The sequence below is a fragment of the Bubalus bubalis genome, chromosome 4, assembly GCF_019923935.1.
Source record: "Bubalus bubalis isolate 160015118507 breed Murrah chromosome 4, NDDB_SH_1, whole genome shotgun sequence".
Classification (NCBI taxonomy): Eukaryota; Metazoa; Chordata; class Mammalia; order Artiodactyla; family Bovidae; genus Bubalus; species Bubalus bubalis.
In genome coordinates this window covers 6,619,717-6,744,911 of record NC_059160.1, presented here as the reverse complement: position 1 = coordinate 6,744,911, position 125,195 = coordinate 6,619,717, and the positions used below count along the sequence as shown (strand labels likewise).

Below are 125,195 nucleotides of genomic sequence, written 5' to 3'. Positions count from 1 at the left end.
GAGGTGGAGGGGTTGAAGCTGTCATGCTGGGTTCAAATTCTGCCTTAGCAGCTTATGAGGCATATGAACTTCTCTGAACCTCAGTTTCCTCCTCTATAAAATGAGGGTTAAGCCCCTTATTTGTAGAGGACTTAGTGCCTGGTGAATGCGTGGTGTTGCTTAGAATTAACGTCACCGTCAGCCCATCCTCCTGCAGCCAGGTCTCTCCTAACAGGACGTTGCACCCTTTGGCCTGGGCACAGGCCCTGGACACGTGCGTATCAGGGGCACCGGTTTGACGTCTGCCCCTGGGAGAAAGGCCACGGAGGTCCCACTGGCTCCTTTTCCCAGATGAGAACGTGGAGGCTGCAGGAGGCTTGCTGCTACGCCGTGGACCCACTGCCCGCCTCTGCTCTTTTCGCTGCTGCTTCTGAGAATTTGCTCTTCCCAGCTCTTCGGAGGCACCAACTTGGGGGGCGGTGCCGAGAGCCAGCGCAGCTGTGCCTGGCTCCCGAGGGCTGCGAGCGGGCGGCTGGAGGCCCCAACGCCCAGCCCTGCCTTGAGCTTCCTGGCTGGGATCACAGCCCTGCAGCGTTCGAGCTGCTGCCCACCAGCCGGCCCCCTGGCATCGGGCCCGGGATGCCAGCCAGCCGGGAGAGGAGGCAGCTTGGCTGGCAGCCAGCTCACGGTGCCTGAGCTGTCAGCCAGGAGGCAGGCTCGGCAGGGCTGAGACCCCCCACCTCTGAATGGGGCCCCCGGCCAGGCTACAGGACAGGGCCAAGCTTCTCATCGCCACAGCTCCAAGGGGGCCCTGCGGGCACCTGCTCCACGCTGGGCTCAGGGACGTAATGTTGCCGGGTGGGGACCCAGGAGGACTCGCTCCCATGTACTCAGCTCAGCTTTTCACTACCGTGGAAGGAGCACGTGGAGCGGAGGGAATTTTCAAGTCAAATAATAATAAAAACAGCAACCACCACAGCTGACATTTAGCAGCACTTACTCCGTGCCAGGTGTTCTATGTGTGCCTGCACTGATTCCTCCCAGAGGGAGATGCTATTATTATCCCCTCTCTACAGACGTGGCAGCTGAGCTCAGAGAGGTGTAGCAACTCACCCGGAACCGCACAGCAAGCTTGGGAGCACTCAGAATCCGAAGGCAGCTTTAGAACCTGTGCCTCAACCTCTCCACCACACTGGCTCAGGCAGAGCTAAGTGTCCACACTGGACAGTCCAGCTGGGTGGCCTTTGGCAAGGAAGCCACCCATCTGCAAAACGGGTATCCTCAGGGAAGACTGCACTGTAGAGCTGACTGGGGGCTGAAGACAGAATCAGGCTTGGCTGAGGACATGTTCCCTAATAAGGCTGGGGGGTTGGTCACATTCATGGAGTGGCTGAACAAGGAGGAGTGAGCCCCGGGATAAGGAGCCTGTCTCATTAGAGTTTCTGCCAGCCTGCCTCCTTCCCCACCCTCCACAGCTTCCTGGGCACCCCCTATGGGCACGACTGAGCTAGAAGTCGATGCTGGGGAGGGGCAGTTCCCGGGGCCAACCATGAAAGCCCAGCAAGCCAAAACTTTGAGGACTGGCCCCAGAAGCTCCTCTTTGTACCTGCCTCTCCCCACCCCAGAAGGTAAACTCAGGAAAAACTGGCCAGAGAATAAAGGGCCACTGGATTGAAACAGATGTGTGCAGACACTCCTCTCGTGTGGTCTCTCTGCCCAGATTCTCTGTCCTCTCAGCAGCTGGGGACTATCAGGCAGGGCCCTCCATTCCTAGATCAGGGTCTCACAGGAAGGGCGCTGAGCAGTCATTGGTGAGCGTGTGCCAGGCTCAGGGCTGCCCACTGAGGGGGCACAGGCTACTACTCAGCCCAGCTGCTCACATCTGTACAAAGTGCTGGGGCTTGTTCTTTTTTTAGCATCTCTCTTCTCGATCAATTCAAAACAAGCCCAATGGAGAGACCATATTGCTATCGTCCCCATTTCCCACTTGCCCAGAGAGGGACACTGCCCTACCCAAGGCCACACAGCTGACTAGGCTGCAAACCTGGAACACCTGTTACTAGATGCCCTAACCCAGGGAGGGCCAAGCCCTGCGGTGGAGAGCCACTGTTTTGCTCCCAGAGCAACTCCTTTGAGAGGTTGAGGGGAGCAGAGGAAGGACTGAGGAGGACCCTCCGGATGGGCAGGGAGCACCATGAGGGAGGACCCTCTGGATGGTCAGGGAGCACTCTGAGGGACGACCCTCTGTATGGGCAAGGAGCACTATGAGGGAGGACCCTCCAGATAGGCAGGGAGCACTCTGAGGGATGACCCTCTGGATGCAAGGGGTCTTCTGGAGACAGGGTAGGTAAGGACCCAGCTGACAGTGGCTGGGGACATCCAGTGGGCACCCCAAGGCAGGAGTCAGCCCCAGTGTCACTGACTAAGGCCTCAAGGGAAACCACACAGTGCCAGGAGCACTCCTGGTGACTCTACAGTTGGAGAGCTGGTGAGAAATGGTGGAAGTCCCCATGGCATCACAGAAGCCCAACCTGTGCCCTCCTGCCAGACACCCGGGCAGCAGAAGGCACCCTGATCCGGGTGGGGGTGGGGGAGGCAGAGGAGGTCTGGGCTCCAGCTCAGCTGTGCGACTGTTTGAGTCTGGGCACCTCTCAGAGTCTGGGCTCCTCCCCCATGCACTGGTGGAGCAGGACGGATGACCCCCTTGCCGCCCTAGGACGCACCAGGCACGCAGTAGGCCTACTGGCCCGCTGGCACAATTACAGTCTTTGCCCTGATTCCTTCAGCTCGACAGTTGCCTGTCACGGACACACCTGCCAGGAGGACAGATTTAACCACAGAAAGTAGAGCAGGGACAGGCCAAAGCCTGGGGGCCAGCGGGTGGGTGTCCCTCGCCACCAGCACACATCGCCCTTCTCAGGCCGGCCTGCGACCGGCCAGCCTAGCACCTGGGCTCGTCCCTGTGTCAGCCAGCCTAGAGGAGGCCTCGACTGGCGTGTTCCCAGCCTCAGTGGCTGTGGACCAGGGCATGGGGTGGCGAAGAACCCAGGGGCAGGGGGTGGAATCGCAGACACCGAGATTTCTACCCCACTCCCTGCCCACTATGGAAGGGGAGGAAAATGGAGGTTCTATGAGGCCACCAGGCAAATTTGGATATGGGCCCTGGGGACTCAGCCTTTAGAAGGCTTGGGAGAGACAGGAAGGGGTGGTGGGCAGAGGGCAAGGGTCCCCAGGGCCACCAGCTGGGGGGTCCCAGGGAACTCTACTAGGCAGGAGGTGATGGAGGGTCCTTCCTAAACTCTCCCCTCCCCTCCCTTCAGCCCCCTCTGGGTGGTCACAGCCTCCCACCTGCACCTCCTTCGCTCTCTGCAGTGCCCACCCCTACCTTCCTTGTCTTACTCCCCCACCACCAAATCCCTCCCTCTCAGTCCATTCTCTCCCCTCCCCCAATCCTGCCAGTGGGCTTCCAAAGTCCCAGACCCCAGTTTCTCCCCAGGACAAAAAAGGTTGCAGCCCCCCGGAACTGGGCAGCTTTGGCCTCGAGACCTCATGAATAAAGGATGCTGGCAGTGGCCAGTCACTCACTCAGGAGCAGGTAGGACTAGGGCAGAAGGCAGAGGGCAGGGGCGGGTGGGGGGGGGTGGTCACTCCTCCACAGTGGCCACAACCCCCACTTGTCAGGGCTGCTTCTCCCTGTCCTCAGCCAGCAAGGTACTAACCCCTCTAACACCTCTCCCCACAGGCAGCCCCCTCCCCAAAACTAACCTCCCATGGGGGTGACCTGACCAGGCATGTAATGTCAGGAATGGAAAGCAATTAGTGGGCACCTGGAGGAGGAGGGGTGGGAAAGAAAGAACCGCAGAGGAGAGGAAGTGGAGGGGAAGAGGGAGGAGGGAGAAGGGAGGAAGGGGAGGAGAGAGAGGGGAGGAGGAAGTAAGGAAGGAGGGAGGAGGGGAGAAGAGAGAGGGGAGGAGGGAGGAGGGGAGAAGAGAGAAAGGGGTAGGCGGAAGGGAGGGGAGGAGGGGGAAGGGAGGGGGAAGGGGGAGGGGAGGGGGAAGGGGGAGGGGAGGAGAGAATGGAGGGGAAGTAGGGGAGGGGAGGGGGAAAGGGAGATAGGAGGGGGAGGGGGGAGGGGGGAATGCAGGGGAAGGAGGGGGAGGGGCGGGGAGGGGGAGGGGGAGGGGCATCTGAAATCCCGCAACATCAAAGCCTTCCCCGCCGCAGAGCTCAGTCACGTGCGAGGCCTCGTTCCTTCGCTGGGCCCGGGGCTGCTGAAGGAATTTTAAAACGAGGCAGGCTGCTTGGAACATTGGGGGGGGAGTGGGGGGGGGCGGGGGGGTGTGCAAGCAGAGAGCTTTGTCTGGAGGTAGGTTTTGAAACCTTTCTCTCCGAGGAGAGTGGCAGGGCGGATGGGGGCCTGTGGTCAGCCGCCGGGCAGGTGGCCAAGAGTCAGGACCACCCAGCGATGCTGGGGGGCCTGGCTGGTGGGAAGCTTGTGGCCGGGCCAGCCCAGTGATCCAGAGACGCCGGAAATCTGGACTTTTTACGTTAATGCTTCCTCTTTTTAATACTGGAGGTGGGGGGTAGGGAGAAAGAGAGAAGACCACATGGGCCAAAGAGAGCCTCTGCTCACCTGGTCCAGGACTCTAGAATGCTGGCCTCCAAACCCCGTTTATCACAGTGAGGACACAAGAGGGCAGATGTCTGCTCAAGGGCAGGCAGCCAGGCCCACCTGAGGTCCCAGAGGGCTCCCCAAGGGGCCGGCATGACTGTGGCCGATGGGCAGGGGATGGGGTCATAACCCCGCCTCATTCAGCTGGGGGCCGGGGCGCCCACCCCTTGTCTCACCCAGGCCTCTCCACCGCTGCGAGGCCTGCTCCCCATGCCCACTTGTCACATTCTGTCCTGACCTATCCGGTGAAGTCCTTCAACTCCCTGAAGGCCCTGGGCTCAGCTGCGTTCTTATGAATTCACTCAGCTGTTTGCTGTGCTGTCCACTCCCCCCACAAATAGGGCCCAACCTGGGACTCTGGTTGGGACAGAAAGGCTGAGCCTCCGAGGAGGAGGCAGCAGCTTACCCAGCAGAGAGGTGAGCAGGGTCGGCCGGCGGGGGTAGGAGGTGCTCCCCAAAGGAAGGCCCAGGGCAGGGGACAGAGAATTCCAGGCAGAAGGTATGCGTTGCGGGTTGGTTTGTGTGTGTGTGTGTGTGTGTGTAAGCAGGTTGGTGTGTGTGTGTTTGTGTAAGTGGGTTGGTGTGTGTGTGTGTCTGTAACTGGCCGCCAGTAGCCAGAGGGGAGGCGGGGTGGGAGGTGGATAGGCAGTCTGGGAAACCAGTCGCAGAGCTCAGGGGTCTCTCCTGGGGACACTGGGAGCCCCTAAGTTGTCTGAGCAACAGGGGGGCAGCTGAGACCTTTGCTCTGGGGCCTCAGGACACCTCTCTGAAGTCCTCTGTCCCTCCCTGCATTCCCTGTACAAGGATTCACTGCGCACTGATGCTGGGCCAAGGCCCCGGGGCAGGCAGATGGGTACTGGCCCTCAGGTGGTGGGGGAGGCTGATGTGAACACCACAGGGTGAGAGGGGCCGGGACTGGGTGGGCCTCTTCCCTTGGGAGTACCCCCTGCTGGGGGAAGGCCGAGGGAACAGCAGGGGCCCGGCCGAAGGGCACGGAGCTTCCTGACTTTATCCCAAGGGCGATGGGGCAAGCGAGGACGGGAACAAGATGACTGATGCTCATAGGGCCGCATGCCCGTGCCTTGGCTCTGGGAAGGCCATCCCCGGGTGGGAGGGAGGACTCCTATTCTATCTGCAGAACCCGGGCGGATGGGCAGCTGTTCCTGCGGAAGACTTCATTTCCAGCCAAGAAGGAACCTCCAGGGCAGGGAGCCCTTTGGCTGGACAGACACACACAGGCCGGTGTGAGCAAGACTCAGACAGCCCCCTTCTCCCGCAACCCTCCCCAGACAGCTAGATGAGCTCCAGCAAGGCCCTCAACCTGAGCCCCTTGGAGAGGAGCTACTGGGGAACTCGACCTCGCAGGGTACTGACCCCTGAACCCTAACCTCGGAGCCAGCATCAGAGGAGCAGCTAAGGGGACAGTGGGGAAGGGGCCAGGCTTGGGAGAGGTGGAGGGTACCCCTCACTGAGCAGGCTTCCCTGAATCCACTTGCAACGCAGGAGACCAGGGTTCGATCCCTCAGGAAGATTTTCTGGAGGAGGGCATGGCAACCCACTCCAGTATTCTTGCCTGGAGAATCCCATGGACAGAGAAGCCTGGCAGGCTACAGTCCATGGGGTCACGAAGATTCGGACACGACTGAGCGACTAACATTTTTTCCTCAATGAGCAGGAGCCTGATGCCATCAATAACAACACTACGAGGTGTTATGAGCCTTGCTCTCCAAACGAGGAAACTGCAGAGTTAGGACTGGACTGAGGCTGGCAGAGATCACAGTCAGGGTCTCCGAAAGGGACACGACAGGGCAGATGGGTCCCAGCAGAGGGGCTGCTCTGGGACAAAGCCTAGGATCTCTGGGGAGAGTGTCCAGAGACGGGGCGGCTTTCTCCTCAATCCTGGACTGTCCACGGGCAGCGGAAGTAGGGGCAGAGAAGGCGGAGGGGAAACCACCCAGGCAGCTTGCCTTCACTCATACTTCCGTTCATCCACTATGTACCCAAGAGACCAATCTCTATCCTCAAAGAGCTCACCCCAATCTGCCAGCCACCAATGACCCCCCACCTTTTACAGATGAAGAAACCAAGGCGAGCAGAAGATAACTTTACCAAGGTCACCAGCCAATGAGAGACAGAGCCCAGTGCCGGCCTTCTGTTCCCTGCTGCTGCTACTGCTAAGTCGCGTCAGTCGTGTCCGACTCTGTGCGATCCCACAGACAGGCAGCCCACCAGGCTGCCCCGTCCCTGGGATTCTCCAGGCAAGAACACTGGAGTGGGTTGCCATTTCCTTCTCCAATGCATGAAAGGGAAACGTGAAAGTGAAGTCACTCAGTCGTGTCCAACTCCTAGCGACCCCATGGACTGCAGCCTACCAGGCTCCTCCATCCATGGGATTTTCCAGGCAAGAGTACTGGAGTGGGGTGCCATTGCCTTCTCCGAAGGATGCTGTAATTCTACACAAAGTTCTAAAATAATACCTCAGATTAGAGGAGCATCTTAGTAACATAAAAAATTAAAAAAAAAAAAGGCTTAAGGGTCGCAATATTGATTTTAAAATTGTTTCCTGAACCAATTATCAATGAGGCATATTTGTTCCCTAGTCCTTTGTTAATGGGATTCTTGGATGTCTCGTGTTGGAGGTGGGGGCAGGAAGAAGGAGAGAAAAAAGGGAGAAAAGAAGCTGGCACTGTTGGTGGCCCTGCCCCAGACAGGCTCTCTGGGGACATGTCCCCAGCATCGTCATCGTGCAGAGCACAGAGCCCCCTCCTGCCTGGCAACTCTGGAGTGACTTCTTCACTGGTTGCCCCCCACCACTGGCCCGGGTTGGGGCCCCATCCAGCTGAACTCCAGCCTCCAGCCCTGCACACAGTAGGAGGTTCTGAAACACTGCAGTGCCTTGTTCATGGAAACCACCATGTGCCAGGTCCCATCACACATTCTCTCTCTGTCCCCCAGACAGCTAGATGAGCTCCAGCAAGTCCCTCAACCTGAGCCCCTTGGAGAGAAGCTACTGGGGAACTTGACCTCGCAGGGCACTGACCCCTGACCCCTAACCCCTAACCCCAGAGCCAACATCAGAGGAGCAGCCCATCCTAGGAGGTGGTGGGTAGGCAGTGTACAATTCATCCCATTGTACAGAGGAGGAAACGGAGACCAGAGAGGTCCAGCCTCGCCCCTCGGTCATGGAGAAATGGTGACTTACTGGGCAGAGACCCAAGCACTCCGCATTTGTACTCACGTCACTTTCACCACAACCCCTTAGGCAGCCATGGCCCCGTTTTCCGGGCGAGGACCTGGATGCGCAGAGAATTTAGGTAACTTGCCTGATACGCGGGAGGGACACTGGTTTCAATCCCAGGCTGCCTGGCCCCGGTCCACACCACAAACTGCCTTCTCTCCACTTCCAGCCTCCTGGCGAGGAAGGAAGTGGGGGGTTTCAAACCCTGGCTAGTCTGTGCCCTTTCCAGATGTTCACAGAGGGGACCCTCAGGGATGGCGGGGTAGAGGGGTGGCCGGTGGATGGGAGTCTGGATGGCACAGCTTGGAACTGGCTCAGGCCAAAGGGAGGAGGAGGAAGAGGAGGGGAAGGGGGGCACGTGGGGGAAAGAAGGGGGGTGGGGGAGAAAAGAGAAGCAAAGGGGGCGAGGGAGGAGAGAAAGAAGACAAAGGAGGGCGGTGGGAAGGAAGGGAGAAGGTGAAGGGGGGCACTCTCAGGAGCCACATTCCAGCCCGCTGGGACCAAGGCCCCAGCCCTCTCTGTGCCAGGGAAAGTCTGCCCTGTCCCCCGGCTGCAACATCAAAGCTGGGTCCCCAGCCAGCCCCGAGGTAGCGTCCTTTGAGGTTTGGCAGAGATGGGGCCATATTTCAGGCTGATACAAAGCAGGCTGCACCCACCCCCTCCTGCCTGAGATCCCCATCTGGGTTGTCTACTTAATACCCCATTACGGGAGAAAATCTACAGTCAGCTCCCGCCGGCCTCAGCTGCCCCACCCTTCCCTCCCTCGGAAAAGATCAAAGCTGCGCTAGATTCCCGCCCAGAAATTCCGTAACCGGGAACACAGACCTGGGGAGAGGCAGGTAGAGCCCAACGCAGGGGGTGACTCAGGAAGTGGGGAGGCTGGGCAGACGCAGGTGGAACCTGGCTTCCAGGTGGGCGCTGGGGTGGCTGGCTCAGGAGCTTGGCAGGGAGAGAGTGCCCTGGACTTGGGAGGGGGTAGCGTCACATCTCACCCTGGATTCCTGCGTCTCCTTGGCCAGCACCACCCCACACTGCTCCACCCAGCCCCTCCATCGCACCATCCCCTTGGCTGACAAAACCTGTTATCTTCATGGCCATGATGCCCTCTGAGATCTTCCCCAGTCCTACTGCAAAGCCCTGGGGACAAGTGACAGCTAGAGGTCAATCCACTGTAACCAGCACAGCATGGCCTGGGCCAGCCTCAGGCCAGGCCTGTGCCAGGTGGGCACTCGGACGAACACTTCGATCTCAGAGCCACGCTGTGAGGCAGCACCTCCTTTCATAGCTGGGAAAACTGAGGCACGGGACTTGGGTGACTGGCCCAAGCTCCTCAGGTGACCAGGAGGGCAAGCTGCAGGTCCGGACTGCCCAGCGTCCACTCCTCCGTATCGAGGCACACGATTTCCCTTGGCCACCACACCCTCACTCCCGGGTGATCTTGGTGGGATGCAAACAGTGTCAGGTTCCCACGACAGGGGAGCTGACAGCCCCGTCCTATACGGTGGGGGCGGGCACCAGACCCTCTTCCAGGCTGAGTCCCTGGAGTCACCAGCTTACCCGATCCTAGGTCTACCAGCAGCCCCATGCCCTAGGCTTTGTCTCCGTGGCAGGTGCCTTTTCCAAACCAAGGAAGTAAGTTCAGAGAGGTTCAGAGACCTATGGAAGATGCACAGCTCCTGGGGCACTCTGGGCCACAATAAACCCTACCCCCGGTCACCCCGTGGGAGGGAGGGCGGGACTGCTGGGGCGCACCATCTGGGTCATGAAACACAACTGCAGTCATGTCAGCCCGTCTGTTCCCGTGCTGTCTCCTGGGCCCGAAGGCTGTGGGTGAGATTTAGTTAATGAGTTGGGCCAGTTCCCTAACTCATGCTAGGTAGTAGCTGACTCCTTCCTCTTGATGAGGACTGCACCCCTCCTCCTGTATCTCCCTCCTCTCGTCTAGTTTCGGGGCACCCCACCCCCTCATCCCACAGCACTCTTCCTGCTCTTCCTATGTCCCTCTCCGAGACACGCTCCACACTGGCCACCCCATCAGCCTCTCAAACTGCATCAAACTAGGCCCCTCTCAGCTCCCAAGGGAGACCCGACTCCTTGCCTTGGAGGGACACCCGATCTGCCCTTCAGTCCCTGCCATCATTTCCACAGTAGCTGTTTAACCGTCCTCTATGGGATGAATGGATGGATGAAGTCCTGTTCCCTTGGCACAGGTTGTTCCAGAACTGGGGGATCTGTCCCCCCACCCCATCCATCCTTCCAGATCCTGGCCTCCCCATTCTCTGCTCTCCATGCCTTTGGTCTGACAGTGACCCTTGGCCAGGTGTCAATGGTGTGTCGTCGCGTCCCCATGGCTGGGGGCGGGGGTGTCTCTGAGGACCGCATGGTGTCCGCCCTTCCTTTACCTGCCCATGTCCCTCCCTGCACCGGGCCGGCCCTCAGAGGAGCTCAAAAGAGCCTCTCGGGAGGGATGTGCAAGGCACAGGCCACCCCACACTCACCCCATCAGCAATCAACCACAGAGACAGCGGTGCCCCTGGGGGACCCCTGGACCCTCACGGTCCGCCAGGAGGCCGGCCCTGGCGGGTCTCCACATCCACCTCCCTGCTTCACTGACGGTGGAAACAGCAAGCACAGGGCGAACCAAGCCATTTTCCAGACTGAGGGGCTCAGCAAGCCGATCTGAACACGGAACAAACCTCTGGCCTCTGTGAGGGGGCATGGCAGACTCCGTGAGCAAGAGCGGCTGCTGTGACCCTCACAGCCATCCCCCACCTCGAGCAGAGCGCGCGGTGGGCCAGGAGACACGGCACACATACGGCCGCCAGTTCCCCGGCTCAGCAGAAAGCCTCCATTTTGCGGGGAGAAATTAATGAAAGGGAGAAGCCTGGGAAATTACGAGTTGCCACCTGCAATTTCTCCTTCCAAGGAAAGTGGCGGGATGGCTGATTGAAGCAGCAGCCGCCCTGCCAGGCTGGGCCAGCAGCTGAGGACCTGCTCTGCCTGCAAGGAGGCAGGTGGGGAGCAATGTGGCGGGGCTGGGGGGACTGCTAGGGGACGTCTGGGGCTTATACATCCCCCCCGCCACCCCGGGAACCTCTGGACCGGGGAAGCCTCCAGTTGATACAAACTTCCTGGCCCCTTTTATCAACAGGCAGTCTGTGGGCCTCCATGTGACCCATGAATTAAGAGGACCCCATCACCACCCGGTGCCTCCCCTGATGGCTCAGCAACTAAAGAATCCGCCTGCAAATCAGGAGACACGGGAGACCCAGGTTCGATCCTTGGGTTGGGAAGATCCCCTGGAGGAGGAAATGGCAACCCACTCCCGCATTCTTGCCTCGAAAATCCCATGGACAAAGGAGCCTGGCGGGCTACAGTCCATGGGTTGCAAAGAGTCGGACACAAGTGAGCAACTAACACTTTTTAACACATCACCACCCCAACCCCCACCTTGCTGGGTTCTTGTAGACCAGTGGGTGGTCTTGGGCTCCACCTGTGCTGTGCTGTGGAGCTGAGCTGGGTGCCTCCACCCACTGAGTCCACAATGCCCTGGGATGCGGCCATTGTAGCCATTTCGCAGATGGGGAAACGGAGGCTCAGGGAGCAACACTCGATGGAGGCCGAGGATGAGAGAGAGTCAGGGCTGGGTGCCAACCCAAGCCATTTGATGACAGCGGTGGGGCGCTGCTGACAGCAGAGGGCCGCTCCTGGGAGGAGCCAAGGGAGGACAGCTGGACAGGGCGCCCACTGCGGCAGCCACGACTTGCACCTGGCCAGGGGCACGGAACTGTGAAACCACAGCTGTCCTCGCTCCCTGCTTGGTCACCACTCTGAGCTTCTCCTTTCGTAATCAAGCCTAGCTCCCTGATCCTGGCCTGCTTTCTGTATTCAGGGCTGGCACGTGCGTGCTCAGTCGCTTCAGTCATGTCCGACTCTTTGCAACCCTATGGACTGTAGCCCACCTGGTTGCTTTGTCCATGAAATTTTTTCAGGCAAGAATACTGGAGTGAGTTGCCACACCTTCCTCCAGGGGATCTTCCCAACCCAGGGATCGAACCTGAGTTTTCTGCATCTCCTGCACTGCAGGCAAATTCTTTACTCACTGAGCCACCTGGGAAGCATTCAGGGCGAGGGCAGTAGACAGCTCAGAAGAGTGACTTCAGAGCCACTACTCTGAGTCTCACTGCCCCACCTAATCTGACAGGAGGCAGACCATTTCTCCCTTCCAGTAGCCCACAGAGCTCCCTTAGATCTCAGCCTTCATCAGGATATCAATTCAGACTAAGGTGTGAATGGCTGATACCAGCTTTGTCTCTCCTCCTCTAGGGTTTATGTATTCAGAAGGACTAAACTCGGCTTCCTGTGAAGAGGGTAGTTCACAGGGGTGAAGGGCCCCCCTGGGATGAGAATCTGGAAGCTCCAGTCCTGGCACCAAGCATCAAACACAACAGAATGTAACCACCCCAGAGGAGTACCAGGCCTCCGGTGCCAGCTCATCCTCTTTGGCTGTGCATCTCAGGGTCAGGCCCATGACCTCTCTGAGCCTCAATCTCCTCTCACAGTCCCCTCCCCAGGCAAGTCCCTCAACCTCCCTGGGCTCCAGCTCTGAGAGCCTAGAGGCAGCCTGCCGTGATATCCTTCCAAAAGCAAACTTTGAAGCACCGCTATCTCCCAGCTGCACGGCCCTGGCCGTATATTATTATAATGGCCTTGGCCAATAGGGGCGCAGGCTATTAGAATGAGTTAAGACCAGATTAATCTGCTTAAAAAAATATGCCTGGTTTTTACGCTGTGTATTCCCTCCTAACAACTCAGGCTCCTTCCAGGCCATTATCTCGTTTTATCGTTAATTCAATTCCATAAACATGTATTAAGTGTCTATTATGTGCAAAGCCCTGGTCTGGTAGCTGGGGTGGGGTGAGGGGGGCTATGGAGCGGACAGCCCCAGCCCCTGAGGTGCCTACAGTCAGGCAGGGGACCCACCTGACCCTCAGATCTCATCACTGTGACACGAAGTGAGTGAGCCATAGCTCAAAGGAGAGCGATGCTCACCAACCGGGAGGGCCTGGGGAACACTTCCTGGAGAAGGGGGCCCCTGAGAACTGGGACTGGAGACAGTAACACGACAGAGGGTCTACTATGTGCCAGCTCTTGTCCTCAGCACTTCACACACAAAAACTCAATCCTACCAACAACCCACGGGGTAGACACTAATGTCACCCCCATTTCACAGATGAAGAAACTGAGGCCCAGGGAGGGAGGTGATTTATCCAGAGGTATCAAAGCTGGTAAGGGCAAAGCTATGAAATCTAACCACAGAGCCTGGGCTTCGACCTCTCTGTAGGATCCTCAATGCCCAGAAGGGTGCCTGGGGCAGAGGACAGACACGCAGTACCTGGGAATGAATGGAGGAGGAACACAGAGCCACAGGCCAGAACTGGGTTTGGTTCTTCCCAGCAAGGCCTTGAAGGATGGTCGGATTTGGGTGAGCAGAGATGAGGCGGGGCCCCGGGAGGACTCCCCTGGGCAGGGCCGCTGGGGAAGAAGCAGGACAGTAGAGCCAAGCAGGCTTAGGTCCAAACCCTGTCTTCAGCTCACTGGCTGGGTGATCACACTGTTCCTTAATCTCTCGGAGCTTCGGTTTCCATCTCAGTGAAAACGGGACAGGAACAGCTGCCTTGCTGGGCAGAGACGAGGATGAAATGGGCTGAGACTGCCCACTGTGAGCCCAGCGTGGACGCTGGTGCCTGCTGCCTGGTGCAGAGGACTGACAGGGCACGCTGGAGAGGCCAGCTGGCCCAGTCCACGGGCTTGGGAGCCCATGCCAGGAGCTTGGACCACAGGCCTCAGAAGGATGGCGCAAGGCTGGGTCTGGGGGAGCAGGCGGCACACATCCATGATGTAAATCAGAAGCCAGATAAAGAGGGACCCAGCAAATGCCGTGCGACACTCATAGGGCTCCTTCTCCTGTTCTCCCCCAGGAAGTATAGATGGCAAACAACCCCTAGGCTCCTACCTGCCCTGTCCGCCTGGACGGAACAGTGGAGACTGGATGAGCTGCAACAAAGGACTGTGGAGCCTGGAAGCTGCCAGAAACCAGAGCCCACAGTGGCCACATGCCAGGACCACAGCAACAGACCACATGCCAGGAGCTCCGATCCATCACCCAGCCCTCTGCAAGCATCCACATCCTGGGCCTCCCTGCCCAGCCGGCCCCCTTCCCCAGACTCCTTCCTTATCATCCCCTTTCTCCCTGCCCCCAGCAGCCCCCAGGCTCCTGAGCCTCCCCTATTCAGGAATTTCCCCCTCTCCTACCCTTCCTGCACATCCCTAACCCACCCCTCCCCAGCTCCCAGTAGCAGCAGTGCCTTATTTGACTGGAAAAAAAGTGTGTTCTTCCTTCCACACTCACCTTAGACATTTTTTCCCTCTGTAAAACTATCTGTGTGACCCCACCCTTGGCCCACAAACACTGGAGGAGGGGGGTCCTCTACATTCCTAGAGCCCTTCACGCTCCCCTTAGTGGAAGCAGAGCAGCAAGTGACAAGGAATGCAGGTTTGGGTTCAAGTTCAACTTTTCATGAATCGGTGGCAAGTTTTGTCACCTCTCTGAGCCTTGTTGGATAAGGCAATGGCACCCCACTTCAGTACTCCTGCCTGGAGAATCCCATGGATGGAGGAGCCTGGTAGGCTATAGTCCATGGAGTCTCAAAGAGTTGGACACGACTGAGCGACTTCACTTTCACTTTGAGCCTTGTTATCCTCGTCTGTAAAATGGGGTAACGCTGGAACCTCACAGTGTGGTCGGTAAAGATGAAACGAGAAAAACATGGAAATTCCTTGGAATAGCGCCTGACTTTTGTCACCATCGTCCCCATCAGGATGCTCTGAGGCTGCGGTCCACAGGGCTGACTCCTCACTGATCTTAGCCTCCATCCCTCCCAGTCCTGTCTCCCCAGTGCCCGGCACAGGATCTGATGCCCAGCCGCTGCTGCATCAAAGGGCTGCTGCAAACAACTCTCCCTGGAGGAGCAGGGAAGGCTTTATAGAAAGAGTAGTACCTATGGAGGTTTTGAAGGATGCATAGGAGTTCACCAAGAAGAGCACAGACAAGGAAGAAACTCCAGACAGGGCGAATTGTTTCAGTTGGATCCCATAAGGCCTCAGATGCCACAATGAGGAGTGTGGCAATGGGAAATTAATTTCCTAACAAGAGCAATGGCAGTCGTCTGACATTCATTCATCAAATATTTGCTGAGGGCCTACTACGTACCAGGCACTAGGGATACATGGGGAAAACAAGACGAATGCGGTCCTGGGGCCACAGAGCTGACATTCCAGTGGGGGAAGACAAGACAGTAACAAAGATTCTCATAAATAATTCATTGATTCCAGCTGTCGGGAGAGTTCAGCTGGAGAGCTGAGTGATGCTGAGAGACCACTGACAGCAACAAGAATCCAGCCTGGCGTGGGTGGGAGCTCCACGGAGGTGGGGTTTCAGCCAGACCTTAACAGCCGGGCGAAAGCAGAGACGGGAGGGGACAGGGTGTGAAGAGAAGGGCTCCAGGCAGAGTGAGTAGCATGGAAAAGGCCATGGGGCGGGAAGGGGCGTGGCCTGCGTGGCTGGAAAGTGACACGGGGGCACCAGGTGGCGATGGGGTCCGCAGGGGCAGGGCCTGGGGGCTGAGGTGACCAGTTTGGAGTTTATCCCTCAGGCCATGAGCAGCCAGGCTGGGAGCCTGAGAATATGGAAGACTGCCAAGTCCTGGTCACCCTGCAAATTCCCGCACAGGGAGCAATGAATCAGCCCCGGCAAAGGTAGATTTGTGGTTTAAGAAGACCACACAGCGAGCCCAGAACCCCCCACGGCCCGGCCCACATGCCCGCCCTCTCCTCCCCAACAGAGTGGCCGTGGGCAGATTGATGAGGTGGGGACCCGATCCGTCTTGAGTTTAGCTCAGCTTCTGGCTGCGTCCTGGGTGACAGAGGCTCATCAATACTGGAGAAAATACAGCCTGGAGGGTGGACAATTAGGAGCTGCCTGGCTGACCCATGGCTGGCCAGAGCAGTGTCCTTGGACCGTTCCCCTTGGGAAGGCAGACACATGAGCAAGGGAAGTGGCGGGGCGGTCCCCAGAACCCACAGCTGGCGCCAAGCTGGAGGCCCCACAGGCCAGTAACTGGACCTGTGCTCAGGGAGGCAGAAGGGGGCTGTCTGAATGCCTCATCTCCTGGCACCAAGATCAGCCCTGAGACCCTCAAACTCTCTCAGTGCAGGGTTGGGGGGAGGCTCTGGGTGCTGTTCTGTAAGAATGGTTGCTCCAGCTTTCACACCCCCTCACTGGAGGGCCACACGTGAGGCCCCTGGACTCCCTGTGCCTGTTCCCTCATCAGAGAAATGGGAACATTTCTGCTTCAGAGGGTAGTTGCAAGGCTCAAACCAGATTCCGGAGTGACTGCCTTTCGAAAGGCTACCAGGATCGGGCCCTCCTGCTGCAGCTGGGAGCCCAGAGGAGCTGCGCTTGGTGGCCCCCCAGGGTCACACGACCACGTCCTGGGCAGGAGGAGGTACAGGAAAGGGCGTGGATGGGGGCAACCCAGACCCAAGTCCAGCTGAGAAACCTTCGGGGGGCTTTCTCAGCTGGACTGGGCTTCTCAAGCTTCATTTGCTCCCTGAAACAGGAACAAAAACACCTTCAGCCCAGGGCTGTGGGGTCAGATAAGAGTAAGAATGTGTAATCCTAGACAGCGTATTAAAAAGCAGAGACATCATTTTGCTGACAAAGGCCCGTATAGTCAAAGCTATGGTCTTTCCAGTAGTGATGTACAGATGTGAGAGTTGGAGCATAAAGAAGGCTGAGCACCAAAGAACTGATGTTTTTGAACCGTGGTGTGGAAGACTCTTGAGAGTCCCTTGGACAGCAAGGAGATCAAACCAGTCAATCCTAAAGGAAATCAACCCTGAATGTTCATTGGAGGGACTGATGCTGAAGGTGAAGCTCCAATACTTTGGCCACCTAATGTGAAGAGCCGACTCATTGGAAAAGACCCTGATGCTGGGAAAGACTGAGGGCAGGAGGAGAAGGGGGTGACAGAGGCTGACATGGTTGGATGGCATCATCAACTCAATGAATATGAATTTGAGCAAACTCTGGGAGCTAGTGAAGGACAGGGAAGCCTGGAGTGCTGCAGTCCGTGGGGGTCACAAGGAGTCGGACGTGATTTAAGAGATGAACAACAACAACAAATATAATCCCAGGCCCCTTACACGTGCACAGAAACCACCACCTGTCCTCCTGACTCTGTTTTCCCTGTTTCTTTTATAACTCCCTCAGCCACAGTCCAGTAGGTTCAAGACAGTATCAGCTTCCTGGGAACATGGGTCATCCAGAAACCGGGACTCAAAAGGGTCTCCTCCTTGAAGAGAGTACTGAGACTCTAAAGGTTTGCATTTTAGAAAAGGAGCTTGAACAGGGCAATGTGCTGCTGTGCGTGTGTGTGCTGTGCATGCTAAGACGCTTCAGTCGTGTCCGACTCTGTGCGACCCTATGAACTGTAGCCCACCAGGGTCAGGGCAATAGTTATGCCAAAGGAATAAATCATTAACGGCAAAATTTCTGCCAGCTGGCACAGACATGGGAGGAAGACACTGAAGGCTGGGAATAGATCTTCCCAGGACTTTGAAATCATCTTGTAGAGATGGGCAGTATTCACGGGCTATGTACTATATGGCTGGCAGTATACCGGGCACAGGGGCCATAGAGAAAATGGAGAATCTCAGATGCCTAGGAGGTGCCCATCGTGAATGAATGAATGAGCAAGTGACTGGGGATTAAAGCATCAGGGACTCTACCACCAGCTGTTTCTAGCTGATCAGTAGGCTGCCTGCCTGGCCCTGGGGATAGCACACGCAGCCATGGCCCTGCCTGGTCTGGCCAAACTCTGCTGGGAATGGGATTCAAATGGACACAGCAGAAGAGCTGGATTCCTTGGTTGGATCTGACCTTATTAATGGGGGTCTGACAGAATTAGGCCAGGTGGGGGCCCCAGGCCATAGGGACATCCTTGAAGGGAGCTGTGAAGGCGGGCACAGGGCGTGTGTGTGTTAGCCACTCAGTTGTGTCTGACTCTTTGCCACCCCATGGACTATAGCCCCCCAGGCTCTTCTGTCCATGGGATTCTCCAGGCAAGAATAGTGGAGTGGGTTGCCATCCCCTTCTCCAGAGGATCTCCCTGACACAGGGATCGAACCTGGGTCTCCGACACTGTAGGTAGATTCTTTACCATCTGAGCCACCAAGGAAGCCTTCAATTCTGGAAGGTCCCTGCCCTGGCAAAACAAGTGTCAAGATCAAATCCCAAGAGGTCAGCCCACCTTCATGGCCACCACCATCCTCATTATCATCCGCTGGGCACCCCATGGGGAGAGACAGCCCTGATTCAACCACGATGGCTGTGACGCCCCGTTCCTCCTGTTCCTGTTCTGATCCTTGGGTTCCTCATCTGAAACACGAGGTGGTCACCCTGGCCATGAAAAGCCAGAAAAGCTGGAGACCCCCGGAAGCTCGTGGAGGGTCTCCTCCCCCTCCCCACATCTGAGCCACAGGTGAAGGCAGGGGGTGCCCAGCTCCTGGCTGCCACCCTCCCATGCCACTTCGCAGCTCAGGCTCCCCTGCCTGGCTCACACCACCACCAGTACACAGGCCTCCCCGCCTCTTCTCTGGCCTAAGCTTGCCCAACTGGCAGTGCGGGTGATAACGCCCACCTGCGGGTGGTGTCCAGCGCATCTGTGGTGCCTGGCACTTGGTAGGCCTGTGATGAGCGGAGGTGGCATCTGGGATGTGGGTGGATGCCCGGGTGCATGGATGGACTTCAGCCCCCACGCTGCAGACCCCCTGTGCCCGATTGTATGCGGTCAACCAGGGGAGCTTACCAAAGGCTTGCTGGAGGTGGCCTGCACCCGCCCAATCCAACAGGGCACCCTCTCCCCAAGTCAGAAAGGAGCCCACAGCTGCACGCACAGAGCCCCGCCCAGCAGGCTCTCTCCTGCTCATCGTCTAGGCCACATTCAGACTGCTCCTGCCTCCTGGAAGGCCCCTCCTCATATCTAACTCCACCGGGCAAAATCCTGCTGCTCTTCATGACTTATGCCCACCACCACCAGCTCCTCCAGGGGTTTCCTTGATCGTCACCCAGAAGCCTTCCTGCTTCCTCCGGGCACCCCCAGGGCTCTGAGAGGACCCTGGCTCTAACCCTGGACAACTCCTGAGGTTCACAGTGGTGTAGACAGGATGCTGTCCTGTGAACACAGCAAGCTTCAGGGCCTTTCCATGTGCTGTTACCTCTTCCCAAAATGCTCAAGATTGAGGCATGGAAGTCTCCTTCGTGATTTTTCTTTTTTTTTTTTTACCTCTAAGCTAAAACATCACCCTCCCAGGCCAGGGCAGGGGCTCTGTCTGTTGTGTTCAAAGCTGAACCCTTTGCAACTAGAACGGAGTCTGCAACAAGGTGGATACAGGGCCGCAGGGACTCTCCATTCCTGCAGGGTCCTGGGCTCCTGCTGGATCTGACCCTGCCAAGGGCCCCGCAGCACCTGGTGGTGGTGGTGGTTTAATTGCTAAGTCGTGTCTGACTCTTTGCAACCCCATGGATTGTAGCCCACCAGGCTCCTCTGTCCATGGGATTTCCCAGGCTAGGATATTGGAGTGGATTGCCGTTTCCTCCTCCGGGTGTGGGAGGTAGAGGCGTGTCTTCCTGATCCAGGAATCGAACCTGCCTCTCCTGCACTGCAGGTGGATTCTTTACCCCTGAGCCACCTTGGAAGCCCCAGGGCCCCACAGGGTCACCCCAATATGGGGTGAGGGGGAGACACCTCCACGAACCCAAGGACCTAAAGACAGACTTGGAGGCGACGTGGTGCGCATGTGAAACTGGCCAGAACAATCTCTCCTGAATGTGTGCTCTGGGCAGACGCCTAATGCGAATCGTTTCTGTCATCAGGACACGGAGGGGCTTGACACGGACCAGCTGCTGCTGCCGGGGACAGGCTGCTGGAGCGCCGAGGGGCTCTCAGTAAAATTGATGACCGCTGTCAGAAAGTGATTTCCCCACGGCGCGACGCAAGCCCTCGGAGGAGCTCAAATCCCAGGCAGCGATGCCTCTCCGGGCGGGTGGGCGGGCAGCCAGGCGCCTGCACCTGGCCCAGCTGTTCCCCAGGCCGGGCTGGCCCGCAACTCCCCGGCGGGAAGAGGAGCCAGCAGGGTCCACACCCAGGAGGCCCGCACCCAGGGAGCCCTGCCTGCCCCCAGCTAAGAGTGGGAGCTCCTGCTCGTACCCCTTATTCATTTCTGTATATCCAGGCACAGCGCAAATACCCAGTGAATGTATGCAAAATTAACGAGCAAATAAATGACAATTCTAGACAGCTCACACCACACCACCCCAGCGTCTAGAGAAGAGATGTGTCAAATGGACAAGGAGGGCAGAGGGTGTGCGAGTCTGGCCACCCAGAGTCTGCCCGGCCATGCACCCACCCAGGGACGGAGGGAGAGACTGCTCAGCAGGAAAACGGCACGAGGAGACCCCCCTATCACGGTCCCACCTAGGCCCCGGGCCCACCCTCCTCAGCCCCCCGACACAGAGCAGAAGTGGGCAGGCAGAGAAGGGAAGGGTGTCCAGGCAGAGGGAACCCACACCAGCAAAAATACGAAGATGAGAGATCACGTAAAGGAAAGGGCTCAGACTTCATCCTTTATCCGAGTACCAGGGGGCCCTGCCGGGCAGGGTCTGGGATGGGAGTGACCAAGTCCCCTCTGCATGCCACAAAGGTCCCTGAGCAGAAACAGGACAGAGGTTGCCAAGTGACACACAGGCTTCTGGGGTCAGAGTGGTGATGAGGGGATGCCCGGCAGAGGCTCCCAAATGTTGACCCTGTGACATCCAGAAGTACATGAGTGTGTGTGGGTCTCACCTCAGCTGAAACCTCTGGACTCATGGGGGCTTTATTTCACCCATCCCAGCCGGGGACACTGCAGCCCCTCTGTAAACACAGACGGACCCAGTGATGAACCTGTCAGTGCCAGGGCAATCAGAGGAGCCTGGCAGAGTAAGGGCGTCAGGGGCTCCCCACCTGCACCCCAGCCCAGCCAAACCACCTCTGCTCCCACCTCGGTGCCTCTGCCATGGCCGTTGCCCCCTGCCTAGAAAGCTGTCTCTTCCTGTCTGGTCAGCTCTTTCCTCAAGACACCCAGATAGATGTTCCCTTCTCCAGGAAGCCTCTCTTGACCCCAGGGCTAGGTGCTGGCCTCTTCTGGCCCTTGGTGCTGACTGCACCCCAGCACTGACCCCCTCGGTGGGGTCACTTTGCATCTGTACACCTCGGGGTCCAGGGCCAAGGCCTTGAAGGGCAAGGCCACATCTGGCCACCAAAGGTGCCCACGGACCTGTCCAACCCTGACAACAAGTACAGGGTTCCGAAACTATAAGCAGAGAGGAAATGAGGTTTGAGGAGAGGGAGAGGTGACAAGCACAGGGACCCCCTTGGCCGGGGATCCTCACTGGCGGCCGGGAGCCCCCGGAGCAACCAAGCAGAATCGCCTCCCTCCAAACACACAAAGCCGCGGCGCCACGGCCAGAACACAACCCGTGAAAACCTGGGTCCTGGCGAGACATCAGCACCCCAGCCCATCTCTGCCGTCCCTTCCTCCCCAAATACCCGGGGCAGTGGCTTTTCCCTCCCACTGCTCCTGGGGCCCCGGAGAACACTCACATCCACTATGCTAACAACACAGGCTCCACGGCCTGGTACTAACTGCCCCCCTTGGTCAGATGAGGAAACTGAGGCCCAAAGACCTGTCCTGGTCCTTTGCCCATGGAAAGAGCAACTCTTGGTACAGGGGCTCCCAAAGGGACTGGGACCAACCATGAATATTTCCACCTCACACCCAGCCCTCTTGGGCCCATCTTTTCTTTCCAAAACCAGGATCTGATCATATCAGGACCCCCCCTCAAGTGACATCGTGGCTCTGGGACCACACCCAAACTTCTGGTCTTCCAACCCCTCTGGGGCTGGCACGTGAACTTTCTGGTGTCATCTCCATCGCTCTACTCGTTACAGCCGAACGTCTTCCTTCCCCCAAGTGCTGGGTGTGCTTCCCTACCTCTGAGCCTCTGTGCCCACCTGCTTCCCTCCCCGGAGTGTTGCCCCCCACCCCGCCTCCACTGCCAAGGGGACTCTGACCCGGCCTTAAGGTATCAAAGACCCCCACACCCTCGACAATCTTCCCAGACCCCCCAGTCCCAGGGAGCCCTGGTGACACTGTCTGCCTGCCCCCTCAGCCCACTGAGCTGAGCGCGCTTCACGCCTGGCCCGACCTGACTCACCCACCTCTGCCTAACCACCCCCGCCCTCACTCTGCACACCTTCGGCATTTGCTGAGTGAACACATTTTCTCATTTAGCCACAGAGAGCACGCCCAGCTAGAGTGCCAGCAGTTCAGCCCAGAGCCCTTGTGTGGAAATCGCCACAATGAAGGTGGCAGTATTTCACCTCGCCCGAAATTTACTGCAACTTCTCAAGTCTCACCAGAATGTGCGTGTGTGTGTGTGAGCGTGTGTGTGTCTGTCTGTGTGTGTTAGGGGGCAGTGCTGGGTGACAGAGCCTTGATATAAACTGAGAGGACAGAAAATTTCCCCTTCCTCCAAATGCGTCCAGCCCATCGAGCTCACCCAGGCCTTTCCCCTCCCCGACTCCTGGTCACCTCATTGGCCCTTCATCCCTCTGCGAGGTGGGTGGGCAGGGAAACGATGCCCCCATTTCATGGAGGTGGAAACTGAGGCTCGGGGAGGCCACAAGACCCACGGGGAATGTGTGAAGCCACGCTGTTGGAATGAAAGGCTCTGCTGTCTCCCTCCTGTCGGGCCCAGGCTGGAAAGGGGTGCTGGACGCACCAGTGGAGCACCCGGTGAGGGGTTTCTGTGGGCCTTTCCCACCACCTGGAGGTGCAGGGGGAACCAAGTGGGCACAGGGTGACCCCTCCCTCCCAGACCTGAAGAGAAAAACGGCGGCAAGCTAGCAGGGCCCAGTTAAGTGTCTGGCTCCAAAGACACCCAGAAGCCAAGAGGAGTCAGATCCCACTAGAGCCCGGGCATAGCAGTGCCCGCCCATCCTCTGGCAGCCCCGTTGGCCACGTTCCCAGAGCCCCATGGGGCAGGCAGGCCCAGGCAGCCCGGGCCCCACACTTGAAGCCCCTTGCAGCCCCAGCACAGGGCATGTGCCAGGGGAGGTTTGGGCCCTGACCTCCCCCACACCCCCCCACCAGCCCCAGCCCGCTTACCTGCCAGAGGCCCGGGCCATGGCCACAGGCCCTGCTGGGGCATCCCAGGCCCCACCCTGCTTACCAGGCCTGATTTGCATATGCTAATTAGATGCACATCCCTTGCTCCCCTTGCCAGCTTGTTTGGGGAACGGCTGGATCCGGCTATACCTGTACCGTGCTGATGTCACGCCGAGCTATTTCCAGCCTGGTTGCCATGGAAACCACAAGGCCTCAGCTCCAGTTAGGAGTTCAATATATAATTTACTTACTCCCCCATCCCCCAGCCCCACCCCAAAGACTGGGGCGTACGCGGAACGATCGGCTAAAATATACAATAACACCCTCCACCTCCCTTGGCCTGTGAGGGGAGAAAAGAAGGGAAGGAGGAGGGGCAGTGTGGCACCATGGAATGGTAAATCCATTCGGGAAGAAGGGGGATGGCAGGGAAGAGAGAAGAGCTTGCCTCATTAAGAGGAAAAACAGGCTGGCATTTGGGGACGATTCTGGAGAGTGGGCTTGGCCTGGCAGATAGAGCCTCTGCCCAGTGGCCCCTGGCACTGCCAGGCCTGGCCTTTGTCAGGGGCCTCGGGTGAGGAATGACTCCCGGCTGAGCCACAGGCCTGCAGGTGACCAGCCTCACTCTGAGAACCCAAGGTTTTGGGGGGCACTGCTGTCTCGGGTGTTGCCAGGGCCTGCTGTTCAGGAGCTGTCCCGAGAAAGGGGCATCAGCCACCTCCAGGCCTGAATGTACAGGATAACCTGGAGCTATTGTGTGGCTAGCTGGGGCCATGAAATCAGCCAGGGGTGGCACTTACCCAACAAGATACAGGCCCCTGCCATTGCCCTGGCCTGAGGTCCAGCCAGCTCTGTTCTGCAGGCATTCACTGATATCAGCTCCATGCCATGCCCTGTGAGGAACACTGGGGGCATGGGAAGGCTGGGACACAGTCCCACAAGCAGGGAGCCCCTAGGCTGGGTGGAGGATGGATCACAGCACCAACAAGGTCCACACTGAGTGACATGAGCACAGGGCTATGGGGACAGCCAGTTGGTGTGTGATCTTTGGGGACTAAGTCAGGAAAGGCTTCCTGGAGCAGGTGCTGCCCTAAGCTGAGACTTAAAGGCTCAGGACTTGTCTAGGGGGGAGGGCATTCCAGGCAGCAAGCACAGCAGATAGGAAGACCATCACGGATGGTCCTCTGGCCCTGACCTTGTGCCCCACAGACAGGAAGACCTGAGAGTTGGGTCTACCTACCAGTGCTCCAAGCTTAAGTCACTCCAGCCCACTCCTGCCTGGGCAGACATGGAAGGCTAATGGGGCCTCACTGTGTGTGTGTAGAGGACAGGGGCCCAATGCCAGGTCTCTTTCTCTCTCCTTTGCACTCTGGGTCTGGCCAAATTAGGGCCCAGAGGAGCTCTGAGCAAGTCACTTCCCTTTCTGACCTTCAATCCCTTCCCTATAAAATGAGGAAACTTCCATGCACCCCAATGTTTATAGCAGCATTATTCCCAACAGCCAAGATAAGGATGCAACCTAAGTGACTGTCTACAGATGAGTAGATAAAGAAGGTGTGGTGTATGTATGTGCGTGTGTGTGTGTGTGTGTGTGTATATTATAATATATAAATGAATATTACTCAGCCATAAAAAAGAATGAAAATTTGCCATATGCAACAACACGGATGGACTTGGAGGGTACTGTGCTTAGTGAAGTAAGTTAGAGAAAGACAGATGCTGTACGGTATCACTTATATGTGGAATCTAAAAGATAAATTAGTGAATGTAACATAAAGAGACAGGCTCACATACACACAAAACGGGGACATACTTTGAGCCCAGAGAATGGACTGAGACAGCAGGGGGTCAATAAGCAGAGTTCTAATTTTCTGCCAGCGTCAGAACATTAAAACCGTTGCATCTAGTTCTCATGAGTATCAGGATTCCCATTTTCTGGATGAAGAAACTGAGGCAGAGATGGACACCTGAACAGAGCATCAGGGCTGGGCTCTGAGCCCCTCCTCACACCTAGCAGAGGCAGACAAGGGAGTTGGCAAGAGAAGTCCCGGTTTCCTGATGCCCAGAACAGGACTGCAGTGTGGCTGAGCAACGGGGCTCCCCACGCCGAGCCTTTCCCAGGAAGCCTGCCTCTCCCCACTACCCCAGTCCTCCCAGGAATTTCCCTCCTGCTCATCTTGCCCCACAAGGACCCTGAGATCCTGCCCTACCACAGCGTGCTGCCCTCTGCGGATTGCTATGCCCCCTCCGCCCTCCCTCACTGCTGCCTTGATTCAAGAATAAGACAAGGGAGCACAGTGAGTCCCCAGTTCGTCCAGATCAAGCCCCTCAACTTCTCCACCCTCCCCTCTTCCACCCTCCCCCTCAGCCACTCTGCTCCAGCCACTCTGGCCCTCTGGCCGCCCCTCTCACTCACTCACTGTGTTCTGGCCCCTGGGCCTTTGCATGCTCTGTCCCACCCCTTTGAAATGTCCTTTTCCCCAGAATGCTGAGGCGTAGAGCAGTGAGAACACAGATGATGGAGCCAGAAAGCCTACAGCTGATGCCGGCCTTGCCACTCAGCAGCTGTTGACCTTGGGCACCATCTGCAAAATGGGCACAATGACCCCCCCGGCCTTGTTGGGCAGGCTGGACGAGTTACCACGTGCAGAGCAGGGCCTTGGTCAGGCACAGTCAGCTACTACTACATGCCCACCTCAGAGCCACTGTGCTGGTTCCCACCCTCCTTCCGGTCTCTTCCTTTCTCCCCAGCCCCCATGTGACCTCTCCCCACCTCAGGCCCTACTCCCACCTCCCCATCGGGTTTCCTTTGCTCTCAAGGCCGTCTCAGTCCCCAGCACCATCTTTCTGTCAGGTCAATATCCATCACCTGGCAGACCATCTCGGGAAGACAGGACTGCCAGCTGTGTGTCTGCTGTGTCTCCAGGCCGGGTGTGCAACAGGTGCTCGGCATGTGTCAGGGGATGAAGGAGAGGATGGACACGCTTGGACATAAAGCAGGAGGGACACGTGACCCACGGGCCTCACCTGGGCTCCAGAGCCACTTCTAACCGGGATCCTGAGTCCTCCAACCTCACGGTGCAATCTGCTCTTTTAGGGGGGCAGACTCCAGACTGTGAGCGCCTGGCTGGCAGAGCACCCTCTCATGGGGGCTCACAAGGTACCACCGGTCAGGGCCCAGGACCAGCCATGCTCACAGCTGTGTTTGTTCACGTACATGGCCGCTACCACTCCCCCACCACCCCAGGAATGTACACACGGCCTCCCAGGAAACTGCAAAAAATGAGTTAATATAACATGATGGCTGAGAATTTAAATACACAGGAGTCAGGCAACGCAGACTTACAGTTCCCCGAGCAACTGTAAAAACCGCACAAGCAATTCAGGAGCGAGGGCCCAGAATGGATTTAAGGCCTTCTGGTTTACAGGCAGACCGGGGGCTGCTGCGCCCTGACCTGAAGGTGAAGGACGGAGGTTTTGGACAGATGGTCCTTCAGGGCACAAGGGGGCACCGGGCGCCAGGGACACGCAGCTCAGGCCACGTGGCTCATCGGACACAGCCCCCTGGGGGACACACGGGAGGTATCAGCAGGGTCTGAGAGGAAGACCGCATGACCCTCTGAGCTGGGCTCCCCGTCTCCCCCAGCTCTGATGCACCCCAGCTTCAAAGGCCAGAGCACCCTAAGGACTCAGGTCCCACATGCAGTCTGACACCCTCGTGCTCTCTGTTTGCAGAGGCAGGTTCCGCAGGGCAGCTCCCCTGGCCTCCTGTCCCCTCTTCAGCAAAACAGATCCCTGTCCATAATGACTGGTTCAAAGAAACAGGCTTTGGGGCCCTGCCGCATTTACACCCCCACCTCCCCACCCCCACTTCAGAGCCCGGTGACCTTGGCCCCAGGGCCGGCTCAGAGTGCCTGCTTCCTCGTGTGAACGAGGCCACTCACACCTGCCTCCTAGGACACGTGGATGAATTCACACACGTAAAACATTCACAATGCCCAGCACGTAGCAAGTGCTCGATAAATACAAGCAATTATTATTGCTATCATTATCGTTTCACCTTCCAATTCAAAAAGGATCTGAGGGTGCGCTGCAACTAGAGAAAGCCCGCACGTCGCAACAAAGACTCCGTGCAGCCAAAAAAAAAAATTTTAATTTAAAAAAAGAATCTGAGGAATTACAAAACACAGAGAATGGCACCTAAGTGAGGGAAATGGAGTAAAGAACTCAGGCATCCACTTAGCAAAGGCTGACTGAGGGCGGCCACTGCGGAAAGCAGCGCTGAGCTTCCTCAGAAAACGAAGCGCAGGACTACCATACAACCCAGCAATCCCACTCCTGGGCAGGTGCCCGGGCAAGCTGTAATGCCAAAGGACACCCGCGCCCGTGTTCACGACAGCCCCACCGCTGCTGCGGTTCAGTCGCTCAGTCGTGCCCGACTCTCTGCGACCCATGGACGGCAGCTCGCCAGGCCTCCCTGTCCTGCACCACCTCCAGAGCTCACTCAAACTCCCGTCCGTCGAGTCGGTGATGCCGTCCAGCCATCGCATCCTCTGCCGTCCCCTTCTCCCCCTGCCCTCAATCTTTCCCAGCTGCACTGTTCACAACAGCCAAAACATGGGGACAACCTGGATGTCCAGTGATGGATGAATGGGCAGAGAGGCATGCACCATGGAGCATTACTCAGCCATAAAAAGGACGAAATAACACTACCTGCAGCAAACGTGGATGCAGCTAAGGATCATCACACTAAGAAAGAAGGAGAAAGGCAAACACCGTGTGATATCACTTACATGGAATCTAAAATATGCATAAATGAACCTATCTACAAAACAGAGAGGCACAGAGACAGAGAACAGAGTTGTGGTTGCCAGGCGGGAGGGCCTGTGGAAGGGAAGGGCTGGGAGTCTGCGATTAGCAGATGCAAACTGTTGTCTGTGGGATGGATCAACAACACCCTACTATACAGCATGGGGAACTATATTCAATATCCTGTGATAAACCAAAATGGAAAAGGATATTAAAAAAAAGAAAGCACGTATGTGCATAACTGAGTCACTTTGCTGTTGGCACAGATGGGCACAGCACTGTAAACCAACTATTTGGTGTGCACGCTCAGTCATGTCCGGCTCTGCGACCCCCTGGACTGTAGCCCGCCAGGCTCCTCTATCCACAGGATTCTCCAGGCAAGAATACTGGAGCGGGTTGCCCTTTCCTACACCAGGGGATCTTCCCAACCAAGGGATTGAACCCGTACCTCTTGCATTGCAGGTGGATTCTTTACCATTGGGCCACCTCATCAACTGTACTCCAATGAAAAAATATTGTGATTGAAGGCTTTGTGTGTGTCGGGCTGCATTCTGGGCACTGGGGCAGCTGTGAACGCTCAGGTACACATGACGACCCTGGGGGAAGTGAGTCCCAACACACAACATGTGTCCTCTCGAGACTGGCTGCAGACCTGGCTGGCCGGGGCAGTGGGAGTGGTGGTGGGGGGCAGCAGTCATCACCCACAGAGGGAGGAAGAGGAGGTGTCAGAGCGACAGCAAGCCCTTTGCTTGATCCTGATATCAAACGTCCAGGGAGTGTCCAGGGTGTCCCTGGGGAGGAGGTAGGGAGGGACTTCCCGTGGAAGACAGGGCCTAACCTGGGCCTGGAAATGCAGGGCAGAGGTAAAGACAGACACTCATTCCTTCCCTGGAGAAGTGCTGGTTCAGCACAGAGCACATGAGCAGCAGAAAGGTTCCTAACATGCCACCGTTGGATGAATAAATGAATGAGTGAATAAATGAATGGGGGAATGAATGAATGAATGAATGGGCGACGGAGTGAATGCATTCTGGCGACGGCATTCTGAGTCTAGATTCGGATCACTCATCCAGCTCAGTTTTCTCTGGCCTCTAGTTCAGAGGCTGAACTCTCCACTGGATGAACCAACCAAGGACATTTGAGCTCCAGGACCCCAGTCCAGGAGCCTCATGGGAGGCTGGGGTGGCAGGAGAGGAGGGGCCAGCACGTGGGGGCCCCTCGGACCACAGCAGCTGGGTTCTGAGGATGCTCAGTCAGTGAGGGGTGACCTCTTGGAGGAGGTGATGGCTGAGCTGAAACCCGCACAAATCTGGAGTCAGAGCCTTCCCGCAGGGGAGCCTGCAAAGGCCTGGGGGCAGGAACAAGCCTGACATGATGGAGGGACAGGAGAGGCAGGTGAGGTGAGCGCAGAGCAAGGTGCGCTGGGGGGTGAGACCAGACCAGGTCTCCTGCTCCAGCCAACCGGTGCAGCCATGTTTTCTTCATGGAGGCAGAAACACAGTGGGCACCGTGGTTCGGAGCAAAGAAACCTGGAACCAGGGCCTGGGTTTAAATCCAGCTCTGAGCCTCAGTTTCCTCATCTGTAATATGGGGATGACACTCTAGCAACCTCAGGAGACTGATGTGAGGATGAAATGAGTCGAGGTGCTTCTGAGCAGACAGCTGCAGAAGTGCTCTCATTATTATTATTAGGGGAAGGGGCAGGGACCAAGGAAAATGAGGAGGAGGTGGGAGGGAGGACAAATTAGCAAGAGTAACAAGTAAACACTAATTAATTTCACCAGGCCTGATAAGGAGCTGAGAGAAATGGAAGTCGTGAGACAAAGTGTAGTGATAACAGAAAATAATCTACAACTGAGAAAATCACCATTTGTTCTGAATCACGTGGTTTGCTAATGCCCTTTCACGGCCATTGGCTGGAGTGATCTCCCGGCCACTGGGAGAGTACTATTATCCCCATGTTCCAGGTGAGAACACCAAGGCCTAGAGAGGCCCAAAGGCTGGTTCAAGGTCCCCAGCCATGTGCATGGATGAGGTGAGAACAGATTCCCAGCCTGGTCCTCTGTGCCCCAGGCTCTGCAAGGGCTGGTTCAGGAACAACTGCTGAGTGAACGAATGAATGAATGCGAAGTGAACACGAGCCAGATCTACACTGGCAGCCCCTGCTCCAGGCACTTCCACCAACTTCCAGGCCCTGTGGCCGAGCCTTCCTGACCAGCGTTCTCCTCCTCCCTGCCGGGCACATGGACATGAAGCCAATAGGTGTCCACTGCTCCCATCACTGGGCTCCTTTGGCTGCTGTAGGTACAGGACGAGGCAAAGGGATGTTCCCCACCCCAGGGGCCCAGGAGAGCAGCAGTCACTCCCGGGCTGGCCTCATGAGGGAAAACCTCCAGGAAAAAGGCCCCCAGGGTGTCCCCTCCTGCCTTCTGGCCCCTTGCCAGACTCCATTCTCTCACTTCAAGCAGAGCCCCTGGGGCCAGCCCACCTGATGGCCCCAGCAACACCACTATTTCCTGCTGACCCTGGGCATCACCAAGAGACAGGGCCTGGCACCAATCCTAAACATTCGTGACAGCAAGTCACACTGGCTGGGATGGGTGTGAAGGGTGTGCCAAAGTAGGGGGTGGAGGGCTGAAGGTTTCATTCAATTCTGCTGCTGTCTGAGTAGTGGCACAGGCCGGGGCATTGTGCCAGGAGTCTTGCGGGGGGGCAGGACACCACGATCCTGCCCTCAAGGAGCTCACACTCCAGATGGGAGGCAAAGCTGGGCACGGGTGACCTCAGCAAGGGGCTTGCACTGGAGAAGAGGGCCTCAAAGCTAGGAGAGAGAACGCTCACCTGCCAGGGCTTTGAGGAGAAGCTGTGGCAGAAGCGAGATGACCCTGAACAGAGAAGAGGGCCATCCTGGCAGGAGGGACAGCAGGACCCAGGCCGAGGTCTGATGGCTTGTGGCGGGAAGTAGAGGCCGTTGGGTGCGGGGTGCCACATTCAGAGTCCCAGTCCCTTTTTCTAAAATTAATTTATTTGGCTGTGCGGGGTCTTAGTTTCGGCACACGGGGTCTTCCATCTTCGTTGTGGCATGTGGGATCTAGTTCCCTGACCAGGGATCGACCCCGGGTCCCCTGCTTTGGGACCATGGAGTCTTAGCCGCTGGACCGCCAGGGAAGTCCCCAGAGTCCCAAGGTTGCCACTTACTGCCTGGGAGGCGGGGGGTGGGGGGTGGGGCTTGTGAGCCTGAGTCTCTCAGGTTGGAAGAGGCAATCTCCCTCGCAGGGATGCTGGGGGTGGGGGTGGCAGCCAGAGGCACAGAAGGGCGGGCTGCTGCAACTGTTAGCCTTGAGATTAGCCCACTTGGTGCCCAGCTGGTGATGTCACAGGACATCAGTCATGGTGCATCACCCAGCCTCCCTTGAGGGCCAACGTGAGGGTTTCCCCAGTTGCCAGGGGTATTTCGTTGCTGGGGCTTCACAGCTGTGTCCCCCCACCCCCAAGGCATGCCCTCTCCCCGGGGGCACTGCAACCAGGGGTCTGTCACCGCAGCTCTGCAGGACCACCCCAGCTCTGGAGCACGCATGGGGTCCGGAGGCCTCTGCTGTGACTGCCTCGCAGCCCAGCTGCACCCCGTGCCCCCAACAAGCGCTGTCCTGAGAGCGCACCTGGCAGGCCTCCCACACAGATGCCCCCACGTCTTTCTGGTGACGCCAAACTGTGGCATGACCCTCCCCCTCCCCGGGGCCCAAGGCAGCACATCCGGCAGACGTGAACCACAACAGCTCCGCCACCGCTGGTTCTGCAGCCTCGCCTCAGACACACCTTAACACGTGCATTGGACATGCTGCTCTCAGTTGGGTGGGCACTGGTGCCCTGCTGGCCAGTGCCAGGAGAGGGGATGTCACTGTACCCCAGCACAGTCTGGTGATTCAGGGGATCAGGCAGCTGGCAGCAACCCCAGCTGGGCTGCCCCAGGTCCACCCTTCACCCCCCTGGGCCTCAGTTTCCCCATCTGTAAAAGCACCACTGTGGTCAGGACTAAGCAAGTTGGCAGAGAGCTGCCGCACTCTCTCAGGTGGCCTTCCCAGACCTCGTTGGCCTCGCTCACCTACTACACAGGAGCCCAGAGAAGGCACGTGACCTGCCCAACGTCACACGGCCAGGTGCTGTAGCTCTGGGCGCAGCTGGCCCTGCTCTGTCCACTAGTGGCCACTCAGCCATTCAGTCTGTCCTTCAATGAACACTTACCAAGCGTCTTTTCTGGAGAGGAAAGGCCATGTCTTTCTCCACAGCCTGGAACGAATCCCCATGGCCTCAGATCAGGAAGGGGACGGAAATGAACATATTAAATGACTGCTCTTTGCCAGCTGCATGAGGCAAGAGGCACTGTCTCAACTTAGAGGCAAGAGGTGGGGGCACAGATGGTAGCAGAGCCAAGCTGGGGTTCATGCTGCATCTGCCTCCAAGGCCGGCACTGCAGCAGTGGGCCCAGGGCACGGTGAGTGAGAACGCTGGATGCAGCCTCTCCTGACACTGTCTTCAGGCACGGAGACATCCTGTGCTGAAGGACCAGAAGTGGGGGGTGGTGGGCATCTGCAATGGCCCTTAGAAGACTCTGCTCGAGGGAGGGAGCCTCTGACCTTGGCCATGAGCTCACTCTTCCCCCATGTGTCAGTAAGATGGAAGCCAAAGGTAGGGGCACAGCAACCTTCAAAGGGTGAGTGGGAGTCCTGGGAAATGAGGGAGTGAGGAGGGCTCATTCACTTCCTGGGTGGGACCCTCAGGACCGGGACATGGAGGGGTGGTACCTCACACACATTCCCACACTGAGTCCTCACACCCAGCCTTTGATGGGGGCAGTGAGCCCATTTTATAGGTAGGGAAACAGGTATCTTCCTAACCCAAGAGAACACGTAGAGAAGTGGTGAAGCTGGGCTGAGAACCCTGAGCTTCTAGACTTAGGGCTATAAGGATTCTCTGGATTCAGACTCTAATAAAAGCACATGTGTGATATCTGATCACTCCCCAGCCTAAACTACCCCCTTGGGGGTCCTGCCTCATAAGGTGCCACATCCCTGCCCCCAGATCTATTTTAAGGTTCCTAACTTGTTGCTGTTGTTGTTAATTATTGATTTAGCTGAACCAGATCCTAGCTGCAGCAGAGGGGGTCTTCCATCTTCACTGAGTCATGTGGGATCTTTAGTTGCAGCTTGCAAACTTCTGGTTGTGGCATGTGGGATCTTGTTCCCTGACCAGGGATGGAACTTGGGCCCCCTGCATCAGGGATGCAGAGTCTTAGGCACTGGTCCACCTGGAAAATCCCCTCTTCTCCCAGATTTTCTTGCTCCAACTACACATGCCTTTCACTGCCTCGGCCATACGGCACTCCCTACCACAGGGCCTTTGCACAGGATTTCCCTCAGCATGATACCCTGGTCCCTGCTTCTACCCATTAAATTGCTATCTCCTCCATGATAACTCCGGGCCCCCTCCTTCAGGAAGCCTCCCTGATCTCCCTGTCTCTGAAGCCCTGTTTCTACAGTTGTGTTATTTTTATATCTGTGAGCATCCAGTTTGCCATTACTGTTGCTGGGTCAGGCTCTACCCTCTCTTAGCTGAACTAATGCTCCTCTCCAGCCACCCTCCTGGGACCAGCCTGGAGAGGCTGCCAGCTGCTCCCTCGGCAGGAAGGCCTCACCTCTGCCTGCCCTACCCACCTGTTCCCTCCGGCCCAGCACAGGGCTCAGTTCTCCAGGACCTGATTCTTAGCAAATGACCAAGGTATCCTGGGAAGGCAGGTGTCCTGGAGTCTTGGCCTCCCTGAGGGGTGTCTCGGAGGCTTCCCCAAGGCAGGACAGGGTGGGGACCTTCAGGATCCATGCACCTGATGGCCCCGAGGCCCAGTGCTCAGCAAGGGTGTTGGCGGGAGGCAACTCGGCCCCGAGACCCCAGAAGCACTCAACCCCCAAGGCGCAGGCCCTTTCTCAAGCACAGCGTCCACTCCACAACCCACCCTGGTCACCTGTCCAGCCCCCTTTCCCACCCCCAGGCTTCTGGTCACAAGCCCAATCCTTAGCTTCAGACTGCCCAGGATCAGACCTGGGCAGTCCCTGGCTGTGTGTTCCTGGGAGAGTCATTTAACCTCTGGGCCTGTTTCCTCAGGTGTGAAATGAGAAGAGGGACCAGACTACCTTACCTGGCTGTGGGTCGGGGTCAAGAGGATGACATATGTGAAATGCTTAATGTGGGCCCAGCTCATGGTAAGGGTCCGACACACCTTCAGGGGCATCACCATTCATTCTTGCTGAATTCATTCACTGTGGCCTGTTCCCAAGCTGGGAGCAAGTGCCTGAAGGGCACACCGGTGGGAGAGGAACACGAGCGCAGGCTGGGGGATGAGGACCCACGAGTTTCCCCGCGGTCTTCGCCAGCCCTCACCTCCCTGCCCACCGTTCGTGAGGCCTGAGATGCCCGGTAGCCCGGGCCAGGCTGGGGCCCAGTCCATCCACACCTGCATCCCACCAGCCTCCGCCAACTCTGGGCTCATGCCACATCCCCACTTGGGCACCCTCACCTCCCTCCATCTCTCTCTGAGCCAGGGCAGAAGCCTGGCGGAGTCTCCCAGTGGGGCGAGAGGCGATGAATCTGATAAACCCGTTCTCCTCCAGAGCCACTGCCTCCCCAGGCAGGCGGTAGCGACAGCAGCCATCACGCTGCCGCGCAGCAGCGATAAGAAGGGAGCAGAGCGGTGGGAATTCCTCCTTCCCTGCAGTGAGGCCAGAAACCAGCCCTTCATCCCAGCTCTCAGGCTGCTCACGTCTGCCCGGCGGCGGGGCTAGGCACCTGCGGAGTCTGGGTCACACCTGCTCGGACCGGGACCACGCAGATCCCAGGGCCCCAGGCGCCCCTCTCCAGGAGGAAAAGGCTATGGCCACTGAAGGCAGAGTAAGGAGAAGGGTGGGGGAAGGCGCTGGGCCAGGATGTGGGCTGGATGCAGTGGAAGCAGGGATCCAGGGACAGTTGGGGGTTGCAGGGAGACAGGGTCAGGACAGAAAGTGGGGCCAGGATGGTCACAGCAGACACACGCTAGAAAGCCACCAAGGAGGACACCGCAGGGATGCACGAGGGCAGAGATGGGGCCTGGCTGCTGATGAGGGCAGAGAAAACTAGGAAGCAGCCAGGCGGTGGCCATGGGGAGGCCAGTATCCACCACACGCACACTCACCTGCCTGCCCCCCCATTCCGCAATCCAAGCAAGGGTAGCCTCAAGCTACTTGGAAACAGCTCCAGGGGCGCTTTTTCTCTATGAGTGGGCTTACATATACACTATAAATGTTTAATATGGGACTTAGTAATTTTCCTTTAAAGTTAGGAAAAATTGTTATGCCCAAATTCTTAAGGAAACATTTTTTTTGAGTTTACAATTCAACATTTTAAACGCATTCAATCAAAAGCCATAGTGAAGAGATAGGTTGCTAGATGTAAGAGAAAGGGTAGGCTCAGGAGCCACGAGGCTCAATTACAGGTCCTGGCCCAGAGCGTCAGGAGACCCACTCACCGTTCAGTGGAGGCCCCAGGCTGCCTGCCCCCGCTCTGCTGTGCAAGGGTTCAAGCCCTGGACAGGGTCCCAGGCCCCAGTGCAGCCCCTCCTCATCCAGTGCTAATGTGGATTCTAACCCACGCTGAGCTGACAGATCCCAGTCTGGGGCCTCTCGGGGGGCCCCCAAGTAGACCCGAGGCTGCAGAGGCCTGCAGGGTACCACACCCCCATGCTGTGGGCCTCAGTGTTCCCATCTGTAACACAGGACCATGATCCTTCCTTCCAAGGTGGTCAGAACAGTTCAATGACAGGTGAACTTGCCCAGCAGAGGGCACGGACTGAGTCCTTTCCCCAGGAAGCACTGACACCTTTAGCCTGTTTCAGAGGGTGCTCACATCCCTCCACACTCTCTCCCTTCTACCTCAGGGCCTTTGCACATGCTGTTCATCCTACTGGGAAGACTCTTCCCTGTGTTGCTCTCTCCTCTGGTTGTTCTGGGTCCAGCTGCTACCTCTCCCGGGAAGCCCTCCCTGGCTCCCCAGATGGGGTCGAGGTCCCATGAGTCTTTCCCACTGCAATGCAAACTCCATGAACACAGCATGGTGGCTGGCTTACCCACCGCTGTGTGTTCTCATCAGTGTTCATTGGATGAATGAATGAAACATAATGACAATCATCCAGATCTTCAGTGACAACACAGGGCCATCGGGGTGACGGGGCTTGTCCTGAGGGCTGTGGGTGCCTGTCGAGGTCTCTGACTCAGTATTGAGGGGTCTGAGAAAAATTCCTGGAGATGACTCGTCAGCCGGAACTCCTGAAACTTCAAGCTGCCAGAGGCACCCACTTTACAGATGGGGAAACTGAGGGCAAGAGTCAGGGGGCTGCCACTGACTGTATGAGGCTCCGACTGTCCCCCACCCCTGGGTGGCCCATCCCACTCCCTGGGGACCGCTCCACAGCCTACCCGGGGCCACTGCCTCTTCTCCAGGTCATCCTGGTGGCAGGGCCACTCGTGGCTCGGGTGGCGCAGGGCGCGTCTGCACGGCTGAGTTGGGCAGCTGGCAGCAGCGTGGCTCCGAACCAGCTGTTTGGATGACAAACTGCGTTCAAGCTTCATTAGGGTAATCACGGGCTCCCCTCCTGGCAGCGCCGCGGAGCGCGACTGTCAACCTGAACTAATCAAACCCGGCCCCAGGACACCCGCCCGCCTGGCTGACAAGCCGCTAAGCCGCTGAGCCACCTCGCACGCTGCGCATCTCCCGCCCGGCTCCCAGCGGAGGCTGGTCCAGCCGGGCCCTGGGGCAGGCCAGCCTCACAGAAACCTACCCCGTGCTCCCCAAGATCTCGAGACCCTCAGAGGTCCCAGCAGGGTGGGACAACTGTGACCATCATGCCCAGGTTTTTACAGCCAGGGAAACCATGCTCGTGAAGGGAAGGCCACACAGCTGTGCAACCAGGCTCACACCCAGGCCCCCATCACCTACTGCCTTCCACACCTGGGCACCCTCACGTTTTCCTTCCCTGCCAGGCCCAGCAGGCCAAGCTGGAGCTCAGAGTCTGGGGGGAGAGGGGGCCACGTGGCCTTGGCAAGCCCCTGGATGGACATGGGCCTTGAGCCTTACGCCCCAGCAGGGACATCAGGGGTTCTGGTGACGCAGGTGCGGAAAGCATCCTGCCAGGCACTGCTGTCTGGGGCAGGACCTGCCCTGTGGCCTGCAGCACCGCCCTGCTCAGCTGCGCTGCCCTCGGCATTGCCGACCAAAACCAGCCCCCCTGTCCCCCAGTCTCAGAACCAGAGCTTGGCTGGAAGGCGCAAGCCTGGTGCCTTCCTCTGACAGCTGGGGAAACTGAGGCCCAGAGAGGTAGGAACAGACAAAATGGAATGCAGTGCAAAGAGGACGGGCTTCAGAGGCAGATGGACATTCATTCATCTATTCACCCATTCAACAAACCCTCGCCAAGAGGCTGCAGTACGGCAGGCACTCCGTATGTGCTGAACGAACAGATGACGAGAAGGCTGGGTGAGTGAGTCAATGAACAGCACCAGGGATGCAGCCGTGAACCACAAACACCATCCCTGCCTCCTGGAGCTGACAGTCTAGCTGAGGGAAGCAGATGCTTAACTGACAATTAATTACAAGTGACACGGGCAGCGAAGAAAAAGCAAGAACTAGCCTCATGACGTCTAGCAGGAGGACCCAGCCTGGTCGGGGGGAACCCAGGCAGGCAAGCTGGAGGAGGTGACGCTCCTGGTGGGATGCTGGAAGGAAGCTGAGGGCGGACAGGAGGAAGGAACAGCACGTGCTAAGGCCCTGAGGTAGGAAGGAGCAGAGGGGCTTTTGAGGATGAAAGGCCCATCCATGAGGCTAGGAGGGCAGGGACGGGAATGGGAGCCGACACGAGCAAGGTGTCGGGGAGGATTTGGGTCTTTCTTTCAAGGGTGATGGGAGCCACTGAGGGTGGTGAGCAGGGGTGAAACTCCGGGGGCCGTGGGCGGTCAGTGGGAGGGTTCAAATCCCAGTTCTGCTAACCTTCTGCTAGATCAACGGCCGGATGACTCGCCCAGATGTCATGCTGAGCTTGAGAGGCAGACACGCGGGGACACGCTGTGATCTGCTTACGCGATGAGCAGAGAGGGCCAAAGCCAGCCTCCACCATTTATGCCAGGCAGGCAATGCCTGACGGGTGCGAGAGCGCTTCCTGGGGGGTGCTGGGAACGTTTCAGGTCTGAACCTGGGTGGGGGTTCAAGGCTACACGTGTACATGCAAATCCATCCCTCTGTACACCTAGGATCTGTACGCTTTCCTGTATGAACTCACATCTCCAAAAACAAAGTAAAGAACAAACCCTGGCTCTGCCGCTCTGTCTCTCTCAGTCTGTTTCTGCATCGACGGAACAGGGGTAGTGACCGGACCTGCCTGGCTGTGCAAAGGGTTTCGGGGGACAGTGCATATCCCCACCGTTCACAAGCCTGGCTGGCAGCCGCACACCCAGAACGCAGCACACGCCCAGGCAGAAACGCGTCTGGCTTCCCCCACACCTCTGCCCTCTGAGGGCCTCAGTTTCCCCATCTGCAAGGGCCCAGTGTCTCCCTCTGGCTCAGGGCTGCAGAGAAAAAGGGGGTAAAATCCTCCTACCCAGGCTCCTGTGAGCCCCTCTGCTCCCGGCCACAAGCATGAGAACAATTGAGGGGGTGGCCTGCATGGTCCTCAGGCGTCTCTCCCAGCTCTGCACACAGTAGGTACTCAGCCAGCAACCTAGTGCCCAAGGCCTCACACAGGGGTCAGCAGCAGGACCGAGGCCAAGCCCAGGCCTCCAGGGCCCCACCCTCACAGGCACACAGTAGGCCCTTTCTGAGCACCTACTATGAGCCAGGCCCAGCCCAGGGCCTCCCCTCCAGCAGGATGGCCAGCCCAGCATGGTGGCTCCTCCAGGGCCCACTGGGATTCAGGGCAACGGGCACAGGGGCTGCGGGAGCCCTGGCTGAGGGTGGGGAGCTGGAGCTTAGGACACCCTCCTGTGGGAATAGGCTCTGTGAGACCCTAAACAGAGCTGATTCAATGTAATGTCACCCTTGACACTGGAGGGGTGTCCGGAGGTAGGGAGAGGCCTGCTTCCCTGTCTGGGGCCTGAAAAGCCCCTTGACCCTCCAAGGACCTTAAGCCGCCTTAGGAAATCAGACGGTACCATTGCCAACTTTCCTGCGGGCTCAGCGATCCTCAGGGCTGTTTAGGTATCATTTTCTCGTGAGTCTGTCAACAACTGGGGATCGGTCATGCGGTTCAGGATCACCTTCAGCTCCATTTCTCAGAAATGGAAACTGAGGCCTGAAGAGGTGTGGTATTCCAGGATCATCCCAGATGACAAGGCTCCCAGGGCTCAGCCCACCAGGCACCGCCTGAACTCTCAGAGGCGGAAGCCAGTGTGGTTTGTGCCGTCTTCCCCGCTACCTGGGGGGCCACTCACTCATGGCCTGGTCATGCCTGACTTTTTGCTCGGTCAGGCAGTCAGTCAACAAACACCAACAGAGCACCCGCTGTTCTGTTACCCAAGAGCTCTGTCTGTTACTCAGCAAGTGCCAAGAATATCCACAGTAGTAAGGGCAACGCACCGGGTACCTGTCCTGTGACAGGCGCCGTGCTATTAGCTGATCTAAGCAGCCTCATGAGGGAGGCACTGTCATGCCCATTTTACAGACGAACACACAGAGGCTCACGTGCAGTGACTGCCTGAGGCTGGTCTCGCAGCCTCTAAGGAGAGCAGGGTCCAGCCACAGACTTGCAGGCGCCTCATTCCTGTCTGTCTGTCGAGTGGGCGTCAGTCCTTCACTGGTATCATCTCACAGGACTCTGTGCCCATCCCGTGCACAGCTGCAGGCCCATATCCGAACGTGGCTTTGGCCTCTGCCTGCGTTCCTGGGATCTGGGCTCCAGGGGGCCACTGTGGACCATCCCTGCCCTGGGGACCCTCAGCTTAGCCCCAGTGAAGACCCCCCAGCTCTGGCCTGGCTCCCCTGCGCAGTAAGGGAGACACACAGGAAAGCAGACACACGAGAAGCAGTCCCACCTGGAGCGCTCTCCCCCTACACTTCCCATGGCTGGCCACGTCTCTGCCCTCGGGTCTTGAATAAAAGCCCCCCTGACCACTCTGTCTCCATTAGTGCCCGCCTCACCCCCATCTCCCCCACCCCCAACACCCTCTCGCCAGCATCCCTCAGCTCTCCTACACAGCTCTGCCCACAATCCGGCACCAGACAAACTTTAGCTTGTTTACTAGGTGACAGGGCTTCCCTCATAGCTCAGTGGGTAAAGAACCCGCCTGCAATGCAGGAGACCCCAGTTCTATTCCTGGGTTGGGAAGATCCACTGGAGAACAGATAGGCTACCCACTCCAGTATTCTCGGGCTTCCCCTGTGGCTCAGCTGGTAAAGAATCCACCCACAATGCGGGAGACCTGGGTTCGATCCCTGGGTTGGGAAGATCCCCTGGAGAAGGGAAAGGCTCCCATTCCAGTATCCTGGCCTGGAGAATCCCATGTCCATGGGATCGCACACAGTCAGACACGACTGAGTGACTTTCACTTTCAGTAGTGACAATGTTTCCTGCCATATTGTGAGGGCTGGGACCTGGTCAGGTCTATTCACAAGTGCATCACTCCCCACACCTCACCCCTCCACCCCCAGCACAGTATCTTGTGCACAGTAGGGCCTCAACATCCTTATTACGTGAATAAATTCACTGAATAAATGTTGTAGAGGAAAAGCCCAGGGGCTGTGAGAACACAGCAGGGGCACGTGAGTGGGGGCAGGGGGACAGGGAAGTGTTCCAGGCAGAAGGCCCGGCAGAGCCAAGAGCTGGATGGCAAGAAAGCCCTGGGCTCTCAGGATCTCTAAGTGCAGCTGTGAGCGTGAGAGAAACACACAGTGTGAAATGGAGCTGCCAGCAGGACCCCGGAGAGGGTGAGCAGGGGCTCTCGGCAGGGCTCCAGCTTTGGGGCAGGAGGCTCCCAGCACCCGGATCACCCCCCAGCCCTGCCTGGGCCAGCCTGACACCCCAGCCCACTGGCAGCAGCACAGCCCTGGGTGCCCACCTATAGGTCAGGGAGCCAGCCCACCACCCAAGCAGGCTGCAGCCTGTGATCTCAGCCCCAGGACCTTGGTCTCCGCCAGCAGAGCAAACCGGTTGGCTCCAAGGGACAGAGCAGCTTGGGTGAGCTTCTTCCTGCAGAGGGTGGCGCGGCCATGGAAACAGGCTCTGTCACTTACATGCTCTGGCCGGGACCTATGGGGGCGGGTGGGCAGCTGGTGGTGGCAGCGAGGACTGGCTGTGTTCAGGGAAGCACACGGCTCTCGCATCCCTTCCAGCACCAGCTGGCACACCCTGCCACAGCTGGGGTGGTCAGGTGGGAAAAACTACCGCCCATGTCCTCCCCCTCTCCAGGCCCAGGCCAGGCCTTGGCTCCCATCTCCCCTCCCCTTGGACAACTGCAGCTTTAGCTGCCCAGAGACCCCTTCACCTAGTTGGTCTCCAGCCTGGGCCAGCTCCAGGTGTCTGTCTCTGCAAACCTCCAGCCCTCGCCCCAGGCATTCAGCCCAGAGCCTGGTGCCCTCACCTGGCCTCCTCTCTCCCATCTCCCCAAACAACCACAGGGACTCTCTCAGCTCCAGCCCCTCTGCCATCTCCGTTCTTCCTCCATCTCTGCCTCCAGCCCTGCTCCTGAGACCCTCTAAAGATTTCCCATCCCAGGGACAATAAAGCCCAAACCCCTTCCTTTCTTTCCCTTCAAAGGCCAAAATCAGATCTGCCACGGGGCCTTTGCACCTGCCTCTGTCCGGAATGCTCTTCCACCTGATCTCCCCATGGCTGGCCCTCCTCATCCTTCAGGTCTCAGCTCAAACATCTCTTCTGAGAGAGGCCTCCCCCAGAGCAGCCTGGCCAGTGGTATCCACACTCCACTCACTATCACTTGACTCTTCCACACTCTCACGTACTTGTCTCCCGGCTCATTGCCTGTCTCCCATCAGCCTGGGAGCCACCTGGCTCTATGGCTGTGACTGAATGGTCACCTCCCATGTCCTCTGAGCCTGGCATATAGTAGGCACTGCATACTGATCTGCTCAATGAATGAGTCCATGAACTGCCGGTCTCCACGGTATAGCTGGACCTAACCACATCAGGGACTACTGGGATCCTGTGGATGCTGTGGCCTCGTGTTCAAGGCCCCTGTGATCTAGCCTCTGCCTACTTCCCCAGCCTTGGCTCTGGGGCGCCTCCTCTCACCCTGGTTCCTAGACTCACACTGTGCCAGGAAACCCTCGCTGCCCCTTCTCTGCCAGCAGCCTCACTTATTCTCTCCACAGCACCTTCTCTGACCTGCCTGAACCCATGTCTCCTGCTCCTGCCCGTCTCTCCCACAGTCCTCAGCACCTTCAGTCTACACCCCTCCTCAACCTGGCATTCACAGCCTGGCATCATTTCCATCCCTCAGCTCCCTTCCTGTCATTTGTGCTGACAAACCCTGGGGCCACAGGCAGTACTTGGTGTCTCCCACATCCTGCATTTTCACGTCTCCATGTCTTTGACCCCTGCTGTTCCCTCTGTTTGAGTTTTCTTCTCTGCTGCACAAACTCCTATTCACCCTTCAAGACCCAACTCAAAATGTCACCTCTTTTGTAAAATCCTGCCTGGTTTTTCCCATCCATCAGGGCTCTTTTGGTTGTAAGAGAAAAAAATCAACTCGAGAGCTTGAGCAAAAAAGGGGGACATGTCTCTTTATATAACTGAAAACCGCAGGCATAGTTTTAGGCATAGCAGGATCCAGAGACCCAAATGAAGGAATATATACTTCCACCTCCACTCTCGCCCTCCACATGATGACCTCACTGGCGATTCCCCAGCCTAGGCATGGTCCCAGAAGAGGACAGCCAGCAGTCTCATATGTACACCCTCTGGGCTTGGCAACCACAGCCAAGCCAGCCTTCCCCACAGGCTGGAAGTTAAAGTTCCAAGAAAGCCTCTCATAGGCTCTGATGGGCCACGGGTCCATTTCTCAACCAGTCGTTGTGACCAGGGGTGGGCTGGGGTATTTGGGCTTGGGCGGAGGAAGGCTGTGGGTCCCAGGACCTCTGGGGCCCCGGTCTCGCTCTGGACACACCTCCCCTCAGCCTCCACGCATCCCCGTGTCGCACTGTGGCTTCTACCAGCCAGGGCCCTGGACGTCCACAGCCTCTCAGGACCAGGAATCCCATCTCCCTCACAGCCAACTCCCTGGGGTCTACTCTGTGGCAGCCCCCAAAGGCGGCCTGAGAAACTCTGTGCCGGACTGAATGGAGGTCAGCTGCATGGAGGAGTCTACATGTGCTGGGCGTGTAATAAGGGGTTAACCGTCACCCCGGCAGGCCGAGCAGATCTGCATTTTCACGGAGGCCTCAGGGGGACACAAAGCTTCAATGGCAAGGCAGAAAAGGGGGTGCCCACGGTGTATGTGTGTGGGGGGAAGCCCCTCAGAGCCCAGTCCCAGCAGCCCAGCCTGTGGGGGCCACTTGGCCAATTCTGAAGAGCTCGCGAAAGGGCTGCGAGTGGAAGGGCTGGGAAAATAATTACCGAGGAGGCCCAGGAGGGAGGCGGGGAGGCTGGCGAGAGGCTTAATGAAACTGCTAACGCGTTAGTGATTCCTGCCTGCTCGGGAAGGCGGAGGCAGACAGCCATGTTGCCAGCTCCCGCGACTGAGTCTGCCAGGCGGGACGGGCTAGGCATGGTGAGGCGGCAACAATAGGCACCCTTCATCACCAGCCTTCCACACGTGACTCTCACGGGGCGATCTCAACGCGCTCAAGTCGGAGGACGGTCTATTCCAACACATCTCAGGTTACATGGGGCTAGAGTCCATGCGGATGCATTACAAAACAGAATAGCTAAAATTCTGATTAGACACAGCATCGCAGACCTCTAAGGACCAGGATGAGCAGGGTGTCTGCTCCCATTTTTCCGGACAGGAAACGAGGGCCCCGGGAGGCCATCCACTGCTGGGGACAGCAGGGTTACTCCAAGAAAAGTACCTGCCCCAGAGCAGCCCCTTTCCCCAGCCACACACATCTTTTCAACCTCAGAAGAGCTCTGGAAGGCAGGCAGGTGCCGCGACCCCCTTTACAGATGAGTCCAAAGAGTCTCACCCCAAGTCACCATGCGGATCAAGGGGGCCGGAGCAGCACCCCGGGCTGGGACTCCTGGGCCAGCGCTCCATCCTCCACCCTAGGTGGGTGCTCACTGAGCAATGCAAGCTGTGGTTTTCAGTTTACAACATCTCATTTCCGCTCCAGACGAGAAAACAAAGGCACAGAGAGGTTAAGTGATGAGCCCAAGGACACACAGGTGCGTAGCCACAGAGCAAAGACTCGGGGCTGGGCTTTTTGACTCCAGAACCACGTGCTTTTTGTTCAAACGTGCCAGGGGGTACTTGGTACCCCCTGGGGGGCTGACACAGAGAGGCAGAGAAGCCCATACTCCACTTAGCCAGGCTTCTCTGAGGAGTGTTTACAGAAGCTGGGGCGGCTGCCTAAGGCAGCAGTGAGCACGCAGCCCTGCTCACTGTGCTCCACTCTGCATCAGGTGTGTGCCCAGCACATGGCACTGACTCATTCCCATGGCACCAATGAGGAAACTGAGGCTTGGAGAGGTGGAGCCCCGTGCCTCACAGAGTGACCCTCAGCTAGCAAGTGGCACAGCTAACACCATGCAACAACCCCACAGGAGCAGCCCTGGCCCATCTGCTGCCTACCCCTGGCCTCAAGCGGGCACTCAGACGGACAGGCGCCCATGGAACCCACCCCCAGGTACAGACTGGAGGCCAGTGATACCAGGTACTGAGTTGGGCCCACCCTCCACCCCCTCCCCCAGATGCACAGGAAAGGCTGGGCGACAGGAGTGGGTGTGAGGAGACAGTCTCGGTCCCTGCTTCTGCTCCGGTGCGGCTAGGGGACCCAGCAGGCCAAGAACTTGGCGACTAGCTGGGCGCCCACATCAGAGTCCTCGCGCAGATGAGGTCCGCAAGGACAGGCTGCACCACCTCCAGCTTACAGGTGTCACCCTGGGGCCGCCCGGATACCCCCAGGTTTGGGGAGACTCCCTTCTAGGGGTTCTAGCAGCTCACCCTCTCCTGGGTTTATTTTCCCAGGGAGGTCCTCCAGAGAATGAAGCCACTTCTGAACCCCTCTGTGGGTACAAGACCACAGTGCAGGAGGTGTGTCCTGAATGAATGAATGAATGAATGAACGACGGAACAAGCCCACGCCCACTGACCTGCGGCTGCAGTCCCTTCCCTTAGCAGCCTCCACCCAGTGCAGAGGCTCTGTTTCTGCAACAGGATGCCCCCCTCACGAGACCAACCCCCGGCCCCCCACCATTGCCAGGCAAGGAAACTGAGGCTCGGAGAGCCCAGGGCCTCACAGGAGGTGGGAGCACGAGGATTCAGACCCAGAAGCCTGCACTTCAGTCTGCACCTCAGCCCTGGGCTCTGACTGGTCCTCATCTCTAAAGACAAATCCACTTACGCACCCTTGGCTGGCCCCACCCACCCCAGGGGGGCAAGACCTTGCCCATCCCGGCCATGAGAACACATGGGTGCAGAGCAGTGGAGGGCCTAACCCTATGCCACGTGGTCACAAAGAAGCAAAGGATCCCTCTGATCCTCCCATCCTCGCCCTCCAATCCACACTCCAAAGCTGCCTCCTTCCCCATCATCATCATCATCATTGCTGTGAAAAAAGAGAAGGGTAGGGAGGGTGGGGAGAGGGAGGGGGTTAGGCAGGAAGCCCCCCGTCTCCGCCCCGCCCCCAGCGGGCTGCTTTCTGGTCAGAGGAAAGGCCTCTAATGAAGGCCCCACAGATGCCGCTGAGCTGGCGGTGTCAGCCTGGGAGCCCCGCAGAGCTGCAGGGCGCGCATCTCTGCTCCCAATTAGCACACAGGTCCTCCATCAAAGCGCGCTCCTACTGCCAGGAGCAGAGGCCAGAGGGACGGCCCTTCGAACAGTAGGAGGAGGCCAAGGCTCTCTGGCACGCGCTGGCCCCTGCACCTTGCCTTTCTGGGGGGGCGGGGGGTGTGCAGTGCAGGCCCCCCACCACCACCACCAGCCCCCTCACTCACTCACACCCTCTCCAATCAGCCAGCTCAGGGCAGACGCCATCACCCCGGGGGACGCGCTAATGAAGATGGTCGACATTAATCTCTTCCCTCTCGCGACAGGTCAATTTATAGTTCCATGGGGAGCCCTGGCACTCGGCCAGACGGCCTGACATAACTCTCCCAGTTCCCTGGGAGGATGGTGGGGGTGGGCCTGATGGGGTGGAAGTGGGCTGGGACAAGATAGGGAGGCTCCTGCACCTGAGTGCCCACCACCCTTGCCCCAACAGATCCAGGTGGGACTCTGGATGCTCCTGAATGTGAAGGCTGAAGGTCAAGGCCTACAGGTATCTGGGTGCAAATGTGGTCCTCAGCACCTCCATCTGGAGCACCCGGCTCCCACCAGGAGACCCCAAGGAGGCAGGAGGAGTGTGATTCCCCACTCCGGATGGACCGCCACGGGGTTATGAGACCCCTCCAAGGAGGCTCCGGTTTATCTCTTTCTGATGCACTCCCCGCTGTTCATTCCTCAAAGATCACCAAGCTGGCCAGAGCTCCCAGTCTGGTGGGAAGCGCCTTGGCACCTGCTGAGGGCCATATGAAGGGAGGGTTGCCCAGGGGTAGAAGTACGGAGGGCACCCACCAGAGAGAGGTGGGGGTCCTGGAAGGACCAGGGGGAGGAGAGGACACAGGTGGGCCCTGAGGATGAGTGGGAAGTTCAACAGGCCAGAAGACACAAGGAAGGGGCTTTGGAGGGATGAGACCATGACAGTCTCAGGGCAGACCTGGCACTCAAGGGCTCTGCGACCAGGGCACATCCGGTTCGCAGAGGGGAGGCTGCAGAGGGAGGCAGGCTGACCACAGGGAAGCCCAGCCTCGAGTGAAGGCTCAGGAGTTTGGCCTAGTTTAGGTCTGTGGATGGCTGAAGAGTTCAGAAGCTCAGAGCCGCTTTTAGAAAGACAGTTTTGGCTATGGTGTCCCAGAACAATGGTTGGGGCTGGGGAAGACAGGTGGGAATGTCCAGGATGGAGGATAAAAGTAGGGAGAGATGCTTGTGGGGTAGAACCAAAGGAACCCTGTGGTTGATGAGATGGACAGACAGGTAGATGTCCAGGAGGTCACACAGGCCTGGGGGTCTCCAGTTTGGGTGCTGATGGAGGCAATGTCTTTGGTTTGGGGTAACTGGGCCTCATGCTAAACTTGAATCTGGGAGGTCCCAGAAGGCTCCCAAACCCAAGCCTGGGCTTGGCAGAAGCCAGGACCCAAATGTTCTCCCCAGGGGGCCAAATTCAGAGCAGGGCTGGGCCCCTCCTCCCAGACCCAATTGATTTCCGTGGCAAAGGTGAAGCCAGGGTACCCTCTGCCTTTCCAAACACTCTAGGAGGAAGCAGGGGCCTGGCAAAGGCAGAATGTGACGCCAGGCAGTCAGTCCCACAACGCTGGACAGAGCCCTCCTGCAAGAAGCACAGATGGGCCAGGCTGCCCTCAGCTTCCCCAGAGCCAGAGCCAGAGCCCAGGGCTGGCTCTGCACTCAATAGGTCTCCATGAGTCCCTGAGGAAGGGCTCCCCTTTCTTTCAGGCCCTGGCCTATCCCCACCCCGTCAGGGCTACCCTCTAGGTCTCATCCAAACCCCTCAGTAATCTTGGGAGTGCCCCCATTTTTTCAGGCTGGAGACCCAGGCCCAGAGAGCTAAGGGACTTGCTCAAAGCTTCTCCACTTCTTGGTGCTGGAGTCAAGATGGACCCAGGGTCTACATGGCCCCAAAGCACACATTCTTCAATAAAGAGTGGAAAAAAGAGCATGGCTGAAATAAAGAACCTGAGGGCCTACAGTAGCTGCATTATGGTGGTGGGACAATAGCTGATTTTTTTTTCCCTTCTTTTCTACAATGAAATATTCATACCGTCTCCGTGGGTGTGCGTGCCCTAGTGGGGAGAGCTCCAGCTTTGGCGTCAAGCAGCCTAGGGGTCAAATCCTGGCTGGCTGGGGACCCTGAGCCAGCTATTTGCCCTCTCCCAGCCTCTGCTTTCTCATCTGTACAATGGGGACAAAAAAAATCCCACTTCAGATGAGCCGGTCACGCCCGGCGCACAGTAGGCACGCAGTAAGTGCCAGCCTTGGAGCACCACACCCCCGCGTTCTCGCCACCTGCCCGGCCTCCAGAGGGAACTTGAGACGCCCCCACGTGCCAGACGCTGGCGCTGGGCGGACATCGGGGTCCCCCGCCCCGGGGCGGGCGCCCACCCACCCTCCTGCCTCACCCCGCCGCGCCCGCGCTGCCCCCTTACCCTGGCGGCCGGAGGGCCGGCATCGGTCCCGCAGGAGAGCCCGGGCAGCGGGGCCGGGCTCCGGAGCGCGGGGCGCGAGCGCGGGCAGGGCGCGCGGGGGCGCGGGCCGCGCGCTCCGGGCCGTGCGCCCCGCGGCCGCCGCGTCCTCGCCTCCAGCGCGGGCCCCGCGCGCCCCGGCCGGCCCGGGGGCAGGCCCTGCGCAGCGCCGCGCCGGGTGGGGGCGGGCCTCGCGGGCCCTGGAGAGGCGCCCGGGCGGCGCGGGTTCCCGGCGGGCGCGGGCGGCGCCGCTGCGGTGGCCCCGCTGCTGAGTGGTGGGACGCGATTTACTGGCTGCAATTCCCGGCGCCCCTCGATGGCACTTAAGAGAGACCGGGAGGGAGCCGGGGAGAGCGGGCGGAGGGCGGGCGGGCGGAGGAGGGGCGGCGGGAGCCGTGCGCGCCGGCGGGGGAGGGGCGCAGGCGGGGGCGGGCGGGCGGGAGGTGGGGAGAGGCCCGGATGGAGGCGGCGGGCGGCCGCGGCGCGCCGGGCTGGGGTGGGGTGGGGGGGCCCTGCCTCCAGCCCCCGCCCACCCGCGCCCGGTTCCCCCCAAGCGCCAGCGCCGCGAGTGGGGGTTACACTCCACCGGTCCACTTCACCCCGACCTCCCCTTTCACTGATCCCCCACCCTCCAAGCGGCCCACCCCGCCCAGCCTCCACCCCCCTCCACAGCCCCCCCAACTTCTAAGCGGCCTGCTCCACCTCCACGCCCCCACCGCCGCATCACCATCACCATCACCGTTGGAGATCAGAAACTCTTGGCCCGTGGGCCCAAGCCAGCTAAAGCCATGCTTGCTTTGACCTCATCGTATTTTTTTTATTTTTAATTCAAATAAATTCCCATCATTTTTTTAAAAAATCGGTCATTTTCACAGAAAAATCTACATGTCCGGCTTAGTTTGGAAAAAGAGGAGGCTCAATCGGAAGCCTCTCCTCGAGGATGGCCGCTTGGCGGCAAGCTGGCTGGGGTACCTGCCCGCAGCTCGCCCCCGGTCCCTCCCAGGCCCACCTGCCTGGCCCTGGAGGCCTGTGCCTTCTCACTGTGGCACCTCGCCTTTCACACACCCTCACCCCCATGCCTCTGCAGTCCCTCTCCATAAGGAAACCCACCCCCATCCCTGCAGGCCCCTCTTGTGGGAAGCCACCGGGACCTGCACACACACACACACCCAGTGGCCACCCAGGGCCCCCTACCCCCGCAGCCCCTAGGAGGTGGTGGCGCCTGCCCTGCTGGGCCTGATTCCTTGCTGGCTGGCACTGGGGCCTCTGCGGCTGCGCTCTCACCACAGGGCTGCTGCGCTCTGGCTGGATCCTCCCTCCCGTCCTGGCTATGGGCCTGGCCCACAGTAGGCACTCAGTGAGTGTTGGCTGAGCAGCAGGCAAAGACAAACAGCCGGGCCCAGGATTCCGAGGCCGTGTGGGCCATGGCGGGCACAGGGCACGGGTCCCTGCAGCTGATGTTCATTTTAAAAGCCCCAAATGTTCACTCAGAGCGGCTCTTGCCAACCAAGGAAACGAATGATTTCCACGCTTCATTTTTCTCCACCTTAATCCCACTGCCAAGGCTTTGGGGCCTCTGCTGCTGCCGCTGTCCCCAGGCTGGCATCAGATCCTCCCTGAAGGTGCAGCCCGCTTTGGGAGTGCCCAGGAGCTCAGGGAGGACCCAAGTGTGTCTCCCAGGCCCTTGTGAGGTCATGGCAGGCTTCAGGGCCACAGATCTGAGGGCAGCTGCTGGCCAGTGCCCCGGGGGTGGGGGTGGAATAGAGGAGCCCAGAGAGCCTTCCTGGGCTGGAACCGCTGTGATGACTCCCCTGGGCAAGTGTCTCAGGTACCCCTTCATCCTACTGCTTCCTGAGCAGAAGACAGGGGGTACCAGGCAAGAGCTACCCTGCTCCAGCCACTGGATACACCACAGATTTTTCTAAAAAGCTGTCACAGATGCAGCCAGATACTAAGATCCCATTATATAGAGAAGAAACACGTTCAGAGAAGGTGACCTTGCTAAGGTCACCGGCTGTAGGGCACTGAGCCAGGAGCCTTTGTGGCCTCCAGAGTCCCCCTGTCCATGGTGAGGTGAGACCTCCCCCCCTCCACCAAGGCTTCATCTAAAGCAAAATCTAGGAGGTGGGACTGGTCTGTAATGGAGGAGATGCTGCTCAACAGCCAGCAGCTATGAACAAGCCAGAAACACCTTCCTGGACCTCAGTATGCCTATCTGCAACATGGAGGGACAGCCCAGCTTCTGTGGGCTTTGGGGCGCAGAAACAAGACGGCAGGTAAAGAAGAGGGAGAACCAGGAGGTTTAAGGCCTTAGGCGAGCTGGTCTGAGTTTGCATCCTGACTTCCCAACCTCCCCACTGTGATTCACCCACTCAGGGCCTCAGTCTCTTTCTCTGCACAAAGTGTAGGAGCAGATCATAAGACAATCAACTGACTTAAGAGACTGTAATGCGACTGACATGGGACAATGCATGTAGAACCACTCAGCACAGCTTGGCAATCATACAGTTTGAGACTTGTGACCTCGACTGGGAAGGCAGAATGGTTAAAAGCATGAGCCCTGGAGGGTTCACATCCTAGCTCCACTGTACCAGCTGTGTGACCTTAGGCAAGTTACGCGGACTTCCCAGGCCTCAGTTTCCTTGTCTATAAAATAGGGACATGAATGACAGTTCCCACACTATCTGGTTGTGCTGGCGATTAAATTAGATAACTCGGTTTGATGTTTAGACCAGTGCCTGGCACCAGGAACACTCAGCTCACTGCTCTCAAGATTAATAAAGACAGCCAGTCCCACGCTCAGAGATCCAGGGAGCCTCAAGACTGCCTAGCCTACAGGCTTTGGTGAAAGTGAAAGTGTCAGTTGCTCCATTGTGTTTGCCTTTTTGTGACCCCGTGGACTGTAGCCCACCAGGCTCCTCTGTCTGTAGAATTCTCCAGGCAAGAATACTGGAGTGGGTAGCCATTCCCTTCTCTGGGGGATCTTCCTGACCCAGGCATCAAACTGGGGTCCCTGCTTTGCAGGCAGATCCTTTACTGTCTTGAGTCACCAGGGAAGCCCACGGGCCTTGGTAACAGTGACCAGTAACTGGTGGAGGGCGGACTGAGTCCCTAAAGGTCCAGGATTGTCCTGGAGGTCCCAGAGAGAGGCCCACCTGGAGAGAGGGGTGAGGGAGGCTTGCAGGGGTCTTCTCTCACCCCTGATTCAGTACTTCCTGGTTCTCCCATCTCACTGTCTCTGTAGTAATGGTCAGTATTTTAAATCGTCTTGATTCACCTGTAGATGGTCTGTCTTTGCCCTGCCTTCTCATAAACTGTGTGAGGGTGGGAATTTTGGTCTGTCTTGATCCTTGCTGTATGTGCTCTGGGTCAGAGGCGAGCACATAGTAGGTGCTCAACAAATATGGGCCACTGGAAAAGAATGATCAGATGACAACACTTAGCAAGAAGGGTGGGATGGCGGAGCTTGCTTCCCAGAAGACAGCCCAGCCTGGCTGCTGTCCCTTATTACCTCAGTTCCCCCCGACACACACACCGTGGGGGGTCAGGAAGCCAGAGTGCTCCCCAGGAAGCCTGTCCCTGTCACTGCAGTGCAACTGAGCCTCTGGGGTGAGGGAGGGACCCAGGCAATTTTCTGGCTCACGGCTCATTTCAGAGCTGCCTGCTGACACAGAAAGGCCTGCAGGCTCATGAAGGCCCGGTTCCAGCAGATGTAGCCTGGGACTCCCGCCCTAGAGCCCCGTGGGGCCTCTCCGCCCTCGCCCCCGTGGGGACTGGAGGGGTTTCCCCTGCTGAGTCCCAGGATGTCCTCTGGGGGCTGGGCTACGGCCCCCTCCCCAGCCACAGTCCCCTCACGTGTGCACGGCACTCCCCCGTTACAGTTTACAAAGTGCGTTCACAGACATTATCACATCGGCTCCTAAACGCCCCCTAAAAACCACAATAAATCTCTCGCTCTGGCTCCCGAGCTGAGCCCACCGGCTGCCGCGTAGCAGAGGGGCCTCAGGGCACAGAGCCTGCCAAGGCGGACGCCAGCGGGGGCAGAGGGGGTTCCACGTGGGCGGGTGGCAGGTGGTGGGTGGCGGACCCAGCTGGGGCGCTGCGGGAGCGGGCAGGGAGGAAGCCTGAGGGCCAACCCTGCAAAGAAGGGAGAAAAAAAAAAAAAAAACCGGCTTGTCTGGGAGAGCAGCCAGAAGGGCTGGAGGGGAGAGGTCTGGGAACCAGACTGAGGGGCGGGGCAAAGGTTAGGAAGGGGTGGGGAGGGTTCCTTAGCATTTAGGACCGGCCTCGGGAGGAGGTGGGCTCCTGGCCAGGCACCAGGGGCCCGGGGATGGTCCGCTGGCTCTTGGCTTTCCACCTGCTTCCCTCCACCCCCCAGACAAGAGCCCTGACCAGTCAGTTCCCCTGTGCGCTGCCTGAATGCCTTCACTGCCTTTTTGCAATCCTAACCCTCCTGATGCTGGAAAAGATTGAAGGCAGGAGGAGAAGGGGACGACAGAGGATGGGATGGTTGGATGGCATTACCGACTCAATGGTCATAGGTTTGGGTGGACTCCGGGAGTTGGTGATGGACAGGGAGGCCTGGCGTGCTGCAGTTCATGGGGGTCACAGAGAGTCGGACACGACTGAGTGACTGAACTGAACTGAACTGAACCCTCCTGAAGGACAGCTCAGAACTCCCCACCTGTGGCCCCCTCCCCAGCTTCCAGAGCCTGCATTCAGGTGCCTCCGCTATGCCAGGGACCCTCTCCTTGAATTGGCAGGCCCCTGTCCCTCTCTGTACCCCTTCAAACAGTGACATGAGGCTGGGGGCTGCTGGTGGGCAAACACCCAAGCCTGGAGGGTTGTAGGAGGGAGGTGAGACCCCGACAGGACAGGCCCAGCCAGCACTGCTCCTGTGTTTTGAGCCCAGCACCCACCCGGCCCCCAGCAGCCATGAGAAGAGAGCTCCCTGATGTCTGAACAGAATCAGCCAGCAGCCGTGGCTGGGTTTGTGTGTGTGTGTGTGTGTGTGTGTGTTTTTACCATTTTCCTTGATTCTCCAACTTGGAGGAGCTCAGCTTACAAACTGTGGAAAGTTCAGGAAAGTTTAAATAAGCAGGGCGAGGGAGGGCCTGGCCCGAGGGGGCTGCGGCTGTCCTGGCAGGCGTCCCTCCCGCAGACAGGCCTGTGTCTTCCCCCCACCGCCTCCTGCCCAGTGGGCGGGTGCCCAGGCCGGCCACAGGCTTGGCCTCAGGGCCGCAGAGACGGCTGAGCTGTCGTGGCTGAGACTGTCGCTGGGGGACAGGTGGTGGCTTCTCTGCAGTCACCTCTGAAAGGCCCAGCATTTTTTTTCTTTTCCTCACCTGCTGGGCCTGGGCCCCGGTGGGTGGAGGTATCACAGCACCTGTGGTGTTCACCCTGTGGTGTCTCAAGAGGGTCAAGGCAGTGGATGTGAGGGAGCTGGAGGTGGAAGGTGACGCCAGGGTCCCCCCCACCCCCGGGACTGGGAGTATGGAGCTCAGGGAAGCCCAGGGCTTATCTGCCTGGCCTGCTCTCTCAACTCCTTTTCCCAGGAAGGGATTTGTATCAAGAAGTATAAAGAACTCTTAATAACTCAGCAATAAAAGGACAGGGTTCCAGGGTGGTCCAGTGGTTAGGACTCAGGATTTTTTTTTTCACTGCTGGGGCCCAAGTTCAGTCCCTGGTCGGGGAACTAAAATCCTGCAACCACGTTGCGTAGCCAGACAAGCAAACAATAAAAGGACAAATAACCCAATTTTAAAACCAGTGAAGACTATAAACAGACATTCTCTAAAGAAGATGTGTAAATGGCCATTGGTCATTAGTCAAAACCACAGTGAGATACCATTTCTCACCCACTGAGATGGCTGTAATCAAAAGGCAATAAGGAGTGTTGCTGAGGATGTAGAGAAATTGGGGCCCTCATACACTGCTGGTAGGAATGTAAGATGGTGTAGCCACTGTGGAAAACAGCCTAGCCACGTGTTGAAAAGTTAAACAAAGAGTTACTACATAGGAACCTCCCTGGTGGCCCAGTGGTTAAGACTCTGTTCTTCCACTCCAGGGGTGCAGGTTCCAGCCCTGGTCCAGGAAATAAGATTCCACATGCTGTGCCACGTGCAGCCGAGAAGTAAAAAAAAAGAAGAAAAAATTACTATGTAACCCAACAGTTCTACCTCTAAGAAATGAAAACATGCACCCACAGAACAATTTATGCAGAATGTTTGTAGCAGCATTATTCACATTGCTGTTGCTGTTTAGTTGCTCAGTCCTGTCCCACTCTCTGCGACCCCATGGACCGCAGCCCACCAGGCTCCTCTGTCCGTGGGATTTCCCAGGCAAGCATACTGGAGTGAGTTGCCATTTCCTTCTCCAGGGGATTTTACTGTCCCAGGGATTGAACCCATGTCTCCTGCATTGGCAGGAGGATTCATTACCACTGAACCACCTGGGAAGCATTATTCATAATAGCCTCTAAATGGAAACAGTTCAAATCTCAACAACCGATGCATGGATGAAGGTGGAAATGTGGTCTAGCTATTCAAGGGAATATTATTTGGCCATAAAAAGGAATGACACTAATTCATGCTGCAACATGAATGAATCTTTTTTTTTTTTTAATTATTTTAAGTGAAAAGAACCAGATACATAAGGTCACGTGCTGTCTGCCTCCATTTGTGTGAAATGTCCCAAACTGGCAAATCCACAGAGACAGAAAGTATATTAGTGGTTACCAGGCGCTGGGACCAGGGGAAATAGAGAGTGACTGCTCATGGGTACAGAGTTTCTTTGGGGGTTGATGGAGTTCTGGAATCAGATAGTGGTCGTGGCTGCCCAATTCTATAAATATGCTAAAAACTACTGAACTGTATGCTTTAAAAGGGTCAATTTTATGGTCTGTGAGTTATATCTCAATAAAGCTTTTTTAAAAAATGATAATTATCTCAATAAAGCTATTTTTTTTTAAATTATAAAATGTCCCACACCTCAGTCTACCCCACACTCCTCCCCGCAAGACCTGGCTCCATCACCTGCCCAAGCTCGGCCCTAGCCCCTCCCAAGCTTCCAACCTGGGACAAGGGTAGGGTACCAGTAGTGAATGCCTTGATGTGGGCACAGGACCCCGCTTCATCCAAGCCCACTGGCGTCTGGCTCAGGCCCTTTGCTCGAGCTATTCCTTCTTCCTGAAGCACTCTTCCCCTCACCTCTTCCTGTTCATCCTCTGGATCTCAGCTCAGATGTCTGGTCCTTAGAGAGGCCTTGTGCACACGTGCCTGCTAAGTCACTTCAGTCGTGTCCGATTGTTTGCAACACTATGGACCGTAGCCTGCCAGGCTCCTCTGTCCGTGGGATCCTTCAGGCAAGAATATTTGAGTGGGTTTCCATGCTCTCCTCCAGGGAATCTTCCCCAACCCAGGGATCGAACCCCCACCTCTTGGTTCCCCTGCAGTAGCAGACAGGTTCTTTACCACTGGACTTCTCCAGGCCAGAACACTGGAGTGGGTAGCCTTTCCCTTCTCCAGGGGATCTTCCCAACTCAGGGATCCAACCCAGGTTTCTCCCATTGTGGGTGGATTCTTTGCCAGCTGAGCCACAAGAGAAGCCCAAGATCACCGGAGTGGGGAGCCTATCTCTTCTCCAGTGGATCTTCCCAACCCAGGAATTGAAGACTCCTGCATTGCAGGTGGATTCTTTACCAACTGAGATATTAGAGGCCTTACCTGTTCCTAGACCCTATGACTGAGTCTCTCTCCTCTCATACAGTTCCCAACCTTCAGTGCATGCCTGGTGCCTGCTTGGAGTAGGCGCACAATAAACCTTAGCCAAATGAGTGAAGCAGGAACAAGAAGTTCAGTCTGAGGTTGGGAAGCATTGGCTGCAGCAAAGGGAGCAGGCAGCTGAGGAGGGCCTGTGCTGGGTGGGCTTTTCTCGGGCCAAAGGGGAACCATGAGGAGGAGGAGGAGGAGTGTGGCCTTTCTAGACTCAGGTTCTATAAAGATAGATCCCTTTGACTCTTCTGTAGGTGAATAGCCCAGCAGTACAAGGCTGGAGGCATAAGGCCATGAGGAGGCCATGGCCTTAGTCCAGGCCTGAAGAGGCAGGGCCCAGCCTGGGGTGGTAGGTACAGAGGAAGGATACTCCAGGGAAGAATTTGGGAGCCAACCTCAAAGTGACTTGGCGATGGCACCAGAGTTGGGGTTGGGGGTCCCGGGTGGCCCCAGGTACTAGAGGTCCAGAGGGTCAGGTGAGGATAGGGACTTTTCTAGGGAGAGGGCAGTGCTGTGGGAACCTGTCTGGTGTGACGTGGTCAGAAATGGTGGGACCCCAGCAAGCAGCACCCCCCACCATTTACCAGGTCTATACAGTTACCCCATCCCCTGACCCCTCATTCTCCTGCGTCAGGGCTTGGCGTCCCTGCTGATCAAGGTCACAGCCTCCTCACTGGCCTCCCTGACTCAAACCACTCACCTTTTCTCATTGGTCCTCCACGGGGCCTCCAGCACAGTGTGGGTCACTTCCCAGCTCAGAAACCTCCCATGCCCCCCCCCGACTGCCCTCTGAACAAAGGCCAGATGCTGCCCCAGGGCCTATGAGACCCTCCATGGTGGGCCCACCTGGCTATGTCATCTCCACTCACCTCCACACACCCATCCCATTCTGCATCCCCATGCCTCCACCCCAAGTGCCCTCTCCCCCTCTGTGCCTGGGTATAAAGACCACCTCCTTGGGACGCCCCCCAACCCCACCCCAAGACCCCAGCCCTGAGTCTTGGTATCATGGAAACCTCAATTCTGCTCATCTTTCCTGGAACCCAAACCAGGAGGCATGACCTGACCAAAGCTTTTTAGTGACGGCGACTTAGTACAAAATGACTTAGAAATGCTCACTGGTTAGATGACGTGTGGTCACAAACGTATTGAGTGACCCCAAGTTGGACGGAAGTAAGAGTGTTCTCTGGTCTCATTCTGCCCTGTGGAGCAGTTGCTTCAGGCCTGGATGTGAAAACGTCAATCCACCAGAGCAGAGAGCGGTCGGCTGGGTTCATGGACGCAGCCCTGGTGTGTGGGACCGTGCCTGGGTAGCTGGGGTGCTTGATGTGCGGCTGGATGGGTGAGAGAAAGGAGGGAGGGTGGCCCGGGAGGGCAAATGGATGGACAAGTGGATGGCCAGGAAGGATACGTGGAGAGGGTTCGTACTGGCCATGGATCAGCTCAAGCCCAGCCCGCAGTCCAGAGCACAGAGAAGGTGCCCCTTCCTAGGGCTGGGCTGGGATCCGTGTAGCCCCCATGGGCACAGAAAATCCCAGCTTTCTAATCCACCAGGGGCTGCCAAGCTAGAGATCTCTCTTGGCCACGGGCACTTGATCCTTCGGGGCTCAGCCAGCCCACCCTTCACGGCATCTCTGGCCTCCCTTCTGAGCCTCTAGGCCCTGCCAGCCTTTCCAGCGATTTGACCAGAACTCTCTGGAGCCATCCTTGACACCTCTGCTTGCTCATGCGCGCTCTCTCCTCTCGCTCTCCCACATCCAATCCATCAGCGAATCCTGTTAGATTATTTTCAACAGCCTCCTATCCGTCTCCCTGGTGCTGCCCTCGCCCCTCCCCCAGTCTGATCTCCACTCAGCAGCCAGAGGGATCCTTTTAAATGGTGAGTCCAGGAGGCCTCACCATCTGGCCCCCATTTCCTCTCTGAGCTCATCTGCTACCAGCTCCCCCCCTTCCACCCGCCCCACTCCCTCCAGCCACGCGGGCCTCCTTGCTATTCCTTGGCCGTGCCAGGCACGCTCCCGGCTCCGGCCCTTTGCCCTGGCTGATCCCTCTGGCTGGAACACTCTCCCCTAGAGAGCCATTTGACTCACCTCCTCACCTCCTTGCCAGATTTGCTCAAATGTCACTTTCTCAATTAGACCTTCCTTGGACGCCTCATTTATACATGAAAAAGACATCCACCCCTGGTTTCCCTTTCCTGTTTTATTTTTCTTTTTAGTGCTTATCACTCTGGGCCACAATATATTTTACTCCTTTTTTTTTTCCTGAGAAATGTTTTAGTCTATTTATTTATAGACTGTTGCTGCAAGTGGGCTTTCTCTAGTTGCGGCAAGCGGGGGCTACGCTGCGGTTGCGGAGCACAGGCTTCTGGTCGCAGCGGCTTCTTTTGTTGCAGAGCACGGGCTGCAGGACACGCAGGCTTCAGTAGTTGTGGCTCTCGGGCTCTAGAGCACAGGCTCCTTAGTTAGGGCACACGGGCTTAGTTGCCCTGTGGCATCTGGGATCTTCCGGGACCAGGAATTGAACCAGTGTCCCGGGCATTGACAGGCGGAGTCTTAACCCCTGGACTACCAGGGAAGTCCTGTTTTACTTCTTTATTATGTTTTCAGTCTATATTGCTCCATTTGAAAGTGATCTCCGTGAGGGCAGGGGTCTTGCCCAGTGCCCAGCACTGAGCAGGGAATCTGCAGGGCACAAATGAGGGACTCAGCAGTGAGCAGGGGACTTCCCTGGTGGTTGAGTGGCTAAGGACTCCACACTGCCAATGCAGAGGGGCGCAGGTTCGGTTCCTGGTCTGGAAACTGGATCTCACATGCCGCAACTAGGGGTCCTTCATGCCGCACCAAAGATGGGGGATCCTGCGCGCTGCAACTAAGACCCACTGCAGCCAATTAAAACAAACAAACAAACAAACAAAAACATATTTTGTAAATGTGTAGAATGAAAGAACGAATGAGTGAGCCTCTGCAGGGTCCAGGCTTGCTCCTGCCTGAACTGGCCTGCCCTAGGCTTGACCCATGCAGTCCTTCCAGCCTCAGCCCTGCCTTTGTGCCCTGGTCACTGGCAGCTGTAGCCACGTGCAGCCACTTTGAGGAGCCCCAAAGCCCCTCAGAGCACTGGTGGTAAAGAAGTCGTCTGCCAAAGCAGGAGACTTAAGACACTTTGGTTCGATCCCTGAGTCGGGAAGATCCTCTGAAGGAGGGTATGGCAACCCACTCCAGTATTCTTGCCTGGAGAATCCCCAAGGACAGAGGCACCTGGGGTCCACGGTTTTGCAGAGTTGGACAGAACTGAAGCAACTTAGCACACAAAGCCCCTCCCCTGCCTGAGGGCTGCCCACACTCTCCAAGGCTCCTGCAAGTGGGTGCCTCTATGGGTGGCTCCCAGATCTGAGTTCCAGGGAAGATGATTCAGGGCTGGCCCAGCCCTCACTTGGTTCTGAACCATTTATGGTTTATAAAGCACCTTCCCTAGTGTCAGTAATGCCTAACACAGCCCCCGGCATCACTGACACCCCAGTGAGCCCAGATGGAGCCCAGCAGCGGGGACTCCTCTGAACACCACCCCCAGCCACCACTTTACACGTTCCTGCTCTTCCCCTTTGGGATTTCCCAGATAAAGAATTCACTTGCCAATGCAGAAGACACAGGAGATGTGGATTCGATTTCTGGGTCAGGAAGATCCCCTGAGGAAGGGAATGGCAACCCACTCCAGTATTCTTGCCTGGAGAATCCCATGGACAGAAGAGCCTGGTGGGCTACAGTCTACGGGGTTGCAAAGAATCGGACGCAACTGAGCAAGTGAGCACGCGCACACACTTGTCCTCTTTAATCCTGCATGTTCATTGTCCTTCTTGAGCCTCAATCCAGCCTGGCTGAGTAGACAGAGTGGATGCAGTTGTGGGGTCACTGAACAAACGGGGAAGTTGGAGCTCAGAGAGGTCATGTGAGCTTCCCAGGGCCCCCAGCAAGGTCCCAGGCTTCCCTGGTGCTGGGCTGAGACGGAGGTCAAGTATGTGTGTGTGCACGTGTGTGCTAACCCATGTGGTATGTCATAGGGCACAGGACTCATGAGCAGACAGATCATCACAGGTCCCCAAATCCTCATTCCCTCACCCCGGTGACCGGGAAGGAGTGACCTTATGATGGGGAAGGGCACCCAGGAGGGAGAGAAGGGGGCATATGGATTATTCAGCAAAGGGCATAGCAGGGCAACAGAGGAGAAAATGGCAACCCACTGCAGTATTCTTGCCTGGAAAGTTCCAAGGACAGAGGGGTCTGCAGGCCACAGTCCATGGGGTCTCAAAGAGCCAGAGGTGACTGAGCACAAACACACACAGCAGGACAGTCTTACCCAACCCACACCCAGATTCAGATGTGAGAGCCAACTCAACGGCCCACTCTCCGGGTTTCAGACCTACGCTCTCTAAGCCTCAATTATATTATCTGCCAAATGGGTCTAACAATTCCCACGTTGATGGGTAGTCAGGATTAAAAAGGTGATGCAGGCATTCAACACATGGTAACGATTTAGGTTACTGGTAGTTTTATTAGAGCTCACATTTGCGCAGGAGCACAGGCTGCCCATTTGTTCTAGAAGGAGTCTCCAAGAGCCCCCACCTTCTGCCTTGCCACGAGCAAGACACCAGACACAAGGCCCTGCCCTCAAGAGACTCGCAAATACTAATAATGACGTGCATGAACGTGAATGTCCCAGCCGGTGGACTTTTGGAGGTGGTGTGGTTTGCTGCTTTATTAGCACAACCTCATTTAATCCCCTAGAGAACCCTGTGAGTTAGGGGCAGCTACTGTAATCCTACGGAGCAAGAAACACCTAGGGGGCGAGGGGCAGAGCCAGGACATGAGTTGAGGACCTTACCACCATGCTCGGGTAGGAGGCAAACCTGCATGACCCCCTGGGTCACTCCCTGGATGCTTGCATCAAGGTGGCACTTGGAGCTGTGGGAACACACTGGGGGGTGGAGGTGGGGGGTAGGGGGCGGGGAAGGAGAGTGTTGAGGGGGCATGGCTCAGGAAGAGATGGACAGGGAACACCAATGAGCAAGAACTTAAAGGCACAGAGACTTCAACACGAGGAGGAGGAAAAGGCAGGCCGGGCACAGAGGCCAGCCTGGGCCCAGCCCCAGAGTGGAGGCAAGGCAGCCCAGCCCAGTCCTCCCTCCTCTGCTGGCTCCACCCTTCCTGCTGATGTGGCTTGCAAAGGCAGGGCTCACAACCTCTGGCCTCTGCCCATGCCATTCCCTGCACCACGCTTCTCCCTTCCAAGTTCAGTGGGGGACAGGGCAGGATTTGAAAAGCGACCACCGGATCCGAGGCTGCACTGCCCTGCTTCACAGAAGAGGGTTGAGATTAAGCCTAGAGAGGCCCAGGGGAGGGAGGCGCCTGCCAGGAAGAACATAGTAAGCAGGGGGAACAGACGTGCAAAGACATGGGGGCAGAGTCAGGACCCAGATCCGTCCTCCTGCGCAGTCCGAGCCCGTCCCACCCCGGGGCTGAGAGACCAGCGCGTCTTCCACGGCCATCCCCTTCCCCTAGGGGACACAGGATGCAAAGAGCACTCACACCCCAGGGGTAGAACCCGGCTCTGAGGCTTCTGAGCCAAGCTTCTGCTTCTCCCAAACCTTGGTTTTCTCTCAAGCAACATGAGATCTCAGGCCGGCCCACCTCAAGAATTATTTGAGCCAAGGTCAGGACAGTTTGTAGCACAGAGGAGGTGCTCTATACATGCCAAGTGGCTGGAGCACCGAGATGGAGCCCATTGGAGTGAGAGTTGCCCCGCTGTCTGGGCCCTGGCACTGAGCCATTTCCTAACCAGGGAGCCAGGAAGCTCTGGAGGGCAGGGAGGCTCAGGGCTTGGCCTGGGTGGGACGCGGTGAGGTTATTACACAGGTGAAACGTGAGCTCTGCCTCCTGGAGGCCCGAGTCTGGTGGCAAGAGGCCGGCACCTGCCCACAAAGCTGTGCTTTTCAAAAAGTCATTGTTGGGGGGAATCCCTGGAGGTCCATTGGTTAAGACTCTGAGCTTTCACTGCAGGGGCCCAGGTTCAATCCTTGGTTGGGGAACTAAGATTCCCACAAGCTGTGCTGTGGAGCCAAAACAAGGCATTGTGGGGCCTCCCCGTTACTCAAGGTAACCCATGGCCCCACTGACAGATGCAACCAGTAGGCAGATGTCTGGGGACCCCAGCCTGAGTCACCCACCAGCTTCCCATGTCTGGGAGGCGGTAGGGTCTAGAGGGCTGCTCCCCAGAGTCAGGGCTGTTGGAGGAGCCCCTTTCCCACTTTACCCTCCAAGCTTGGCTGTTATAGGGAAAGCTTGGGAGCCCCAGGAGCGGGGTAGTGGCACTTAGTGGGCACCTTCTATTGGCTCTTTGACAAGGAATGCCTCTTACAGCTAGGAATTAGTATTCTCATTTCACAGATAAGGAAACTGAGGCTTGGAAAGGTCAAACAAACTTGGACTGCTCAATCTAACAGCCCTTTTTGACTTTAATCTCCCCTCCCTCCACTTGCAGAAGTTGTTGAAACTCCTGCAAAGATTCCATCTTGGGCACATCTGGAAGAAAGTTCTTCGTGTAGGCTGTAATTAGCTCCCTGAAACTCCCCCAGCACCACCTCTCAGCTGTACAGGGAGCCAGGCCCTCCTGTCCCCAGAGCAACGTTCAGAGAGTGAATGCAGCTGGACATCCCCAATTAACCAGCGTGCCTCCCTTGGGTAACTTGCTTCTCCAAGCCTCAGTTTCCTGAGCTGTAAAATGGGGATGGACTTCCCAGGTCGCTCAGTGGTGAAGAATCCGCCTGCCAATGCAGAAGATGCAAGAGATGTGGGTTCGATCCCTGGGATGGGAAGATACCCTGGAGAAGGAAACGGCAACCCATTCCAGTATTCTTTCCTGGGAAATCCCATGGATAGAGGAGCCTGGTGGGCTACAGTCAATAGGATCAAAAGAGTCCGGGACTTCCCCCGCGGACCAGTGGTTAAGCCTCTGTGTTTCCACTGCAGAGGGCCCGGGTTCAATCCCTAGCTGGGGAATGAAGTTCCCACATACTGCTGGGTGAAGCCAAAAAGAAAAAAAAAAGTCAGACATGACTTAGTGACTAAACAACAGCAACCTCTGTGAGCAGGATGGTTGGGAGGCTCCAGGGAGTCAATAATCCTGGAACATTCTGGGAGCTTCCAGAGTCTTCAGAGAAGCATCAGCCAAGGGGAGAGGCTCAGAGGGTTTCCCAAGGCCTGAGGCACCTTCCCCAAAAGAGGAAGTGGCCTTGAGCAGGGCAGCCCCACCATGGGGGTGTGGGACTCAGGCTTGGAGCCTGGCATGAGTAGGCTCTCACCTGTGTGGCCTGGATCCCCCAGACCTGGCCCGCCCACAGGATGTGACTCAGTCTTGGAAAGGGACAGCAGGGTGAAGGGCCAGGTGGGTCTGGATTCAAGTCCTCTGTCTGCCATTCACTAGCTCTGTGGTCGTGTGACTGTCAGTCACCTCCCTGCTCTGAACCTTGGCTTCTCCAGCTTCCTAGACCTGTCTCAGGACTGTGAGCCAAGGGTGAGGCCAAAGCTGGGTGGCCCCTCAGCTGCAGAACTGGGCACTGCTGTCCCCCTCGGGGAGAGCCGGCCTGCCCCCTCATCATCTTCCCTGCCTGGGAGCAACTGGACAAACACACCTGGGAGCCAGGGCTCCATGTCTTTGCACATTCTGTTCCCCCTGCTCATCATGCTCTTCCAGGAATTCTCCTCTCTACTCCAGATCCCTCCTTCCAGGCTTAAGTCACCGTCTCTGTGAGGCTGGACATGTGGCAGAAAAGGCACAGAGTCCACTGATGGGAAAGCTGAGCTGAAGGAAGGGGAAGTGATGCATCCAGGATCATACCATTGGAGGGGGAGAGCCAAGGTTCCAGCCCAGGCTCCGCTGCTCCTCCTAACACCTCTCAAGGCAGCACTGAACACTTTCCCCAGTCCACCCCCACCAGCCACGCTGCCCACACACATGGCCACCTTGGAGCCTTTCCCCACCTGGTAACCCCAACCTGGAAAACCTGCCCTTCTTTCTTACCCACCTAGGCCTACTGACTTTTAATCAGCGGTCACCTGCCCAGCAGGCCCATCTTTAGCCTTTGGAGCACGCTGCCCATGTATCCACCTGGCCCTCCTCCCTGCCCAGATCCTCTTCATGTCCCTGGTTGACCCTCCTTCAGGAAGCTCCCTCCGACCAGCTGGACCAGTTCCCCCTCCGAGCTCGTTCCTGGATGCCATCCCCTTCCACTTGTGATTTCTTGCTTGGTGCTCTGCCTGCAGACTAGGGCTCTGTGCGTGGGCCAGGAGGTCTTGTTCACGTGCATCACACAACACCAAGCACAGCACTCGGTACAGACCAGGCGTTCAATATTCGCTGTCCCGGCATGGAATCCATCCATCTGGCTTTTCATTCAACAGATGTTTAACAAAATCAGGGAAAGGGCAGTGATAAGACGGGGCAGGGGGCTCTGCCCTGTACAGGTCATGTCCTAGTGACAGATACACACACGTGTGACATCAGGGCAAGTGGGAACAGAGAAGCAACAGAGCGGGGAAAGGACAAGAGAGTGGGTGGAGGATGGGGGAGGGTCGTCAGGGAGATTCTCTCTGAGAAGGGGACATTGGATCAGATCTCTGAAGGAAGAGAGGGCGTGGTGTTAAGAACCAAAAGTAGATACTGGGGAGAAGGAACAGCAAGTGCAGAGGTCCTAAGGTGGGAATACACGTGGAAGAACAGCAAGGAGATCAGTAGTCATGTACAGATGTGAAAGCTGGACCAACAAGAAGGCTGAGTCCCGAAGGATTGATGCTTTCGAATTGTGGTGCTGGAGAAGACTCTTGAGAGTCCCTTGGACTGCAAGGAGATCAAACCAGTCCATCCTAAGGGAAATCAGTCCTGAATATTCGTTGGAAGGACTGATGCCGAAGCTGAAACTCCAATACTTTGGCCACCTCATGTGAAGAGCCGACTCATTGGAAAAGACCCTGATGCTGGGAAAGATTGAAGGCAGGAGGAGAAAGGGGACGACAGAGGATGAGATGGCTGGATAGCATCACCGACTCAATGGACATGATTTTGAGCAAACTCCAGGAGATGGTGAAGGACAGGGAAGCCTGGCGTTCTGCATCCATGGGGTCGCAAAGAGTCAGACACGACTGAGCGACTGACAACAACAGTGAGCGAGATGAGGGGTGGCAGGAGCTGAGGTCAGCAAGGGACCAAGCAGGGGCCCCGGGGCAGGACTCTGCTTTGACCCTCAGTGAGCTGGGAACCAGTGCTGGGTTCTGGGCGGAGGAGGGCAGGGTCTAAGTTCTAACAGGATCACTCTGGCTGCTTCATGGGGAATGGATTCCAGGGACGGAGGGGGAAGCAGGAGAGCCGCGAGGAGGCTGCTGCCCTCACGTGGGTGGGCAGTGCAGGTGGAAAAGGGGTCAAACTGCTGGCATATTTTGAAAATACAACCAATGGTATTTGCTGATGGTGAATGAGAGTGGGGGTGGGGCGGAGAGAGCTCGAGATTATGAAAAAGAGTGGCGTGAAAGACAATCCCAAGGTTTTTGGTCTGGGGAAGTGAGTAGAAAATGAGGGTGCCATTACCTGAGACGGGGAAGGCGGTGGGCATGAATTTCAAGAGCTTGGTTTGTGACCTGCTGAGTGAAGCTGAACCCTGGCCATCCACATGGAGATGTAGCGGGAAAAGGCGTAGGCCAGACAGGCCTGGAGCTGGGGAGAGAAGTCAGGCTGGGTGTGGGGAGCTGTTGTAGGAGTCCCTACGTCTTACACACAGTGAGGGCCTCAAGAGGGACCTGAGGCTGGCCACAGCCCAGCTCCTGGCCTGTCAGAGAGGCGGACAAGGACCCCAGGGCACACGGGGCCCCCCAGCATTCATTGGATGACAAGGCTGTAGGGTGAGCTGGGATCTCTTGGCCAAGGTGCTACACCTTGAGAGTCTCGGCAGGGGGAGGTGGGACAGGCATCCTGAGAAGCCAGGTGTTCTGGCTTTCGGGATGAGGTGGGAAACAGGAGGATGAAGGCCCAGTGGAGCCAGCAGGGTGGAGGTTCAGTGAATGGTGCAGGAGCCCAACCCCTGGGGCTTAACTTAACCCCTGAAGCTTCCGTCTTTGCCTCTAAAACTGGAATGATAACCCTGCATGGGTTGGTGTGAGGATCAAATTAATTCATCCAGACAAAGTACGCAGAATAAAGTGATGGAAGGGGCTGGAAAACGTGACCTACCCTTTAGTACTGAGTCCAGAGAAGACAGCGTGCTTCAGCTGAGAGGACAGCAAACAAGGGAAGGGAACAGCACAGGAGGCCCAAGTGTGAGGGACCTGGGGCCCAGATAAGGGAGGAACTTTGTTCCTTTTGGGCAGTGGGGAGCCATGGAGAATTCTGTGCCAAGAGGGGAGCAGGGCTGTATTCAGTCCTTGATTGTCCTCTACCTGTGCTCAGCCTGACACACCCCTCCCCATCCCAGGCCCCACAGTCCTAGCCAGCACCCTGCCTGCTGGGCTCAGGGTACAACTCCTGTGAGAGCGAAGGCTTGGTGAGCACGTGCTACGTTGGTTCTTTCAGCTGCCCCAGGCATGAGGTCTGTCCTGCTATTATGGTGGTTTGACAGACGAGGAAACCAAGGCACAGAGAACAGCACACAGATCAAGGTCATCACTCAGATCGTGGCCGGCAGAGTGGACTTGACTCCAGAATCTCCCCCAGCCTCTCCCAGCTCTGAGAAGCAGCCGGGCATCATGGGCAGCGTCCAGCATCATGCTCCTTCCAGCAGGCAAGGTGGGGTCCTTATGCCCACTCACAGGGCTGCAAGGTCAAGGGCCCCACAGCTTGTCCATGGAGGAGCTGAGACTCCCGCCCTGGTCCGTGAGACCCACGTGCCCACTCTAGGGGCCTGGCAGGCACAGCTCCCAGAAGCCTGAGCTTCCTCTAACCAGAGCCTGCATTCGGGCGAGCTGCCTCAGTCAGGAGCTATTTCTGAGGTCCCTCGCTCCCCCTCGGGGGGATGGGGAGGATGGTGGGCTCCCCCTGCCAGGCTGCTCTGGGGCTCATGTCACAGCCCCCTTTACTGTCTCTTCCCCTGCTTTATCCTTTCAAAGTGGTTCTTCATCCCGCGAACCGACCTGGCCCACCAGGTCCCAGCCCTTCCCTGCAGAGAGGAGGCTGAAAAGCAGGCTTAACTGCATCCACTTAACAGTTTCACAGCCAGAAAAACCAGCAGAGGGAAATACAGTGTTTGCAGACCGGGTCAGGTCCAAGGTCACTCCATAAAAATGGATTCCTGGAAAAACATAAACCAGCAATTTACCCAGTGAATTTTATTGGCTTCCAAAAAAATAAAAAAGCTATCCCATTTGAATAACGAAGAGAGAAAAAACGTCTCCAGTTCCTCCTTTATTAGTGAATAAGGACACACAAAAACTCAACAGAGATGGAACATGCGTTCCCAGGCAGTTTCAGGTCTGGTTTATTAGCCACTTTCATTCCATAAAAACCAGCATTTCTATTCAAATAGGATGATGTCCAAAAGGTCTGTTCGCTTTTGAAAAAAAAAAAAAAATGTATTGAATACAGGTTAAGTCTTAGTTCTATTTTTTGTTTTTTAAACAAAGCTCAGCTCCTCCTGACTTTGCGCCTGTTACTACAGCCGGAGGGAAACTGATTACAGAATCCATCTGATATGTCGGGTTTCTTTGTGGCATCCACTTCATCGCTCAGCAGCCAGCCATGATGTCATAAGCCCATCAGATTTCCGGTAGGGGGGAAACGCTGGGGAATTGGAAAGAATGGATGTTTCTTACCCTCAGGAAGGGGAGGGAAGGGGCTGGGTGTGTATTTGGGAGGCGGTGGGGGGTGCACAGGGGACATGGGGACTGGAGGCAGCCTCAGTGTTTGTGATATTAAATATCAGGCAGAAACCTGAAAAATCCAGCCACCCAGATGTTTTCGAAATATCCAGATGTCTGGCACCGAGCAGACCGCGTTCCCCTCCAGCCCCCTCCCGTCCCAAGAGGCGTTCGACATTTTGGCTCTGACCTCAGGTCTCCAGCAAGTGCCCACCCTCGGGTTTGGAATTTTTTTTCTAAATCTTTACACATGGACGACAGGCGTAACTAGGTCCAGATTTCTAAAAGCTGTTGAAGCAGTGATTTGAAAAGTTCAGTCCCTGGAATTAGCTTCCACGGAATACACTCTGCAAGCCAAAAAGGAGGGAAAAAAATCCCTCAGCCAACACACACACACAAACATATGTGACTCTGAAGCCATAGGAGTTAAAAACCCCAAACAAAACTGAGGAGTCTGAGAACCAAGGACTCTTGCCTGACACTGAGAAGTGATGAGCCCTCCCCCAGGAGCTCGCTTCTCCCAAATCAGAAAAACACCAAACAGCTTTGTTCTTCCTGACAAAGCCCCTCGCTTCCAAGGAACTGACAGTTGCCAACAAAAGCACAGGGTAGAACTAATTTACACTCAGACTCGGGGCTTCAAGGAGTCATAAAGTACAGAAATGGAAATGGCTTTGCCGAGGACTCTGCCTCCCCGCCACTGGCAATGGGGACCCCAGCGCCTGGGGGAGCCCTGCAGGCCACAGACAGAGCAGAGTCCCGGCTTCCAGTGGCCTGGCCACACGCCCACTGAGGCCACCTCCAAGGCTTGTGGCTAATTGCTCCTGAAAAAGAGCCAAGAACTGCAGGCCCCTGGGGTCCCAGCTCTGCGAGTTCACAGGGAGCCAGGAGAGGCAGCTGGGGAGGGGGACCCTCTCCAATTAGAACTGAAAGCCTGGATAACGAGGAAGAGGGTGGCGAGGGCTCGGGGTGGGGGGCCGTCTGGCAGAAGGCAGGTGGAGTTGAGTGGGGGTTCAGGGCTGGAGGTGGGGGGCTCAGTGGCATCCTCTCCTAGGGCAACCCCTGAGCTTTTCAGATGCAGAAATCGAAGGCCAGGAGCAGCTGAGTGGCCCGCCCAAGGTCACCAGGCTCATTAGAGGGACAGCTAGTACTGGGGGAACGGAAAACACAGGCCTGGCACTGCCTGGCTCTTCCCTGAACGTTATCTAACTTAATCCTCACAACACCCTGTGAGGGAAGGATTATCATTAACCTCAGTTTCCAGAGGAGCCAACGGAGGCACAGAGAGGTTAAGTAATTTGCCCAAGGTCACACAGCCCACTCATTAGCAGAACTTGGCAGTGAACCACTGACTCCAAATCCAGTGCTCTTTCTGCTGGGTGGGGGAGGCAGTGAAGGTTTAACGGGGAACAGTGATCTGATTTAAATACATCTTTAAGATGCTGGTGATCCCCATAGAACAGAAGGGATTAAATCACTGCAAATTAATTTTTTTAAGTGACTCCAGTCAGGAGGGCTGGGGGGTGGGTGGGGAGCCCATTTTCATTCCATCCCTGCCGGAGCCTCAGTAAAACATGCAGACACTGTCTAGCTGTGCGTGGAGGCCACTCAGTCCCCTGAAGTGGGGAGGGTGGGGGTGGGGGTGCTAAAAGCTTTGTCAGGCGTCTGTGAGAGCGGTAATCTCCACCGGAAAGCTGCCAGGCGCACAGGTCTGACAGCCCGGGAGGGAGAAATTCACTGAGGACAGAAACTATTAAAAATAAAAGTAAGAGTTGGCCCTCTCAGCCTGATTCCTCCTTTCCAGCCTGGAGTTTAACTGAACTGCAGATTACCTGGGTTGCTATCTGTGGCCCAGAGGCCTGACTCTGGGTCCTGTCTGTCCAAGATGTGAGGGAGGAGGGCAGGTAATGTGTCCCTGTACCCCGGCCTTCCGGGGGACCCTGCTGACCCCCGCCTTCTCCCAGAGTGGGATTTGAAGGAAACCAAGCCTCCCAGAGCTGGGACACAAAAATGAGGCGTAGGCTGGTCTGAGCTCAGAGAAAAAGACACTCACCTGTCCCCAGGCCTACCCCCCGCCCCACCCCAGAGTCCCTTCGCTTCCCGAAGGCCAGCCTTGGCACTTCTGCGGGCCATCCGTGCCAGGCCTCTCCCTGCCCTCTTCTTCACTGAGCCTGCTGGTTTCTTTCCATTTGTTTCTGTGGACAGCAAATGGGGTGTGGAGCCCAGGACCCAGGCCAGGGAAGGGGAAAGAAAAATTTCTGCCATCTGGGTGCCTGATCTGGCTAAGCAGCTCCCATTTTTCTGGGAAAATTCTACTCATCCTTTATTTGATTTGCCTACAAACACCCTGAGACTCAGGTCCTGCCCTCCTGGCACTTACAACCGATGGGAGGAGTCAAACATTAACCCAGTAATGCCATAAAAATGTCCCTGGAGGCAGGGGTTCCCAGGCTATGAGAGCGGATCATAGGGGAAGTGTCGAGTCAGGGGAGATCAAGGAAGGCTTCTTGGAGGAGGTGACTGATGATGAGGCATTAACCCTTTTGACTCACTGTCACCTCTGCAGAGGAACCTTTCCTGATGGCCACTCAAGATTGCCTCCTGTCCCCATTCCTTTCCTGATTCTTGTTCATCATCTGTTTCCCTGCCTTAGTCTGGAAGTCCCTGAGAGGTCAGAGGTCTGTCCTGTTCGCCACTGAGTTGCCTGTGCTTGGGACATAGTAGATGTTTAATGACTATTTGTTGATCCAAAAAAAAAAAAATGTAAACAACATGTGCAAAGGACCTGTGGTAGGCAGAATCACAGAGACTAGGAGGGTGTAGGAGTCAGAATGGGGGGGAGGAAAGGCACAGAGAGTAGTGGGAGATGAGACAGAGCTACCCCCAAGAACAACCCTGGACCAACCGGCACCTCCTCCAGCCTCTGGGCCCCCTTCTGCTCTTCCCTGGTGGCAGAGACTGAGGTTGGGTGTCTTCCTTCTCCTCTAGAGGAGTGTCACATGGATACCCTGCCTCACTTGATCTGCGCCAGACAGCGTTCCCCTGGGGTCAAGGCAGGTGAACACTCTGCCTCTCACCACTGCCTTCCTTCCTCCATTCATTCCCTTGCCTGAACCTATGGGGTCACCCAGAGCCCCCAAGAGGCAGTGGGAGGCAGATCCAGGGCCTCCCTACACCCCACCCCCAGGTTTCCTCTGTACCCCAGCACCAGCAGCCAGGCAAAGGCTCCCTGAGGCAGAAGTGGAAGGAGAGAAGGAGCAGGGCTCCGGGCTTGGACCAGACGGGTTTGTGTCCCCACAGCTGATAACTAGCGCGTGTCTGGACACCAGGCCAGCCTCTGCCCCTCAGATTCCTCCCAGGTGATGTGCAGATGCCCCAAGCTCCAGGGGAGACAGAGCAAGTGTGCCCTAGAGGCTCGAAATCAATCTCTGGTTTTCCTCTAGGACTCTGTTCAGTCACTCCTGACGCTGGGGTTCGGGGTTCCCCCGAGGGTGCCTCCGGCCAGGGGAAGCTGCTGAGACCCACGGCGGTGACGGAGGTGGAGCGGGGGTGGGGCGGGGGGTCCCCAACCGCGCGGACCCTCCCTCCGCGCCACCGGCGCCACACGCTCCGGCAAACTTTCTGCGTCTGCCACCCGCCCGCGTCTACATCTGCTCGTGGCTCTGCGGCGCCTGTCCACACGGCCTCACCTGCCCCCGGGTCGCTGGCTCAGTCATAGTCCGAGTCTCCAGTCTCACTCGCCACGAGTTAGGAGGACCGTCACCCACAGTCTTAGGGATCAGTCTCTACGACCTCAGGATTTCGGGGTGGGGGGCGCCTCAGCCGGCTCCCCTGCGCTCGTCTACACCGCCTCAGGTCACTGGATACGTCTCAGCTCAGGGGGCCGCGTCCACCCCGCCTCGGAGACACCGCAGCTCTTGGGGCCGCGTCCACACTGCTCAAGGCGCACTAGACCCTTCAGAGAGCGGACCGGCACGCAGACCCCCGCGAAAGACAGCAGCTCAGCATAGGAGGTGCGCCCGGATCTCCTCCTGGTGCCCTCCACGCCCAGATCAGCCGGCCGGGGGCGACTTACCTTGCCCGCGCCCTCACGCTCCTGTCCAGGCGATACCGTTTCTTTCATACATTGTGCAATATTGTCGACGGTGAAAGAACATGTTATAAATCCTCTCCCGGTCACTTGGCAGTTCCCCACCCTCCCGCCTTTCTTCTTTTTTCGGCGTTTAAGACAATACTCGGCCCCAGCAGCCGTCCGCTGGCCAGGGGACTCGGGGGCAGGCGCTGCTGGCCGCGGCGGGGCGGGCCTTGGGCGGGGTCTGGGCGTGGCCCGCCGCCCTGGGGGCGGGGCCTTGAGTGGTGGGGCGGGGCACCCGGGCCCTGGCCACACTCCCCGGGGAAGCCTCTATCGGCGACTAGAGCCCCTGTTCCGGCTTCTGATTGGTCTGCCGGCCGGGCGATGCTGACGCCTGATTGGTTAAGGCGAAGAAGAGTAGAGGGTTACAGGATCCATTCTTTGACTTTTTCCCCCCCTGTAGCCGCCCCTACTCTTTTGGGTCCTCCTGAGATCTGTAGCCTTTTCCTCACTGCTTCTGTACACTCTGTCGTTAACACTTAACTACCTCGAAGGTAATGCTCTTCTTTGTCCTTTTCTACCAAATAGGCCACTTAATGCGAAGAACTGACTCACTGGAAAAGATCTTGTTGCTGGGAAAGATTAAAGGCAGGAGGAGAAGGGGACGACAGAGGATGAGGTGGTTGGATGGCATCACCGACTCGATGGACATGAGTTTGAGCAAGCTCCGGGAGTTGGCGATGGACAGGGAGGCCTGGCGTGCTGCAGTCCATGGGGTCGCAAAGAGTCGGACTCGACTGAGCGACTGAACTGACCAAATCGGTAGCACCTGGAAGTCAGGACACCGGGTTTGTGATGCTGCCACTGTATCCCCAGGACCTGGTACTCGGGAGGTGCTCAAAACGTGTTTGTTGATTGAATTCATGGAAAATGTACATACAGGTTTCTAGAGCTATTTTTAAGGCTGGGAACATTCCTAGAAGAGGGTATTAATATTCTTCTAGAGTGGGAGGTAGAGCAGCATGGTGCAGTGGAAGCATGCTGGGCCCATAACCCAGAGGTCGATGGATCGAAACCATCCTCTGCTAGCCCCCAGCTTGGGCTTCCCTTGTAGCTCAGTTGGTAAACAATCTGCCTGCAAGGCAGGAGATCAGGGTTGGATTCCTGGTTCAAGAAGATCCCCTGGAGAAGAAAATGACAACGCATTCTAGTATTCTTGCTTGGAGGATCCCATGGACAGAGGAACTTGGCAGACTACAGTCCATGGGGTTGCAAGAGTTGGACATGACTTAGCAACTAAACCACCAGAATGGGGAGACTGAGGCCTGAGAAACGCTGTCACTTGGAATGTGCTTACATCAGTGGACTTCAGATCCCTATGCAGTGAATCCCTGTGAAGTGTCCAGGCCTCAGTTTCCCATCTGTCAAAAGAGAGTGTTGGGCTAGAGCCGAAGAAGAATTAGAAGATGAATTGTTTGTTTCTGTGAACAGATTATACAGTGCTGCTGTGCTTGGCAGTATGAATGAGACAGCTCTGCCTTCATGTTAAAATCCTGGTTACCTGCTGTCCCCTCTCCCTCCCTGACCACCCCTCCCCTCTAATCACAGGGGAAGTAAAAAGCACTCTGCTCAAACCAGGGGTACCTTGCAGGTACCTTGCCCACTTCTGAGGGTTTGGGGCCATGTAGGAGGATTTTCTTGGCGGGGGGGCGCACAGGGGTTCTCATAAAGCAAACCGACTTGAGCAGGCATGCTGTTCTGGGAGGAGGGAATTCTTGGGAACACCCTGTTTCCCAAGAGAGTCATTTTGATTGCGGGGTGGTCTCTGATATGGGGTGGGGAGAGGGCTTCCCCTGACAATGGAGGATGTACGAGCTGCTCCTGGAGTTGGGTGTGCTAGGGTTAGAATTACCACGCGTGTGTGCTCAGTCGTGTCTGACTCTGCGACCCCACTGACTGTAGCCCACCAGGCTCCTCTGTCCATGGGATTTCTCGGGCAAGAATACTGGAGTGGGTTGCCATTCCCTCCTCCAGGGGATCTTCCCGACCCAGGGATTGAACCCGCATCTCCTGTGTCTCCTGCATTGACAGGCAGATTCTTTACCACTGAGCCACCAGGGTGGGGGAGGGCTAATCGACCTGATAAAGGCTGAGACCCTCAGCAGCCAAGTTCAGGTTTGCAGAGGAGCCAGCTTGGCGGCACAGCGAGTTCTCCCTGAGTCTCTGTCTTCATATGGCTTTCTTGTAAGGATGCCAGTCATTGGATTCAGGGCCTACTCTAATCCAGCATGACCTCATCTTAACGTCATCACATCCGCAAAGACCCTATTTCCAAATCAGGTTACAGTCACAGGTACTGGTGGTTAGGGTTTCAAACCTATTTTTTGAGGGGACACAATTCAACCTGCAAGGCCCAGTGAGGAAGGACCATTCTGGTCAGACGGGAACAGCAAGAGTAGGGACCCTGAGGCTGCCCAGGGTAGATTACCTTCCTAGCTACCCACTGCTCTTTTGGGGCTTATCTCTGGCTCATGTCAGTTCCTGATGTCTGGCAGCTGCCTAAACACAGCCGGGAGGGAACTGATCCCCTGAATATCAAGCCTTTTCTTCCAGCAGACCCTGCTCAGCCTGGGACCCTCAGGAGAGCCCAGCCTGCCTCCCCTTCTCCTGCCTGCTTGGTTCCCACCCCCACCCCACCCGCATCCCACATGCAAGACGGACAAGGACAATAAAAGCTGTTTCCCAAGCAGGTGGTGATTAATTGCCAAGTTAATTAAAGAGGCAGTAATTACTTTTGGATTTCAGAGGAAGGAGTGATATCTTAGACAGGGGTGGGTGGTCAGCCTTCAGGTCTCCCTGAAGTGGTGGGGCTGGAAGATAGAATGTGAAAAGGCAGGAAGGAGAAACAAACAAACAAACAAAACATTTTTAAAAACAAGTAACATTTAAAAGCTTCAGTCATAGCTGTATAGTTTTACTTGACAGAATCAAGTGGTGGGCTTTAGATTAAGCCTGTCTCAGTACTTTTCCATCTTTGAAATATTTCATTAATAACAACCCCCCAAAAAAGGCAAGGGGAGGTTAAATATTTCCAAACTTCAGTTTGGGATTTATAAATGGCCTCAAATACCCATGACCTCACTTCACACAATGGAGAGGACCTTAAAATTATGTGTAAATCAAACTCCGTCTGCCCACCCTGTGCATCTTAACGCCAGTGATGCTCTGTCTTCATTTCTGATTGATTTTTCCCTGGCAGAGGTGCAGAGTCCTTTGCTTTAAGTGTCAGGCGGTCTCTGTCAAGTAGTTAATGACCTATAGAGCACTTAAAACGTACTGGAGGAGATGCTGTTTGGAGGCACCCCGTGGCATACCCTCTCCTATTGTCAGTAATCACCCCTCATTTATTTGCTCTTATTGGCTTGGCATTTGCTATCAGATTTCCCCAAAGTGGAGCCCACCAGGAAAGGTCCCATTCCGCAGGGACCCAGATGAGTGCTGGGTTGGCATCCAGGGGCAGCAGGCGAGGAGGAGAAGAGTCAGTTTCTTGTGAGTCCTCCATCATGGGTGCCCTGGTCACCCTCTGAGCACACCTTCTCGGATTGCTTCATTCCTCCTGCCGCTGTGGCCACCCCAGCTTTCCCCATTTCTCCCCATCATCTGTCTTCAGCCTCAACCTGTCTCCTGACCCTTTGTGGCGGCTGCCTTTGGAACACCTCCCCCCCGGTGGCCACCTGGATTTCTCCCCGCATTGCTGCTCTACTCTTGTTCTGCCTGTGATGCAGGAGACCTGGGTTCCATCCCTGAGTCAGGAAGATCCCCTGGAGAAGGAAACGGCAACCCACTCCAGTATTCTTGCTTGGAGAATTCCATGGACAGAGGAGCCTGGCAGGCTACAGTCCATGGGGTCGCCCAGAGTCAGACATGACTGAGCGACTCACAGTTGCGCTGCCTCTGGTTCTGTTTACTGACACCAGCCTCTGTCCACTGGATGATCGTATGGACATCAATCAACCAGTAGATCACCAGGTCACATTGACCCCCTCACCCTGCCACAGAGTGGCTCTCGAGTCTGGTTCCCTGTCCCAATCTGTATCTCCTTGGTCTCAGTCCCAACCCCAAAGCTTTTACCCATCTCAGCAGCCTCCAAATGGAACAGGCCACCCTCCCCAAAGGCACTCAGTCGAACAAAGTCACCTAAAGAACAATGTGGGGGATTTTGCCCTCCTGTTCCCCAACCTCTGTGGGCTCCTCAGGCTTCAGCCTGATACCCAAGGCCCTTCACAACCTGGGCCTGGCATCGTTTCTCCAGGCTCCTCTCAGCGCTTCACCCTTCCTGCTATCTCACTCCTTCCGTCTTCAGACTTTGCTCATGATATTCTCTGCCTGGAGCACCCTCATCCTTCAAGGGCACCTCTTCCAGGAAGCCTTCCTTAGTTTGCTCAGAATCTCATAGCTCTTCCTGTAATGTGTTTCCCCTGGAGTTCCACTGTCTGCCTGCCTTGTCCCTTATTCAGGGACATTTACTGAGTGTCCACCAGGAGAGGAGTTGTTGGGAGCACCAGTTCTGTTATCAGACAGGCCCAAATTCAAATCTGGCTTTGCCCCTCACCAGCTGTGTGACCTCGGGCATTCACTGACCCTTTATGAGCCTCAGTTTCCTCCTCTGCCATGCCCCAGAGCTGGGGCCTGTCCTTGGGCAACTGGAGGATGATGCCACCCGGACAAGGTCGGTGCTGGGAGTGAGAGGAGAAGCTCAGGCTGGGGTGTGCAGAGAGGCTGTGGCTGCAGCAACCTCCAGGATCAAAGCCGTGAGGAGTCACAGGGAACACAGAGCAGGTGTGAGCACCTGACTGGGGGCCTGGGAGGCTGAATCGGCTCTTCTGGGAGGAAAAGGGCATCCGACTCCTATGGTTGCCATAACCAATTGCCCCAAACTTGGTGGCTCAAAGCAGTGTATATGCTAAGTCACTTCAGTCGTTTCCGACTCTGTGCGACCCCATAGACAGTAGCCCACCAGGCTCCCCCGTCCCTGGGATTCTCCAGGCAAGAACACTGGAGTGGGCTGCCATTTCCTTCTCCGATGCATGAAAGTGAAAAGTGAAAGTGAAGTCGCTCAGTCGTGTCCGACTCTTAGCGACCCCATGGATTGCAGCCTAACAGGCTTCTCCGTCCATGGGATTTTCCAAGCAAGAGGTACTGGAGTGGGGTGCCATTGCCTTCTCCTCTTATACTCCTGGAATCCAGAAATCCAAAATCGTCTTCAGTAGGCTGAAACCAAGGCATCCACAGGGCCATGCCCCTTTCAGAGGCTTTGAAGAGAATCTATTTTATTGCCCTTTCCAGCTTCTAGGGCTGCATTTCTTGGCTCACAGCGCCTACGTCCATCTTTGAAGCCAAGAAAGTAACATCGCTAAATCTCTGTCTCTCCCTCCATCATCACATTGCCTTCCGTCTTCTGTCTGTAAGCTCCTTCTGCATCTCTCTTATAAAGACACTGGTGAGTGTAATAATCCAGGATAATCTCACCATTTGAAAATCCTTAATCACAAGCGCAAAGTCTTTGCCATGTTAGTATTCACGGATTCCAGGGATTCGGAAGTGGACATTTTAGGGGGACCCATTACTCAGCCTGTCATCCAAGGCAACTGAGCAAAGAGGTTGCGATCACAGGCTCTGAAGCTACTTCTGGGTGCTTGAACTCAGCGGCACCATGTGCCAGCTGTCTGGCTTTGGGCAAGTTGCTACAGCTCTCTGATGCTCAGTTGCCTCGTCTATAAAATGGGAACAGTGCCTGAAAGAAAAGTGAAAGTGTTTGCCGCTCATTCGTGTCCAACTCTTTGTGACTCCATGGACTGCAGCCCGCCAGGCTCCTCTGTCCTTGGGATTCTCCAGGCAAGAAGACTGGAGTGGGTTGCCGTTCCCTTCTCCAGGGGATCTTCCCAGCCCAGGGATTGAACCTGGGTCTCCCACATTGCGGGCAGATTCTTTACCTTCTGAGCAACCAGGGAAGCCCAGTGCCTAGCTCCAGGCAAGAATTCAGTAGGTGTTTAAGGAACATCTATTGGGTTGATGGAACTGCATGTGCCAGGGCCTGGAGGTTAAGAGAGACCCCAGAGGACTTCCCTGGAGGTCCAGCGGCTAAAACTCCATGCCCCCAATGCAGGGGGGCCCAGGTTCAATCCCTGATCAGGGAACAAGATCCCACACGCTGCAGCTAAAGGTCCTGCATACCGCAACGAAGATCAAAGACCCTGCATGCCGCAACGAAGACCTGATGCAGCCAAATAAACAAAGAAATACTTTAAAGAAGAGAGAGAGAAAGCCCCCAGAAGGACCCTACTACAGAAAGATGGGAAGACGAGCAGGAAAGGAGAAGGCAGGGCAGGCTGGGGCAGAGGGGTGAGGGTGGAGCCGGACCAGGTCCCAGGGAGGAGTGCGTGAGTGTGTGTGCCTGCAGGGCAGTTTTAGGATGGAGCATCGTAAAGCTCTCTTTAGTCTCCCACTCTGGGCTCGAACCCAGGGAGAAGGCAACAGCATCCTGAAGCACTGAGACGTCGGGTATGAGCGCTGGCCGAGGGGCCAGACCAACCTGGGGTCAACTCCTCAGCCCCTGCAAGCTTCCTCACCTGATCCAGGGAGGCTGGGAAGGCCCACAGTACAGGCTGAGGTGGGGGAGCTCGGGGCTTGCTTTGCATCACCGCAGTTACGTTTTATTTCTGGACCTGATCACTTGTCTCCAGAGTCTCCATCCCCTGGGGACTCAACTGCACAGACTTGTCCTAACAGACCAGGGGAGCCAGAAGCAATCTTGCCCCGCCCCCCACACACAAAGCAACCCCCTCCCATAGGAAGCGGGAGACTGTGGGGCTGCTGGAGCAAGTGGGGGACATTTGAGGCTGGATCCTGACTCGTTCCCAGGAAGCCAGAGTAGGGGGTCTTGAAAGGCCTGAGCCCCCAGAGCCTTTCTTACCCACCCAGACACTAAGAGGGTGGCTGTGAGCCAACCCAGACACTAGTGTTCCCACCCTTCTCTCCCCACTGGGCTCAGTCCCTGCCCACTGCTTGGAAGGTCCTGGGCCCCATGTGGTCAGAGCTGTCTGGCCTAGACTAGAGGCAATGGAGGAAAGGCATCGCTGAGCCGGCCAAGGCATCCCCTGGCGGTGATAGAGGCTTCTGGGATGAATTATCAGAACCACCCTACCAGGGCTCATGGCCCCTGCTGCGCGCTCCACAGGCCCACATCAGCATCATCGATTGATTAGAGCTTCTGACAGCCTCCACGGCCGGGAGGTGGGGTGAGAGGCCACTGCTGGCCCATCTGATGTGTCCAGGCTTCACCTCCAGCAGCCCAGCTCAGAGCTTGCCTCTTCCCATCAGACAAAAGGGGGCTGCCTTTCCAACAGCTGCACTTTCATTGCCCTGCCCTTCCTGGGTGTGGAGGCAGCTACCTGTCTTTCCCAGTTTTCACGTATGTAACATGGGTCACGAACTAATTACAGGTGCTGGAAATTGGAGGGGAAAAAACCATTCTCCCTTTTCCAGCAAGAACCAGCTTTAGGGCTTTCCTGGTGGCTCAGTGCATAAGAATCCACCTGCCCACGTGGGAGGCAGTTTCCGTCCCTGGTCTGGGAAGTTCCTACATGCTGCGGGGCAACTAACCCTGTGCTCCACAGGTCAGAAGCCACAAACTACGGAAGTCTACTGCTCCAGAGGCCACTCTCCCCAACAGGAGAATGAGAAGCTCGTGCACCACAGCTGGAGAGCTGCCCCTGCTCCCTGCAACTAGAGAAAAGCCTGCAGTGAAGACCCAGCACGGCCAAAAAAAATAAACATTTTTTTTTTTAAAGAAGAGCCAGCTCTAAATCACCAGCAGAGGAAAATTTGCATTTATTCTTTAAACAAATTGCTCTTAGGCTCTTGAGTCAGACAGAAAGAGAGACAAGTAAAGTGAAAGTCGCTTAGTCGGGTCCGACTCTTTGCAACCCTATGGACTGTCCATGGAATTCTCCAGGCCAGAATACTGGAGTGGGTAGCCTTTCCTTTCTCCAGGGGATCTTCCCAACCCAGGGATTGAGCCCAGCAAGGGGTTTGCCATATTCAGGAAGCTCAAGCCTCCTGGGGATGTGTGTGAACCGATTCAATGCAAGGAGGTCAGAGCAGTCAGAGAGATGAAGAAACTGCTTGGTGGGGGAGGGAGTGTTCCGGAAGGCTTCCTGGAAGAGGTGGCATTTGAGCAGGAACTCAGGATCAGAGGTGGGGAGTTTGGCACTAGGGGTAGCAGCAGCTGAGATTGAAGCATGGAAAGGACTTGGGGTGACTTTGGGCCAATGGGAGCTGGTCAGAAAGGAGGCTGATGGACTCTACGAGCACAGAACTGTCTGTCTCTTATTCCAGCCCCAGGACAGGGCCTGGCACATAGTCAGAGCTGGACAAATGTTGAAGGAATGAAGGAGTCATAAGAGCTGAGGGGTCAAGCCCCCCACCTGTGGACAGCGGAAGGCACTATGAGCTTTTTCCAGGTTGTAAGGCAGGGCTCCAACTTCATCCTTTCTCATGTGGATGTCCATTTCTCCCAGCACTGTTAATTGAAAAAGCTGTTCTTCCCAGTGAATTATCTTAGCCTGTTTATTGAAATGAATTGACCATAAATGTTAAGTACTGCAGGGTTTTTGAGAGGGGAGGGACATGGTCAGATCTGTGTTATAGGAAGATCAGTTTGATGGCAGAGACTGGGATGGGCTGGAAAGAGGAGGGGTGGAGACTCGACAGGTGGGCTTGAGGGAGGGAGAGAGGGGGAACTGGGGAGAAAAGCAGTTCCCAGATCAGCCGGGGTGGGGTGGGGGGACCTTGGTGGGGAGCCAGGTACAGAGTTCTGCTGGAATGTAGCATACACGAGGGAATCAGGATGGGGGTGAGGGGATGACGGAGGAAAAAGCCTGGGCTCCTCATTCTCTCGAGATCCACAAAGTGCTAAAATTAAACTCTCTCCAGATATAGCCCCTGTGAGTGAGTTTTCAGGTAACGAGAGGATTGCAAGTGCAAAACAATGCCAATTACAGCAACATTACCCCAGATTATAAGGCTTCCAAGAGGCGGCTCGCACCTCCAGGCAGGCTGTGCCTGGAAATTTCCAGGGGAGGTTTGGGATCCAAGCATGCAGGCCACCTGAAAACCAGGCCCCACATTGGGTACCGGCTGCTGGACAGGCCTGGCCTCTCCCCATACTGACCTGCCTTCATTTCCCCAAGGAAATAGAGCACAGAGGGACAGAAGGACCCCCATATCCCCACAGTTCTGAGCAATATTCTTAAGAAAATTTGTCCCTTCATGGGCACCCCCTGACCAGCCCTGGGGGCACAGAGTCCCTCATTGGCTCTTTTCTGCTTCCCCCGCTGCCCACTCCCCTGCACACAGCTGGAGCCAGCCCAGCACTGCCCTTCCGCATTAAGTGACCTTTAGCCAGGCAGCTGCTCTGCTTCTGTAAGATAGGGAGACAAGCCCCCTCCCTGTGTGGTGTGTTTTCAGGATTAAACGAGATATTGTAGATAAAGAGCCTGAGCCGTAGAAGTCAGGACAACCTCCACGCATGGTGATTTGGCAGTGTCTGTTAAAACAGTTAATGTCCACGCCCTGGGCCCCAGCAAATTTCTTCCCAATATTTCCCGTGGAGAAAGTTTTGCAGATACATCTGAGGGTGTTTCCTGTGATACCTCCTGTGAGATTGGAAAATCATAAACAACTGGAAAGGGCATTAATCGGGGCCTGATTGAATTAGGATCCATCAGTCCTGCAGACCCCTTTGCTGTAATTAAAGAGGCTGGCAGTTCCTACGTGCCGTCACATAGGACAGATCCCTGCCACGTGGGGCTGCACAAACAAAGCAGGAGCAAACAACACCAACAGCTGATTCCGTTTCAGCTTCTCGGAACCCCACACAAGTGCTATATATTTAATGTTCGTGTATACGCATTTGTGCATATGGCTGCCATAAACGCACCCTGGAAGAAGAGAATATGACCAAATGACCCAGTGGTTACTTCCAGGGAGGGGACTGGGATGGAGGTTTGGGAGGTGGCAAGAACAACAAAGAGAATTTCACTTTGCTGGAGTGTAAGTGTTTCACTGTAGTATATGCCCGTGTCCCCTGCAGAGATACACTCATACAAAACACCCTCAGGCACCAAGTGCAGACAATCGTGATGGCTAGCCTGACCCACGCTAACCTTGGGCTTCCCAGGTAGCTCAGTGCTAAAAGAATCCACCTACCAATGCAGGAGCCACCAGAGATTCAGGTTCGATTCCTGGGTTGGGAAGACGCCCCCTGGAGGAGGAAATGGCAACCCATTCTAGTATTCTCGCCTGGAAATATCCCTTGGACAGAGGAGGAGCTTGGTGGACTACATACAGTCCATGGGGTCGCAAAAGAGCCATACAGGACTGAGCACATAACCAAAGAGGGCTGACCCATGTGCCAGCAAGGCTCAGAGGCCACAATTCTGAATGTAGGTCAAGGGAGGCACCCTGGGAAGGAAGGCGTCTCAGTGCCTCCCGCCAATGTCCCCAGCTCTCAGAGTCTGGGTTCTGACTGGGGAAGCCCCTCAGGCCAGCAAATGATATCCCCTGGCGGGCCAGAGAGAGGATGCTGTCAGCCTAGCTGGACCAAGGCCACAGCCCACCCCTCCCTGCTGAGCGGCCTGCCAAGAAAACTAGTGAACGACATAAAAATCCATCCTGGAAATCCCAGAGGCATCCTTGGAACGGAGTGTGGCCTTTAAATTAGAATGTAGGGGGGCGGGGGGAAAGGCAGATTTGCCTGTGGCTTGATTTCAGGTGAGTGAGGGCTGGTGGCTAAAAGGCAACAGCTGCGCCTGGTCAAGGGCCCCCCCCACACGGAGGTCCCGCCCCCCACACCAGGGTCCCGCCCCCAACACCAGGGTCCCGCCCCCATACCGAGGTCCCGCCCCCCACACCAGGGTCCCGCCCCCCACACCGAGGTCCCGCCCCCCACACCAGGGTCCCGCCCCCACACCGAGGTCCCGCCCCCCACACCAGGGTCCCGCCCCCCACACCAGGGTCCCGCCCCCCACACCGAGGCCCCGCCCCCCACACCAGGGTCCCGCCCCCCACACCGAGGTCCCGCCCCCCACACCAGGGTCCCGCCCCCCACACCGAGGTCCCGCCCCCCACACCAAGGTCCTGCCGCTTGCTGTTAAGGAGACCCCAGCCCCACCAAGGCTTCCAGTGTAACCAGCACGGGTTCCCATGGAAACTCTGCTTTGCAGAATCCTTTGGAAATCGTTCCCCAGGAGGGGAAAGCACTTCTCACACCCACTTTGTGTTCCTGGGCTTGGTTTCCAGGAATGCTTGTCTTTAAGTGCTGCAAGGAACAGGAGCCGAAGGAGGACTGGAGGCTGAAAGCGGCCCAAAGGAGCTGAATGGACCATTTCTAAGCCACTACCCTGGAGAGGCCATGGAGGCTGAGGGTATGGGCCATACTGAGAGGTTTCAGACGCCCAGAGGTGCCAAAGGGTGGCAGGGCTGTGACCTAGAGTTGGCAGGAAACCCTGGGTCGGAGCTGGGCGGGTCAGGCTGAGAGAGGGCCAGCAGCTGAGGCCCTGGCACACATCTGCCTGCCGTCTGTGCCGTGGCTCGGGGCACCATCCGGGTAGCAGGAGGCAGTGCCCTCGGCCGCCGTCAGGGGCTGCCAGGGGCTTCTTCTACCAGCTCTAGGCCCCGGGGTCCACCCTCAGGATGGCTGCTATCCACCCTTCTGCTCTAAGGCTCCCTTTCAGGTGGGCTCACTGTGGCTCCTCAGCGCCTCCCCTCGGGCATCTTCCTTGCTGATTAAGAGCCTCTCTCCCTCTCTGGCCCCCCTCAAGACCTCACCTGGGCCTGGCACACACACACGTCTCCGTTTGCCTTGTCCCACCATCTCAAGGCCCCTCCTGGTCCTGGAACAACACACACACACACACACACACACACACACACACACGTCTCCGTTTGTCTTGTCCCCCCTTCTCAAGGCCCCTCCTGGGCCCGGCACACACACACACACACACACACACACACACACACACACACACACACACACACACGTCTCCGTTTGCCTTGTCCCTCCATCTCAAGGCCCCTCCTGGGCCTGCCGCGCGCACACACACACACACGCACACCTCTCTGTTTGCCTTGTTCCCCCATCTCAAGGCCCCTCCTGGGCCCAGTGCACACACACACACACACACACCTCTCTGTTTGCCTTGTCCCCCCCTCTCAAGGCCCCTCCTGGGCCCGCCGCACGCGCGCACACACACACACCCGTCTCCATTTGCCTTGCCCCCCCTCAAGGCCCCTCCTGGGCCCGGCACACACACACACACACACACACACACACACACACCTCTCTGTTTGCCTTGTCCCCCCCCCCAAGGCCCCTCCTGGGCCCGGTACACACACACACACACCCCTCTCTGTTTGCCTTGTCCCCCCATCTCAAGGCCCGTCCTGGGCCCGCTGCGCGCGCACACACACACACACGCACACCTCTCTGCCTTGTCCCCCCCTCTCAAGGCCCCTCCTGGGACCAGCGTGCGCACACACACACACACACACACACACACATCTCTCCGTTTGCCTTGTCCCCACTCCCAGGTCCTCCCTGTAGGGGAACCAAAGAGGGGGTCTCCACCCCCAGGGAGGCCCGCCCCTCATTTAACAGCCACCTCCCCTGCACTGCGCAGTGGCAGCCGGTTTTTCCTGAAGGCTGAGAGAAGGAAACACACAACCGCTGTGCCTCTGCAGAGCGCGGAGTTCCCCATCTGTCCGCTCTGAGCGGCGCCCGACATCCTGACTGTCACTGAAGCCGGGGCTCAGGTGGAAGTGGCTGCTCAGAGCTGGAGCTGGGGTTCAAGAGAGGCTGATGGCCACCCAGCCCCAAGCTACCCCCGAAGGCAGCTCCTCCCTCCTCTTCTCCATGCACTCAGCGTCCACTCAAGCCTGCCCTCCAGGAGCTCAGTTCCAGGCCCCACTGCCCCTCCTCCCCGCCACAGCCACCTGCACCCCCCGCCCTGCAGTCATCTGCTGCCCCTTACCCCTGCCCGGCCTGTCTCCGCAGTCCTGGCTCAGTCCTGGGGGCTGGAGGATGGGGGCTTGGTCTTCCTGGCCCCAAGTAGGGGGTCTCAGAACATTCTCTTCTGAGCGTGCCCCCTCCCCCTCCCTGCCTCTCTCCTCGCTCACTGAAGACCCCAGCGAGCACCCAGCTTGGCCACCACTGACATCTGTGTCCACAAGAAGGGTGACGGGGGACTGCCCTGGTGGTCCAGTGGCTAAGACTCTGATCTCTCAATGCTGGGGCCCTGGGTTTGATCCCTGGTTGGGGAAATAGATCCCACATGCCGCAACTAAGGCCCTGTGCAACCAAATAAATAAATAAAAATTAATATTAAAAAAAAGTGACAGGTCGGTCCCTGAGGGCCTCACAGGCCGCCTGGAAAAGCTGGCATTTTGTTCCAGGTGAGGTGGGGACCGTGGAAGGTTTTGAGCCCTAGGAGGGTCAAGGTCCCATGTACCTCTCACCAGGATCCTCAGCTGCCTCATAGACAGGGGACTGCGGGGCCTGGGCCAGGGCGGGGGGTCGCTGTCCCTCCTGGCTCCCTGCATTATCCCAGGGGCATGTGGAAAAGGCTGGTTGCCAGCCTGTGGGTCTGGGGTCCAGGGGCTGCGGATGCCCCGGGGCCTGGCCAGGCGGCCTCCTCCTGCTCTCACTGGCTTTGGCTTTTCCGGGAGTGGCTCCGCGGCCCCTTGGGCGGTGTGTCCGCCTCACCCCGACCCTAGCTCCGGCCTCTGCGTCGGGGCGTGGGAGTCAGGAGACCGGAGGGCAGCTTTGGTCAAGGCAGTTTTCCTCCTTAAACAGTTCGTTAAACCGCCTTCTGGGGGGCAGGGGCCTCTGCATCCCCCACCCCCACCCCAGCCCCATAATCCAGTTCAGAGCTCTCATTGCTGTGCTCGGAGGCCGGGCCTGGAACCGAGCCGGGAGGATGGACTGTCCTGTGAGCCCGGCGGGCCCTGTGAGCCCAGGGGGAGTCCTGTGAGCCCAGGGGGGTCCTGTGAGCCCAGGGGGCCCCATGAGCCCAGCGGGGTGGGGGGAGTCCTGTGAGCCCAGTGGGGCCTGTGAACCCAGCAGGCCCCATGAGCCCAGGGGAGGTTCCATGAGCCCGGGGGGTCCTGTGAACCCAGGGGTGTCCTGTGAGCCCAGGGAGGGTCCTGTGAGCCCAGGGGGTCCTGTGAGCCTGGGGAGGTGCTATGAGCCTGAGGAGAGGGTCCCGTGAGTCCAGGGGGTGGTCCTGTGAGTCCAGGGGGTTCCTGTGAGCCCGGGAGGCCCCATGAGCCTGGGGGGAGGGTCCTGTGAGCCCAGAGCGGGGGTCCTGTGAGCCTGGGGTGGGGGCCCCTGCTGCCCTAGCAGAGGGGCTGGGGCTTCTTCTGGACATCAGTCTATGGCCCTGGGCCTGCTCCCCCAGCCCTTCTATCCCTGCAGGGCCTGGCCTGGTACTGGCCTGCTGAGCAGACGGTGTTGCCCACAGCCACCCTTGCAGGCAGGCTGGGGTTTGGGTGCCCAGGCCCCCGAGGGACCTCTGGGGCAGCCCTGGGTGTGGGGAGGGAGTACGGGCAAGCAGGGGAGGTGAGGAGGGGAGGGGGGGAGCAGGGGAGGAGGGTTCAGAGCCTGGCAGCCCGGTGCCCCCCAGCCTCAGCCCTGGTCGGCCCACGAGACAGGGTGCCGCGGGCGCTGCTGAAGGTGAAACGATGGGTCACAGGAACACACACTCGGGCAGCAGAAAGGGCTCAGGATCAGACACTGAGGAGCTGCGGGCTTGAGCTTCTGCCTCACTAAGGGCCCCTCTGTGCTCCCCAGGGACAGCCCCAGGAACCAAGCCATGCAGCTAGGCAGGGATGGACAGGGGTGGCCTTGGGCAGCTGGGCAAGCAGGGAAGGGACTGGTCTGCCCCAATCCCCAGGGGGCAGGGCTGGAGCCTAAGGCAGATGAAGAGGAGGAGGAGGGTGGGGTGGGGACAGGCCAGGTGGAGGGGGGCTCCGGGGAACCGGGCTGCAGGGTGGACGGAGGCACCGCTGAGGCCCTGGGGATGGGGAGCTTTGAGGAGGGGGGCATTGGGAGGCAGCAGTTGGCATGCTGAGTGTCAGGGGCAGGCTGAAGGGTAAACAACCTTGGGGTCCCCGCCCTGTGGGGGGAGGCAGAGAGCATCAGTCTGTCCGGCCCCTGTCTTGCCAGCACCCTCCTCCCTGCCCCCTGATGCCCAGATCTCCCTCTTTACTCGCATGTGCCCTGACCCTCCCAGCCGCAGGCCCCCAGACCGATGACCACTTCCTGGGCCTCCAGCTCGGTCTCCCAGCCCAGCCTCCACATGGTTCATTCTCGCTCACACCCCGTACCTCCCGTGCCAGCCCCTGGTTCCACTTTGCACAGCTGCTTTGTCTTTGGCCTAACCGGGCAGGGGGCAAGGGGTGCAGGCCTTTTGTATAGTTGCTCTTTTATTCATCTACTCTGCGATGCGTGTGCACACAGTACTGGGTCCCCGCTGGAACCTCCTGGTGGCTCAGGCTGGTACAAGAGAGCCCGAGCGTCCCTAGAGGGTGAGGAGGGCCCCAGGGATGGGAGGTGTCCAAGAGAGCCCTTGGAGATGGAGGGAGTGCCCACCTGCAGAGGGAACAGCTTGGGCAAAAGTCTGGAATCGTGGCACACATGAGGGGCATGACTGGGCTGTGGAACAGGCGTGGGGGCCAGCCTCTTAAATGTGGGGGCAAGGTGATGGGGTACCCAGCAGCCTCACTTCTGATACAGATCAAGTTCCCTGGAGAGAGAGGCTGTCCCAGGGCCTCTGATCCAGGGTAAGACCTGTGGGCAGGCGGAGCTCATCCTAGAGATTTTCATAGACCAGGTTAAATTCACCATCACCCTCAAATTTATGCTGTTTCTCCTGGAAAGGAAAAAAGAGAGAAAGAAATGAACAGTAGGGAGGGGGAAGATAAATTTGCACTAATTTAGTTTTGGGCAAAGGAGACAAATAGATGGCTTTCTAAGTAGCTTTGACCGGGAGCCCTGTTCTTGTCCCCAAGCCCACCTCACCAGCCTCCTCTCCTGTCCTCCCACCCCACGCCTGCTCTCTGCTCTCCAGCCCCACAGGCCTATTCTTTCCCGCCTTAGCCCTCCCCAGATGCTCTTCTCTCCTCTTGGGGTGCTCCCAGGACCCTATCTGTTCCCCAGTTACCTCCTCCTCACTCTACAGAGCTCAGTTCAGCACACCAAGAGCCCCCTCCTCAACTCTGGGCTAGTCCCTCCCCAGAGCCCACCGTTCACAGATGTTTCTGTGTGTCTGTAAGAATCCATGACTCTGTTCCTGCAGACCCGAGGATGCTGGGGAACTGGGACAGGGTTTAGTTGTCCTGGTCAGGACCTCAGGGCCTGGCATACAGTGGGCACTCCCTGGGATGGCCCAGACAACCTTGGGGGTCCCAGGGCGGGGAAGCCTTGCCTGCAGTCACAGCCTAGTTCAGAGATGACCGTAGAAAGAGCTTTGAGAATAGGAGATTCAACAGAGTCGGCCTATGCTAGGGGGCCCAAGCACCTGCCCCCCACTTCCTGATGGTTCTTCCAAGGTGCCCAGCCACAGTCCTTGAGCCCCTTGCACCTGATGGTGTCCAGAGCTCTGGTATAGATGCTACTTAACTTGGAACTCATTTGAATTCATGGGCAGTTGGTTTTGCAGGAAAGTGTCATGCAGCCATTGACAGATGAGCAGACTGAGGTTTAAGAGAGACTCACGATCGAGGGATGTGCCTTAGCCCCCTTCATGATAATAATAAAGCCCTGTCCAGGCCTGCCCCGGCTGCCGCCAGCGCAATCCCCAGCCACCTTCAGCCTGGGGACAGCGAGAAGCCTCACACCCCTGCCTGACTGACCGGCATAGACCGTGCCCAGTGGTGGTTACACTTGCTCCCTTGCACGGCGCCTACTGGGTCGCAGTACCATCTGCGATCCTCATGGCAAGTCTAGGAGGTGAATGTTCTCAGGGTCCTCAGTTTACAGATGTGGGCACAGAGCTTAGCCACTTGGCCAGGGCGGCAGAGCTGGAAAGGGGTGGTGCCGGGGTGGGGGGTAAACCCACCAGGCCTCCTAAGCACCAGGTCAGCCGCCTCGGGGTGGGGCTCTGCTTCAGCAGCGGGTAGCTCACCCCCACCCCCGGCACATAGCGGGCACTTCCCAGATGAGGGGCAGGACACATGGAAGGAGTGGAGGAGCCAGGCTCGCTGCCCCGACCCTGCGTACCTGGGAGAGCAGGCCCTGGGAGGTGGGCGGGCTGCCGGCTTCACTCTGGATGCAGTCGTAGACCTCGGTCTCGCGGCGCTGTAGGTCCTGCAGGAGACCCGTGAGGTCAGCGGACGCCCGCGGCGCCCAGTCTCACTCCTCTCGGTCACACGGCTGCACCTTTGCACCCACCGTTCCCTCTTGGGGCCATCTCACCCCGCCCCTGTTTGCACAGTGCCACTCCTCTGGGTGCCCCCTGCCACCCCCTCCCACCACCTCAAGCCTCTCGTAGAGCCTGTGCTCAGCCCGGCGGGCTCTCCAGGCCTCCAGCTTTCTGGCAAGAGGACGGGCCCAGGCCCACACCCACTGTCCCTGCCTGTCCTTAGGGCCTCGGGCACCTGACAGCCAGCAGTCCCCCGACGTGACTCCTATGGCCAAGGCTCCAATAGGAGCTCTGCAAACATCCCCCCCTTAGTCCCTGGACCAAAGCCCCTGGGAGGGTCCCACCCATCCCTCCACCCCTCTAGGTCTCCCTTGACCCCTCCCACCAGCCTGTGCTCACAGAGGACCTAGGCTCACACTGGAATCACACTCCTCTCCCGCAGAGGGGCTTGGTCTGTCTCTAGGTCACCGTGGCTGCGGTTGGGACCCTTGGAGGACAACCCTGAATGAGCTGTGGTGAGGGGGCTCCTCACTCACCTGGGTGTGTGTCTTAGGGCCACACTGACTCTTGGTCCAGCTATGAACAGCCTGACCAGAGGCCTCAGGATGGTATTAATAAAAAGAAACGATTTCTTGTTTGAAATCAGACAAGATTAGGCTCAACTCTCGGCTCTGACATCTGCCAGCCACAGGCAACCGGGAGCCTTCCTGTGCCTCAGTTTCCTCATCTGTAAAATGGGGATAACCGTGTCCATCTTGCAGGCTCAGTGGATGACTATATGAGATATTGTGCACAAAGGGCCCAGCACAGGGTCTAGTGAGTCACATGTGCTTAATAATGATTGAACGATCATCAAGGGGGGCTTGGTGCCTCCCTGCCCTCTCTGCAGTCACAGCCTAGACCCTCGCTCAGACCCTGATGGGCACCAGGGTGGATGCCGCTCCTTCGGGGTTGTTGGAGCAGAGCCACCAACAGCCTAAGCAAGAGGCAGGAACCTTTCCTTCCCACGTGTACATGTCATATGGATGCCGGCTCGTTGCCAAGGAGGTGGTTTCCCTGGCAACAGGCAAGCAGGGGTTGCTGAGGAAGGCTGGAGAGACAGGTGGTACTCTGAGGCAAGAGAAGAGAGGGGAGGTAAAGAGGGGTGGGAGGAGGCTCCGAAGCAGCGGGGCATGAAAACCTGTGTAATAAACCATTTGGCACTTGGGAGACCCTCACTTCAAGGGCATCACACACAGGGATGGCAAGGCTGCCCTAGGGACCTCCAAGTCAGAAAGAGGGAGGGTCTTGGAAGAGGGGCTTCCGACCTGCCTGTGGGAGCAGGGAGGCCCCGGGGAGGAGCCCCAATTCCAGTGAAAGGCATCTTCTGAGACCTGCTCTGGCCTGTTGGGCTCTCACACCTGCCCAAAGCACCAGCCACCGCCGGCAAGCCTGATACACGGGGTGTGGGTCTCCCCAGTGGCCCTGGCCCCCATCCTCCATCCACCCAGTCCTGGATCTCCGAAGATCTGACAGCTGCCCTCCCACCAATCTGGATGTTCCTGGTCACAGAGAGAGGCAAGAAAATGGGCCTCTTTGCCGACATGCTGGCAGAAGACCAGATCTTGGGCCCCCCAGAGGGTCCCCTTCTCCCTCAGGTCCAGTGCCCATGGGCTGCCCTCCACATATCAGCCCAGAAATGTCCGGAGCTGTCTGAGGTCTCACAGCTCCTCCTGCCCTCTGTGCTGTGTGCTCCCACCGGTCTGGGCACATGGCTAAGTGATTTCCAAGCCAGAGAAGAGCATCCTGACCTGGGGGCCCTGCAGGCCTCTGACCCACCCTGGCAGTGGTCAGGCTGTGGGCGGGAGCAGCTGCAGGGCTGAGGACAGGACAGCTGCAGAAGCTGCTGCCAATTAGCAGCTGCTGAGTGAAGCCTTTGACAAGCCCTGACCTGCTGGGCTGCATCTGCATGCCGGCTGTGACCTGCATCACTAGACTGTGAAATGCAGGCAACCTTGTCAACAGGATACCTTCTTGGCCTTCCGGGGAGGGGGTGATGGGGGCCACCTCCCTCTGCCGGGAGAAGGCCAGGCCTCTGAACCAGCTGCCGGGCTGGGCTGGGCTGCTGCTGTGCTGTTAGGGCTGGCCTGGGCAGCGCTGGGGTGTGCCACGCAGCTGTGCTGTACTTTGGGCTGAGGCTGGGCCGGGCTGGGCCACTCGTCTGGGATCCAGGCCCCCCGAGCCCTTTGCCTCCTGCCGCCCTGTATGGACAGTAGTGCTGAGCTGAGTGGTCATCAGCCCTGGCAGAGGGGTGAAGTCAGCGCCGATGCCTTTGTCCTGGTGGGCTGAGGTCGGAAGTCAGCGGCCCTGGGCCAAGACCTAATCCGAGGGTCCTGGACATTGATTCCCCTAGTAATACCCACACCTGTCACCAAGGAAACACAAGAACTGTGTCTCATGGACACCTGAGATTTGCCTGATGCCCTCTGGGGGCTTCCCTTGTGGCTCAGCTGGTAAAGAATCCGCCTGCAATGCAGGAGACCTGTGTTCGATCCCTGGGTTGGGAAAACCCCTTGGAGAAGGGAAAGACTACCCACTCTGGTATTCTGGCCCGGAGAATTCCATGGACTGTAAAGTCCATGGGGTTGCAAAGAGTCGGACACGACTGAGCACCTTTCACTCACTTCACTCTGGGGGCAGATCCGGGAGCCCTGTTCAGCAAGAAACGATACTTAGGAGGGACGGAGCACTTCTGCTCTAGGTCAGGATCCTGGCATGTCTGAACCGAACGGCCCACGGCGCTAACAGGAGTCCGGGAAGGCAGGGCTGGGCTAGGCCTCCAGTGAAGGCCTCATGTGCCAGCTAAGGAGCTGGCAGTGGGGAGTCACTGGAGGCTTCTGGGTGGGAAGTGATGGCATCAGGGGTGTGCTGGAAAGGCCCCTCTTCCTGCCAGGAGGAGCGGGAGGGCTGGACGCTGAGCACGAGAATGAGGGCACTGGGCCAGGCGGAAGCTGGAGCAGAGCTGAGGGGAGGCATCCATGGCGCCCCACGTTTGCCATGGAGTGCCCACTCTGCCCAGCACGGAGCCTCCAGGGAACCCCAGGCACCCGGGAGCTAAGAGCGGGCCTCCACTCAGCTGACTGCTGAACGCCTGCTATGTGCGGGGCCGTGGGGTCCCAGACAGACCACAGTCAGAAAGCAAACAGTGGTCATAAGGGCCACGGAGAGACCTGGAGAAGGAAGGGAAGGAGGCTGGGTCACAGCAGGGGCAGGTGGGGGTGTTGAGGTGGGGGATGAGGAGGTCAGAAAGGCCTCCCTGCAAAGGTGCTCCCTCCCCTGTGCAGGGAGATGGGAGTGAGGGAGGGACCCCACGACAGCTCCAGACAGAACCCCGGAGGGGGGGGCGCACACACAGCCAACACCAAGGCCCCACCACAAGATGGAGAAATCCACCCTACTAGACGGTCGTGAGTGTGATCCGCAAACCTCCAGCTCCAGGGATCAGCAGCACCGACCCAGGGCCCGGCTGCTGGGCTCCAAGACCCAGCGTTCATGTGCACAGAGGCCACACCCCCGTGGGCTGCCCCAGCCAATGGCTGAGCCTGGCAGCCCTGGGAGACCCCCGGGCCCCTCTGACTGGGCTCCCAGGGGCCTTGCTGAAGCCTCCATAGACTGTGCGCAGGTCAGCACGTCCTCTCTGCCTTCCTTCACCCTTTCCTTTACCCAGAACCAGATCTGCATCAGCTCTCCCAGTCGTTTCCATTTGCTCCCACAGGTGGTCCCCCGAATACCACTATCACACACTTACTCCTGCTCTGGTGTCTGCTTCTCAGAGGACCAAGGCTCACCAAGAGCTCAGAGCAGAGAGGGATGGGACCTATGTTTAGAGGGCGTGACTCTGCTGCTGCTGATTGGAGCACAGAAGGTGGGGCTAGGGTAATAACGGGCCAGCTGATCAGAAACCAACTGCAGGAGGACTTCCCTGGTGGTCCAGTGGTTAAGACTCCACGTTCCCAATGCAGGGGCCCGGGTTCAGTCCCTGGTCAGGGCACTAGATGCCACAGCTAAGACCCGACACAGCCAAATACAAGAGAGACAGAGAGAGAGAGGAAGGAAGAAAGAAAGAAGGAGAACCCAAATGGAGGGCTCCAGGCAAGAAATGGTGGTGGCTCCCACCAGCATCAGCCCTGGAGGGGTGAGAAGACTCAGATTCCGGATATGTTTGGAGTTAAGTTGTGCTGATAGACCTGACAGGAGCAGTGATGCAAGGAGACAAGGAAAGGACAGCTTCAGAATGTTTAGCCTGAGCAACAGGAAGGGTGGAGCGATCACTCCCTGCATCAGGAGGACTGCAGGGAGAGGCAGTTCCATGAGTGAAGAACCGGAGACTGATCTGAGAGAGAAGCTGATGAGGGGTCCAAATAGAGCTGGTTCCGGCGTTCAGAGGAGGTGTCTGGGCTGAACATAGAAATGAGGGAGCTGTCAGAGTGTAGATGGTCTCAAAAGGTTGAGGTTGCATGAAATCACCCAGGGAGGGGAGAGAAGCTCAAAGAGAAAGGGCTCCAGGCCTGGATTCCAACGTTTAGAGGTCAGGATTCCTCTGATTTCTAGGAAGGAACCAGTAAAGGAGGCTGAGGATGTATGGCCATGAGTCAGAGAGGCATCACGGGAGGGTAGAATGTTCTGGAAGCAAGTAGAGAAAGCATGTCCAGGAGGAGGGAGCGCTTGCTGGCCTCAGACACCGCAGCTCACCAAGGAAGAAGAGGACCCAGCGGACCACTGGGTTTAATATAGTGGAGGCCAACAGCGACCTTGAGAAGGAAGGCTTTGGTGGGCAGAGAGAACAGGTGGGCAGAAAGCCTATGTGGGTCAGAAAGGAGAGAGAGAGAGAAACTGAAGGCAGAATTTTGACAGACCTGTTAACCGGAGTCGTGGAAAAAAAGCAGGGTCACTGGAGGGGCTGTGGGCTCAAAACGAGAAACTGAAGATGGAAGGAATCATAACATGTTTGCAAACTATAAATGGAAAACAGTTCATCAGCCCTATGTCAAATTATGGAACCAAGACTCAGAAAGTTTAAGTCGCAGAACTCATGAGCAAAAAAACTAAGCTTTGCACCCCAGTCTCTCTGGCTCAATCCAAATCCATGCTCCTTAATCAATCAATTTTCACAGACAAACACACACACACACACACACACACACACACATAAATTGGAGTAGGATAGCCTTTTTTTGGTCACAATATATCATGAGCATTTTCCCACATGAATAAAAAGCAAAAATTGACATAATTAGAAGGAGAAATATACAATCTACAATCATATGGGCAGATTTTAACTTGATTCACTTAACATCTAATAGACAAAAAGCCAATAAAGATATGGCATACTTTAACAACACAATCAACAAGCTTGACCTCTCTGTCACACAGAACACTCACTCACTCAGCCATACACAATGCAAGTTCTTTTCAAATGCATTTGAAATGTAAGCTGACCTAAAGCAGATCTCTAAAGACCTCAAAGGATTGAAATCATACAGAATGTATTCTCTGATCACAATAGAATTAGTAAGAAATGAAAAACAACGAAACTAGAAAATAATTAAACATTTGAAAATCAAGCAAAACATTTCTAAAATAACTCATGGGGGAAGAAGGAAATCTCAGTGGGAAATTTAAACTGAACAATAACGAAAATATGGCATATCAAAATTTGTGGGATGCAGCTAAAGCCACTTTTAAAGGAAAGTTCATAGCTTTAAGTGCATGAATTAAAAAATCAGTGATCAAAATATCCAAAGAAAATAGAGGAGAGGGACTTCCCTGGTGATTCAGTGGCTAAGACTCCGCACTCCCAATCCTGGGGTTGGAGGTCAATCCCTGGTCAGGGGATAAATCCTGCCTGCTGCGACTGAGAGTTCGAGTGCCACAACTAAGGATCCTGCACGTCACAACCAAGACCCAGTGTGCCAGATAAATAAATACAACAAAAGGGAGAAAGAAAGTAGACAGAGGAAGTACACAAAGGTCTCTTCCCATCCACTGTCACCACTCCTGTTCACCATCACTGTCTGAGGCAGCGCAGTAAGACAAGAAAATAAGAAATACAAGGTCTGAAGGTTAAAAAGAAAGAAATGAAACTTCTGTCATTCATAGATGACATGGCTGGGGCCACAAAAAAATAAAGGAATTTACAGAGAAACAATTAGAATTAATTAGTGAGTTCAGCCCTGGGTGTTCTTTGGAAGGAATGATGCTGAAGCTGAAACTCCAGTACTTTGGCCCCTCATGCAAAGAGTTGACTCATTGGAAAAGACTCCGATGCTGGGAGGGATTGGGGGCAGGAGGAGAAGGGGACGACAGAGGATGAGACGGCTGGGTGGCATCACTGACTCGATGCACGTGAGTCTGAGTGAACTCCGAGAGTTGGTGATGGACAGGGAGGCCTGGCGTGCTGCGATTCATGGGGTCGCAAAGAGTTGGACACGACTGAGCGACTGAACTGAACTGAAACTGGAGTGAGTTCAGCAAGGTTACTCTTTATATAGTCAACATACAAAAATAAGTCATATAAAAAATAATCAATCATATCTCAACTTACCAGCAATAGACAATTAGAAAATAAAATGGGGACAACACACATACCCTAAAGCCGCATTATGAATGTTAATGAGATGACAGGTGTACCACAGCTCCAGGCATGTAGTAAGTACTCAACAAACGACCCCTGACGTCATCATCACACTTGTTCATGTCATTCTTACCTGCCCAGGTCCAACCCTAGCTACTAGGGACAGGTCTCAAGGGCTGGCAGAGTCTGTGGCCTCTCTTCCCAGCTCCTTTCCAACCTTAAAGCCTCTTGAACCACCCAGCAACCTGGCAGGGCCATCGGACCTCTTCCCCACACTTCAGCAAAGTTAGCCTGAGTCTCAAAGAAGTCTAAACACAGGCAAGAAAGATGCTCCATGCAAAAGTGAGTCTCTTCCATTAAAAATAACCTTGGAGAAGGATATTTATTCATGTGAAAAGATGTTCATGAGATATTGTAACATGAACAAAAATAGCGGTACTACTCCAATTTTCTTTAAAAAAAAGTGTGTGTGCGTGTGTATGGGTCTCTTGGTATGTGTTTACAGAAAAGACTGCAAGGTATAGAAGTCAATGTTACTAGTATTTATCCTGGAAGAAGATAGGTTTAGGAGGATGGTTATTTTCTTCTATTTAATGTGTGTGTGTGTGTGTGTGTGTGTGTGTGTGTGTGTATGGAGAGAGAGAAATGTTTTTATTTAACAGCTGACATCAGAATTCCTCCTAGGGAAAATACCATGATAAGCTGCTGGGAGAAAAGAGACTGTGGGGAAGTCTGGGGCCATGTGGGAAGCAGTGGCTGCTGGAAATTCCCTGGAGGGGGGTGGGGGCACAGGCCCTGGCAGAGCTGGCAGTGTTGCGTCCCCTTTGGGGTCATCGGTGCTGCCCTGAAGGAACCCTGTCTTCGCCTCGTCCCCATCTACCTCATCCTTGATAATCAGGGTCATATTCTGAACACCCTCTGTGTGGGGATTTTTGGACACTGAGGAAAGACCCATGTTTCATGTACGGGTCAGGGTGGTGGGGACAGGAACAGCTGGAGCTCGTACAGGCAGAGTCCCAGGACATGCCCTGGGGGACCCTGCAGGACCCCCGGCATGGCTGTGCACCTCCCAGGTGTGCAGCCAAGACCCACACCTGGCGGACCTGAAGGTCCCGTCGAGTTGAGACCGCAGCTGACATTGGGTAGCCTTTATTCTTCACTTTCTCAACAATGAGCATATGTTCCTCATTCAGCTAAAATAGATGCAACTGAAAAGGAATGTCTGTCGGCATCCCAGCCCCTGGGCAGACTGGCCACGTGTTGACCAGGTGGGCAGGCCGGCTATGCCTCTGCTTGGCTGTAAGGACATAAAACAATGTGCATGCATGTGTGTGTGCGTGGTGGGGAGGGAGATAGTGAAGAATTGAAACTCCTTGCTCTATTTAGGGTGTGGAACACTGCCTGACCTTTTCCTCTTTTTGTGGTTCTTGTTGCTCCAATGTTGTTTGTGCAATAAAAACAGGAAGGAGTTGGTGAGCTGGTCACTGTCATTTGGTCAGACGGAGGAAATTTCTTCATTCCTCACCACTGTGCCCTGGCCACCCCCTTGTTCCAGAAGTGGAGGGGCGTGCCAAGGAGGGCACCCCAGTGGCACCTCCCATCTATGTGTCTGCCAGGGGCCAGGGCCACAAACCTGTAACCCCGGTTCACCTCCACAGAAATCCCACAGGGCAGGAATACTGGTCCCCAGTTCACAGATGAGGAAGTGGAGGCTCGGACTTCGCAGAGAAGTCACACAACTGGAACTCTGACCAAGCCAGGGAACCAGTCCCCGAGTCAGGCCTCAGGGGGTGGAGGACTCACCGTGTAGACGGATTCCGATGGAGGCTGCCCTGGGCTGCTGGTGGCACTGGGGCCCGGGCACTTCTTGGCAGCGTGCTTCCACAGAGCCCAAATCTGTCTCTGGGGGAAAGGAATCAGGGTCGTCAGGCCAGACACCAGCAGCTCCCCTTCTCCCCAGACCCCACCAGACCCCACAGAGGAAAGGATGGCAGATACTCATGAGGCCACTCGGAAATTGATCACTCAGCGCCTTCCACCCACCTTCTCCCGAGAAGCGTGGCAAATACCCATAATGCGTGCATGCATGCTAAGTCACTTCGGTCATGTCTGACTCTTTGTGACCCTATGGACGGCAGCCCCCCCAGGCTCCTCTGTCCATAGGATTTTCCAGGAAAGAATACTGGAGTGGGTTGCCATGCTGTCCTCCAGGGGATCTTCCAGACCCAGGGATCAAACCTCTGTCTCTTATGTCTCTTGCATTGGCAGGCATTCTTTTTATTTTATTTTATTTTTTTAACCACTAGTGGCAACTGGGAAACCCAAACACCTTCAAGACCTACATCAAATCATTCACCTGCCCGGGGATGCTGGAAACGATAGAAGATTCCGTCGAGGCACCCCGCCCACCACACAGGGTCTGGTTCTGGAGAGGTGGGTGCTGGGCCAGCAGGGAGAAAGGGTCCCCGGCTACAGAGCCGATTACTGAGGAGGGCTGCTGAGTGAGTACCAGCCAGACCAGGTGTCCAGTCCTCTCTGTCCCTCATGGGTTCTGCCTTCGCCTCCACTCTGGACATCAGTTTCTTCAGCAATCACCCTCCTTTGATAGAATGTTGCACAGACTCAGGGAACCGACGAGGAAGTAAGTGCTTGCCATGTGTGTGTCACTTAGGTGGCCCTTGGCCATTAACACACACTCGCCAGGCACCTCTAGTGAACCAGGCAGCGTGGACACGGGGGCCCCTTCCCTGCCCTCTGGAGCTTAGGACCCAGTGGAGAGATGGACAATGAACCAGCAGTTTTCCCAAGCATGGTTCCTGAGCTGACCAACAGAGACAGAGCCTCTGGCTCACGAGAGGAAACAAGTGCCTCACCTGGCAGAAAGGGCTGTTAAAAACCTGAAGGCTGGGGCTTCCCTGGTGGTCCAGGAGTTGAGAATCGACCTGCCAATGCAGGGGACGCGGGAAGATCCCACGTGCTGCGCATGCCGTTGAACCTAAAGCCTGCTCTCGCAGCTAGAGAAAGCCCAGACGCGGCAACGAAATCCCAGTGCAGCCAAAGATTTTTTTTTAAGTCCTCTTAGTTTGGAAGAGAGGAAGGAGAGGAAGAGGCAGCAGCAGGTGCTGGGGCCTGAAGGTCTTGAGAAATGAAAAGATGGTCAGCGTGGTCAGAGACGCAAACCTGCCTGGGATGGATCAGGGCGGCTGTGCCGGGCTGCAAGCAGAGGGTGGATGGTGGAAAAGGTCTGAAGGCTGCAAGCAGGACACGCCAGGATCAGAAGGCAGTTTCAGAAAGCTTGTGCTGGGTGCTGCAAGAAACTCTAGTGGCCGAGGATGCGGTGGGGTGGGTGGGGGCCTTCCGGGAGGTGGGGGCTCTGGGAGCCGGGAGGCCATGCAGAGGCAGAAGGAGGCTGTCCACACGCCCCCCTCTCATCGCAGGCACCGTGCTGCCAACAGTGCAGCAACAACAGCCTCATCTCGGGGCAGGAGCTAATTAAAAACCCTGGCCGCCTGCCAGTCCCCAGCCCATTTACTTGGGATTAGCTCTCGAGAGCTACTTAACTCTCCGGCAGAAGCCAGCGCCATCCCCAGTCACAGCATAATAATGGGTCAGGGCTAGGGCGGAGCCTCACTGGGTGCCAGGTGGGGCTCTAAATGCGCGACCTGCCTGACCTCCTGCGCCCCTCCACAAACGTGCAAGACCAGTCTTCACACGCATCCCTGTTCCACACAGGAGGCTCTGAAGGCTCAGAGAGGACTGGCAGCTTGCCCGAGGCCATACAGCCAGAAGCGGCAGGGGCAGGATTTGAACCTAGGTCTGTGTGATTGATCAAGATTCTGCCCTGACAATACCTGGGGTTTTGGCTCTTCTGGGATGTGTAGGTCTCCCAAACAGACAGAGGCAGACATTCAGGCAGCACTTTATAGTTTACAAAGAATTCTAAGACTTATTCTTGCTAAATCTCTAAGTAAGTCATGTCCAACTCCTTGCAATCTCATCAACTGCAGCGTGCCAAGCTTCCCTGTCCTTCTCTGTCTCCTGGAGTTTGCTCAGATTCATGTCCACTGAGTCAGTGATGCTGTCTAACCATCTCTTTTTGTTACTTTAATTCTCATAATTACCTGAGGAAGTGGGCATGGAGTTCCCGCTTTCCAGAGGGGGAGACTGAAGTTTGTCCAGCTAGTCGGTGACTGCTTGGATCAAACCCAGGTGCCCTGTTCTCAAAGTGAGTGCCCCTCCTCTGTACCACCTACTTCACTGCCAGAGCTGGTGGGTGTGGGTTCATGGGCAGGGGCTCTCCTGGACTCCTTGGTGACAAGACCCAGGTAGGCCTGGCCTCGTGGTGCTCCACTGAGGCTGGGGGTGGAGGGGGGAGGCCACTGGGAAGGTAAGAGACACTGTGGGGTCATGAGAAGGAGTCCAGGTCTGCCAGGGGCTGGGATGGACTTCTCAGAGCTTGCTTGTCTGTCCGGAGACAGGAGTGGAGCGTGAGAAAGAATCCAGGTCCTGGAAACAGTGCATTGTGTTGTGGTGGAAGTGACGCTCCCTGGAGCCAGCTTTGCCCCATTCGGGTGCCACTTCCCAGACCATCAGCATGTACCCTTCTGACTGTGATTTTCAAATGAATACACCGTTCAGCTGCTCAGGAAGTCCGTACAGCCTCTGTTTCCTGCTCTGTAAGGGGGGAGCAACACTGTCACCTTGCCCCCTCGCAGCCTGGCCACCTTGGACTCATCTTTCCCGTCTCAGCGCTCACTACTCCATCATTCCTTTCATGAGCACTGTGTGTCAGGCTCCCCCAGACACCAAGTCTGGGGCTTCTTTCTGGGGCTTACACTCTGGTGGGGGGAGAGGCGGTGACACAGAAACAAGGCTGTGGGGGGCAGAGTGAGAAGAAGCAAGCGGAACAGGGAGACCCGTATTCTGAGCGAGGGGTGATGGAGGCCTGGGCTGGGGGTTGCGGCTAGATCATGGACAGACTGCCGGCAGGACGGGCCCAGGGATCAGTCGTGGGGGTGGCGGGGAGACAGGCACAGCACCAGGGCTTCCGGTCTGAACATCTGGGGCATGCTGCTACTTGCTGGGATGATGCTGGCTGCTGGGGACCAAGGAGCACTGTTCCCGACAAGGTGGGTGCAGATGCCCATGGGCACTTGGATGGAGAAGACATGATCTGGAGCGCAGGGAGGGCTCGGGGCAGCCACACTGGGTGGGATTGTAATCCCTGGAGCGTAGCAGTCATGGAAGAGTATAGACAGATGAGGGGAGCTCTGAGAAAGGGGCCTGGGATGTGCCGACATACAGAGGCCACAGAAATGTGGGTGACCCAGCGCAGGGTTCCCAGAACCAAGGATGGAGTGTGCCATGGAGGAGGGACACCTGCTGTATCCAATGCCCCGTAAGGATGAGGACGGACCAAAGTCGGAGGCTGCCTGCTCCGGGAAGCCCACCTTGACCTCACGCTGAGTGGGAGCCCTCGAACTCGCTTTCAGGCAGGACTCATCTACCTCTTCTGAGTCAGTAGCTCCCAGCTTTGATGCATTTATCAGATGTGCTCCTGGGGTCCTCTGTCCCTTTTCCTCCTTGGCCTCCGAGGCGGGCCGGCCGGCCTGTCTCTGGCTGGAGACCCCGCTGTGTGCTTTGTTCCTGTGGTCAGCTCAGGGTTCAAACCGTGCGGGCCATCCAGTTCTGGGGCAGGTCTACAGGGTCCACATCCGGATTTGGATGCAGCTCCAGGGAACTCTGGGAAATTCTTCAGCGGCACAAACCCTGCGGCAGCTCCCAGCCTTCCGAGCCCTCTTCTCTTCAAGGCCGGGCGCTCACCCCAGTGCCCCCGCCCCCAAGTGCACGGACGACAGCAGGAGGTACCCTGCACTGTGCTTCCACGGGGGCCAGGCACCTGCTGGCATCTGGCCAATGTGGTCCCACCACCTTTTCAGATGGAGGAGGGGATCCGTCCTTAACCCCATTTCTAGAGGAGAAAACTGAGGCTCAGAGAGGGTGGAAACTTGACAAGAGGGCAGGGGCTGCCTCTGTCTTGCCTTCCACCAGGTCTGGCACTTAGGCCAGAGCCTGGCACACACTAGACACTCAGCAGCTATTCCTGGAAGGAGGGGAGGGAAGGCGGAAGGGCGCGGGGAAGGAGGTAGGGGTCTCTGAGGCAGTGTCGCAGGGGGAGGGGCTGGGATAGAAGTCAAGCTGAGGCTTCTGAGGTCCGCCCTCTCCTGTCGTCCCCTCTTTAGTGACCTCCTACTCTGCACCACAGCCTCCCTCGCTTCGCTGGACACCAAGATCCAATCATTAAAATCCTTTTTTTTTTTTTGCAGAGCAAGGGCTGAAGTAGGTCAAGTTCTTGCCCGGACACAGCTCGGCCCTCATCCCGCCCATGGAAGACACCTGTGTGCTCACACAGCTATGCCCGGGCTGGGGGTCCGCAGGTGGGGTTGAGTCTCTTGGCACCCCTGCCTCAGATTACTGTGTCCAACACCCAGTCTGCCACCTGGGGGCTGCTCTGAAGACTCAGAGCCTTCCCACTTGTCCCTATCCTTGGAAGAGCCGCAGTGGGGAAGAAACATATTGTGGGCCGGTCCTCTGAACCTCACTGTTCAGAGCTGTAAAGTGGGAAGAAGTGACGGAGGTCAACTGACCAGAGCATGCAGGGGAGGGTGCCCAGCACCCAGCGGCCCTGAGGAAACGTTCCTTCCTTCCTTCTGGGTTGCCAGGGATCCAGAGAATATGGGTTTCCCTGGTGGTGCTAGTGGAAAAGGAACCTGCCTGCCAACACAGGAGATGTAAGAGATGCTGGTTTGATCCCTGGGTTGAATCTGCTCGGAAAGATCCCCTGGAGGAGGGCATGGCAACCCACTCCAGTATTCTTGCCTGGAGAATCCCCATGGACAGAGGAGCCTGGTGGGCCACAGTCCATAGGGTCCCACAGAGTTGAACCTGAGAAACGCCTTAGCACGCATGCATAGAAAATATGAGATAAGGTTTTGGAAACTTAGAGAGCTAGAAATGGTACAAATGCAGGCCTGCAGCTTCCATCAGACACTCGAAGGAACCTGAGACCCCGGAAAAGACTCAAGAGTCCTGACCTCCCGCAACAAGATCAAAAAGGATCTGGTGGCCGTGGGGGTGGGGGTGGGGCGAGGCAGGGGTCCCGGGGGTAAATGGCCCCAAGAAGCACCTATTCCAGGCACCCCGCTTGGGAGGGGCTGTCCCTAAGCCACGGTGAGTAGGGTGGGGGCGGGGTTGCCATGGGTCCTCATCCCCTACCTTCTTCCAGAGAAGCAGGGCCGTGGCCAGGATGCTCAGGACGGCCAGGATGCCGACGAAGCAGAAGAGCAGGAGCTTCTGGGGGCTCTGGGGGGGCTCCTGGTACCCTGTGTCTGGGTGAGGGCAGGGAAGCAGAGAGGTCAGTTGTCTGGAGAGGCACATCCCACCCCCAGCCCGCCTTACAACTCTCCCCGACTAGGACCCCTGGACCCCACCTCTGCTGAGGTCCTCCACCACCCCACACTCGCCTTGGCCGAGCCTCTTCCTGTGTTCACTGCTTTGATTTTTGGCAAGGGCAAGGACCGCATCCTTCGCTCCTTAGGTGCCCCTGCCTCAAGGCACGGGCTCCACTGAAAGGCGCTTCCAGGGCCTGAGCGAGCCACGTCACCTCCTGGGATCTCCTCCTTTCCACCCGTGATGTAGTGCTCACACGGGCAGGAGAGATGAAGTGAAGCAGGGGTTGGGCAGAGTCTGTACCAGGCCTGGCAGGTGCTGCCCTGCACCAGGGGTAGGCAAGGGCACAGTCCAGCCGTTTCCCTTGAGCCACCCATCCCTTCGTCCACCTCTTTCTCCCTCCATCCCTCCATCCATGTGGCGGGCCAAAAAATGGCAGAGCGCCAACCACATGGCAGGCACATGTGTGTCTGGAGTTCAACCGGAACATCCTGCCACCGGGCACCAGCCCTTGCATTCAGGATCCCTCTCATCCCAAGAAAAGCCTCTGACAGGTGGGGTGTTGCCATGAAGAGCAAGTCCAAGGTCACATCCTGGCAAACCGCAGGACTGGGGGGCCAAGCCCAGGTCCATGGCCTTCTGAAACCCTGGCATGACCAGTGGGAATGGCAGAGCTGGGTCGGATGGTCATGACTTTGGTGATGGGCTGTTCTTATTAACTTCTGGGAGTCATTACTCACTTCTCTGAGAATGTGATGAAAACTAGGAATCTGACCCCAGAAAGATGTGCATGAGACGCATGCATGCTCACAGGTCTCCACAAACACACACAGGCCCCCGGGCTCTGTTCCACACTCACACAACCCATGGTGCAAAAGGGACCCCAAGGACAAGGGCCTGCCAGAGGTGGCCAGAGCCGATCCATACCCCAGACTCTGCCCTTTCCACACGAAGGTGGGCATCTCGGCACACCTGTGTAGCCAGGGGCTTCCGGAGGCAGCTCAGCTCTGTTGTGCCAAAGCTGAGCGGGGAGGCAAACATTCCCCACTTTCGCTCCTGTGCCCGCAAAGCCTGTCAGACCCTGTGCCCAGAGAAGAGCCGCAGAGGAAGCTCACCTCTGACCAGGATGAACGTGCCCTCGCCGATCATCCTGAAGTCCTGCCAGTGCACGGAGCAGTAGTAGGTCCCGGTGGCAGACGCGTTAGGCGGCTTGAGGGTGATGGGACAGACAGTGGTGTGGGTCTGGTTCTCACTGCCTGGACCAGGTTGGCAGCTGATCTTCTCCTTGGAGCTGGTCTGGCCCTGGAGGTCCACGTGGAAGTAGCTGACTCTGAAGTCCTTGAACTTGGGGGTGTAGGGGTAGGTGATGCTGCAGCTGAAGGAGACGGCCCTGTTGGCCAGAGAGACCAGGATGGGGAGGCCGGTATGGGTCACAGACCGCTCTTCTGCTGGGGAAGGAAAGGGACAGAGTGATAGCTTCAGTCCCCCTGTGTCCCCATGAGGACCGGGGCTCACGCTCGCCATGTACTGCATGGATGCAGGTGGTGTGCCGAGTGCTTTTCACACATGACTCTACGCTTCCCAACACGCTCAAAGCCGAGTGTGTAAGGGCTGCGTTTTGCAGGAAGAGTTTGGGCTCAGGGGGTCCAGCTGCTAACTCTCAGTTTCTCAGCAGGTGTGGAGGGTAGCTGCAACCCCTCCCCGGGGGCTGGAAGACGCCAGACCCCACACTCCCAACCACCCTCCTTCCTGAAGGTCAAGAAGCCACGTTGGATAAAAAGCACAGGCCTGAGATGACCCAAAGCTGGAGAAGGAGGAGAAGCAAAGAGGAAGGAGGCAAGAAACCAAGTGAAGAAATGCTTCCTGGCAGGAAGAAGCCCTTCTGGGCATAGGCACGCTCTCCCCAGCCTGGAGGAGGCACCAGTGAGGAGAGACAAAGCTTTCCCTGAATCCGAGCTTGGAGAAGAACTTGTACAGTGTTTATAAAATATTGCAAGTGAAAGCAAAAGTCGCTCAGTGGTGTCCGACTCTTTGCGACCCCATGGACTATACAGTCCATGGAATTCTCTAGGCCAGAATACTGGAGTGGGTAGCAAACCGCACCCGTAAAAGCAGTTCTTGGACAATGCAGAGGAGTTCCATGGGCTGCCCCATGGCCATAACCGTGACTAAGGCAGTTCTGGGGGAGCTGTCTTCTCCCGGCCCCCACCTAGTACCCCTTTCATCAGAAAAGTAAAGTGAAAGTGAAGCCGCTCAGTCGTGTCCGACTCTTTGCGACACCAGGGACTGTAGCCCACCAGGCTCCTCTGTCCATGGGATTTTCCAGGCAAGACGACTGGAGTGGGGTGCCATTTCCTTCTCCAGGGCCTTTCATCAGAGGCACCTAGGAAAACAGTCTGAAAGCTCTCCTGAGGCAGGAGTCTGCCTGGCTGGGTGCCCCACCCTCCTGCAGGCTCCAAGGTGCCCGTCAGATTCTGGGCTGGGTCAGCAGTGGCCACCTCCCCACCCCCGGACTTCAGCTGCCCAAGCCCCCCAGCTGCAGTGCGCCCTGTCCCCCCACCCGCCCCGCACCTTCCTTCTCCCGCAGCCGACCAGCAGACAGTTCTAAATTGAGGTCGGCAGCAAGCCACCGAGAACATGCTGGCCGGGTTGTTAATCGGGAGAAGATCATTCGTTGGAGCCACTTGGAGCGAGCAGCAGGATTTATTTGGTTGTGGAAGTGAGGCGTGGGCCCCCCACCCGCCTGTAGGGGGTGCGGGGCTGGAGAGAGGCCAGGCCAGTTTCTTCTGGGGGCTCTAGCTCAGCCCTGGGCCGGGTCCCCAGGGGAGTGAGGTCAGGCTCCCTGGGGGACCCCAGGACAGGGACGATGGCCCTCCACACCTGATAATTCCTCCAAGCTCGGGCCACACTGATATTTGGAGCTCCAGGGAACAAGCTAGACACCCTCTCCCCTGAAGGACTCAGGCTAGTCCCAGGGGATCGACTGGCACATCTGGATGTCACAGTGGGTTGACTTTGTCACACGTGATGCTCATGCATGGAGACCCCGCTAAGCCGGCCCCAGGGGCTCCCCCTCGGGAGAGGGGGAGGGGAGAGGACGTTACACTGCACATTATATCTCTGGGCTGGTGGTGATGACTGTTTAACTATAACAATATTTTAATTTTGTCATAAAACAAGGAGCCTTGAGTCAGGGCTGAGGTTTAAGGCACAGCAGGGACAGGGTGTGGGTGCAGAGACTGGAGGAAGGGGTGGTCAGTGATCCCCCAGGGTCCCAGCTGGGCTGGGAAGGACAGGAGGTGAGATGAACAGTGCTCACCACCCCCAGCGAGCCCACCCCGTGTCCTTCCTGCATACACAGGCCACCGCCCAGCTCTGTAGCCCCCTCTGCGGTCCCCTCTGCCCAGACCACCACCTCCTCACCCGGCCAACGCCTCCCTACTCCCCAGATCTCAGCTCAGGAACTACTTGCAACATTTATGCATCTCCTCCTGTTTGATTCTCGCAATGAAGCTTCAAGGCATCCTGGCAAGCACAGTGATAGCCTGGTGTTTCCTCATGGGGGTTGGGAGGTTGGAACCCGACCAAAAGTGAAGTGAAAGTGATAATCGCTCAGTGGTGTCCGACTCTTTGCTATGCTGTGGACTGTAGCCCCCCAGGCTTCTCTGTCCATGGGATTCTCCAGGCAAGAATACTCGAGTGGGTAGCCATTCCCTTCTCCAGGGCATCTCCCCGACCCAGGGATCGAACCCAGGTCTCTCCCATTGCAGGCAGATTCTTTACCATCTGAACCACCAGGGAAGCCCGGAACCCAACCAAAACCACCAGGAAAGGGGCTGCACCGAGGCCTCTCCCCCTCCCCCAGTACCTCCTCCTGTCCAGTATCCAAGAGGCCATGCCAGGCCCGGGGAGGCTCGCCACGCTGTTGGGGCCACCTTCCTGTTTGTCCCAGCAGGAAGACATCCATCCAAGTGTCTTAAAAATGATCCCCATTTGAGGAATGCTTCTAGAAAATGATGAAATCTGCTAGTGCAATTAAGCCCGTCTTTACAATTCTGGGGAAATCCATAAAAATAGATGACCATTGTTCTGTATTCTTCTGGGATTTGTTATTTTAAGGTCAGAGGGATGGGACTATGGAAGGGGATGGCTTTGGCTCAGGTCTACCGCAGAAAGAACCTCAGATCTGGGGTGGATCTGTCTCCAAAAATGTGGAAGGATGAGGCCATCTCTGTGGACCAGTGAGGGCGGCCGGTCGGGAGATGGTGGGCCAAGAACAGGGAGGAGGAGGGCCTGCTGTTGGAGGAAGGCAACTGGGTTCTGACCCGACGATGGCACTAACTGCCTCCAGTGTCCCTTCTTTTTACTGGGGTGTCAGCACCCCGGAGCCTGGACCATAGGCAGCCCAGCTTCCCCCACTTCTCCTGGACCTGTGCCTCCAAGCAGCCCCTCTGGGGTCCAGGCTGCTCCAGCTGGCAGCCACCTGAAGCATTCCACAGCTCAGGCTCAGAGCCACAGTCAGGTTCAGAGTGATTTCCAAGTCCACGACGGCTTTTCAGCTACCATCTGTTTACACCTCCAACAAACATTTAGGAGTACCTAAGGAAATGGCAACCCACTCCAGTACTCTTGCCTGGAAAATCCCACAGACGGAGGAGCCTGGCAGGCTACAGTCCATGGGGTCGCAAAGAGTTGGACACGACTGAGCGACTTCAGTTTCTTTCTTCCTTTCACTTAGGGACTTCCCTAGTGGTCCAAGACTAGTGGCTAAGACTGTGCTTCCAATGCAGGGGGGCCCGGGTTTGATCCCTGGTCAGGAAACTAGAGCCCACGTGCCACAATTAGGAGCTCGCATGCCGCAACTAAAGATCCTGCCTGTGTCATGAATCTCGAAGATCCCACATGCCGCAACTGAGACTCAGAGCAGCCACATAAATGAACTAATATTACAAAATAAAAAGAGTACCTTAAGGCCTGGAGGAGCTCCCTGCCCTCGCATTGTTCCCAGTCTAACAGGGCAGTAGACGGAGCCAGGGGAGGGAACCAATAATTGAGACTGGGGAGGACAGGAAGGGGTAGTGATATCCTAGAGTGTGGGAGCAGGAACACACACATACAGTGAGGCCAGAACTGGCCCGAGGACAGAGGGGAAAGAAAGCGTGTATAAAATATCCTCTGGCTGGGTGTGACCCAGGCCCCACCTCAACTAAACATCATGGCAGTCCTATGAAGCAGCTGAGCCAACCCCATTTTGCAGACGAAAAGAAAACAGAGGGTCTTAGAAGTCCAAAGCCCCATAGTTCCTAAGCAGTAGCATTGGGATTTGAACCCAGGTTTGTGTGACCATGCTAAGGCAGAAAAGCCAGCTGCCGGGTTAGGAGGTGAGGTCAGACCCAGCCAAGTGTGCCGAGTGCTGGGCTGTGAGTGCTATCAGAGAGGGGGGTTGCTGGCAGGAGGCCTACATTTTCACAGCTGGAGGCTAACAAGGGGCTGCAAGGCTCCAAGGTTACATGGAAACCACGGGCCAGAGAGCACGGGTGAAGTGGGGCTTGAACAGAGCTGCCAGGGCACCCAGCCTGCCCTGCGGGGGCCTGCTTCTCACCCTAGATGCAGTGCGCAGGGCAGGGGTGGGGGGTGGTTCCTGGGGACCGTCACTGAGCTTGAGGCATGACACTGAGTGCCGCAGGGATGGCATACCGGCTGGTGTCTCTTCTGTCTCAAGCCTGGTGTCAGCTGCTTCCCGCTTTGCCTTTAATTCAGCAAAGGGAGTGTGTCTCCCAGCAAAGTGGGCCGGGGCCACGTGAGCCAGCCTGGGGGTTCCCTTAGATTGACAGGCGGCCAAGAGGGGCAAAGGGCCGAGAGAGGAGGACGGGGGTGGACCCTGGATTCCTGAGGCTGTGGCAGGAGAGAGAGCTGCAAGAGTTCAACTGGGGGCCCCTGAGTGGCCACAGAAGTGCCCAAGGGCGTTCATTCCACACCCCTGCAAGTGCCCAGAGACAGGGCCCCATGTCCGCAGCACCTGATGGGCAGGGCTTCTCTGTTTCTTCCCGCTCCTCCAGGCTCCTGCCTCCAGCTGGCGGACCCTGGAGCGGGGGTGGGGGAGGTTGGAGAGGGGGTTTGAGGAGAGAGAGAGAGCCAAGAGGGCCCTCACCCCTTACTCTCGCCGCAGATGGCGCCAGGGATGAGTTCAGTGGGAACCGGCTCTGAATCTTGGCTGGGACTCGAAGAACTAGGACTCATTTGCGGCTGTAAATGACCGCAGCACTCCGACTCACTCAGAATGGCTGGCGCAGCTCCAGGACCATCTCCGCACACCAAGAGGTCTGGGCTGCAGGAGCATCCCAGCGTAGATTTTGGATTATTCTGTGCATCCTCAGTGCAGCCTAGGCTGGGACAGGCACCAGGAGGGAATCGCTTCAAGGAGTCTGGCGTTGTTTTCTGCAAGGGGGACAGCTTGGTGACAGAAGGGAAGAGGAGCTGCAGGTGACTGCTCTTTCCAGAGCAGATCTGAAAGGTGGGAGCAGGAGATGCAGGGAGGATTTGGAGGGCGGGTCCAGGCGGAGTGTTTCTGGACGGGAGAATTGTAAGCCTCTGTCAGTGTGGCTGCTGCAGGGCCAGAGAAGGGGCAGCCCTGCTGGGTGAGGTCCATGGCGAGTGGGAGCCGGCTGGGAGCAGGGTCAGCCAGGGAGGGACTGGGAAGCAGTTGCAGTGGGGTGTCTGGGAGGGCCCTGATCCCCAGGGCCAGCACCCCAGTCCAGCCCTGCTGGAGAGCTTGGCTGCTTATGACAAATCCCCAAGTCCTCCTCTCCCCACGCCCACACAGCTGCAAGGACAGAAGCTTGCACTGGGCAGCACAAGCTACCCCCTCAAAGCCCGCCCGCTCCTGCTTTGCGGGAGATGGTGTTTTCAGGGATGGTATCTCCACCATCGGATTTCCCTGGTGGCTCAGTGGTAAAGAACCCACCTGTCCGTGCAGGAGATGTGGGTTTGATCCCTGGGTCAGGAAGATCCCCTGGAGAAGGGCATAGCAACCCACTCCAGTATTCTTGGGAAATCCCATAGAGAAAGGAGCCTGGGCTACAGTCCCTGGGGTCACAAAGTGTCGGACAGGACTTAGTGACTAAACAACAACCACCACCTCCTCCTCCCTCGCTTACTGGCAGCTCCAAGGACTGCTAGAAAGCCAGGGGCCTGGCCAGAAATGAGGGGGCAGGAGGTGTTTGGGAGAAGACCAGTTTCTGGAGGCAGCCAGCCTCAGTTCAGATCCTGGCTCTGCCATTAGAAGCTGTGGAAGCTTGGGACTTCCCCTGCTGATCCAGTGGCTAAGATTCCATGCTCCTCTTGCAAGGGGACCAAGTTCGATCCCTGGTCAGGGAACTAGAGCCTGCGCATCACAACTAAAAGATTCCATACACCACAATAAAGATCAAAGATCTCGTGCGCCGAAACTAAGACCCAGCGCAGCCAAATAAATAGATATTTTTTTTAAAAGTTGTGCAAACCTAAGCAAGTGCCTTTACCTCTCTGAACCTCAGTGTCTTCCCTGAAACAAGGGGAGAAGAACAAGGCCAACCTCACAGGGTTGTCATGCGATAAAATGGGTCCAAGAACACAGCACGCCTGCTACAGAGCCGGGCTGCCTCTCCCCAGTGACAGCAGGCAGGGAAGCCAGACCAGTCCTAAGTCCTCGCTGGGAACCTGGAAGGGCAAATGCCAGCCTGACTCTTCTGCCCATGTAAATGACAGACCCTCAGCAGGGGGCGCCGCAGCACGGGGTGGTCTCCGGGCATGACGGGATCCCCCCAGGGCCCCGCGCCTCCTGCCCCAAGCCTCTCTGATATCTCAGGCCCTGTGCTGGGCTGGACATGGGGGTAGGCGACACCCCGGGGCGTGGATCCTGGGCGTGGCCTTCGACGCTGCCCATGGGCTGAACAGTGCGTGCCCAAGAGCCCTCCCCGCCAGGAGCCTCCTGCTGCTCTTCCCCCATCCTGCCCGCGTGTCTGCCACCCTGGTTGGGAAAGACTTTATCTACCACCCGCTGGCGCCTGATTCCTTCCTTTTCCGGTTCTTCTTTTGAATCTGTGGGCGCTTGAACTGTGTGGGTTTGAGAGCCCGTTGGCAGTCGGCGCCTCACTCCCATCTCTGGCCCAGGGACTCCAAGCTGAGTCCTCTGGGGGTGTGGCGGGGGGGCGCAGATCTGCAATCAAGGAACCTGACCAGGGGTGGGAGGGGTGCCCACCCCATCAGACCTCATGCTCCCAGCACAACATTCTCCTCTGACAGCTCCAGCGTCCAGCCTTCTCTCCTCCCCTGCCTGGCCAGCCTGGCACTACCCCCGAGGGAGCCACCTGCCATCCTGCTCCTGCCCTGCCTGACCCTGCCTGAACGCCTCCCCCCCCCGCCCCCCTGCCCAGCCAACCAGAGGAGGCCCAGGAAGGAGTCTGAAATCAATTTACAGGGTCGAGACACACAATTAAAAAAAAGAAATAGAACAGAGAGCATCTCATTTGTAGCGAGGTCGCTGTTTATGACCTTCTGGCTTGTTACATTCACACAACTGGGTTCAGACAGGGTCACACTATAACCATGCATCCCTTAACTTGGGGCCACTGTTAAGGAATTTTTTTTTTTTTTTTTTTAAGTTCCCTAGACTGGAGGATCCAGCCCATTTCTCCAGGCCCTGTGCAGCCCAACTCAGCTGCCTTCGGTTCTCACTTGCTCGCTCCCCAACATATGCCAAGCTTGCCAGGCTCTCGAGCCTTTGCCCACACTGTTTCCGTTGCCCAGCACGTCCTCCTGTGCCCTTCTCCTCCACAGACTGTGCAGTCAGCCTCTAGGTGGGCAGGACTCGCTCAGCCCCTCCCCCAGCTGCTCCTGTGCGCACACGCTCTGTTTATACAGCACAGACCCTCAGGCTTCGCAGTCAAGCCTGTGATGATAAGAACTAACCTCCACTGGGAGTGTTCCCTTTCACAGATGAGAAAACTGAGGCTCATAGAATGGAGAGGTTTGTCCAATCCGCAAAGTACTTAATAGTGGTGGAAAGGGTTAGTCACTCAATCATGTCCAACTCTTTGCAAACCCCATGGACTGTAGCCCTCCAGGCTCCTCTGTCCATGGGATTCTCCAGGCAGAATACTGGAGTGGGTAGCCATTTTCTTCTCCAGGGGATCTTCCTCCCAACCCAGGGATTGAATCTGGGTCTCCTGCATGACAGGCAGATTCTTTACCGTCTGAGCCACCAGAGGAGCCTGGTGGTAGAGGTGGGATTTTAAGCTGAGTCTCTTGAAGCCAATAACCCTACCCTCTTTATTTTTGTCTTTCTTTTTAACTGGTCGCACTGCAACATGTGAGATCTTAGTTCCCCAACCAAGGATGGAACCTGTCCCCCACTGCAGTGAAAGCGCAGAGTCTTAGCCACTGGACCACCAGGAAGTCCCTAACCCCCCAACTCTCTCTCTCTTATTTTAATTTAATGAATCTATTTATTTATTTTTGGCTGTGCTGGGTCTTCGTTGCTGCTTGGGCTTTTCCCTAGTTGCAGTGAGTAGGGGCTACTCTTCGTTGCAGCCTGCAGGCTTCTCACGGCAGTGGCGCCTCTTGGTGCAGAGCTCGGGCTCTAGGGCACCTGGGCTTCTGTGGCACCTGGGCCCAGTAGTTGCAGCTCCTGGGCTCTAGAGCACAGGTTCAATAGTTGTGGTGCTCAGGCTCAGCTGCTCCTTGGCTTGTGGGATCTGCCCGGACCAGGGATCAGACCCATGTCTCCTGCACTGGCTGTGCTCAGTTGCTCAGTGTGTCAACTCTTTGCGACCCCATGGTCTGTAGCCCACCAGGTTCCTCTGTCCATGGGATTCTCCAGGCAAGACTACGGGAGTGCGTTGCCATGCCCTCCTCCAGGCTGATTCTTTACCACTGAGCCACCAGCAAAGCCCCTTAACCACTACTCTAGGCAACCATTTAAAAAATCTCAAAGCAAGCAAAAAAGAAGACACTTGTCATGTGAAAGACCTGCCCTCTTTTAAAGGGAGATAATTCAGAGGCCCTTCCCCTAAATTTGGGTCATCTAACAGGCAGACCATTCTAAAGGAAAACAGTCCTGGGTGTTCATTGGAAGGACTGATGCTAAAGCTGAAACTCCAGTACTTTGGCCACCTCATGCGAAGAGTTGACTCATTGGAAAAGACTCTGATGCTGGGAGGGATTAGGGGCAGGAGGAGAAGGGGACGACAGAGGATGAGATGGCTGGATGGCATCACCGACTCAATGGACATGAGTTTGAGTGAACTCCGAGAGTTGGTGATGGACAGGGAGGCCTGGCCTGCTGCGATTCATGGGGTCACAAAGAGTCGGACACTTCTGAGCAACTGCAGGAGACCCGGGTTCAATCCCTGGGTCAGGAAGATTCCCCTGGAGAAGGAAATGGAAACCAGCGGGCCCCATGAGCCCTGCATAGCTGGTCCTGTGGCAAGGCCAGCCAGAGCCCGCCGGGGCCCCCTCCATTGCAGTAGTGACATCCCCTCACCCCCAGGATCTGACACACTCCCCAGCATCACTCCTGCTCCAGCTGCCCTGGCCCACTCTCTGTGCCTCTCCCCCACCAACCCTGAGCCAGGCCCTGGCCCCAGCTTCCCCCTCTGCCCAGAACGCCATCCTTTCTAGGGCACTGAGCCAAGGCTCTGTAGCCCAGAGATGGTGATCAAAGGTATCCATTCCAACTTAGGTCGATTTTAAATGAAAACACTTTGATTCTCCGGCTACAGAAGAAAGCTGTTCCCACGGTCTTTATTTTAGGCAGGAGTTCTGCCCTCCAATTTAGTTCTGGCATCTCTCAGAGCCGGGCCTCTTTTTCAAGGCCCTTCTGAAGGGCTGCAGGTGTGGGACTGCTGGTTTCATCACGGGGCTCTGGCCATTCGCCCGAGCACGAATCCCAGGACGCCACCGAAAAACGGGCGAGTCCTTCGGGGCACGCGCATCAAACACCGCGGTGCGCGGACCGAGCGGCTGATTAGGGAGAAGCGCGCAGCCGGCGCTGGAAGGCAGTCTTTGAACAGAGCGTGTGTATCCTGGAGCTTTTTAGCGCTCATGCCCCCGGAACACAGCCATCAGACTGGCTGTCACATTTTTCAACACCTCCGAATGACAAAGATGCTCACGGATGTGGCTTGCCTGGGGGTAGGGGGAGGGCGTTTCCACGTCTGCTTGCATCCTGTTCTCAGGCCTCCAGACTCGGGCCCCTGGGTGCACAGCGGCTACGTGGGGACACAAACCAAGGGCAGACCGTCAAGTGTTTAGTCCAGAAATGTCTAAGCTTCACTGGTGTTAATTGGTATTTTTACAGCAGTCACTTCCCTTCTGGCTTGTTTTGAAAGGCAAGTTGCTCCAACTTGGGGGCTTGTTTGAGAGTGTGGACGGGGGAAACATGGGACTGTTTCTCCCTTTACAACCCTGTTCTATCTTCAGAGAAGGCTGTCAGGACGGGTTGAAGGTGTGGTAGAGCCTTGTCTCCGAAAGGAGAGAAATGGAGTGAGGGGAGAGACCCCACCAGGACACCCCCTTCAGCAAGGAGTCTGTGGCCCCTCGAAGTCCCACTTGCGCTGGGAAGGGGGCTGCCTGACGAAACTGAAAGTGGTGAGATAAAGGGAAGTCTCAGGGGTGACCGAAACCCAGTGGACGGGCTGGCTGAGTGGGCAGGGGCTTCCTGGAGAGGCCAACCCTGGGAGCAGCACTTTGTTTTTTAAATTAGAACTCTTCAGGGCACCCCCTTCCATTATAAAAGCGCGCAACACGCTCCCTGTGCACATTCTAGAAGCCACAGTGAGGGATCAAGGAGGCCGTGGAGCTTGTGTGCAGTCCTCCCCCCACTGGTATCACAGCTGTGAGCGTTTTGATCTTTCTTGCCCACCTCTTTACTGAGCTGAACTTTGAAGGAAGAGCAGGAGCCAGGTTTAAAGGGGAGAGTCCAAGCGAGGGGGTTTAAGCACAAGGAAGCTTCTACAAGCCCTGAGCCAGGGCAGGGAGTTGGGGGGCTCCAGAGCCCTAGTGGAGTTGAAAGAAGGGGTTCCGGTAGGGGCCAGGAGGAGATTGAGGGTTGAATGTTGACCTAGAAACCTGGGGAACCTCTGCGGGCTTCTAAATTGGGAAGTGACCTGATCACACTTCCTGTTAGGGAGAGGACAGAGGGAAATACTAGAGAGCTCCAGACAGCCTTCCTTAGCAGCCTGAAACCCTCGCATTGGTGGTTTTGTTCTGTGGGGTTCAGTACCCGCCCCCAACCAGCTCCAGCCTCCTTTTAATATATAAATGCTTCTGGCTGGCAACTCACTAACTCCTTCCCGGGGACGCCTGTGCCAGATCACCTTTATCCCGATTTCTTTTAAGTCTCCACCTCCCCAAAGCTCCTACCCACTCCAGGAACAAAATCACTCAGTGTGCTCCTTCCTCCTCTCCCTCCCCTTCCGCATCCGCCCGTCTGCCAGCCTGGTCCTTCCCTCCCCCCCTCCCCCCACCACCCCTCCCCCCACCACCCCTCCCCCCCCCCACCCCTCCCCCCACCACCCCTCCCCCCACCACCCCTCCCATCCCATCCCCGCCCCTCCCACCCCATCTCAGCCCCGCCCTCCACCCCACCCTTCCCAACCCCCAGCCCCTGATGCTTCCCACGCTGGAGGTCAGTTAAGACCCTGAGACTAAGCTGTGGCTCCTTTCCAGCCTTGACCCTGACCTTACAGACCCCTCCTCTCCAGCCTTCCCCTGCCCTCCTCCTTACACAGCCCACCCCCAGAGGTTGAATACCTGTTCCTGGGTCGCCCCTACCCTCACCGGCTGCAGGTGAACTCAGTCCTGTCCCACACTTGAGAGCTCCTGCACATTCAGAACCAGGGGTGAACACCGTGGGGAGCAAGGGGGGTCTGTCAGGACAGGAAGAGTGGACCCGAAGGGACACCGCAGAGAGCACCAGAGTTCGACCTTGAACAACAGGTTGGAGTCACCAGGTGGGCAAATGCGAGGACACCTTTCAGGCCAAGGGACCTGCAGGAGCAAAAGCTCAGCGGCAGGCAGTCCTCAGCGTGGCTCGGAAGTGGGGTGTGGGCGGGCGGCGGGAGGAAAGGGTAGCCCAGGGCCAGGGGCAGGGGGCAGGGCAGATCCAGATGCTCTGCAGTGAACCAGCTGCTGGCAGCTAGGCTGAGCTGTGCTCCAATGGACCAGGGGCTGTCTCCTGGGCCCCCAGCTCCTTAGGACAGCTCTGAGAAGGGGAGGCTCTGATTTAAAGGGTGTGCCTGTTTTAAATCTCTGGGAGAAGGTGAGGGACAGGGAGGCCTGGCCTGCTGCAGTCCACGGGGTCGCAAAGAGTCGGACACTGAGCGACTGAACAACAAATGTTTTAAATCTGGTGTGTGGGGCCAGGTATGAACTTGCCTTCAGACACACATCCTTGGACCCTATGACCAACGCTGGAACAAGTGTCTCCCCTGACTGTCCGAGGACGGGCTGCTCGATGGGAGGGCACGCCTGCCCTTAGGCTTGGGCTGCACCCACTTGGTGCCTCCCTCCTGCCCACCGCCCCACAACCTCCCCATCAGCAGCAAGCAGGGATGAGCCCAGAGCCTCCAAGGGGCCCCTGCCCTGGCTCTGCTATATCTCAGCCGCAGCCCACGCAGTCCTGGGACAGGGTGGGGGGGTGGGTGGGAGCACATACCTGCCAGGCCCCCAACCTTCTCCAGACAGCCTGTCCCCATGGTTGAGGTCCACAGACCTTCCCTGAGGGGTCCCGGGTGCCAGCCCTGGGGTCATCGGTGTCCCAGATGTGCCTTCCTATTGCCCCGGGCAAGAGGCCTGCTTAGGAGGGAAGCTGGGGCTCAGAGCAGGCAGGGAAGCTGGAGGGGGTCAGATCCTGTCTCGGGGTTCTCGGGCACCCACTCCCTCGGTCACAAGTCAGGAGGGTTTTGTCATTCCTCTCCTGGTGGCATCACATCTCCACCCTGCTCAGCGCTCCTCAGGGGGTTGTCTGACTGGGAGCTGAATTCTTCCTGTTACTGTATTTCCTGGGCATCCTCTGGGTGCCAGGCTCCGTGCTGGGAGCCAAGGATTCGAAGCCAAGTAAGTCCACATGTGTCCTGCCCTCGTGAAGCTCGCAGTTCACACAGGGAGGAGGAAAGTGCAGAGAGAAGCAGTCTTAATGGGAACATACCCGCTGGAGGCACTGAACACACGTGTGCCTGGAGACCACACATGAGCGTTCCGAGATGGGAACACCTGGAACGTCAATCGTAACTAAATAGATCGCAGCATGTTCATTCAGTGGGACGCTCCACAGCAGGGGTTGACAAACGTGTTCTGTAAAGGGCCAGGGAATAAATATTTTCCACTTTGTGAGCCATATGGTCTCTATCGCAGCTACTCTTCTCTGCTGTTGTGGGGGCAAAAGCAGCCATAAATGAGCCATGAATGGATAGGCATGGCTGTGTTCCAATAAAACTTTATTTATGGACATGGAAATGGGAATACAGTCATCACTCACTCTCCATGGAGGACTGGGTCCTGCACCCGTTACAGACACCAAAATCCACAGATGCTCAAGACACAGGGTATCTTGAGAGTGATGGGGGTACAGGGGGTTTGTTATTCAGTTGCTCAGTCGTGTCTGACTCTTTTGCAACCCCATGGACTGTAGGCCACCAGGCTCCTCTGTCCATGTAATTTTCCAGCCAAGAATATTGGAGTGAGTTACCATTTCCTTCTCCAAGGGATATTCCTGACCAGGGATTGAACCCGAATCTCCTGCATTGGCAGGTGGGTTCTTTACCACTGAGCCACCAGGGAAGCCTGTACAGTGCCCCTTGGGGCACTGGAATGTTCTCTTTCTTGACCTGGATGGTAGACACATAGGGCTATGTTTATTTAATATGTATCACACTTTTCTGTGTCTGTATTATATTTTATGCAGCTCCCCTGGGGCTCAGTGGTAAAGACTCTGCCTGCATGTAATACAGGAGACTCGAATTTGATCCGTGGGTCGGAAAGCTCCTGTGGAATAGGAAATGGCAACCCACTCCAGTATTGCCTGGGAAATCCCATGGACAGAGGAGCCTGGCAGGCTATAGTCCGTGGGGTCACAAAGAGTAGGACAGGACTTAGCAACTAAACGACAACCACAAAAGTTATATTTCATGATATAATGACATAGGATTCATAAAATGGCATAAGATTCCCATATACAGCTGACCCTTGAACAACGTGGTGGTTAGAGGCACTGAACCGCGCACAGGTGAAAATCCAAGTGTAACTTTACAGGCGGCCCTCCGTATCCAAGGTTCCACATCCTCAGAGAACCAACAGTATAGCTGTTATATTTACTACTGAAAAACACCTGTGTATAAATGTACCTGAGCAGTTCAAATGCATGCTGTCCAAAGGTTAGCTGCACTTTAAATCATCTGTAGATCACGTATAGTACCTAATACAGGAATTTCCTTGGTGGTCCAGTGGCCAAGAGTCTGTGCTCCCAATGCAGGGGGCCGGGGTTTGATTCCCAGTCGGGGGACTAGATCTCATGCAGGCAATTAAGAGTTGCACATGCCACATGCTACAACTAAGACTCAGTGCAGCCAAAATTAACAAAAAAAAAGACTAATACAATGTAAGTACTATGTGAGTAGTTGTAAATACAATGTAAAAGCTATATAAATAGTTGCCATGAGAACTGCAAATTCAAGTTTTGCTTTTTGGAACTTCCTGGAAATTTTTTTTCCCCTGAATATTTTCAATCTGGTGTTGGTTAAATCCGCAGACACAGAACTGGCAGATACAGAGGGCTTAAGTATAAAATTATACTTCATTGTACAATTTCATATTCACACTGTGAAATATGTATTCTTCTCTTGATGTTTTTCTGACCATTAGAAAAATACATTCATAACTCCATACAAAAAGGCAGCGGGTTGGACTTACCCCTCAGTGGCCAGGGTTTGGGACCCCTGCTCTTTACCAACCAAAATAAACCAGCCACATTGTCAACCAGATGTAGCTTAAAAAACATAATGTTTGGACTTGCCTGGTGGTCCAGTGTTTAAGAATCTGCTTGCCATTGCAGAGGACACAGGTTCAATCCCTGGCCTGGGGTGATCCCACATACGGAGAGGCAACTCAGTTCCTGTGCCACAGCTACTGAGCCCTCGCGCTCTAGAGCCTGTTTTTCGCAACAAGAGAAGCCTGTGGACCACAACTAAAGAGGGCCTGTGCCTCTTGCCACAGCTGGAGAAAGCCTGCACACAGCAGCAGAGCCCGTGCAGCCAAAAGTGAATAAATAAATACATTTTAAAAAGACGTTGAGTGAAAGAAGTAGGTCGCAGAGAACACCCACAACATCATTCTGACTATACAAAGTTCAAAAATAAAGCCAAGCTAATCTATATCGTTTAGGGACACAAACCAAAGGATAAAAGTACAAAAAAAATGCCAGGAAGCAATTGCCCTAAACTCAGGATGGTGGTTCCTCTGCGTGGGGGGTGTCTTGGGAGGCGTCCAGGGGCTTTGGGGCCCTAGAATGTTTTCTTTCTTGACCTGGATGGTAGACACGCCAGACTTGGCTTTGTAATATTTATGGTACTTCTCTGCGTATGTATTCTATTTCTCAGTTTTAAAAGAGAAAGCACTGCCAATGCCCCATTGGAACGGCATCTGCACTCCTACCTGACAGGCGTTTCTGATCCACGCGGACCCACATCCCAGTGGGAATCGTATCCCGCAGCTCTACTAAGAGACCCTCCTCCCCAGCGTGTCTGAACCTCTCGCCATGCCCTCCCCCGGGCTCTGCCTTCTGGCCTCCCAGCCTTTATTCCTGCTGTGCCTGCCACCCACCCACCTGCTCTGTCTCCTCCCCGCCGCCCCCTCCAGCACCCGCTCTGCCCCACCTCCAACAGGGAGGTCTTCTCCTCCGCCTGCCTCGGAAGCTCTTTATTGGGATTAGAGGAAGATCAAAAGCAGAGGCCAGTCCTGACAGAGGCCTGGAGCTGCAGGGAGGGAGGCAGCAGGCTCCCGAACAGCTTTTGGACAACAAAGGAAGTGGTGACACCTGAGCCCAGAGCTAACGGGGGAGGGGAGGCGAACCTGCATCAGGACTCTGGCCCTGGAGTCATGTTTCTGCGGGTGAGTCTCACGGTTTCCGCCAGGCTGGGAGTAGGGGCTGCGGCTTATTCACCCCCAGTTCCCCCCAGTGCCTGGAACTGGTCCTCTTTAATGAATAGTTGAGAAATAAATACAGCCAGGGAGAGACTGGAGACTGATGTTTGTTGAGGACACCAAGGCTCAGAAAGGTTAAGGAACTTCCCTGAGGTCACACAGCAGTCAATAGAAGAAGGCAGGATTTGAAGAAGCTCTGTCTGGCTTCAAAGCCCTTGGAAGTGACTTGAAGCCTGGTGGAAGCAGGGCTAGAGCAGGCGTGTAGCTGCTCTCAGGAAAGCTGAGCCTCAGACTCAGATGATTCTCTTCTAAGAGGTGCCCTTCAGACCAGAGGTAGCCGCTAGACCCTTTGAGAAAAGTAGAATTTGCAGAGAGATCAGAGCAGAGCAGGGGAGGAAGGTTGGGAGCAAGAACGGTCCTGAGCTGCCATCCTAGGGTGTTGCTAGAGGCCCCTGGAAAGGTCAGAGTGACCCCAAAGAGCCCGGGTGCTCCCCAAGATGTAGAGCCAGCCAACTGAATCTTGCATCTTGATTGGCTCTGCTAGGCAGGCAGGTGGCTGACATTCTCTGAGCTCTCATCACGTGCACCTTCAGGCATTACTACTGCAGCCGCTTGACAGGTGAGGCCATCGAGCAACATTAAGAACCTGCCCAAGGGGACTTCCCTGGTGCTCCAGTGGCTAAAGGGCTTCCCAGGTGGCTCAGTAGTAAAGAATTTGCCCGCCAATGCAGGAGACAACGGAGAAGGCAATGGCAACCCACTCCAGTACTCTTCTGGAAAATCCCATGGACAGAGGAGCCTGGTAGGCTGCAGTCTACGGGGTCGCGAAGAGTCGGACACGACTGAGCGACTTCACTTTCACTTCTCACTTTCATGCATTGGAGAAGGAAATGGCAACCCACTCCAGTGTTCTTGCCTGGAGAATCCCAGGGACGGGGGAGCCTGGTGGGCTGCCGTCTATGGGGTCGCACAGAGTCGGACACGACTGAAGCGACTTAACAGCAGTAGTAGCAGCAGCAGGAGACAAGAGTTCAATCCGTGGTCTAGGAAGATCCCATGGAGAAGGAAATGGCAACCCACTCCAGTATGCTGGCCTAGAGAATCGCATGGACAGAGGAACCTGGTGGGCTACAGTCCATGGGGTCGCAAAAAGAGTAGGACATGACTTAGTGACTAAACAACAACAACCAGGGGCTAAGACTCCTCACTCTCAATACAGACAGCCTGAGTTCGATCCTTGGTCAGGGAGCTAGATCCCACATGCCATACTAAGAGTTCTCATGTCACAGCTGAAGATCTCGCGTGACACAACAAAGATCCCTTGCAGCCAAATAAACAAGTAAAGAAATATAAATATTGAAAAAAAAAGAAAGAACCTGCCCAGGGGCCCAGGTCCAAAGCAGAGCTCAGATCCAGACTCTGTACACCCTGGCCTGCACACAACCCTACATCAGGTGGTCCAGGGAAACCGTGTATTGAGCCCAAGCTTCAACGACGACGCTCCCCGAGGTCCCCCATGGACACTCCTGAGGCTGCAGGTGCTGGTGGCTGATGGAGCTGGCTGCACCAGGCGGGTGGGTGAGGTCAGGGGCGGTTTGGGGGATGTGAGAGAAACTGGATTCCCTCCATCAGACTCTCAAAGCTCGGAGACAAGAGGGTGGGGAGGGGCATGGCACAGCCTAGAGACAGAACCCAGGACCCGCAGGGGAAGGACCAGGAGTACCGGGTGCTGTCTGCTGCTGCAAGAGGAGACCACAAGGTGCTTCCACCTCTTGCGAAAGAGCAGAGTTTCTCTTGTGTACAATGTTTGCTGCAATCCTGGGGGGCCGGGGGCGGGGAATATGTTGTTTGTTTGTGGTCAAGACAGTTACAAACAGCACTTTTCACAGCAGCACCCCAAAAGTCTCTTCTACTCAGTTACTGGGGTGTGCGGGGGTCCCTTTGGGGGAGGAGGGACCACACAAAGAGAAATGATGGGAACTGGGGAGGAAATTAAAACGAATGAGTTTCAACACTTGTCACCAAGAAGCTGCATTTTCTCAGCCTTCTTTGCATTGGGGGCGGGGAGGGGGTTTGGTGACCGGGTTGGGGGTGTGAGGTGCACAGATGCAAGGAGATGACCTCACAGGGGCTGGGCTGTCAGGCCTGCGGTGGGGCTGGGTACACCCAGTTGAGTCTTGCCTTCCCAAAGGGGTAGATTTTTTGTGAAGGATGTTCTTTACAAAGAAAGGCAAGAGGACCCCTGGAGCCCACTTCCAAGGGTCAGTTCAGAGCTGAACCTGGCCTCTACTCACCCTCTAGGCTGTGGGCCAGCTATCTGGCTGCGCTGGGCCTCGATTTCTCGGTGCTTACATGGTGCCAATGGGAACAGCGCCCCAAGGGTGCCTTGAAGGGGCTTGAGTACAAGTGTGAAGCCCAGCTTATGTGCACAGAGAGGCTAATTTATGATAATAAGAGTAGATGGCGAACCTCCCTGGTGGTTCAGTGGCTAAGACTCTGCTCTTCCAATGCAGGGGGCCGGGGTTAATTCTCTGGTCAGGGAACTAGATCCCACATGCTGCAACTAACAATTCACATGTTGCAACTAGAGATCTCGCATGTCGCAACTAACACCCAGCGCAGCCAAATAAATACATTTTTAAAAAATATATGGACAAATATAGCTGTTATTGCTTACGGTATGAATGAAAGGCAGAGGATGGAGCAGAAAGGTGGGAGCAGCTCCTGGAAGGCTCATAAAAATCAAGGTGAATGAGAAGGAAAGCATCCAGCCTGCACCCAGCCTGCCCAGCGCAGTGGGCGGATGCTGGGGCTACAGGAGGGTGGGCACTGCCCAGGTGAGACAGCCTCAGAGACCCCAGAGCCAGGCTGGGCAGCCCTGGTGGGGGACACTCCTGGGAGTTCCCTGGCCTGGATGAACTGGCCCCTAGACCACCTATCCTAGGGCCAGGCTTGGATCCATCCCCCAGCTTCCCAGGCACCTTGCCCTATGACCAGCCGTGGCCTCCCTCCCTCCGCCCCACCTTTCCCAACCGGGGGGCTGCAACACCAATGGGCAGGTTCAAGGCGTGGGTTCCGCAGTCAGATACCTTGGGGGTGAGCTGCCCCTTCCCAGAGATCCCACACCCCACCGGATGGCCCCCCTCCCCTGCCCGCAGCAACGCCCACCCACCTCGCTGAGGGGCCAGGGGGTCAGGAGGAGCCGGGAGAGAGGCTGTTCCAGCAGCGAGACTGGGGGCGCGGCCCCGCCTCTTCAAAAGCCACCTCGGCAAGGCATTAGCTAAACATCTCCCGGTCCCCGAAGGCTTTCCCTGTGAAGTCTGCAATGTTCAAACGCAACCAGCAAATCCCCGGAGACGGGTCCAGGGAATTAGCCGCGCGGCGGATGAAAGCGGCTGTGATGTACTGGAGGCAGAGAGCGCGGGAGGAGGGGAGGACCGAGTACCTGCGCCTGCCAGCGGCAGGGTCCAGGGGAACAGGATCAAGCCCAGCAGCCTGGGGGCCGGGAGGGGGCCCGGCCAGGCCCTCCGTCGCGGAGGCCAGCTCTCCATCGGGGCCTTCTTCCTCTTTAGGTCGCGGGCGGGGACAGCCTGCTGGTAGCCACGGTTGCCCTTGGCGTCCTTAACAGGCTCCTCCCCGGCCAGCCTTCTGCTTCCTCCAGGTCTCAGTTGGCCGCCTTGTCCTCTCAGTGACCCCGGACTTTCCTGGTGGGAACAGTTTCAGGCCAGGGCGCCGCCAGGCGAGGATGCGGGACTCCCACCCGTCCAGGATGTGCAGATGTGAGTTGGAGAGCCAAGAACTGATGCTTTTGAACTGTGGTGCTGGAGAAGACTCTTGAGCGTCCCTTGGACTGCAAGGGGATCCAACCAGTCCATCCTTAAGGAAATCAACCCTGAATATTCATTGGAAGGACTGATGCTGAAGCTCCACCTGATGCGAAGAGATAATGCATTGGAAAAGACCCTGATGCTGGGAAACATTGAGGGCAAGAGGAGAAGGGGTGACAGAGGATGAGATGGTTGGATGATATCACTGACTCAACGGACATGAGTTTGAGCAGACTCTGGGAGATAGTGAAGGACAGGGAAGCCTGGCGTGCTGCAGTCCATGCGGTTGCAAAGAGCTGGACACGACTCAGCACTGAACAACAACAGGACATGCAGAAGAACAGAGAGGGGCTAGGCCTCCCATTCACGCCCCACCCTCACCCCTGAGGCAGTGGCTTCTCCCCTTCTC

At 56.7% G+C, this 125,195-nt stretch overlaps 1 protein-coding gene and 1 long non-coding RNA gene across 3 annotated transcripts; both read right to left on the bottom strand.

Annotated features, from left to right (window-relative positions):
• Window positions 1–67,760: 67,760 nt before the first annotated feature.
• Window positions 67,761–73,407, bottom strand: LOC102408135. The gene is made up of 2 exons (XR_328484.4): window positions 72,243–73,407; window positions 67,761–68,090 (listed from the first exon to the last, which is right to left on the bottom strand). It is a non-coding gene; the product is annotated as an uncharacterized LOC102408135 (long non-coding RNA).
• Window positions 73,408–87,769: 14,362 nt separating this feature from the next.
• On the bottom strand, window positions 87,770–124,678 carry NFAM1 (NFAT activating protein with ITAM motif 1). Of its 2 annotated transcripts, none has more exons than XM_025282749.3 (6): window positions 124,405–124,678; window positions 104,897–105,229; window positions 103,608–103,720; window positions 98,136–98,234; window positions 89,578–89,664; window positions 87,770–88,228 (listed from the first exon to the last, which is right to left on the bottom strand). In XM_025282749.3, exons 1-6 carry the CDS (start codon window positions 124,508–124,510, stop codon window positions 88,169–88,171), a joined length of 798 nt encoding a protein of 265 aa, XP_025138534.3. In that variant the 5' UTR covers window positions 124,511–124,678; the 3' UTR covers window positions 87,770–88,168. The 2 variants fall into 2 exon arrangements, with proteins under 2 accessions (XP_025138534.3, XP_044798409.2); XM_044942474.2 differs by having other exon boundaries at window positions 104,897–105,226; window positions 124,405–124,576.
• Window positions 124,679–125,195: the final 517 nt, after the last annotated feature.

Excerpts from the sequence above, each read along its gene's own strand:
- NFAM1 (XM_025282749.3), bottom strand. The coding sequence starts at position 124,510 with ATGGAGAGCTGGCCTCCGCGACGGAGGGCCTGGCCGGGCCCCCTCCCG. Across the intron at positions 105,230-124,404 it reads CCTGCCGCTGGCAGGCGCAG|CAGAAGAGCGGTCTGTGACC; the intron begins GTACTCGGTCCT and ends TTCCTTCCCCAG. Across the intron at positions 88,229-89,577 it reads CCCAGGGCCTGCTCTCCCAG|GAGAAACAGCATAAATTTGA; the intron begins GTACGCAGGGTC and ends TTTCCTTTCCAG.